The sequence below is a fragment of the Mustela putorius genome, unplaced genomic scaffold (assembly GCF_011764305.1).
Source record: "Mustela putorius furo isolate JIRA1106 unplaced genomic scaffold, ASM1176430v1.1 tig00000139_pilon_pilon_pilon, whole genome shotgun sequence".
Lineage (NCBI taxonomy): Eukaryota > Metazoa > Chordata > Mammalia > Carnivora > Mustelidae > Mustela > Mustela putorius.
Window position 1 is genome coordinate 13479124 of NW_025421293.1, and position 142014 is coordinate 13621137.

The 142014-nt window shown below is 51.7% G+C and overlaps 2 protein-coding genes across 4 annotated transcripts in view; one reads left to right on the forward strand and one right to left on the reverse strand.

The window, feature by feature from the left end:
- Positions 1 to 2891: 2891 nt before the first annotated feature.
- On the forward strand, positions 2892 to 101951 carry GNA12 (G protein subunit alpha 12). 3 transcript variants are annotated; one of them, XM_045075165.1, is made up of 4 exons: positions 2892 to 3363; positions 46453 to 46668; positions 98167 to 98217; positions 99272 to 101951. In XM_045075165.1, the coding sequence occupies exons 1-4, from the start codon at positions 3007 to 3009 to the stop codon at positions 99839 to 99841; spliced, it is 1194 nt and encodes a 397-aa protein (XP_044931100.1). In that variant the 5' UTR covers positions 2892 to 3006; the 3' UTR covers positions 99842 to 101951. The 3 variants fall into 3 exon arrangements, with proteins under 3 accessions (XP_044931100.1, XP_004776430.2, XP_044931101.1); XM_004776373.2 differs by having other exon boundaries at positions 2894 to 3321; XM_045075166.1 differs by lacking the exon at positions 2892 to 3363 and adding an exon at positions 16351 to 16849.
- A 6277-nt stretch (positions 101952 to 108228) lies between these two features.
- The window catches only part of AMZ1 (archaelysin family metallopeptidase 1), a 33826-nt gene continuing 40 nt past the window's right edge, over positions 108229 to 142014 (reverse strand). The window contains exons 1-7 of the mRNA XM_013047770.2: positions 141660 to 142014; positions 127992 to 128518; positions 115500 to 115667; positions 113101 to 113229; positions 112624 to 112793; positions 111966 to 112142; positions 108229 to 110403 (exon numbers count right to left, since the gene is read on the reverse strand). The exon at positions 141660 to 142014 is cut by the window's right edge and continues 40 nt beyond it. Of these exons, the coding sequence (XP_012903224.1) occupies positions 109846 to 110403; positions 111966 to 112142; positions 112624 to 112793; positions 113101 to 113229; positions 115500 to 115667; positions 127992 to 128295 (1506 nt within the window). The 5' untranslated portion in view covers positions 128296 to 128518; positions 141660 to 142014 and the 3' untranslated portion in view covers positions 108229 to 109845. The remainder of the gene's footprint in view (positions 110404 to 111965; positions 112143 to 112623; positions 112794 to 113100; positions 113230 to 115499; positions 115668 to 127991; positions 128519 to 141659) is intronic.

The window sequence follows — 142014 nt, forward strand, 5'->3', positions numbered from 1 at the left end:
GCTGCCCCTTAGCTCAGGAGGTGGAATTGAACACGAGGTGGGAGGAGCATTCAGGCCACGCCTCCCACCCCTGGACCAATCTTTAAACACATGGTGGCCGTCTGTTTACCAATTTCAGTCTTGCTTATTTGTAGGAACTGTATGTTATTTCATCTATACGGCTGTACCTGAATTTATTTAACCTGACCTTTCCCCAGGTTTTAGATTTTAATATCATATAGTGTCTGGTCCTTCTGGATTCTTCCTCATCATGCCTGTATCATTGTTCTAAATTTCTAGCACTGGATCCCCACAGCTCCAAGAGGATAACAATGTTAGAAATTACTGAACGCCCATTATGTGTTAGGGCCTTCGTTCTATGCGTGAGAGGTTAAGTGAGTTGTTCAAGATCACATAGCTAGTAGGTGGTAGAACCAAGCTTCCAAGTTCTCATGTTTTCATCCATTTCATACTGCTTACTAACTATACTTCCCGTGACATGTGACGTGAACTTCCTGGGACCCAGATTGTCCTGTTATGATAATCTCTGCCTTGCCTCCCTCCCAGCAGAGGACAAATGAGATGGTGTATGTGGAAGCACTTAAAAAACTACAACTCATCACACGAATGTAAGGGATCATTAAGAGATCATTATTAAGTACACAGATAAGCTTGTTTACTTCAAGCACCTGAGCCCTTTGACAAATGTAAGGGCTATGCCCAGAGACCTTATCAACTCCCCAGACTGGATACTACATAATAACTGCATAAACACAGACACAAAGTTATTTATAAAGATGTAAAGTTATTTGTAACTTGCTCAACAGTGTTTTGTGCCTTACCTTTTCAAGATTTCTTTTAATTGAATGAAGAGCTAACTCTGGTCCAGCATTGAAGTCTACATTTCCCTCTTTATTTACTCAAAAGTCCTGTTTTCTCTTTAAGAAACACTGCTTTCTGAGGCTTCTGCAAGTCCTTTCCATTTCTATCATAACACTGGTGTTGTGTCTTTCTGCAGAAGGCCATTTTAACAGAGAAACAAGACTTTCTTTTTCATCATGTTTGAAGGATGACAGAGTACTAGATCATATGTTGACTCATAAGTGATACAAATTCATGCCCCTGTAAATGACATGCCACCCATCATTGGGACTTAGGCTCCTTGGGGAGTTGAGCTCCTACAATATCCTGGATCTGAGGCGGAGACTAGGGACTCCTGTAGTCTCCAGTGTGCTCAGTGACTTGAGCATCCTGGTTCCTTAACGTGGAAGTTTCTTAACACGAAGAATTAATCTTTTCCACCTTCAGCTTCCTCTCCTAAAGTCTCCAGTGCCTGGTGTTTTCATGAGTACGTAAAGGTTATTTGTAGAATGGGATGACATAACATTCAAAATCACTTTTTCTAACACTCACTCCTCTCTACACAGAGACAAGGATACAGTGAAATTGAGAGCAGGGCTCCAGTCCGTCCTGTGTGGAACCTGGGTACTTGGGTCAGCCGTTTACAAGCTGGTTTTTATTTTATCCACCTGGTGAGAAGGGTTTGGGGACAGGATCATCTTTAAGACTTGCTAAAACAATTCAACAAGGAGGCCATTGGACTAAAGTGGCTTTAATGCAGTGATGGCTTAGGAAAGCAAGCCAAAATCCAAGCCTGTAAATGCTTCACAGTTACAAAATCGAAACGCTGAAGACAACCAATCACAAACAGCCAGCTAACCTTTAAGCTATAGAGAATAAATTTCCTTTCTTTGCTCCTGGCACTTTCTCTATAGAATTCTTTGCCCTGGCCCATTCTGAGGAGTATTCTTAACCACTTCTGGTGTGACTGAATTTTTGCTCCAATACTTCAAACTCTTAAACATTTTAATACGCTTCAGTTTGGCTTTTAACCGACCACGGTTCCCAGATCTGGCCAGTCACCTGGAGGTTAAGAGATACCTGAACTACTACCAAGAGGTTGTGACTCGCTTCACCTGGGACAGGTTCAAATCTGTAATAAGGTCCTAGCAAGATCTTACTTGGGTCTCAGCAGCCTGAGACGTGTTTTACAAATTCACGTTCTCAGTCTGTGTCTTCATAACCGTAGGAGTTGGTTGCTCTAGTCGCCCCCATTTTGCATAGAAGATTGACACTAAATATGGGGTTGGGGGTTGGGGGGAGCTGCCTGTAAGCTTCCGTACCCAGTAAGGGATTGAGGGGAGATTCCAACTCAGACCCAGCAACTGCAGACTCCAATCACTGTGCTACCTAAGACTTTTTCGGGTGGGAGGGGGTGCTTCTGGTGATTTGATTGCTTAGCCAGCTTTCAGAGAAGACAGACGCCCAGAGGCCATGCCACTCTCAAAGGGTGCATTTGTTTGAAAATGTGTGTCCCCTTCCCCCGTGTTTCTCGAAGGAAATGGTTTAGGAACAGTTGTCTCTGTGAGCCTAAAAAGAGCAGCTGCACCTCCTATTGGCATTTTCCGGCAAGGCATAGTCCACTCAGCGAACCTTCTGGTCTCACAGGTTGACCCAATCTGGGAACCCAGGGAGAATGTTTCTGTACACCTGGCACTTCTGGTCCCGCCCGGTTTCTCCAGTCTCCCAATCCCAAGCCCGTTCGCCGTGATGGACGTGACGCCAGAGCAATTATAATTGGTCATGGCGGACGGCCGCTCCGCCTCCCCGGCCACCCCGCCTCCCTTTCATTCTGAAAGAAAGAACCTCATCCCGGGCGCCCAATGAGAAACGCCCCCACCCCGAAGATCCCGCCCCTTTCGGCGCCGGCCCCGCCCCTAGAGTGGAGGGACGCCCGCCTCCCGGCGCGGCACGGTCCAATCGGAGGGCGCGTTCGCCCGGATGGACGACAGCCGGCCCAATCGCCGGGCTCTAGAGGCGCGCGCACCGCCCCTCTGCCGGGGCCGAGCGGCGGGCGAGAGCGGGCCTCGGGGCGGCGGCGGCGGCGGACCGACGCGGCCTGAGGGAGCGGCCGGCTGCCGCGCGGGGCTCGCCTCGCCCGCGGCGGGGTCCATGGCCTGAGCGGCCATGTCCGGCGTGGTGCGGACCCTCAGCCGCTGCCTGCTGCCGGCCGAGGCCGGCGGGGCCCGCGAGCGCAGGGCGGGCAGCGGCGGCGGGGCCCGCGACGCGGAGCGCGAGGCGCGGCGGCGCAGCCGGGACATCGACGCGGGGCTGGCCCGCGAGCGGCGCGCCGTGCGGCGCCTCGTCAAGATCCTGCTGCTGGGCGCGGGCGAGAGCGGCAAGTCCACCTTCCTCAAGCAGATGCGCATCATCCACGGCCGCGAGTTCGACCAGAAGGCGCTGCTCGAGTTCCGCGACACCATCTTCGACAACATCCTCAAGGTGCGCGCGCCTCCGCGTCCCCGCCCGCGCACCTGCGCCCAGGTGCGCCCAGGTGCGCGCAGGTGCGGCCGCAGCTCCCGGATGCCGGGGCTGGGGAGCGGGAATGCGGGGTGGCACGGGAGGGCGCTGGCCGGGGAGGGGTGCCTCCGCCTCTCCCTTCTCGGGGGCTGCCGGCTTCGGGGGGTTGGGAGGGCCGGGTCTTGGACGCCGGGTCGGGGACGCGCCCTTGCGGGATGGCTTCTGGGCGCTTCCCACAGCCAGCCTCCGGGGGTCAGGGAACCCTCCTTCTCCTGCCCTCCCAGTAAGTGCGGACGAGCCGCGTAGACCGGAGGGGGAACCGGCCGCAAGGCCCTCGGTGGAATTGCTTCCTAGGAAAATTTCAGACCTACCCACAATCCGGAGAATAGAAGGAGCCGTCCGCACCCACGCCCCCTCCCCCACTTCGGCCCTGATCTCCTTACAGCTGGGTTCGCCCAGACCCCTGCCCTGTGTGGCTCGAGGCGGATCCCAGACACCGTACTACGCCGTTAGAAACTCTCATAGCGTCTGTCGCCGAAAGATAAGACCTCGTTTTAAAAACAGCCCTGGTACCCTTATCCGACCTTAGAGTTCGTAACTCCTTACTTAATATTCTCAGATACCCAGCCCGTGTTCACATTTCCTCCGTGGCCTGTAATTGTTTTGTTTGTCTGCATCAGGATACATAGTCCTTCCTTGCTTTGCAACTTTCAGAGTATCTCTTAAGTGGTGTGTAATCTTCTGGCTTTCCTATTCCTTGCCCCTCCTCTTCTTCTTGGCAGTGTTTTGGGGGGAAACCTGTGGAGCTGGCAAAGTCTGGGTTCTAGTCTCTCTCTACTGTGAGTCTGTGCCAGAGGGCCCCAAAGAAAGGAAATCTGGATAAAATTGACCATGAGCGGCAGGAAGCAGATTCCCTCCTGCACCTATGATCATTGCAGAGTTTTTGTTTTGTTTTTTTAGTTTTTAGTTTTCCCTACTCCTTTCCTTGTCCTCTCACATACTCTTTCCCGCGCCCATTTTGGGGAAAGCAAATTACAGGTATGTCTCAAAGCAGAGGTAGAGGAGAGTTTGTCATACCAGACAGCTGTCTGGAGACTAGATTTTATGGTGCCCCAAGGGACTTTAAATTTAGCAGAGGGCTGTAGAAACCTCTCTGGTACATTTCTTTCACTTCACCCATGAGAAAACTCTCCAGGTCTTGGGGGAAAGTGGCTCCTCATGGGGACCTGAATGATGGAACCCTGGGTAAGGCCTCTCAGGCCTTCCTCCTTCCAGGCTTGGGTACTGGTATTCCCACTCTCTGTATTTGTTATTAAAATAATTTATTTTAGTAGAAATAGCTCTTTTAGAATCTTGCTGGGGAATGAAAGGAAGGGAATAATTTGAATGATAAAACACTCCTTTCCTTTTCACCTCTTTCAAAAGCCTCTCTGTGAGTCAGCTCCGGCCAGTACTTCATCAACTTTAAGGCTAGGAGCCCAGTGTGATTCAAGGGGATCCACTGTGTGCTTAAAATTCCCCTCATCTTCTGGGGTAAAGTGCATGTCATTGTCTTTCTCTACCACAGAGCCAGATTGTATTTTTGCTGCTTTTCTGAACCTCCAAAGCAAGCAGGTATAAAAGTATAAGGATTTAGCTGGCTCCCTCTCACTTTCTTTTAATGCTGGAGGTGGAGAAAATGTTTAGAAACACAGAATCTTAAATCTAAGTCATCGTGTTAAGTACGTTTTAGAAAGCCCCGTCTTAACTTTTACATTAACTTTTACTGATTTCCTAGTCAACTGAAATAAGATGTGTTAGCCAATATCCTATTTTTCTTCCCAACTTTTTACTAACTGTAGTTCCATTTTAAACTCACTTTATCTGTTGTGACTATTCAGTAACTAGTTAGAAATTTATCTTCCGATTTTTAAAACCAAAAATTCTTCCCCTCGCCACACCATTTTTAGGCGATCAGTTTGGGAAGAGACCTTTTAAATTAATAGCTTTGTCATGCCTTTAGCAGTGGACATATGATTGATACTATTTAGAATAATGTTTGGGTCTACATAGAGATGTGGTGTTAGCAAGCTGTTTTCGAAGTACTCACTATGTGCCGTGCACATTACCCTGTCCTTCACAAATGACATTTGCCACTTTTTACCATTTTTCAGTTGGTATTGTCCCTTGTAGACAATGCGAAAATTGAGAATAGAGAGTTTAAAATCTGCTCAAGGTCAGCCTTCCAGTAACACGTGGCAGAGCTGGTGACCAGACCTAGTCCTTTTTTTTTTTTTTTTTTAAACTTTAATTTTGGGATAATTATGGAGTCCCATCCAGGTGTAGGAGAGCCCGTGTATCCTTTACCCACTTACCTTCCATGGTAATAGCTTGAAAAGCTGTGATACAATATCACAACCAAGATATTGACAAGGGAACATCATCAAGATACAGAACATTCCCATCACCATTAAGGATCCCTTATGTTGCCTTTCATAGCCCCTCCTTTCTGCCCTTCCCTGACCCTGGCAGTAACTAATCAGTTCTCCAATTCTAAAACTTTATAATTCATTCCAGATTATTACATAAATGAAGCCATGCAGAACATGACCTCTTTTATCATTCTGCACAGTTCCCTGGAGAATCGCCCAAGTAGTTGTGGGTATCGCAAATCAATAGTTTCATCTTCTGTTTGCTGAGTGGTATCCGTGGTACAGATTTAGCACAGCACGCCGTGTAACCATTCAGGGCCTCTGGGTTGTTCCAGTTTTCTGACTATTATGAATAAATCTATGAACATTTATGTGCATGTATTTGCACGTATGCACATCTTCACACGTGTGGAATTAAGTGCCCAGGAGTACAGTCGCTCCGTTGAATGGCAGTTGCGTGGTTAATGTTACAGCTGCTTTTAGGGTGCCTGCATCATCCTGCATCCCCACCAGCCACGTGTGAGGGACACTTTCCCCGAATCCTTGCCAGCATCGGAGAGCCCTTTTTTATTTCAGCCATTCTGATAGGCGTGTAAGAGCTAGATTTCGTTTCCCTAACAGCAGCTGATGTAGAACATCTTTTCATGTGTTTATTTACCATCCGTAGACCCTTTTTGGTGCAGTGTCTCTTCATGTTTTTACCTGTTTTCTAGTTAGGTTGCTTGTTTTTTGTTGTTTGTTGTTTATTGTGCTTTATTGTTAAATGTTTTGAGAGGTGTTTTTATACATCCTAGATACCAATCATTTGTCACGTATTATGTTATGCAGATATTTTCTCCCTGTCTGTAGCTTTCCCTTTCACGCTCTTAACAAGGTCTTTCACAGAACAAAACTTTGTTTGATGAAGCCAGTTTATCCAGTTTTTCCCCTTTATAGGTAATGCTTTTGGTATCAAAGCTAGGACCTCTTTGCCTAGCCCTAGATCCCTTTTTTTTTTTCCTAGAAGTATGGTAGTTTTACATTTTACATTTAAGTCCTTGATCCATTTTGAGTAATTATCCCATGAAAATGTATGAGGTTTAGGTGGAAGTTTAGGGGTTTGGGGGGGGGTTGTTTTGTTTTGTTTTGTTTTGCCTGGAATGCTCAGTTTTTCCAGTACCACATGTTGGGAAAAACTGTGCTTCTCCCATTGAATTGCTTTGCTCCTTTGTCAGAATTCAGTTGGCATATTTGTATGGACCTGTTTCTGGGTTCTCCATCCTGTCCCACTGATCTGTATATCTCTCCTGCCATTATCACATTCTGTTGATTACTACAGCTATACAGTAGGCCTTAATATCAGATAGAGTGCTTTCTCCCACTTCATTTTCCATTTTCAATATTGGCTTAGCTATTCTAGGACCTCTGCCTTTCCATTGGTATCTTAGAATAAGCTTGTCTGTGTCTATTAGAAAAAGAAAATCTTGCTGGGATTTTGATAGCAATTGCATTAAACTTATAGATCATTTTATGGAGAATTAACATTTGTATATAGCAAGTCCTCCAATCCATGAACATGGTATGTCTTTATTTCCATCTTCTTTGATTTCTTTATCAGCATTTTGCATTTCTCAGCAGACAGATCTGTTTTGTGTTTTGAATTTAAACTAAGTATCTTTTTTCCTTAGAGCAATTCCAAATGATACTGTGTGTTCTTTTTTTTTTTTTCTTCAGTTTCCACATATTCCTTGTTCATACACAGCAATAGAATTGGTATTTCCATCTTGATTTTATGTCCTGTACCTTGCCAAATACACTTAATGGTTCTAAGGGCTTTCTTACAGATTCCTTGGGATTTTGTACACAGATCATCGTTCCTTGCGGATAGGGAGTTTTATTTCTTCTTAAAGCATGCTCTTTGTTTCTTTTTCTTGCATTACTGCAGTGGCTAGAACTTCCGATATTATGTTGAATGAGAATGGTGAGAGGTGTATCTTCTCTTTCCTTCCTGGTGTCAGTGATTTGTATCTTTTATATTTGTCCGTCTCTTTAGAGGTTTATTGCTTTTATTTTTTTCCCCCATTAAGAACCAGCTTTTTAGGGGCACCTAAAAAGGTGCTCAGTGGGTTAAAGCCTCTGCTTTCGGCTCAGGTCATGATCCCAGGGTCCTGGGATCAAGCCCTACATCGGGCTCCCCCCGCCCCACCTGCCTCTCTGTCTACTTGTGAGCTCTCTCTGTCAAATAAATAAATAAAATCTTAAAAAAAAAAAAGAACCAGCTTTTTATTTTATTATCCTTATGGCTTTCTTCTTTTCAATATCATGTATTTCAGTTCTTATTTCCTTTTTCCTTTGGGTTTATTTTGCTCTTTTTTTCTCTAGTTTCTTGAGGTAGAGATTTTGATTATTTATTTGAGACCTTTCCTCTTTTCTAATGTAAACATTTTAAGTGCTATAAATTTCCCACTGGGCACTGTTTTAGCTGTGTCCACATATTTTGTTATGTTTTATTTTAACTTTTATTCAGTGTCATATGTATTTTTATTTCTCTTCAGATATTTTCTTTGTCCCATGTATTATTTAGAAGTGTATTGAGGTTTCCAAGAATTGAGATATTCCTGTTATCTTTCTGTTATTGATTTCTATGACTTTATTAAGGTCAGAGAACATATTTTATATTATTTCAATTCTTTTAAATACTTAAGGTTTGGGGGCACCTCGGTAGCTCAGTGAGTTAAAGCCTCTGCCTTCGGCTCAGGTTATGATCCCAGGGTCCTGGGATCAAGCCCCACATCGGGCTTTCTGCTCAGCAGGGAGTCTCCCCCCCCCCCACCCGCTTGCCTCTCTGCCTACTTGTAATCTGTAATCTGTCAAATAAACAAATAAAATCTTAAAATAAATAAATAAATATTTAAAGTTTGTTTTATGGCCCAGAATATGGTCCATCTTGGTATATATTCTGTGGGCCTTTGTTGGTGAATGTTCATGGACACTTGCATAAAATGTGTATCTGTTGTTTGGTAGAGTTTTCTACACAGGTCAGGTACTGTTGTTGATGGTGGTGCTCTATATTCTCACAGATTTTCTGTTTAGTATTTCTGCCAGTTGCTGAAACTGAAGTGTGGCAGTCCCCCAACTATAATTGTGGATTTGTCAATTTCTCCTGTCCCTTTTTGCTTCATACATTTTGAGACTCCGTTGTGTGGTGTATAAACATTTAGGATTATTATGACTTCCTGGTGGATTGATCCTTTTGTCATTATGTAATGTCCTTCTTTGTCTTCAGTTATTTCCTTTGCTCTGAAGTCTGTTTTATCAGATATTTTAATATAGCCACTCTTTTTCTTTCAAGTGAATGTTTTCATGTTGTGTATTTTCCCACCCCTTAAACCTACCCACATTGTTACTTTGAAGCAAATTTTTTGTAAACAACATATGGTTACACCATATTTTTTTTTCTGGTCATTTTTATTAATGTGAGTATTTAGGTCATTTACATTTAAGATAAGGTAATTAATATGTAAGGGCATAAGCCTCCCATTTTGTTGTTTTTCTTTTTCTTTTGTTTTACTTTCCTGTGGGCTATTTAAACACGTTTTAGGATTCCATCTTGATCAATTGGTGATTGCTTTTTGAGTGTATTGATTAAAGCTTTGTTTACTTTTCTTGGTTCCTCTAGGTTTATAATATACGCACATAGCTTATCCCAGTGCACTGGCATCAGTGTTTTACAGCTGTGAGTGAAGTGTGGGAACTTTATTTCCGTTCAGATCCCTTTACCCTCCCCATATCTTAAATATGCATTTTTTAAAAGATTTTATTTATTTATTTGACAGAGATCACAAGTAAGCAGAGAGGCAGAAAGGGGGGGGGGGAACAGGCTCTCTGCTGAGCAGAGAGCCCGATGCGGGGCTTGATCCCAGCACCCTGAGATCACGACCTGAGCCGAAGGTAGAGGCCTTAACCCACTGAGCCACCCAGGCACCCCTTAAATATACATGTTTTAAGTATTTATTGTTATATCCTGAGTCCCACATCAGATGGTTTTATGTCAGTCATCAAATAGGATTTAAGAAAGTTAGGAGAAGTAGGATGGTTTTGTTATATTTACCCCTATTTTTGCCTGCTCTGATGATCTTTTCTTCCTGAGGTTACCTTTTCCTTTCTCCGAATATTCCTTAGGAGAACTTCCTTTAGCCATTCTTAAGGGTGGCCTTGCTTACAACAAACTCTGCTTCCCTACATCCAAGAATGTCTTTGTATCCCCTTCATCAGTGAGATCTCTTTGCCAGTTACAGAATTCACAGCTGACGCTTTCTTTTAGTACTTGAAAAATGTGCCTTATTCGTGCCTCCCTGGTTTCAGATGAGAAATCCATTGTTATTTGAATTGCTCATTCTCTCTAAGTAAATGTGTCCTATCTCTCTGGTTGCTTTGAAGATTGCTCATTTGTCCTTTAGTTTCCAGAGTTTAACTCTGATTTGTTTGGACATAGGTTTCTTTCAGTTTATTATGCTTAGGGTGTGCTCAGCTTCTCGAATCTGTACAGATGTGTCTTTTGCCAAGCTTGGGAAGTTTCCCACCATTATTTCTTCAAACACTTTCTCGGCCGCACTTTTTGTCCCCTCCCTCTGAGACTCTGGTGGTAGGAGGGTCAGTGGCTCTTATTCCTGACCTTTAGTTCCCTGAGCCTCTGTTGCCTTGTTGAGTGGGATGTGACATCAGCTCACCCTGGCCTGGCTGATCCCGGGGAGTACTGGGGGCAGCACGGTGGCACCATGCCCAGCCTCCCACCTCCTTTTCCTGCCCTCTGGGACTGGGTCAGGATGGAGGCTTGTCTCCCCACTGAGGCCACCCGGGTCGGGGAACTGGGGCACCTTCTGCATTTCCCGGCAGGGGCTAGGAGAGGAGATACTTGTTTGGCCCTGCCAACATTACCTAGGCCACTTGGAAGATGCTTCCTGGTTCTGCGGGGCAGGAAGGGGAAATGGGAGATTAGCTTCCCCTTCAATCCTGCTGAAACCTCAGTGGGTGATGTGTTGTAGTTCTTCTGTTGGCATTTGGCTAGAATAGGATAGGTGTTGCCAAAAAGAGTTTTCTGTTGTAAGACCACCCTTTCCCCAGTCCTTCTGCTAGGAGGGACAAGCTTTTCTCGGAGCTCTTTTCCATCCGCACCTTTTGGCTTTCCAGCTTGGAGGCTGTGCAGCGTGTGTCTGGGACAGGCAGTAAGGACCTGGGGACTCCCCGCCACGTGGTTCCTCAGATCCTGAAATCCCAGGCAGCCTGCCTTCCTGTCTCCACTGTCTTTCCTATTCTTGCTTGTTGTGGTCTGTCCAGAGCATCTTTAGTGGTAAGGGAGAGGACTCAGGAGGAATGGGGCTACTCCCATCTTGGCAGAACCAGAAGTTTCCATCATCCTGGTCTTTTGATGACTAGTCCAGGACTCCTCCTTCAGGATCACAGTTGTGCCTGAATCTGAAACTATCACTTCTTTGACTTCATCCCTTCACACTACCCTCTGCAGGGATGATTTGAATCTATTCGTTGCTTTGACCTCCTGTCATTATTCCCAGTAGGACTTCTTATTCGTTCTTTTTGTTTTCATATCTCAAAGATGCTAGTCTCTCTCTGGGCTGTTCCTAAAGCTTGTGTATGTGGTGTTTCGGAACTTGTGTGGTAATGCCTCTGGTGACGGCAGGTGCCACTGTCTACCCTCCAGGTACTCTGACTAGCTGGGGAGACGGTTACATTCTTTAATATAAAATCTGAATGGATGTCATGTTAGATGCCATTGTAAAAGGAGGCAGGTGGCTCGGTGAGAACAGGGAAGATTAATTCTGGCTGAGCTACCAGGAAACGCCCATGTAGGAAGTGTGATTTGAGCCGGTCCCTGAAGGCTCCATGGAGTTTTAGCAGGTCAGGGGGGAAACACACACATGAGACCATCTCAGTGCCACGCATTTCTGCCAGTTAGGACAAAGAATTCTGATAGTATGGAGTATTAAGGAGCATAGGAGCTAGACAGAACTTTCTAGTGCAGAGGACTGGTCATAATGCAGTGGCTGGCTAGAGACCTTGGTCAGGATGCCCCTTATCTGAAAGCTGTGGACCTTCTCCCTATAAAGTTTGTACACATGCATATAGTTTAAAGGAGTCCCTCGCCATCCTAAGCCTCAAAGTGGGCCTACTTGTGCTCTGTGGATTGCAGGTTAAGAAATTTAGTGGTAGAATATCTAAGATTATGTTAAATTTCTGTAAATTAACATCTTTTTTAGGATTGTTCTGTGTCATTACTTTTTGCAAAAGCGAATAGGACCTTGAAGAAGCCCCCGCTCTGTTCTGTATTTTTAAGCACTTTGAAGCTCCTGGCCCGCCGAGTCTTTGTTTCTTGGGTTCAGCACCCTTTGTGCTTGAAGCCACAGCGGGCTTGCGTGAGAACAGACGTGGCAGTGCAACTTCCAGGGTCTGGGAGAACAGTTGCCTTGTTGGCTAATTGCATTTAAGTAAGCAAACTTACTTTTACATGTGGACACACTTGGTTGGTCCTTTGGTAATGCCGAGAAACAAAAATCTCTCTTTCCAGGGGTTCACAAAATCCAGAGACCCCTCCGGCCTTTGATGGGGATTCGTGGCACGTGGATGGTTGGTCTTCTCCTCCAGCTTTCGGGCTGACATGATGGTTGTTTAATCGAACCGACTTTAGGGGAGCAGATTTGACCCTCAGTCATCGGTCATGTGAGACTTGAAATATAGCTGTGCTTGATGTTAGATGGCCTTGTGTGGCTAGCTCATGATTATTTTCTGTTATTATGAAGTTGAGAGTGAGGACAGGATCCTGTCGATTGTGAATGGCAGATTCATACTTCAGGCTTATCTGGAGATGTAATTACAGGGCAATCTTCAAACCAAGGAAGCCAATGTGTGCCCCACCTGCTGGGCGTGGCCACGAGGACAGACCCTCCCTTCAGGACTCTGAGGCTTTGTTTCCGGTGCTAACTCTTGTGTCTGTATTTCAGCAAAAGCAGTGGTCCTCCTCGCCTCTTCTGCCCAGTGGGATGGACAGAGCAGCTGCTTAATTCCTCCCAAAGGCCTTTCAATGGGCAGAACATGAGTAATGGTTGCTGACCACAGGGTTAGCTTTTTGGAGTGATTCTTTGGTACGTGAAGATGTGTGGCCATTGGGGTGCCCGTTCAGATGGGCCTGGGCACACGGGGGTGTGGAAAGAAGAACCCAGGCCGTGTTCCACAGTGTGTGTTGGGCAGCCGCTATTTCTGCGTTGGTTCAGCGGGCTGGGTCCATTGGGAACTCGTGCTCCAGAAGTGCTGCGTCCGTAGGACAGAAGAGAATCAGTTGCTAACTCTCGGGAGTATTTGCAGGTGGATAGAAAGGACCTGGAGAGCCGCCATGCACTTGTCAGGAATGCCAAGAAAATGTTCCCACCCCTGCTATCTTCAGCAGAGCCTGAGTAGACAGTGCCTCTCTCTGAACTTGGGCATCTGATTTACTGTCTAGCCTAAAACCATGGCCCCTGCTTTGCCAAACGGCTCTGTGACATCAACACTCAGCAGTGAAGACTGATCTTAATGAACCCTGACTGGTGCTGGCCAGTGAACCCAGGCCTTAGGGAGTCAGGTCCTGAAACTGAGTAGAGCAGAAACGAAGCCACCAGAACAGTGATTCAGAATCCGTGTCCTGTGCCGTGTTAATATTGTCATTGTCTTGGTGGAAGGTTCTGGTGATTGTGTGTGGTGTGGGTTCCATCCGGTCTGGGGCAGGGAGGTTCCCTGCTGTACCCAGGGAAGGCCAGGATAGAGGTCAGGGGCACAGCAAGACCCATTCCTGACATTCAGAGCCAGGCGCCTTGCTGTGCTGTGTGCCCAGGGGTGAGTCTTTTTGCACCACGTACCTGCCTGTTTGACTTGTGTGGGGACAGGAAACACAGGGGAGAGTGGGCAGGAGAGGGGACATCACTGGGTAAGTCACTGGGAGGGTGGGAGCCCGAGTCAGCTAAAGGAGGCCATCATCATCCCCTGTAGGATGTGTGTTGAGATTCCTTTGGACCCGTGTCTTTGACTAATCAGTGACTAGACTGCAGAGAAACCTGTAACAGGGCAGCTCAGTGCGGGGCGCTGGGCCAGGGGTGCGGGCTTCACAGCCGCCAACCAAGCCCCAGCTTTGCTCTCCAGGTCCTTTCTATCCACCTTCTATCCACATGAAGCCCAGTGCTGGCCTTTATGGGATAAGACGGTGCTCATCTCTGTGGACAAGTTACATAGTGCTCCCGGCAAAACACCTGCCATTTGCCGAGGGAGGAGGGGGAGTGATTATTTAAACTCTCACCTTTCTGCTGGTTTCTGTTACAGGTGAAAGGGAGTAGCTAGCTGCTTTAGAAGTTTGTTCCTGGGATTTTATTTTATTTTGAAGATTTTTTTTTATTTGAGAGCAAGGGAGTGCATGCATGAAGAGGGGCAGAGGGAGACAGAGAAGCAGGCGCCCTGCTCAGCGGACCCTGGGATCATGACTCGAGCCAAAGGCAGACACTTCACTGGCTGAGCCGCCCAGGCACCTCTGGTTTTGGAATTTTTCTAGCACGGGGTGTTTGTGTTTTCCATCGATTACCAGTTCTGTTTCTGCAGTTAGCGCAGATGGGATGACCCCCAACTATATATTTGTGGCCGCTTACATGTTTTCTCCAGGAAATGAAGCTCCATAACTCTTGTTCTAGGTTGGGGAAGGGAAGGGCCTTCACTCAGAACTCCGAGGACTTGATTAGAGACCTGTAGGCTGAAACATGTGAGTTGGACCATGTGGGGGAGGAGACCCTCCCTGAGAGGCTCGGGGCTGAGAGCTGGAAGCCTGGCGCTCTGCTCCGTAGCAGTGCGCAGCCGGACGAGGATCAAGGAGCGCGGCGGGGCGTTAAACAGACACGCCAGCGCTGCCGGAGCGCCCTCCTCCAGCAGATGTCTCATCATAGCAATCCTCCTGGAGGCCGGTAGAGAGAGAGAGAGAGGTCACAGAACCCAAGAGGACTGGCTCTTGGAGGACCCTTCTACTCCTCAGTAACCCTGTGAAGTCAGGGTGGGGGTTTTACCCTGACTGAGGGGGGGCTTCAGGTCCAGGATGCTCTTGCCTGCCCTCCCGAGCCCTCTGTGCTGACTGCAGGAGGAGGGAGCCCCGGACCAGTGAGTATGGAGAAGGAGGGACGTGCCAGTCTCTGGCCCTCGAGGCTCCCTCCTTCAGAACCAGTCCGTTCACAGGGAGTTAGCTTTCCTGTTTGGGGGCCTTCGCCATCGGGTGCCCCTCCCCCGCCCCATGTCTGCCTGGCTGTGATGGGGATGCTGACTGCTCACTGGGCAGTGGAAGCCTGGGGCTTGACAGTACCTCAGAGTCCCCGAGCTTCTGCTGTCCCCACAGTGTCCCTCACGGGGGCACTTCAGCCCTCCCTCCCTTCAGCAGCTTTTAGGCCAGGAGCTCCCCCAGGCCACCTCTATACCCGGACACGCTTCTTGATGGCGCGTTGTTACAGGTGGCCCTCAGACGCCTGGCCCCACCAGACACAGTGTTCCGGGGAGCAGCACAAGCTACACACCCTCCTGCGTGATCGCTTTCGACTTCTCTGATTTACTCAAGGGGTTCCCTTCCTACTGCAGAAGTAACTAAGAACAAAACTGGGTTTTCCTGCCCACCCCCGTGGGTAGAGCTACTGTTAGCCCCGTGCTGTGCCCTTGGAATCCGTGTCCTTTGGGGGATTCTGTGACGAGGCGGAAGCACGTGAGTCCCGAGGGCAGGAAGGCAGCGGCTCTGCGGTGAGCTGGAAGGGAAGCCTTCAGCAGAGGGACTGAGGGGCAGGCCCCCAGGTGCGCTGAAGCAGTAAGGCAGGGAAGCAGCTGGTGGTTAGGGAACCGATGCGGGGCACACGGTGGAAGAGAGAACCAGCTCGGATCTGGCTGGGCCGCCTTGGCCAAGGTCATGCCCCTGGCAGTGGGCCATGAGGGCAGAGTTGTGAGCAGGGGATTGCCGTGATTCCCTGTTCGGTGACCCGTCTGGGGCGGGCTGTGAGGATGGAGCCGGTTCACGGGACCTTCTTCCATCACCTGGTGGGATGCATATATATGTTTACAGATGGGTGTGCGTCTGTTTAAAAATAATCTTACATGTGAATATGAAAAAATTCACTAGAAGGGAAAGAGGCCTTATTACATATGTAAGTGTCTGAAATTCTGATTCTTGAGACTCTTGACCTACAAAAACAACAGTTTCATATGGTCCAATCAAAAACAATGCAGCCAAAGGCAGGAACATGATTCTCAGGCCAGGTAGTTCACCTCTTGGCCTCAGCCCCAACCCCCGGCAGTGGTGTTGAGGAGGATGGTGGGTCAGTGCAACCCCGAACATCTCACTGATCACAGTCTGGAGAGAAGAGGAGCATTGGCCTGGAATGGAGCCCTGGGAAACATTAGGGAAAGCACTGAGAAGCAGAGGGACCTTGGCAGAGGCAGAATGTGTCCTGAGCCAAAGCTCATGAGACAGGAAGTGAACTTGAAATACAGGACATTTCGTAGGATTTCAAGAGAAAGCTCCCTGTGCCCCAGACAGGGTTCCAGCTTCCCTCCTCTCCCTTCCCACAGACACAGATGGAAAGCAGCATCCGTCTGTAACACTCAGCTCTGGTCTGGGAAGTCAGACGAGGTAGAAATGCTATCTGGGAAACTGCCCCAGAGTCCTTGTGTGAAGAACAGGTTGGTGGAGAGACTCGGCCTGGCCACGGAGAGTTCTGTACCCAAAGGAGGTCGGAGTGGCAGGCAGAAGGCAGGTGAAGACCCAAGTCTGGAAAGGAAGGTGTGCTGTGAAAGCATTTATTTTGGGGTCTGATAAATAGTAACATGAGAAAGAAGGGACAAGTGCAGGGCCAGCAAGACACTGAAAAGTTACACAGGCCATTAGGGGTCTCCCAGATAAGCAGACACAGGAAGGGCCCGCATGGAAACTGCGTCAGGACACGGGGTCGGGTCCAGTCCCGCCATCACTGATGTCCCTCCGTTGGGGAAGGGACCTTGGAGTGCCAGCCGGAGTGCTGCTGGCTTCTGCAGGGAGACATGCACCTAAACCCCATGTCCAGGTAAGCCTTGCTCTTCTCATCCCTGTGCCCGCAGAGGCGGACAAGGGTGCACCGTTATCTCGTCGTTCCAACTGTGAACTGTTCCGGCAAGGACTGCAGGTGCGCTCTGGGTGTCAGCCCATCTGTGTCCCGCTATGAGCCCTTCAGACTCCACAGCAGAGAACGAGCCGTTCAGCTGTAGGCCTGTGCACTAAACAAAGATCTGTCTGAGCAGAGGGGAACTTCCTGCCCTGGACACCTGCTACGCTGCAGTCCTTGAGAGCAGGAATAGCTGCACTGGTTCTGCTTCTGTGGTGTTTAACCTAGTGTGCACAGGTGACAGGAATGGGAGGACTCAGGGGAGGCACCTACAAAGCTGGGTAACAGCCTGGCCTTTCTCCTGCCTGCCTCTTTGGCGCCATATAACAGCACTGACTCGTTCTGCAAGTGTGTGGCCTTATGGTTTTTAGACCTCCTTTCCCGTGGGTGCCTCCTTAACTATGGCAGCTTCCTAATCACAGGCGAAGGGCAGGGTCGGGGCCACGCTTCAGGTGAGAACACCAGTGGCTGGCCGTTTGTACCACACGACTTTGCTGAATGGGAGTTGGGGAGAGAGGACTGTGTTGACTTCGGCTCTGCTTTTTAAAAAAAATGGGCGTGTTGCTTAAGCACTGATACCCTTAGCAGCAGTAGTGTATGGTTTCGCTGTGCTATGACAGTAGTGATAGGTTTGGAAACCGCAGTTTGACAGCTGTCACCACGGAGTCTCACGTGGGATTGCTGCGCAGAACTCAGACACATGCCCTCTGCAGCAGTTCATGGGCTGTGATCTGTTATACAAGTAGGTGTGACCATACCAGGAGAAAATACCAGAAGAGTAGCAAAATGCCACCTGTTTATTTCTGTGAGGCAATTATGAATCCATTTTTTTAAAATGTGTTTTCTACAGTAAACATTAGAGTGGCTTGTCATAGTAATTTTATAGTATGCGTCCCTAGGAATCTATCCTATGTGATTAATGTAATTGATATGTAATGTATGATAAATACAGTTTATATTAAAAAAATCCAATAGTGATGACTTAATGTCCTTTCCCCCATGTCAACTCTCTACAGCTACAGGGATGTTTTCATTTTTAATTGTAGGTGTTTTAACTTAATTTGTGGTTTGAATCTTCCTTTAGAATTTTTGTAATCTTGAATATTTTCAGAATGTGTAAATATTTACCAAGGAGACCGCAGCATCTTTAGCATTTCTTTTCAACATTTTTTTTTAATTGGAAACTTGTCTTGTTTCTGAATGCTCAGAAGCTTCAAGAAAAGAGCCACAACGTTGCCTGGGCTCTCTTTCCTGTATCTTGTACAAAGTAAAACTCTCCGACAACATGAATGCCTTTTTCTAGTCTTCCCTTAACTTTTAAAATCAATAATATTCTTAAAAATAAAGTATTGGGTATAAGTCTTAAATGTAAGTATTTTTGAAGTAGAGTAAAAGATAAGTCTTGAGCCTTCTCCACTGTTTTTATAAGTAATTTGTGATACCCATGAATAGTTATTTTCTTTTGTACTGTTTTTATAGTTAATTACTCAGGTAATTGTTTCCTTGATGATGACTTTTTCCCCAAATAGTTTTGACATTGATCCTGTCATCTAAACTATTCTATGTAAACAATGTGATCCAAGGGGAGACCTTTGAGTACTCAGTAGATGGAATCACAGATAAGTCAGGTATTGTCTGGAGGAAAGGTTCTTCCCTGCACAGAAACATTGTTATTTCAGACTGGAACAGGTCAAGGATGCCAGGTGCTAATCTAATTCAGTGATGTTGTGGAGTTTCTAGTCGATTAAATAAAAGAAAAAAAGAAATTACACATATCTACCAGAAAGGAAGGGACAAAATTAGCTTTGTAAGTGGTAAATATCACCCAGAATCTTGTTGGAATTAAACACAGTTCCAAAAGTGACTAGATACAAAATGTTGGTGTTTGAACGTGTGTGCCCATGTACTTTCCTATCATAGAAAGATATCCTGGGGAAGGGAGGGAAAAGTAAAATAAGAGAGGAGAGACAAACTATATGAGACTATAGGAAACAAACTGAGGATTGCTGGAGGGGAAGGTGGGTGGGGGTCCCGTAACTGAGTGACGGACATTAAGGAGGGCTTGTGATGTAATGAGTGAGCTCTGGGTGTTATATAAAAAAACCATTAATACATTATATGTTAATTAATTTAATTTAAATAAAAATTTTAAAATATGTATCCTATTCATAACAGCAACCTAGGATAAAATACTAGGAATAAACAAGAAAGTAAAACCTATATGATGAAAGCCATGAAAGTGTGCTGAAGAACATAATGACTGGGAAAAATTTTTTGTGAGTAGGAATTCTTGATATTGTAATAATGCCAGATTATGAATTGAACACAATGCCCATCAAATCCCAATTTATTTTTCTTAGAACTTGACAGAATGATTCTAAGATTTGCCTAATGAATAAATTCTGGGGAAAAATGCTTTGTGTTTAAGCAGTTACCACGAGAAGCTGCTGTAATTAAAGCAGGGTTGTACTGGCCCAGGAGTAGGATTGGTGAGGTAGAGAAACTCAAATCCCAGACCAACCCACCTGTACCTGGGCCTTTAGAATATCATGAGGGGAGGCTTTCAGAACAGCAGGGAACAAGGGATGGTTGAAGGAATGGTGCTGTGGAAATGGCTAATCACGGAGGAAAACAAGAAAGTTAAATCCCTTTCTAATACTCTAATTCTGTATAATTAAGGGCAAAACATTAAAATCAAAATACTATAATAAAATGTAGATGGGTACTTCTGTGATGTCGGGCTAAGAAAGGCCTTATGACACCAAAGACAGGATAAAAGGGATGGGGTATGGATCTCTTTGACTCTGTAACAATTTCTTAAATTCTGCTTGGCAGGAAGGAGCATGAAGTTGAACAAACCGGGAAGTAGTATTCACGGGATATGATAAAAACGGATGTCCTTAGTCCTCTGATATTCTACATCTACTGGTAATTTCCAGCTTCACACATTTGGCCCTGATTTCTGGACCCCTTCACACCACTGCCTCAACGTCTCCACCTGGGTGTGTGATGGGCATCTCAAATGTGACCTGTTTGAATCTGGACCCGTCATTCCACTGGCCTCTGCCCGGTCCTGCAGTCTCTCCCTGGGTGGCCTCTGTTGGGAGTCTATCTGCTGGCTCTGCTCTCCGTTCGGGTGCTTTAAATCAGGACAGCAGTGTTCAGCATTTCAGTTGGTCATCGAAAACTTAACTGGCAAAGTGCTTTGACATGATCTTTTTATTTTTTTTCTCTGCTTTTTCCATGATTGAGGTCAGAATCACATAGCATAAAATTAACCATTTTAAAGTGAACAGTTCAGTGGCATTTAGTACATTCACGGTGTTGCACAGCAATCCTCTCTGTCTGGTTCCAGGGTATTATCACCACCCCAAAGAGAAACATGGACTCAGTAAGCCGTTGCCCCCTGTTACCCCTCCCAGAACCACTAATCTGTACTCTCTCTCCCTCTTCTCATTTACCTGTTCTGAGTACTTCATATGAATGTGTAGCCTTTTATGTCTGGTGTTTTTCACTTAACACTTTTTTTAAAATTAATAAGCCTTGTTTTTGTTTTAAAGTACTTTATTAGAGAGAGAGATCACAAGGGTGGGGAGGGTAGGTAGGGAAGGGGGTAGAGGGAGCTCCCCTGATGCGGGGCTCAATCCCAGGATCCTGAGATCATGGTCTGAGCCAAAAGCAGATGCTCAGTCTACTGAGCCACCCATGCTCCCCATGTGACCACTGATCTTTCACCATAGTTTTGCCTTTTCCAGAACATCGTATAGTATGCAGGCTTTTCAGGTTGGCTTCTACCATTTAACAATATGCATTTAACGTTCCTTCGTGTCTTTTCTTGGCTTGATCACTCCTTTCTTTTTAGTGCTGAATAATATTCCACTGTCTGGGTGGACCACAGTTTGTTTATCCATTTACCTGTTGAAGGATCTCTTAGCTGCTTCAAAGTTTTGACAATTACAAAGAAAGGGTTTATGCTATAAACACTCACTTCTGGACAGGTTTTGATGTAAATAAAAATTTTCAATTCATTTGCGTAAGTACCAAGGAATGTGGTTGCTGGTCAGAGTTCAGTTTTGTGAGAGAGAAAGTGAGAAAGAGAGAGAGAGAGAAGGAATTTTAGGAGTTCTTGGTTGTTTTGAATACCGTGTGCACTGAGATGGTTTTCTCCCAGTCTGTGACTCGTCTGCTTATTCCCTTCACCTGCTGTTGGAGGGCCCATCCACGCCCCAGCACACACGGGCACTGCCTGGCTTCTTAGGGCCGGATCGCGTTCTGCTGTACGAGGAGAGCGAATTCTGCTCCTCCAGCCCTCAGCACCTGGACATGGGGGTCACTCCCACTTTGGGGTCCTCTGCCTAATGCTGCTGTGAACATTCGAGTGTGGACGTGTGTTTTGCGTGAACAAGTTTTCTCTCAGGTATGTACCTGGGAGTGAGATCGCCAGAACACAGACGATCAGCACTTGGCAGAACCTTGTCCACACTGTGGTACGTTCCCTCGGTTCCCTCCAGCAGCGCACGGGTGCTCCAGCTTCTCCTCCTCGCCAGCACGTGCTCTTGTCTGCTGTGCAGATGGCCGCACTCGAGGTTTGGACTTGCATTTTTCCATGGCCCCAAGGAGCTTTTCATGGGCTTGTTGGTGTTGCTTTCAGGACTCTTCGTTTAAACTTCTTCACTTCCACTTCCTACTTAAACCTATGTGAGGAGTCACTGTATTTTTATAATCCTATATGTGTGTGTGTGTGTGTGTATGAAAGCTACTGTTTTCACCATTCTGATGCCAAGAATTGGAAATATGAAGAGATATTAAAGAGGCTTTTAACTATTTTAAAGAGAATGCTGAGAAGCTAAAATTGGGGCAAAAATGCTTCCGAGGCGTGTTCTTCTGCACTGTCGCGATTGCTGTGTGCTTACATTTCCCCGCAGCCGTTCTGCTGGTTTGTCTGCTCTGTGTACCTATTCCTTTCATGCCCTTCCTATGACTGTCAGTGTGAGCCTTCTCAGAGGGTTTTCAGAAGGCTGTGTTTCTGCTTCAAAAATTAGAGTGTCCTTGATCTTCGTTTAGACCCAGCAACTTCTACGTCAGAGTTGACCACAGTCGCTCACTGTTGGCACGGATATGCTCCCTGCCCTTGCTAGGACGGCTCCCTGCCTTCCAGGTCCTTATTTTTTACCTGACACTTTCCTCACTGCTTGGCTTCTCTCTATTTCACTATAAAAGGAGGACACACCGAATCTGGGAAAAGCGAAAGGCTTCTGTGAGAGTTCACATCTGGCAGCTTCTCTGGGCCCCTCCACCCTTTCGGCTCAGCTCTCTGCCCCGCAGGGCTGACCTGCACAGGTCTGGTGCTCTCTGGCTTCTGCTTGGCCAACAGCCATCCTCCCACAGCCTTAGGCTTGTATTTCAAGTTCACGTAGACCACCTGGGGGTGCGTAGAATCTCGTGCCAAGATTCCGGTCTGTAGTGGTCTGGCCACCGATGAAGGGTGGAGAGGGAAGAGCATGAGATCAGGGCATTTGCTTCCCCCGCTGCCATGTTTTCCCAGTGCCCCTCACCCCTTTATAATTGATCCCTAGTCTGAGTGTGCTGCTGGTCACGGGGTTTGTGTACCACCTGGGGCCAGGGCGTCACTCTGCGTGACCCGAGACAGGAGCCTCCCTCAGGGTCGCAGTCCGGGCACCTGCTCGCCTCCCCTGGTCTGGGCCCTTCCCTGTGCGTGCAACTTCCCACAGTCTTGTGAAGATGCAGTGTCCCTTTCAGTAGGCCTGGGAGAGAGAGGGCCTGCGGAGCGGCATTTCCAGTAAGATCTCAGGTGGGGTCCAGGCTGCTGCTGGTCCTCACCACACTTTGAATGCTGAGGGTCCATGCCGCAGTGGCATTCGATAACGCTGACCCCCGAACACCTGACTGCCAGCAGTGGGGGGTACTTGGTTCCACGATAGCGCGCACTGGGTTCCACACACCCGGAGAGAAGTCATTTCACTCATTTATTGGATGTCCCTATGTGTTACGTACTTAGGATACATCAGTGGAAAGGAAATCCCTTTCCTCTAGAGCTTGTACTCTAGTGTGGGAAATAGACAGCCAACACAATCAACCTTAACTTCTCCGGAACATTGGAAGGTGTGAGGTGCCGTGGGAAAAGGAAGAAGAGCAGAGGGAGGAGGAGGGGTGTGGAGGAGAGTGGCCTGGACAGAGCCTGCTGTCCGAGGGGACACTTGAGCAGTGCGAGGAAGCCAGGAGCTAGCAGGGGGACATGGAGACCGTGCTTCCCACAGAGAAAATGCCAAGAAGCTGGAGCCTGGAAACTGGGTGGCAGCTTAGAACCAGTTTAACCCCCAACTCTGCCCCAGAAAGAGGAAGGGCCTGAGAAGGGGTGCAGATCCAGTGGGGCCTTGCAGGTCCTTGGAGGGACTCTGGCTTTATGTCTGAGGGACACGGGCTCCATGTGACAGATTTCCCCAGAGGAGTGACCCGTTCGATTGGAGTTGGACGTTCAAGGGTCAGTGCTTACTGTCACTTGGGAGGGGGTGGCCGGGGTGTGAGGGGTAGAGATGGTGAGAAATGACCAGGTTCTGGGAATGTTTCAAAGGTGCTGATAGTGAAAATCATGTGTTTGAGGCATGGAAACATGCTTGTGATGTTTAACTGAAAAAGGAGTGAGCTATTCTTTAGGGTCCAAAGTTTGAGTGAAATGAATTAGTGAGTACATACATACATGCGTGCATGCTGGGGGGTTCATGATTATAGTCACCAAAACGTGGTATGTACGGATCTCTCATTAAAGGGGATTTGTTCTAGGGGCGGCTGGGGGGCTCGGTCAGTAAAGCCTCCCTTCTACTCAGGTCATGATCCCAGGGTCCTGGGATCGAGCCCCGCATAAGGCTCTCTACTCAGCGGGGAGTCTGCTTCCCCCTTCTCTCTGCCTGCCCCTCTGCCTCCTTGTGATCTCTCTCTGTCAAATAATCTTTTTAAAAAGGGGGGGGGGGTTATTCTTATTTCTGCTTACTTAGTAAGCACATGGGTTACTTTCATCAAAAACAAAGACTCTAAACAACTTTTTGTGTGCAGTTTCACCGCGAGCCCTTTACTCCGTCACAGCCGCTCATGGCCGTGCACTTTACAGATACTAACCTATATTTCATACTTTATTGTGTCTGCAACGTGCTTTTTAAATATTTTTATCTTTTTAGTTGATTTTGTGTGTCTGTCCCATTAGAATTCAAGACCCTTTGAGGTCCAGGATGTCCTTTTGATTTTCTGCTCCGCCTTGGACAGATTGTTCTAAGTGCTTATTGGATGAACTGTTCCAGCTCCTTTGAGGAAGGACTGGGCCCCTTCCAAATGGTTTTCTTTTTCTAAATCTGCGGAGGTTCGTTATCCGTGTGATTGAAAGACCGAGAATGTCTCATTCTTCCCGGCGCTCAGCTCCTCACATGCTCCGTTCCCGTCACCTTCCTGGGATGACCTTCCCGGGTGCTCATCCTGTCCCACTGGAAAGTTCTCAGCTCGCAGAAATTGTAGACCGGGGACCCAGTTTGCCCTTCCTGCTATCAATACTTCAGTTAGATCTGTAGCCCGTTCTATAAATAGTCTTGTCCCTGCAGTCGCAGAAAAAACAGGGCCCTCGGGTCTAGAGGTGGGCGGGGTGTCGGTTCGAGGAGGAGGACCCAGCCATGCTGGGCGCTGGCTCTGGGCTGTTCGGACCAGCACGTGCGGAAGAGCCCTTCCAGCAAAGCCTGCCACAGAGGCCTCAGACCAGACTTTTTATCATTACACATAACATAGGAAGAGTCACTAAGAATAAAAATTACTTGTTTCAAGGCATGGTGGTGGTGGTTGGTGGCTGTAGTGTTCCTGAAAGGCTTATTGTAGCTAATCTCTTAAACCATACTGAATTCTGGTAAGCATGAGGTCAGGGAACGGGTATGAGGAATTCTGATGATAAATCCAGTGCTTTTCAGGCAGGGGGCAGAGAGGGCTGAGGATGTTAATTTTGTCCAGCTCCTCTGCTAGTCACTGTCTTTATCTTTAGTGGGACTTGAGAAACCTCCCTCAAGGTAGGTCTTGGGTTTGGGAGGTAAGAGTGTGCAGATCTAAGGTCCCGTTAGGCTGAATTACCATTCCTGGTTATCAGACACCTGCAGATGCTGTTTCAGACGAGAGGATGGTCTTTGAGTTCGGGGACATGTGGGGGGGGGGACAAAAACCCTGCGAAGTGGAACATCTCAAAGGAAAAGGGGTGTCCAGCAGCAGCTTCATAATTTGCAATTATAGCTGAAAAGTTTTAAACCCAGAACATAGGAAAGCCAAGGAGGTAACATTCTAACATTTTTAAAGCTAGAGTTATTAAGAAATTGTCACATCATTCTGAATCTTTTCAGTCTGTGTGCCTTTATTACATTTTTACCTGGTTCTAGTTGGTGTGTCCTGGAATGCCAGTCCTGGGGGGATGTGCAGGGTCCTGACCTCCTGTGCCTCGTATCCCAGAGGCCCGGCGTGGTGCGGGCATATGGGAGAGTCATTCATATATTTGTTGGACATACAAGTAAGTGCTTTTAGAGGAAAGAAGTCAGAAAGAAACTCGAAAATCCGATTTTAATTTGGATGATCTCATAAAATATTTTTCATGTTTTAATAACATGAAGGTCAGGACTGTCGTGTATTTCCTGGCCATTTGCCCTGTGCTAGTAGGAAAGGAAAGGAAGAAGAATTGCCTGCCTGGTCTTGTGTAGAGCTCTCTTGCTAAGGTGGAGTGGAAGTGGAACAGAGGGCGGGGAGGCTAGGACGCCTGCCGGAGCCACCATTACCCCCCTCCCCCACTCGCGGAGTGTTAGGGCAAGTTGCTTTGCCTTGGGCCACCCACTGAGTTAGCGGGGAGCTGCAGCCTTGTTGCCTTCTGTATAGCCCTACATACAGATTGGGAGGTGCTGAGTAGCTGATAAAGGGGGTTCTGTCTTCATTATTCCATGTAACTGAAAACACGTGGTTTTAATTCCTCTCTGTGGTCAGTTGGGGGCCGACATCCATGTTCTCACAGTTGTGTTTACGACCCACTGAAAAGAATGCTAGTGGATTAGTTCGTCCATGAGAGCTTTCTGCAGCGGGGGGCGGGAGGGGGGATTACCTTTGGGCACCTGAGCATGGGAAGTAGCAAGTTTCCCACTGTTGAAAGAAGGGGTCTCCGGAAATAAAGCCCAAGTGATCCTAACGCTTTTCTTTCTCAGCCTGTCTCAGTGGGATGTCAATAATCTAAGAATCTTCATAAAAAATTTTAAGCCTATGTACAATAAGCAGAACATTAATCAGAAAATCATTGGTTCATATCTTTCACTTAAATCACATTTTGTAGAACGTGCAGGATTCCCGTGGAGTTTTGTCTGCGTTCATTAGACTGTGGTTGCAGTTGCATCTTTTTTAAGGTATAAGGTCAAAACCACGGGGTCAGTTAACCGGGCGTGCATAACTGATTTGTGGGAGCAGGTCTGGACGTCACACAGCTGGCAAAGACGCCCAGAGGAAGCCAGCCCTGCTGATAACTACAGGGAGAGTGCTGCAGGCAGGGGGAACAGTGACTGCCAAAGCCTAGAGGCTGGGGTGTGCCCTGGCATTGGAGCAGGCAAGGTCAGTGTGGGTGGAGTGTAGTCGGCAAGGGCAGGGATGGGGAAGATCATACACAGTCTTGAAGGCCACACTAAGGATTTCACGCTTAAATCCAAGTTTGATGGGGAGCTCCTGGGAAGTTTTCAGTAGAGAACCAAAATGATCTGACTTGTGTTTGTTAAGGGATTGCTCTGGGTACCGAGTGGGGAAACGGGTCTATGGGCTAGAGGATGGGGGAGATCTCTTGGAGGACCTCAGGAGTCCCTGCATATTAATACTGATAGTTCAGTCAGCTTGGGAGCAGGGGATGTGGGTTTTTCGTCATCTTGCTAGCCTCAGTCTTCCCATCTGTGAAATGGGAATAACTATAGCTGTCTTCTGGTTGCTCTAAGAATCAAGTGAGTTAATGCCTGTCACACTGGTCCCTGGACATAGTTAGGGTTCAGTGAACACTGGCTTCATTCTTAGCATTATTACTACCGGCTGCTACCTTTCTCCCCAGAGCAGCCCCAAGCATGAATTTGATTGTATTCAAGTCTGTGTTTTGATACTTTTAGTACCTGTGTATGTATCAGTAATCAATATTTATTTCATGTGTTTGTAAGAGTTTATATAAGGGGCACTTGGGTGGCTCACTTGATTAAGCGATTCTTGATTTTGGCTCAGGTCACCGTCTCAGGGTCATGGGATTGAGCCCCACACAGGGCTCCACGCTTATCTCCAAATCTGCTTGGGATTCTCTCCCTCTGCCCCTACCTCCCAGTGTACATGTGCATGTGTATGCGCACACACGTGTGAGCATTCTAAAATAAATAGTGAAGAATTTATATAAACGGCCTTTTGAGTATATTTTTTTAGAAATGGGTTTGTTCAGCAGTATGTTTGCATCCCGTCCATGTTGGTACCTACAGATCTAGTCTGTTCCTTGAACCATCGTGCTAATTACGTGATTTGTAATCTCTTCCTATTAACGCGGAGCAGCGTGGCTTCCCGGTTTCCCTGTGACGAGCAGAGCCATCCTATGTGTCTTCATCCATGTCTGTGGAAACTGGCCACAGTTTCTCCAGAGCATTGCTTAGACATGGACTTGCCGGGTCAGGTCAGTGCATCCGCAGCTTTGTGGAGTGTTGTCAAATACTGCTCCTCGTGGAAGGTCTTAGCAAAGCTATTAAATGAACTGGAAAACTATTCCTTATTTCAGCTAAGTGAAAAATTCCCTGTGTATGTGTTTGAGTGGACAAAGTATTGGGACTTGTCAAGTACATGAGCTAGAGGAGCCATAGGAAATTCACCCAGATTTGTTCTAAGTGCGAGTGGTAAGACACATCGACACGGAGATGGCAGTCATGACGGAGGAAGTTCATACTGACTGATCTTCAGCACAGGGGCACGGCCCACCAGTCCAGGCCCCCGGGAAGCACCAGGGTCCGTCAGGATACAGAGGGGGAAGGAAAAGCATGGCCCAGAGCCTTGGTGGTACTTTTGTGGGAAAGAGTGAGCAGAGCAGGGTGAGCAACTGATGGAGAAAGTTGACAGTGATGGTCCCTGCTTGTCCAGGACCCGGCCCTGCGTGGTTGGAACAGGGGGATCCTGCCTCCTGGGCTCCGCATTGGCTGGTTTGTCTATGAGAGGGAGTTAGCTAGTCCTGGGGAAGGCTGTCCCTCCAGGATTGCAAGCCCCACAGATGTCTGGGCATCATTTTATTCAAGTCTGATGGGGAGCTCCTGGAATACAGAAAATACAGAATACAGAAAATAGAGAACACAATTAACACAAGAAGAAACAACTGAAAGATAGCTGTGACCTAGACTAGGAATGCCCAGAAACGTGAAATCGCTTTTTTTCTCCTCCTGCAAGCCTATTTGCCCTCCTAGTTCAGGTCCACAGTGATCACAGTGGTAGGAGGTCCTTCTGGAAGGGCCCAGCTCAGGCTCCACCCCTAGAGACTCCCAATTCTGTGAGTCTGGGGTTTAGCCTGGGCATCAGGATGTTTAAAATTCTCTAGGTGACTCTCCCAGCAGCCAAGGCTGAGAAGTAGTGGTCTGCAGAGAGGGGACCGTGAAAACTCATTCACGGGGCTTTGTAACATCACATACACTCTCCTTGCAGGGAAGAAGCAGAAGTCACAGGAGTCAGCAGATGTTCTCTGTGAAGACAGTATTTTAGGCTTTGCAGGCGGGGAGTCCATATCAAATCTATTACGTAGATTATCCATGTAATAAGAAAGAAAATTAATTTCAATGAATTTTTTGCTGATAAAATCCAAAGTGTAACAGTGAGAATTGTGCTGTAGTTTTATGTAATACAGGTGGACTCTCAAGAAGATGATTCTCGGGGAGCCTGGGTGGCTCAGTGGTTAAGCCGCTGCCTTCGGCTCAGGTCGTGATCTCAGGGTCCTGGGATCGAGTCCCACATCGGGCTCTCTGCTCAGCAGGGAGCCTGCTTCCTCCTCTCTCTCTGCCTGCCTCTCTGCCTACTTGTGATTTCTCTCTGTCAAATAAATTAAAAAAAAAAAAAAAAAAGAAGATGATTCTCTGTGGGGGGTGGGGGTGGATAACATTGCCTTTAATTGGGGTTCAAAGTTAGTGTTCCTACCATTGAATCAAATGCAGATATTCATGTCAAAGAATCATGCTTAGCTCACAGGCCAAAGTCAGAAGACAGGATGGATTTGGCCCGCAAGCCTCCATCTGCAGACCTGCCCCACCCCAGGCCAGCCAGCTGAGAGCATGGAGTTCTGAACTGGGACCAGGAGTGCCTGCCACTCCCTGTTTCTGCTCGCAGGTGGGACAGCGTTTCCTCTGCTCTGAGCCTGGGGTGGCCCAGGGAAGAACATTCTGTATATTTTTTGGTATCACGAGAGTGCCATGTAGACCCATTTGTGGTGCCTCGAGGTTTGTGTTTTCCCCCGAGGTTCAGATGACTGCAGGCTGCTTGCCGAGGGTCAGCTCTCGAGATCAGGGAGCCTCTGGTGCCTCAGAATAAAGATGGTGCTAGAACTTTCACTTTGCCCACAAGTACAAGAAGCCCGTTCCCTAAAGTGTCCATTCTGCCCTGAACCACCACTGTGTGATGATGGCACGTACAAGTAGAACCCTCTGTTCTCTTGTCTTCTTGACGGATGGTGGAAAAATCTGGAAGCACCTCTGTGCGTGCGGGTAAACTGATAACCCAAAGAGCCCCACTCCCGAGTGGGCTATTTCTGAATCCACTTTGGCACATTTTTAAGATTGTTTGGTGAAATAACACTAACATTACATTTCTACTAGTCCTAAGTTATGGTTTGTAATATCTTCAAATCATAGTCCAGGAAAACTGCCAACACCCTGCACCTCAGCGGCCTGTGGGGTCCTGCACCCACCAGGCTCGACTGCGTTCTCCCACCCCCTCCTCACCCCCTCCCTGCTGCCCAGGCTCCAGCCCCTCCGGTGTTTGGTTTCAGTGTTTAGAAACTGCTAAGCTCAGGGCCTTGCTTCCCTTCTGCTAGGAAAGCCCAGCCTGCCACTTACCGCACGGCTGGCTCCTTCCTGCCCTCCAGGTTAGCTGGTCACCCCACTGGCCTTCTCCGACAGCCCTGCTGACAGTGACCTTCTTCCCCATTCTCCTTGCAGACCCGTTAGTGCCTGGAGAGCACTCGTCCCCTCCCAAGGCTGGGCTGCGGTGGTTGCTTCTATCTCTCTTGCCTGGTGATTCGTCTCTCCCCTTGCCCTTCTTGTGAGCTGCAGAGGGCAGCGGCCTGTCTTGTCTCTGCCGTAACTTGGGTACCGCCATGGTGCTGGCACCTGGTGTCTTTGACAATGACCTGAACTTGACCGAAGGGGCTCCCCGCCACAGGAGAGAAATGTATTCCTCGTCGCCGCCTGTGGTATAGCATCCCTGCAGTGTATCTGGCGTAGAAATAAAATGGCACATGTGTCCCAGGCGCTGTGCAGAGAACACGGGGCCTGGTAGGTGCCGTGGTGAGGGAAAGGTGAGCCGAGGGCTGTGTGGAAGAGGGGAAGGTGGGGGGTGGGGGCACAAGGCTCAGGAAGGTGCTTAGGAGTTGTGGGATAGCACAGGGAACCCCTCTTCCTGTCAAACATAGGCTGGTAACCTTTTACGGGTAGAAAGCGGATATTTATAAGGAATTCCTGTCTGGAGGGTGATTTGTGGCTGCACCTTTTAGAGGTCCTTCTTTGAAATTCTGTGAAATTCTGTGCCATGAGAAAGCGGGAAAAGGAAGTAAGGAGTTTTGTGGTGGGAGTTGTGGTTTTCAGTAGGACAGTTGGCTGAGGCCTCACTGAGAAGGTAGCTCTGGAATAAAGACTTGATGTTTGGGGAAGACCTCCCTGGAAAGTGTTGGATTTGCCCCAGACTGGACTTGTGAATCAGCATTGAGAGGGTCTTTTCTTCTGGTGTCTTTTGTTGTCCTCAGTTGAGGTTATGGGGTTTGTGGGGACAGAAGTTGACTTGCATGCAGCAGGACAGAGGACAGAAACTGGACGTCTGCCGCTGGGCTGAGCACACACACGCTGAGTGCCACCACGGCGGCCACCATGGCCTGGGCTGCCACTGCCTCTGTGTGCCCAGCCAGAGCCGGCTGGAGCCAGGCACCACTTCCGGAATGGCTCCCAGCTCGTCCACGAGTCTTTGCAGACGGGCGGACCCAGCTGTGGCCTCAAATCCCAGTCTTGTGACTAATCCCAGTGCCTCCTGATTTTCCAGTTCTGCTCTTAGACCTCACACCGGTCAGTTGCCTGCGTTTTCATCTTGTTTTTCCCTCCTGCACTGCTTGGCCCCTCCTTTCGGGCCTGGCCACTTTTTCCCATCTCAGTGCTCTCCCTGAATGACTGTCATTTCGTCCCCAGCGTCTTCCTCTGGAGGCGCCGCAGGTACAGCCCATGAGCTCGGCTTTACTTGCAGGGATAGCAAGTGTCCTTGGTGTGTGTAGCTCCTGTAACATGGGGCAGCCAGTGGGTACTCTGCGTCCTCTGCCCCAGGGAGGGGGGCCAAGGCAGCAGGATGGGGGAGGGGGCTACTTAAGAAATTGGTGCTGTGAGCATATGTTCTCATCTGCTCGTTAAATAATTGAAACCGTCAAAAACATCATCCTGCTGAGAAAGAGCATTCTGTTTCATCAAAGCTGATTCATATTTACAATTTCGAGGCTGTAACCTCTTCTTATTGGAGATGAAGTAATTACGTTTTAAAAGTCACTCACTTCTTCTGACTTTGTGTATGTGCCATTGACCCTTGAATGTCACAGGTTTAGACTACAATGGATCCACTTATACACGGTTTTGTGGATTTTCTTTTTAAGAACTACAACACTATGTGTGCATTTTTCCTTCTTGATGATTTTCTTAAATCTTGATGATTTTCTCTACAGCTCACTGTGCTGTAAGCGTACAGTGTAGAATACATAGAACGTGCAGAATGTGTTAACTGAGTATCTGTGTTCTCCCTAAGGCTTCCGGTCAAAAAGCAGTAGTCAAGTTTCGGGAGAGTCACATGGATTTTCAACACTGTAGGGGGATGGAGACGGGGTCAGCACCCCTAACCTGCACTTTGTGTACAAGTCAGGTGTGTTAATCCTCAGATCCATCTACCGATGCTGGGTAACTGTGACTGTTTACCAGCTTTATCCCTAGTGAAAGGTGCGGGTTTTGCGGTGCGTTCCCTGTCTTTTTCTGTGCTCCCCGCCCCGCATGTTATCTAGATGGCCTTGGAAGTTCACCGTGAATGTTTGTGTGTTCACCTGGCTTTGGCAGTGCAGTCAGGGAAGTCTGGTGTGTCTGAATGGTTTTAGGAAATTGCAGAGGTCTAAAGACGGTGTTGGTGTCTTAGCAGCTTGAAAAGAAAAAGAAGCAAGCTAAGGAAAACACTGCCTCAATGATTTATCATAATTTTGAGGAAAAGCAGATGTGTGTCTTTAAGGAGATATTTCTACTTACTTGAAAACTAAAAATAGTTTTGTTTTTTTTTTTTTTTCATGGAATTAGTAACACAAGGATTAACTTAGTCTGCAGGTTTCTGGTGAAGAACAGTCTGGAACTCTGGTTGTATTTAGCACTTGAAAACCTCTTGGACTACCTCTCCCATAGTTGTAGTGTGACATTACTAAGGAAACTTTCTGGGAGGTTCCTTCCAACCTCTAAATAACTAACGCTTTTTGTGCTAAATGTCAGGTTTCTTTTGGTTTTATATGGAAGCAATATGTGACTTTTTACCTGGTTCTTTATGGAGGGTGCTTTTTTTTTTTTTTTTTTTTTTTAAGATTTATTTATTAGAGAGAGAGAATGAGTGTGAGCAGGGAGGAGGGAGCAGAGAGGGAGGGAAGCAGACGTGCCTCTGAGTGCAGAACCGGACACTGGGCGGCGGCTCAATCCCAGGATCATAAGATCTAACCTGAGCCGAAACCAGGAGTCAGACACTTAACCAACTGAGCGTCCCAGGTGCCCTCTGGATGGTGCTTGCTATGGCCTGTGGGGCTGTGTTTAAATGGTCAGCAGAACCCATTTGGGGGGAGCGAGCCCCTGTTCCCATGCGTGCTGCGGGAGCACTTGGCTGAGTGCCTGGAACTACCAGCACTACCCCAGTGCTGGCCCAGCAGAGCCTCCCTTAGGTCTGCCCAGTGGAAGGGGTCGAGTGTTGCTCAGGGGGGCTCACGGTTCAGTTTACAGCCTTTCTTTAGAGCTTTCCAGCCTGTGAGTACTGGTAGTGGTCTTGCAGGTACACTGGTTTCACTCTGCTTCTCCGAGTTCCTTGAGTAAATAGCAGCCAAGTGTATCTCTGACTCCCCTTAAACGTGCTCCTACTTTCATCTGTGTTGGGGATCCCAGGGCAGGTGTGGACACACTGGGGTTCTGGTAGCTCTGGTTGCTCTTAGTCTTCCACGCCTGCTGGCCTGACACCTACAGCGCTGCCTCCAGGCTCCGTTGCAGTGCTGCGGGGCTGGTGTTAGGGAGACCCAGGTCGGAAGCTGCAGCGTTGAGTACCAGCTGGGACCTCCTTTCTGGGGCTGACATCAACTCCCGGCCTGGGGACCTCAGGCTGCGGCTTCCACCAGCTCTGTGCTCCCAGCCACATCCTCAGCTCCTTTTGCTGTTAGAAGAGGAAGTCTCCTCACTTGACTGTGCGAATGTCCTCATTGTTTCTGGTCCTGTGCATACGGTCTCAAAGGGCCGAGCTGCGGGCCTCCGTATCCCCTGTTGAAGGGCATCTTCCCTGGACCGACCTTCCCTGTTTGTTCTTACCACCTTTCCAGGGACAGCCGGGCTGGTCTGCTGGCCGGGAGTAGGTCTAACACCGGAAGACTGCTCCAAGTGCATTATGATTTTAGATCATTATTTGTATCTTAACTAATCATAGAAGCATTTGTATATTTTGGAAAGAAGCAATACACAGATGTGGGGCATTTCTTTGATTTAAACCTTCATACTGAAGTTTAATTTACTTGCTACAGTAAATTAAGCTGTCTCTTTCGTTGAACTTTTCCTGTAAACTGGCTTTTTATCTTGGATGTATAGAAAGATCGTTTTTAAAGGAATTTCCAGACCCATTATACAACTAAATTACTCTCAGGTAAAACATGAGCCAGTGCTGAGTTATTAATCTCAGTTTAAGGAGGTAAGGTTTCCATTGAGAAGTAACGTGAAGGGACTGGGGACATTTGGTGTGCGCTATTTGATCAGTTTGGGTACAAGACTGTCTAGTTGTTAGTATGCACATACTTTCTCATGTATTCCTCACTGCACCCTCAGAGGTAAACAGAAGGGTAATCTTTGTTTAGCAGATGAGGAACCTGAAATTCCAGCATTTGTCCTCCCAACAAGTAGACTGCCTACTGCCTACTGTGTGCCAGGCCCCGGGAATGGGAATATGGGAGTGAACAGAACAGACCAAGGATCCCACCCTCGAGGGCATTCCAGTCCCCTGGGAGGAGAAAGCTAATACACAAGATGAATGAGTGGATCATAGGGTCCATTAGTCAGCTAGTGGTCAGTGCTAAAGAGATATAAAGTGGGGAAGGGACAGGAGAGGTGGGCTTGGGGTGGCAGAAAGTCGCAGTCATACATAAGATGGCCAATGGAAGGCCTTGCTAGGAGGCTGATCTTTGAATAAAGAATCAAAGGAGCTGAGGGAGTGTATTATGTAGGGCAATCAAGGGATATGTGGGGCCAAAGGGTTTTAAGCATTGGGAACGGAAGGTGTAAAGGCCCTGAGGCAGAAGCAGGAAAGCCTTGTGATTGTAATGGAGCCAAAGGGAGAGATGAGGAGAAAATAAAGTCTGAGAAATAACAGGGTCTGGTCATGTGGGACCTTCTGCACCTTTCTAAGGACCTGGTCAGAGAAACAACAGGGTCAGGTCATGTGGGACCCTCTGGGCCTTTTTAAGGACCTGGACTCTAACTCTGATGAGACAGGGACTCCTGTAGCATTTGAGCAAAGAGAGCCATGAACTGACTTATTTTGAAGATAGACTGGAGAGGATGCCTACAGATGTGACCTGCAGAGTGCCCCGAGGGAACTTTCCTATGGGCGGAAGGGTCACTGGAAGCGTGCAGGGCCAGATGTGCAGCGGGGCCTTGCTGGTCTGTGTGCGTTGATGGACACCACTGCACGTTAGCTCTGCATTGGTATCTGAACAAGGAGGTGGTGGAGTGTGAGTCAGTAGGAAACACACGCACGGAGTCACGAAATACGGAGTGAAAATCCTGGCAGCCCCACAGGCCGGGCCTCCATGTAGAAGCTGGAGCGTGGGGATGCAGGAAAAGGCGCGACTAGTAACAGGGAAGGTGCTTTGACCTTGTTTAACCATAGTTCCTCCTCCGTGGGGCCAGGAAGCCAGGTTTGTGATGTTCCAGCAGCTCCTGATGGCGCCAGCAGCTGCCTCCCCTGTTGCCCCCTGCCCAGGTGTGTGCACACCGGAGACTTGACCCGGAAGGTCTCAGCAGCTGGGCGGAGTCTGCCTCATGCTGCTCTCAGATGTATGACACGTCCACATGCAATTTTGTGCTGCTTGTGTTCCGCGGTGGTAATTTTATCATCTTTTCCCCTTTCTAGTTAGTCTAGTTAGTCTTGTAGCCAGCCTCAGACTTCCCATCGGGTGTCTTTGGAGAGGGGGATGGGAATGGTCCGCAGGCTGGTGTGCTGTCCAGGCGATCTTTCTGCCTCTTGCCCTTTATCTTAGTGTCTCAGCGTTTCCAGGGGTCTCTATACAGATAAGACTGGGTGTTAGCCCTCCCTTCAGATTCACAGCTCTCCTGATGAGGAAGCTTCTAATCTCAGGCTACAGGCTAAAAGGTTTTACCTCTTTTCTCTGCCTTCATCCAAGATGCTTTACTGGAAGTACTGGCTGATCTTCATTTTCTGATTGTAAGCAGACACTTTAGAAATTCAAGCATTTTTATTAATGGTTACTTCATGACTTTGATCGCTTTTTAAATAACTCACTTTTACTCATCATTTGATGTATTTGGCTTATTATTCATGTTTTATTATTAATAGAACTTAGAGGAGAAATGCTTCTATAAAAGCTTGTTTGAAGTATAGAAGCCAAATGCCTATTAATTTACTATTTTTTCCACACTTTGGGTTGTCAGTATATATGTGTGTGTGTTGTGACACACACACATACACACTAAATTTGCTTCATTTTTTTTCTTTTTCTTTTTTTTTTTTTTCAAGATTTATTTATTTTATAGAGAGAGCTTGAGTTGGTGGAGGGGCAGAGGGAGAGAGAGAATCTCAAGCAGACTGCGCTCAGCACACAGCCCGACATGTGGCTTGGATCTGACGACCCTGAGATCATGACCTGCGCTAAAATCAAGAGCCAGATGCCCAACCGACCAAGCCCCTCAGGCATCCCATAAATTGGTTTCATCTTCGGTTGGTAGTATTTGGAATTTTCCTTGGAGCTATGGATTGAGGATGTGACTGGTTAAATATTATTGTAGAGCAATTTTAGCAAAGCCAGACAGACCAATTAAAAAAATCAGTTTCAGGAAAATGAAATTTACCAGCTATAAATATGTGTACATTGGTACAGCCTTTCTGGAGAGCAATTTAGTAATACTTATCAGGAGCCTCAAAAATGTATGCATACTTTTGACCCAGCAATTTCATCACGCGACTTTGAGGACTCTGTCACAGGACAGGAGTCTGATACGTGCAGATGTCCCCGTCCATCTGCGGAGCCCTCGGCCTTGTTGTTCATACTTTCCATGCTTTGGGAACAACTCAGAGGTTCAGCAACAGAGGATCCGCCTAATTATAGCCTTTCCCATAGGTGGGATTACTACACAGCATTTACAGATCCTGAGGTTTTGAAATAGTTAATGACCTGGGAAATGTTTATGATCTACTGCTAGAAATGTTTTTGAAGACTTAGAAGATGTTTATACAAACATACACAAAGACAGTTCTATGAAGAGCAAGACCGATAACATTCTGCGTTAACAACAGTCATTTCTAAATAGTAATATTCTTGAGGACTTAATTTCCTCTTAATATATTTCTGTATTTCCTCTGTACTCTGTGCTCAAAATATTTTTGTAATCGGAAAGAAACAAACTCTGTCTGAGGAAATGTTCACGTGAGTGATTCAGTCCAACAGAAATGTAATGTGAGCCACAAATGTACTTTAAATTAGTCATGCTAAGAAAGGCAAAGCAAAGAAAATTAATATATTATGATAACCCGAAATATCAAAACATTATAATTTCAACATGTGATCATTATTAAAAACTAAAAGATATTTGTGTTTATTATCATATCAACACATATCATGTGTTATCGTAAGTCTTTGAGAGGCAGTATGTGTGGATAACACTTCTCCACTCAGACTGGCTACTCTTCCACCGCTCAGTCGTCATGGACGGTTAAGGACCTCTATGTTGGACAGAGCAGCCGTCAAATGCTCTAATTTTGTGCTCCCAGGTCATTTATGTGAGTGAAAGGTTCTTACTGTTCAGAGATTAAAGTATGATCTGAACTCACTAAATTTTCTCTAACTGAGCCCGGTGTAGGCATATCCCATGCTTCTAGATTTTAACTACTCTTTGTTTGTTTGTTTATTTGTTTTAAATACCAGAAATGTCAGGTCCTCAGAGGTCAACTCAGATCTGGTTGTAGTCTTGGGCCTGATGTCAGCTGTGCAAAAGACAGGAAGCAGACAGCTTCTGCCTTCTGCCTTTGTGCCTTCACTTCCCTGATAAACCCATAGAGGAATAGACTATAGGTAAGAAACACCACCTGTAGGGGCGCCTGGGTGGCTCAGTGGGTTAAGCCTCTGCCTTCGGCTCAGGTCATGATCTCAGGGTCCTGGGATCAAGCCCCACATCAGGCTTTCTGCTCAGCGGTGAGCCTGCTTCCCCCTATCTCTGCCTGCCTCTCTGCCTACTTGTGATCTCTCTCTCTGTCAAATAAATAAATAAAATCTTTAAAAAAAAAAAAGAAACACCACCTGTAGAACCCCAGAATCACATTTAACTGGCTGTGTGACTGAGCTTCAGTGTTTCACATCTGTAAAATGGGCACACTCCTGCTCATCTTGCAGTGTTACAGATGAGCTCATGGACGTTAAGCACTTGACACAGTATTGCTCACATGGCAAGTACTTTGGTATGAGCGATGTTACTGTAGCGTCCCTGACCCAGCCTCTGGCTTGCTGAGAGAGCATGACTTTTGTGCATGTCTGCATCTGCTCTTTGGACGCCCTGATCAGAATTTAAAGGATTTGTGGAAAGATAGCATTTTCGTGACCTCCATGCTGTTGTTTCCCACCATATGCTAAGGCCCCGAGCTTGAGCAGGCTGGACGCAGCGGCTGTTATTCCGGGACTGGCTTGTGATGTGTGTGTCACACCCCCGACCTCTGGACGAGGCAGTCTTTCTGCAGCCCGTGTTCACTGCTTGTCCTGACCAGAATCTACAGGGTAGAAAATATCATGAGTGTGTGCCCGGACCTCTCCTTGTTGTCCAAGATGACCCTGACAGATGGGCCAAGGTCGTGTTTCCTCAAATGCAATCTAGTGGCCCGATTTTCTCACACTCCCTCCCTTAACCTCTTTCTACACTGTTATCTGTTCTTCCCCAAACCCAGCTCCTTACTGTTTGGAGTTCTGAGCCTCAGCTCAGTCCTGTTAGCTTTGAAGTGGTAGAGGCACATGAGAGGGCCCACCCTAGAGCAGAGACCACGCAAGTTTGGCCCCATGGCTCTCTGAGCACAGTGCACAGCAGAAAATACATCTTACCCAGCATGGGTGCATGTGCAGGTGCCTGGACATATACAGACACATCCATCTGTGTATATACCTCTCCCTGTGTATGCAAGTCTTTCTTTAAAACAATTTGGTTTTTGTTGTTGTTGTTGTTTTTAAGATTTGATTTATTTATTTGAGAGAGAGACAGTGAGAGAGAGCACGAGAGGGTAGAAAGTCAGAGGGAGAAGCAGACCCCCCATGGATTTGGGAGCCCGATGCAGAACTCGATCCCAGGACTCCGGGATCATGACCCGAGCTGAAGGCAGTTACTTAACTGAGCCACATAGATGCCCCTAAAACAATTTGTTTTAAGTAGGCTCCACACCCAGCATGGAGCCCCCCTCAGGGCCTGAACTCACAGCCATGAGATCAAGAGTCAGATGCTCAACCAACTGAGCCCCCCCCGGGCACCCTAACACATAATTTCTGTGAAACTCTTGCTGCTACTATTATTCGGATATTTACTGTAATGTTCTCTTCCATTTTTAAAAAAGCTCACTGTGTTATTTCACTGTGTGGATCCTGACTTGAATTTTGAAAACACTGAATTAGCACACTGAGCTGTGTTCCCTGTGTGTAGTGTTTATGGGCTCTACCCCCCCCCCCCATTGGAGGGATATTTTGTATTTATTTGTTCTCAGATGTCTTTATTATTTACTTCGACAAGAAGGCTTCATTCCCTCTCGCGCCAGGGCTTGTCTTTACAACACTTAGGGGCTGTTTAGTCCAAGTCGATTCCCGGGTTCTGAGCCTACCACTTGAAAGAGAAGAGGAAAGGTTGCTCCCTGCGAGGCTCCAGGAGGCGACTTCAGAAGCCTGCAGCCTGCGGGCTCTCGAGTTCTGACATTCAGCTTGGGTTTTCACATTCCATTTGAGGAGATCTGAGGAATTCTGAACTGATGTTGAATTCCTTGTTTGCTTATTTATTTTTTAGCTTTTAGGAGCGCCAGCCTTTCCTGGGTACCCGGAAAAAGCTCGTGATTGACAGTTTGCTTCTCCCCTATGCTTCCTAAATCCAGAGTTTTTCTTACAGTTCCATTTCCTTAACGTGTTGCCTTGGATTTCCTGCTGTCCCGTTAAATTTAATTTGTCTTAAACTTACCCAGATGTCCCCCATCCCGAGCCAAACCGTTGTCTGGATTCAGCTCAGGAGAGCTGGTTGGTGGTCTAGTTGTGCATTCTCTCCGCTTGCCCCACTCTCCACTCTGGCTGTTCATTCTCCTCTTCCTTCCTTCCTTCCTTCGTCATTCTCGTTCATTCTCTGTGGGGTGGGGGGCTTCTGAGTGCCCCTCCACACCTGCACTGGCTCCGTCCCACCACTGAGTCAGCAGGCAGCTGCTCCTTCCAGACCCGATGTTTCCCCCCACCCCAGTTCACCCCCACCACCCCACAGCTCTCTGCTCTTCTCCCCTGAGGGGCTTAGTGCCCGGCCACCTCCTCCTGCCTCTGAATATGGCCTCTGCACACGGTGCTTTGCACTGCTTCTTGCCCCCCACCCCTGCCCCACGCATTTACCACCTTCGTGGTCCCGCCTCCTTCCCTGGCACTTGTCTTTGTCTGAGGGACATCTCAGTGTAGAACTCCCGAGGTGGATTTCCCGGAGCAGCGACAGGTGAGGACCAGCCTGTTCTGTTACTGGGTTTGTTCCCAGCAGCTCCTTGGGGAGGAATGGTGGGGGAGGGGACCGGCCCGGGCGACCGCAGTCCCCGTCCCGACAGTAGTGGCACTCTGCGGACCTGGCTGTCCGCTTGCCGCTTCCCCTTCTCACTTATTCTCTGACCTCTCAATTAGAAGCTCTCCTCCGCTTCAGTTTCAGAGAGAAACTAAGAGGAGCCATCTGCCTTTGCTTGCTGGACTCATTAACTTAAAGAAACGTATCCTGTTTACATTTCTGGCAGCATTTCTTTTATTTGGATGGCGGCCAAAGGCAAACAACTTGGCCCTCGTGGGCTTAAAAAAAATAATGTAAGAAAAAGAGCTTTCCAAGTAGATACGCTGTTATCTGATTGGGGAACATTCTAAACCTTAACATATCCTTAATGTCACTGTTTCATTCTGTAGAAAAAGCTAATTTGATCTAGCATTTTCGATCTATCTCAGCTTTAGTATTTACTGTGGGAAGATTTTAGTAAGGAATGACTGAAAAGATTTGGTTTGATTAGGGGCTAAACAAACAACATTTATTTTGAAATGAGATAACAGGATTTGCAAGTTTTGGTCTCCATCCAGTAAAACTGAAAAGCCCCCAAATCTACATCCCCAGCAGACAGGGAACCTATTCTTTGACTAGAAGTTTAAATTGCTGGATTTATAAGTTGTCTTAAAAATGTGCTCTTTGAACAGTCTAAAGTGTTACATAGTATCGAGATGAAGTCACCAAACTGCTAAAGCCTTTAACTGTTCATATTTGTGTAACTGAATAAGGCAGATAGCTCTCAAAAAATTAATACTTCCGTAACATTGTTACTGAAAGAAGAGCTCTCCTTAAAGCCATTATTGAGACAAGCAAATTGTCTTCTGCCTTCATTTTTTTCCCTTTTCTTCTGAGTGTATATGGATTTTCAGGATCTTCTGGACTATGTGTTTCAGGAAATTGGTCTTTCATTACAAAAGAATGAGGCGAGGTGTTTTATTTTTGTCGTATGCCTGCTGTATAGCAGTATCTTTCTTTTAAGACATCATCAGCAGCTCTATAATGATGGTGAACCCGGGTAGCTATCAGTTCTGCTGAAGTATAGTAAATAGAGCATTTCCAACGATTTTATGCTCTCTAAAAAGCAAGAAAAAGACTCCAATTTTAGGCAGATGTCCCAAAGTAGAAACCTCTCTTTTATCTTGATTTTGGATGTTCAGAATAAAGTTGGCAGAGAGTATTTTTTTACTAGGATAAATTTAAAAGGGCAAGAGGGACCTTTTTTTTTTTTTCTTGATGCTTTTTTTCCCCTCCAAATGAAGAAACTAAAATATAGAAAACATAGTTAACTGGTATAATCCAAAGTTCATCAGTTTTGTCAATTTCCCTGGATTTTTAAAAAGAGAAATAAGGAGCCTTTTCTTCGTGTTTGGGAGCAGTTAATTTGGACCAGTTCCAAGCTTGCCTGGGTGGCAGTGTGTGCAGTGGGAACACAGGCTGCTTTTGGATAGACCAGGGTTTTCTAAGCCAAACCTGTATTCACCCCAATAATTAGGGAAGGCCTGGTCTGTGCAGGGTTGAAAACAGGCTTGGAAATGATCACTCAGTCTTCTAACTCCGTTTTGATTCCCTGCCTTCAGCTCTGACATAGAAAAATGAAACTCCCGAGGGAGCAGAGGTTCAATTTCCCTTGTGAGCTCCTTGTGAGGCTCAATTTTTTTCATGTGTGAAAAGAGCACTGAAGAGATACCTGGTGTGTCAGACTGAACTTGCTGGCTGTGACTTGTGTGGGCTGGGCGGTCAAGAATGGTAGGTGGGCTGGTTACCTGACCAGAGGCTGGGGCCGGGGGTGGGGGGTGTCGAGATTCTGACCCAGCTCCTTCGCTGAACAAGGTGCCTCATGTGCCAGGACAGTGGGGAGCTTTGTCTGATTTGCGCAAAGCTGCAGTGACCCTGGATGTAACCCTGTACTAGACCCTGTACTAGAAATCTCACTGGAGAGATCTCAACTACCTTCTCTGTACACAGATACCTTTCTGTCGTGCAGCACATGGAGAATATGAAACACCTTTGTTTTTTTAGGTTCCCGAAGCTTTCCGATATTGTCCTTTTGGGCAGATGGGAGTTTGGTGTGAAGTTGTCAGAGGAAGTGGGGAGATGGGAAGAGACCAGAGGCAGGAGAGCTGAGGATTTAGAGCTGTTCCCCACACTGGGTGGGCTCTAATTCACTCTTGCCACTTGCTGACACTAACCTGCACTTTGAAAACTCCCTTCGAGACCCATCCGTCTCCCTTTTCCTGCTGGCCCCTAGTAAACCTTCCCTTTCCATACCATGAAACTAGAGCATTTATTGTCAAGGCTGCTGGTTAACTTCTTAAAAAGCTTTTATTTTTAAATAATTAGAAGTTCTCAGGAACTCACAAAGATAACAGGGAGAGGTATCACACAGTTTCCCCCAGTGGTTACATTTTCTGGAACGGCAGTGCAAACTCACCACCAGGAAATGGATGCTGGTTCTGTGTGTGTGTGTGTGTGTGTGTGTGTAAGATTCTGTGACGTGCTCTCCCACATGAGGGTCTGTGTAGCCAATACAGCTCAGCTCCATCACCTCCAAGATCCTCCAGCTACCCAGTCACCTGCCCTCCTGCTTCCCTGATCGTCCCCAGTCCCTGGCAGCTGCTAATTTGTGTCCTCTCTTTATAACTTTGTCACTTCAAGAATGTTATAGAAACAGCGACACAGTACATGACCTCTCGGGACTGCCTTTTTCTACTCTGCATCATGTTGAGATCCACCTGGGTTGTCGCATAATGCAAGTGTTTGTTCCCTTCTACTGCCGAGTCCTGTACCATAGCGTGGAGGCCCCCACGGTGTGCAACCGTTTCTCCGTTGAGGGACTTCGGGGTTGTTACAAATAAAGCTGCTCTGGACATTCTTGCACATGTTTTTGTGAGGACCTAAATTCCCGCTTCTCTGGGTTCAATGCCCAGGAGTGAGATTGCTGGATTGTATGAGAGATATGTGTTTAATTGTTGAAGAAACTGGAAAACTGCTTCCAGAGTGGCTGTGCCATCTTGGGCGCCACCCCCCCCCAATCAGCACTTGAGACAGCAAGTACCTCTGTGTCCTCACCCCCATTTGCTGTCCTTGCTGGGTTTGTTTTAGCTGTTTTAATGGTGGATGGCAGTACCTTGCCAAGGTCCCACCTGCTTCGCCCTCACCTGCTTACTTGCTGTGTGTGTGTGTGTGCTCTCTGGTGAAACATCTCTTCATACTTTCTGCCCATTTTCCAACTGGATTATTTTTCTAGCTGTTGAGTTTTTGTTTTTGTTTTTTTTAGCTATTGAGTTTTGAGTGCTCTTTATATATTCTAGATAGGAGTCCTTTGTTAGAGAAGTGGCGGGTAAATATCACCTCCCAGCCCAGAGAGCCTCTGTTCAGCCTCTTTTTTCTTGTTGTTGTTGTTGTTGTTGTTCTTCAGCCTCTTACAAGAGTCTTTTGCAGAACAGAGTTTTGATTTTGATGAGATCCAATTTCGAGTATCTTTCTTTTATGAATCATGCATTTAGGACAATGCTGTAGATACTGAACATTTTCTTCTCCACTCTAGTTTTGTGTTTTAATTCTATATAAGATTTAACTTTTGGGGTAAGGCTCCTTTTTCTGTTGCCTGTGGTTGTCCAGTGGCTACAGCATCATTTGTTGAAACGATTGTTCTTCCTCGATGTAATTGCTTTTGGATTCTTACAAAAATCAGCAGGCCATACTTGTGTGGGAGCATCTTTGGGTTCTCACCGGTGTTCAGTTGACCTGTGTCACTGAATCCACACAGTGTTGATTATTGTAGCTGTATAGGAAGTGTTGAGTGATTCCTTTCACTTAGTTTTTCTAAATTGCTTTGGCTAATCTAGCATCTTTCCATAAATTTCAGAACTAAAATACACACAACACACACCATATCCAAATCCGTACCTATTAAAGGTTTTGCTGTGATTTTATAGACCTCATGTTAGACTTGTGTACCCGTTTAGAGAGCATTGATGTCATTACTATTTTAAAGCTTCCAATCCATGAACATGGTATGTTCCTCCATTTAGTAGGTTTAGTTGGATTTCTTTCATCAACATTTTGTTTTCAGCATACAAGTCCTATACATGTTTTATAAGATTTGTATTTTTCTAGTAATTGCTAATAATACTGCCTTTTAGATTTCCGTTTCCACATGCTCACTTCTAGTAAACAGTTGACTTCTGGGGATTTATTTTTACATCCAGGGACCTTGCTGAATGAGTTCACTTGAATTCTAGGCGGCTTTTTTGGTAGGTTCCTTGGAATTTTCTACAAAGACTACCATTTCATTTCATCTGAAAGGAGGCTTGGTTTTATTTTCTCTCTCTCTCTCAGGTCTTTACACCTTTTATTTCTTGTCTTTATCTTGCCATACTGACAAGAACTACCATTACCATGTCAATTGGTGCTGCTTAGAGTGGCCAGCCTTGTCTTGCTCCCAGTTTCGGAGGAAAGGATTCAGATATAGGTTTTTGTCAGTGTTCATGAAGTTTTAGGAAGTTCTCCTCTATTTCTAGTTTTCTGGGCATTTTTATCATGAATGGTTGTTAATATTGTTTAATTCCTAGGTCTTTCTGTCTAGCTAGATTCTGAGTTTCTGGAGATCAGACTCTGCTTCCGTAAGCATTTTGCTTGCTCGCAGTGCTAGCTTGTGCTTTTCCCAGAGTAAGTGTTGAATGCATGTTTGTGGATCAGTACAGATGGACCTGGTTACCAGCGGCCGATGCGTGTGGGCCCTAAGGAAGAAACTCACAGGAACGCCTCTCACCAGCAGTCCCGATCTGCCAGGCCTGGAGGAGAGACCCTACCTACACTTTTTGGTCCCCGTTACATTCAGCATGGTGGTTCCAGGCAGAAACAGAGGTTTTAGGCACCAAACTGATGCAGCAGGAGAGATAGTAAGAAGGCAGAACTGAGGAGTCCGCTCTGACCCAAGTGTTGGAAGTGAAACTTTTTAGTGTAGCTGCCAACTAAAAACCACTGAGTTGTACACTTTAAATGGGGTAATTGTATGTTGTATGACTTATATCCAATAAAGGTGTTTTTGTTTTTTTGTTTTTTGTTTTTTGTTTTTGTTTTTGTTTTTGTTTTTAAAGCAAATGCCAAGTGGGCAGTGAGCATCCTGGGGTTCTCTGTGCCAGGGGGTGAGTTACTGTTCCCAGTTGTTCAGGGCCCCTCCAGACCACTCTGAGCCTGTGAAGGCTTTTCCAGACAGGCTCCCTGCTGCTCTTGGCCCAACACAGTATCCACTGGGTCCCCTCGAACTCAGAAATTGGCTTACTACAGTACTGCTCATTCAGAAGCCCTAGCCTAAGAATGATGAACTGGACCTGATTCCCAGGGGGGGCTGTCTCCTGCAGCCTGGACGCCTCTGCTCCTGTACTTAAGGCAGTTCTCCATCCCCTCGGCCCCGACTGCGAGGTCAGAAAGGGGCTGGAAATACTTATCTTTTAACAGTGAGGAACTAAGGAAATGATGAAAACAGTGGGCGCCTGGGTGGCTCAGTTGGTGGAGCATCTGCCTTCTGCTTGGGTCATGATCCCAAGGTCCTGGGGTTGAGTCTGCTCAGCAGGGAGTCGTCTTCTCTCTCTTGCTCTGTAGCTCCCCTCAACTCCTGCTCTCTCATGTTCTCTCTCAAAACAAATAAAAGTCTTAATAATGAAAACAGTTTCTCCTCATCCCTAGCAGTGGTGGCATTAAATCGAGGATCTGCCCCCCCACCCCAGCTCCTATATTAGTGCCAGGGGCAGGCCACTCGGCTCGTGGTCCATTTCGGTTCTGTCCTGTCTCCTAACTGCTGGCCACTCTTGAAGCTGAAAGAGGCACTGTGTCCCCCTGGTATCAAGGAGCAAACCAAGGGACAGGTCCTGGTGGGGGCCTGGGAGTTTCCTACTTGAGGACAGTTGATGCCCGGGCGGAGGCTCTCTGTGGTGCTCTCGTCATAGTTAAACCCTTTCTGTGTCTTTCCTCTCGCAGGGCTCACGGGTTCTTGTCGATGCACGAGACAAGCTTGGCATTCCATGGCAGTATTCGGAGAATGAGAAGCACGGCATGTTCCTCCTGGCCTTCGAGAACAAGGCAGGGCTGCCCGTGGAGCCCGCCACCTTCCAGCTGTACGTCCCGGCGCTCAGCGCTCTCTGGAGGGACTCCGGCATCAGGGAGGCTTTCAGCCGGAGGAGCGAGTTCCAGCTGGTGAGTGCGCAGGCCTCCGGGCGGCATGGTCGCGTTGTACACGGCTGCTTGGACCTTCAGCAGAAGTTCCTTGAAGACCACCGAGGTCCCAGCATACCTTTTCCCGGCCTTAGTCACCACACTCCTTAGTCTCCAGCCCATGACCATCCTCCATCTTTTCTTGGTTTCTGTGACCTCAGCACCTAGAGAGCACTGGTCACTTACTTTGTGGAGTGTCCCTGTTTGGGTTTGTCTGGTATTTCCTCATCGTTAGGATGAGATGATGCATTTTTGGGCAGGAAAACCGCAGAAGGGATGATGTGTGCCCTCAGAGCGTCCTTTCAGGGCTTCGGCTCCCGGTGACATGAGCCTGCAGCGCTCAGGGAAGGCCATGCTTGCCAGGGTGTCTGCCAGAAAGTTCCTGTCGTTCTCATTACCATTAAATATTGGGAGACAATGCAGATACCCGGTTTCTCTCAAGCTTACGCCCACTCATTTTACTCTGCACTGGCGGATCTTACAGGTGATATTCTTAGAACCCTTTCTCCTCTTCGCAGTCTTTTTCAAGTTTACTTTAAAAATTAAGGTGGAAGAGTCAAAAAAACAAGAGGGTGGTTGTCATGGAAAGGAAACCTTAATCTTCTAAAGGGCAGGAATATCAGAAACAACCAGGGAATACGATATCTCGGTGTGAACTTGGGGTCGAAGTCTTTCTCCCTGTAAACTGGTATGTTCTGGGAGAGAAGGCGGAAATCGCTACCACCAATCGAGAATTTACCAAAGAAGCAAGTGTAAACATCCAGAGCCAATTATTTACAATTCGTGTTGAAGAAGCATTCGGTCTGGGAGGGTGGTATGCTGGGGCAGTTTTGCCAGACTTCTGTCTGCTTGTTCCATTGCATGCAGTATCCTCGAGCTGGAAGGGACCTCCCGGCTGAGTAGGTCAAGGTCTCGTGTGGGTACAGACAGGGAAATAAGCCAGAGAGGCTATGGTTTGCTGCAGGCCGTGTCTTCTTAGTTATGACCATAAGGAACTCAGGCCTCAGAAGCCAGTCTGCTTGTTTCTCTGTTCATTCATTCATCCAACATTTATGGAGCACCTTCTGTGTGCTGGACACTGCAGTGTGCTGGGGTACAGGAGTGATAAGACCAACCATGGGCCTGTCCCTGAGATCTTTTAATCTAGACTTAATCTTGGCCTGGGGTTCAAGTAAAGATGCCAGAAGGTGGGTATCGGTCTTTCTCTTTCCATCTTGTGGGCACCCCCCACCAGCCGGGCTTTCAGAAGACTCGGTACCTGGGAAGCACATGGCTCCAGGGAGCTGTGTGTCCTTCAGGACTGTCCTAAAGCAGGGGCCACAGTGACCGTGAGGGGTGTGAGCGTTGTCATACAGCACGATCAGCCCTCCGTCCCCCGTCAGCAGTGCACCCCTCGCCTCTCCGCTCTGTGGATCTTCCACTTTGTGTCAGAACCTTTCTAGTGTGATGCTTCATCAGCTTGTTTTTGCTTTTTGTCTCCTCCCTGGGTGACAAGGCTTTGACGGTCTCTCGGTGGAGAAATCCAGTAGCTTTTGAGAATTGCTGTCAGCCAGGTGTTAGATTTTTTTTCCTGTTCCCTCTGCCCTCTGGACTTTACTTGCCGTTCCAGGCAGAGGCAGAAACAAAAAGGGGAAGAAGAAAGGCCAAGTCTGATGACAGCCTTGTGAGGGCCCTTTCTCCTTGGTGGTGGGTAGGGTGGGTGTGCAGGGCGGGGACTTCTCCCGCTCCGGAGAGGACACAGCTGTGCCCTTCTGTGTGTTCATGGATGTCGACTGCCATTCAGACACAGAATTCAGTACAGCCCCACAGCTCAGGAAAAAGAAAGGAAGATAACCTGTACCATGTTGGACCTTAGCTTTCAAATAAATAAGACATTGCGAGACGCCAAACCAAGAAGTTTTTCTCATAGGCGCAATGAATATAAATATTGTCTACTTCTATGACCTTTTTCTAATAAAAGAGAATTTGGGATTTTTTTTTTTTAAGATCTTATTTTTTTATTTGACAGAGAGAGATCACAAGTAGGCAGAGAGGCAGGCAGAGAGGAGAGAAGCAGGCTCGCTGCTGAGCAGAGAGCCAGATGTGGAGCTTGATCCCAGGACCTTGGGATCATGGTCTGAGCCAAAGGCAGAGGCTTTAATCCACTGAGCCACCTAGGCGCCCTGAATTTTGGATTTTTAAACGTGTCTTGCAAATTACGAACTAATTAATCTGCTTGTGATACCAAATAGGGATATTATTTCCACAGTTTGTCTGCTTTCTATTATACCTTTGAATTTAGGGTCTCGTTCATTAGAACGGTACGGCATTTGTGTGCCTGCTGTCTTCGGGGCATAACTCCTGCAGTGACAGGGCCCATGGGCTCGCACGTCGCCGTCCTCGTCGCTGGGCATCGGCCGGTGTGCTTTCCCCCTTTCTGCGTGCCAGGTCCTGTGCTGAAGGCGAGTCCCATTCATTCTGAAAGCAGGTGTGCAAACGAGTAATAGCAGTAAAATGCTACAAGCAATATACTTGAGGAATATAGAGTCTTCATTAGGGAGTCTACAAAGGGAGAAAATGGGCAATTCTAATGTGGCAGGCAGTGGTCAGGGGAGAGGTTTTTTCAAGGAGATTTATAAAGATGAGATAGAATGAACCACTGGGGACGTTGGCAGTGAGATGGGACGGGGGCGGGACCACGGGGGCAGCAGGAAGCTGCTCTGGGCCTTCCATAGCTCTGCCCCCTTCTCTGGGCTCGGCCCATCCGGGTCTAGCTTCCCTGCTAGTTTTACCGCTACCAGGCGGGGTGGGGGCTGGTCTTTTGCACACCTCTTTGTTCTATAGTTCATTCTCCTCTTCACCTTCACCGTCGGACTCCCCCAGTCCCCCGGACATAGCGGGTGAACAGTAAGGGAAATCACGGGGTGCTGATCTCCCTGAATGGATGGAGCCAATTGTGGCTTCTCACAGCATGCTCTCCAGAGCGTGGCCAGCCCGCTGCGTTTAGGGCTGGGTGGGGCTCCTGGTCTGGTGTGTCCTCTGCTGGTGCCTCCTGTTGGAGTCCTCACGTGCCTTCCCGTGGCATTTGTGCAGAGCTGGGGCCACCCTCAGGAGGTGTGCTGCACACACCGGACAGGCCACGTGGATTGTAACTCACTTCTCACATCCGTTCAGCGCGTATTTCCAAGTGGCAGGGCCTTGTCCCTTGCTGAGACTGCCTTCCTTTTCTGGCTTTGGAAGATGGGACTCAAGGCTCAGTTCAGAGGAGCAAGTTTATGTGGACTATGCAGGATTTCTTGATTTCTGGGAATCAGGCGATTGTGCTTATGACACAGAATGATTTTTGTTTCCTGTCACATTGCAAGGAATCCCCTTAGCCTTCCTGGAGGTTGCTCAGAAAGGCTGGGTGTTCAGGTTCCTTTAGATGTGGCAGACGGTGTTCATCACGATTCTGTGTGTGATGCTGCCTCCTTAGAAGCCACTGAGTGTGATGTTTTCAGAGTGAAAGTGACCCTGTGGCTTAGGGAATAGCACACTGGCTCTGAAAGAAGCCCTGGGATTGCCGGCCCTGCGCCTGGCGTGAGGTCCCCACGTGTCAGACTTAGTTTGGTGGTGCCTGGGGCTTTGGAATTCCTCCTAGTTGTTCGCACAGCTCTGCCAGGCACGGTCTGCAGGGGCTTCGCCTGGCCGCCTGCTCCTCCTGTCCCTCACCCCTGGGACGTGGGCTTCTTGAGGGCTTAGGAACAGGGTTTATAAGTTCTTAGGCTTAGAATGCCTCTTCCCTAAAGCTCCGGGGTAAAGTAGTGCCCCAAATTCTCCTTCACATTCCTGAAACAAACATCAGTTACATCATTTGAGGAAAGAATAAACCGGTCCCTTTTCAAAAGGCTGGATGCCGCAGGGTCACGTCCCTCAGCTCTCTTAGTGAGCTTCTGGGACTCGAGAGGGTGAGGCTAAGCAAAGATAAAGCGATTTGTAGCTACAGTCACTTTCCGTGGCTTTCCCTGAGTGCACAGGAGTCAGAGGGCCTGCTCCCCAGCAGCACAGTTACCTGCAGCCAGCCCTGTCCTTCTAGGGACAGATGTCCTCTGTGGTGGCCTGGCTGGTGCTCTTGGCCACGCAGGCAGCACTCCCTGGAAGCTGGTGGGTTAGGAGTAAGACTTGAGGTCACCGAGTGCCTGGCAGGTGACAGGTTATGTCTGCGGGCTGTCTGGGGAGAACGCAGGTGTTTTCCAGTGTGTCTGGCTGGGTCTCTGCCCGCCCAAGTGCCGCCCGGGCACCTGCCGCGCCCTGGACTCCTTCATCCCATCTTCTCTCTGCTCCCTGGATACCCTGTGGTCGTGATTTTTTTTAAATGCTGTCATCGGAGGTTTTAGACGAGAGGGAGACAAGAAAACCCTCAGCAGTGCAGTGAGCATCTGCCTGTAGCTTGCGATGTTTCCTGTAGTGCAGTTTGGGGCGTACTAGACTATCTTTCTGCTTTCAGACGATGCTGGTGCTCCTGGGCGTCTGCTGCTCCTGCGACATTTGGTGGCATGTGGCAGAAAACCCCACATGGGAGGGACTGGTTTTTTTCCCCTTCTCTGGTGAAGAAGTTCTGGGACAGCCAGTCCAGGGATGGGAGGGCAGGCCTCTGTCCAGGCCCTTCCCCGTGTCCTGTCATGGGGCTCCTTTCCCTGGCTTGCACCCCAGCCAGAGAGCAGGAGTGGGTGTGGAGGAGCGGCTGGCCTCTTCCTTCTAGGGCAACTTCCTAGGAGTCTCGCCAGGCGCATCATCGTCAATCTCATCTGGGAGCTGAGTCCTCTGGCCACACCTGCAGGGGGGCTGCTGCCTGTGGGCCCTTCCAGCCTGGTATTCCTGAGCCAGAAGCACAGAACGGCCCCAGGCCGGGCTGGCAGCCAGCAGCCTCTGCCCAGTCCCTTTGGGACCTTTCTGCCTCTGAGTTGATTGGGGGCTTCATATGGAGCCCCAGGGAGGGGGAATTGGGTCTCTAAGTTACTGGAACTCTCCTTTGTTGAGTCAGGAGCTGCAAATATTTGTGGAGCAGCTGCCCTGTGTCCTGGGGAAAACGCAGCAAACAAACAACGCAAGGAGCTGACTTTCTGATAAGAGGAGCCGGTCGCTAAACCAGCAGGAATGTGTCGTGTGTGTTGGAGGAAAGCATCAGGGAGCTGGGAGAGTGTGGGGAGGGGGAGCATGCTTGGATAAACAGGGTGATCACAGGGTGGGGGTTCTATGCTCCCTGCCATCACGGTAATTGTGTTGAGCGTATGGCCCCAGAGCCAGCCTGCATATTCTACTCTTCATGGTCTGGTGCAGCCTTGGGACTCTGTTCTGAGTCTTGCTCTTAAAATGATTGGACACATCTGCCCCAACCCCTCCACCTCCCCAGAGGCTATTGACCAGTGCTGAGAACCTGGGTGCTCAGCACAAGCCCACAGTGGAAGTGATGTGCAGAACACCGCAGAGACACCCGAGCCACTTTGTTGACGACTCTGTGTCTGTACTGGGAGCCCAGACTCCTGTAGCTTCCCCCAAGTGGCACTTGAGAACCCTGAAGGAGGTGGGAGAGCAGGACTTGTAGGTGTCAGGGGAAGGGGGAAGTGTCCTAGCTGGAAGAGTGACCAGTGCAAAGGCCCTGAGGTGGGGTCAAGCCTGTGTTCCAGAGCCCAGTGAGCAGGTAGAGTAAGAGGGGACAGGTTCCCAGGAGCAGAGCAGTATCTTTGGTTTGATTTACATTTTAACACGATTGTTTTGGCCCCTGTTTCAAGAATAGAAACAGGGAGGCCTATTTGAAGGCTTTTATAGTAATCTAGGTGACAGAGTGGGGGTTCGGACCAGCATGATCATGATGGAGGCAATGAGACGTGGTCAGGTCTGTGTCATAGAACTAGAGGGGAATTTGGAGGTCCTCTGGTTTCACTGCCCATCCAGCTTAAGGATTCCCTCAGCATCAGCCCTGTGGCTCATACTGAGCCCAGTATTTTATTTTAGATTTTAAATTGAGGACACTGTTGGAAAGTCCGTTTCTCTTTGCACGTTCCTTCCGGGCCACCTGTGTGTCTGGAACAGCCTCTGGAGCCCACGGAAGTAAACCCTGCGTTCATGGTATCTGTGTCCAAACGCATCCTGCCGTCCGTGCTCGCTGCCAGGGACATGCATCATGCTGCACGTTCCCATCTTTCTGTGGAGGTCAGTCACCCTTCATTTCCTCCAGGTGCCAAAAGTGAGGATCTAGGGCAGCAGAGGGCAGCTTAGAGACCTTCAAGCCCCCAGGGAAAGCGTCAGCCCCTCCAGTGCTGCTGGGGGAGCAGCGGAGGTCACAGGTGTCCCATTAGCATGGAATTGGTCTTTAATTAGTGAACACTGACGTCAGCAAAGAGCCCCTCTCTTGCCGTGCAGCACAGGACTTCCCTGTCTCTCTGCCGTCCTGCATTTATTTATCACCAGCCAGGCTAGTTTCATTCCTCTTAAATTTTTACCAACTGAAAAGTAGGACAACTTCATGATTATTAGGTTTTTTTCTTATGTGTATTAGCCATTTATAATTATTCTTTTGTGAGTTGCCAGTGGTACCCTGTACTTCCTTTCTTCTTTGGGGAACACATTTCCATTGATTTATACTTGTCTGTTTCTAGGTGCCTGTTTTTGTCACCTTTTTCTTTAACTTCTTAATTTTGATTTAATTAGTGATAAATTAACTTCTTGATTTTGAAGTAATCATAAATTCGTGGATGGTTGCAAAGATAGTACAGAGAGGTCCCTGCGTCCTTGGCCTGTTTTCCCCCGTGAGTAGATCTCATAGGACTCCAATATAATAAGGAAACCATGAAGTCGACATAGGTGCAGTGTGTGTGCATGTGCGCATGTGTGCGGTTCTGTGTCACAGGTAACCGCCCCTGGAGTCAGGACACAGAACGAAGTGCTCCCTCACCACAGAGATCTCCCTCGTGCTGCTCCTTTTATAGTCACACAGCTCCTTTCCTCCCCCACTGCGGCCCTGGCAACCGCTGATTTGTTCTCATCCCTACAGTTGGTCAGGTTGTATGAATGCCATCATACAGTGTGGGGCCTTTTGAGGCTGACCTCTGTCTCTGTAATGCCCTTGAGATGCAGCATGTCTGTCGTGTGCCTCTTTATTTCTGAGGAGCCCTTCCTGTGTGGGGGCATCACCGTGACTACGGATGCAGCCAAGGGTGCAGGTGCAGACTCCTATGGATGGACGGACAGAGAAGGCATCATCTTTATCTCAGAAGAGCAGCTCAGAAGTGTTAGAAATTCATGGATAACTTTAGGAGAAAGTGGAGTTCTGTTTCAGGTACAAGGAGACTAGAGGTTAGTTTCACTTTGGTACCGTGTGTGTGCGCGCATTTAACCTTTCAAACTGAGGTAACTTTCATAGTGTGATTCATAGTGGGAAATGCAGCCTTCTTAAAACTAACTGTTCATGTCAAAGGGGCTTGAAATTCTCTAACCAAATCCTCCTGTTTGCTCCTGAGATGGGTTGAGGCCTGGGAGTTGAAGCATTTGACTGCAGTGACAGAGCTAGTGAAGGGCCTGGCAGAACTACAGTGCAGAGAACCCCGAGTAGCTCCAGCCTTTGACGGCTGGTCCGGGTCCTGATCCCGGTGCCGGGGGCTGGGGGCGGCGAGGGGGCCACGCTGAGCTTTCCTCCTGGTGGCTCTTGCCTGAGGACACAGAAGCAGGAAACAGACTTGTGCTATTCTTGGAGTGGGGGTTGGTGAGAAACTTACATGTTCTTGCTCCTGATGTAGGCTTTTCCCTTTCATTTCATTAATCATGAATAGTATTATATACTTACAGACCTCTAAAATCTGCTCCTTTAGGGGGAAAAAACATGAAGTGTTAAGCATTTTAACACAGATCCCTGTGGATAATGTTGCTGTCAAGCCCTGCCTCTGGAGGGTTTGTAAGCTGGTGCCGTCGTGGTCTGGGTGGAAATGTGATACGTGCAGGCCGGCCTCATTCCCTTGCGCTTTGCAGGTCGAGTGTTCTTTACAAATTAAAGGGTTATGGAAATAGCGGGAGCCCCAGAAGTGGAGCCTGCAGGCAGGGCTGAATTGCGGCCCTTGAGAGAATGAGGACCTGCTCCTTACAGAGGAGCCGAGAACGTGGTTTCTCGAGATGGTGTTGGCTCCCAATGAAGATGCTCTGAGGGTTGCTGAAATGATACCAGAGGATTTAGAATATTGCATAAACAGAGTTAATAAGGCAGCGGAAGGGTTGAAGCAGGTCGACTCCAGTTTTGAAAGTCCCTTGGGTAAAATGCTATCCAGCAGCATCACGCGCACCAGGAAAACCCCTCGTGAAAGGAAGAGTCCATCAGGGCAGGAAACGTCATTGCTGTCTTATTTTGAGAACTTGGCACAGCCATCCCAAACTTCAGCAGCCGCCACCCTGATCAGTCTGCAGCCATTGACGACAAGACAAGACTAGGACTCCCTAAAGATTAGTAGGACTCTCTGAAAGCTCAGGGGATGGTTAACGTCTCGTAGCCATCAAGCATTTCTTTCTTAAGGCAGTTATAGACATAATGCTCCCACACACTTAACAGACTACGGCGTAGCTTAAACTTAGTTTCTGTGTGTAGTGGGAAACCAAAAAATTCATTTGACCAGCTTTATTTTGCTGTGCACTTTACTGCAGTGGTCTGGAACCAAACCTGCATCATCTCTGAGGTGTGACAGTGGTTGGAGTTAATAATGGAGTATTTTGTGTGATAACAAGGTCAGAAACCCCAAGAGAAAGAATAATGGATTTGACTGAGTTAACATTTTTCGCTTCTGTATGGCAAACATCATCACAAAGAAAGTGAAAGGGGAAATGACAAATTAGGGGGAAAAAATCACAACATGTAACAAAGGTGTTTTTTAATATATTGAGAGCATAAGAAACAATTGCAACAGGAGTGCTTACAAGCCAGTACGTTAAGACTGAAGAAGAAGTCAAACCTGCCATCCTCACTGCTCACCTTGCAAGTGCAGATACAAAGTAACTTTTCTTTTTAAGATTATTTTAGAGAGTGAGCACGCATGCAGGGGAAGGGCAGAGGGAGCGAGAAAATCTCCAGCAGACTCCTCGCTGAGAGAGGAGCCTTGGTGTGGGGCTCGATCTCACAACCCTAAGGTCATGACCTGAGTCGAAACTAAGAGTCAGCCGCTTCACCGACCTCCCAGGCACCCCATGAAGTAACTTTCTGTCAGTTAGACTGGTCGTGGTGGTGAAGAATTCGCTGATTGAGGTCCTGGGAAATAGGTGCTGCCATCCGTCGGTGGCAGGAGAGGGGGAAGTGGTTCGGTTTGTCAGTGCGCGTCAAAGCAAAGAGCGTTGCTTCCTCTGGCAGTAATTCATCGTCCCAGGAATTTACTCTGAAGCAGTTACTGTGAGATTTCTGGCTCCTAATTACCGCAGGCTTGTTATCCAGAGACTTCTGCCGAAGATAACTGAAAATGCTCAATGGAATGTTGAAAACAACTTTATGAAAGCCTCTAAGTGCCGAGAAGATGGTAAAGACTCCCCAGGCCAACCCGACAGTGTGAGACCTGCAGAGGTGAGCTGAGCCCTGGCAGCTGCTTCCCTGAGATGTCCGGTGATCTGAGCCATGAACCTGAAACTGCACTGTTTCATAGACTTTTCAGGGTTCAAAGGGAAGGTAGAGACTTAAGATTGCCAGAGTTGAGGAATCTGATAGGAAATCCCCCTGCAGTGAGCTGGGACATCGGGGCGTGGGGGATGGAGGGGTGAACCAAAGTAAACCCGCAGAATGGGGAGAGTGGAGAGCACTGCCTGACTGCTGAACCAGGGCCGGGAGGGGGAAGAGACGAAACCGTCTAGGCAGGCTCCCTTGAGGACGTGGTCCTCGGCTCTGTAAGGCAGTCCAAGAAGACCACCAGTGCTCTGAGTTTAGTTTATAGTGCTATCGTATGGGGTGGTGTACCTGAGTACCTGGTAGAAGCAGATAGAAACCTCTCTGGGAAAGACACTTTCATCCTAAACCTTGGATATTCCCCAGAAATGTTTTTAAGGATAGGGGTTGAGGGGAGCATCCTTAGAGATAGCCGTAATCACAAGGAAACAAGGCACAGTGCCTAGAACCAGAAGAAAGGCCAGCAGAAGTGTTTAGACGTTGGGCTTACCAGACAGACTTTAAAACAACTATACTTGGGCCACCTGGGGCTCCGTCGGTGAAGCATCCGGCTCTTGGTCTCAGCTCAGGTCTTGATCTCAGGATTTGAGTGCAAGTCCTGTGTTGTACTCCGCACTGGGCATGGGCCTACTTAAAAAAATAAATAAAGTAAAACAATCATACTTAATGTGTTCAGGAAAATAAAAGTTAGAAAATTTCTCCAGGAGAAAACCTGGAAACTATCAAAAGTGACTTCACATATTTTAAAAGATCTTTTAGAATTAGCAAATACAAACACCAAAATTTAAACTCAGTGGATGTGTTATGCAGTAGTTTGAGCCCAATAAAAGAGAATATTAATACAGTAGAAGAAATACAGGAAGCAAATTTCAAGAACGTAGAACAGACAAGGAAAATAGAAAGCTCAGTTGAGAGGCACAGAGCCTGGTGCAAAAAGGTCTAACCTACTTTTCAGCAAGAGTTACAGAAAGAAGGCTGGAGCAAAGGTGCTACCTGAAGAGCTAATGGCTGGTAAAACATCAGATCACAGTGAAGGATCCTAATGAGTCTCAAGCAAGATTAATTAAAAAAACAAAAAACAAAAAAAAACCACACCTAGAACTAGACCTATCACAACGGAACTGTAGAAGCCAAAGACAGAAAAATCTTAAAAGCAGCTACAGAAAATGGTAGAGATGAACTTTCAAGGAGGGACAGTTTGGCAGTTTGCTTCCCAAGAGCTACAACAGAAACCATAAAGAGTGAATGATGTTTGAGTCAGTGCTGTGTTTGAGAGAGTATAACCACTAACCTAGAATTCTGCAAAATGCAAGTAGAACAGAAACATTTTCAGACAGAGAAGGAGATTATTATCTGCTATACCTAAGACTCCACTTCAGGCAAAAGGCAAGGGATTCCAGATGGAGGGTTTGAAACATAAGAAAGAATGAAGATTAATTTATCTGTTGTTTCTTCCTTTGTTGGTCATACTTTTGGTGTCAAATAAGAAATCGTGACCAGGGGTACCTGGGTGGCTCAGTGGGTTAAGCTGCTGCCTTCGGCTCAGGTCATGATCTCAGAGTCCTGGGATCGAGCCCCGCATCGGGCTCTCTGCTCAGCAGGGAGCCTGCTTCCTCCCCTCTCTCAGCCTGCTTGTAATCTCTGTCTGTCACATAAATAAAATCTTTAAAAAAAAAAAAAAAAAGAAAAGAAAAGAAAAAGAAATCGTGACCAAACGCAGAATTAGGAAGATTTATCCCTATGTACTCTCACATTTTGATTGTTGATCCATTTTTTAGTTAATTTTTGTATATGGAGTGAGGTGGGGATCCATATTCGTTCTCTTGCACATTGATGTCCAGTGGTCCCTGTCGAACATCTGCCCTTTCCCCGTTGAGTGGTCTTAGCCCCCTGGACAAAAATCGGTTGGTCATACATGTTGGGTTTATTTTCTCTTCTTTTGGTCTGTATGTTTATCCTAGGCCAATAACATACTATTTTGATTACTGTTGCTTTGTAGTAAGTTTGAAATCAGGAAGTGTAAGTCTTCCAGCTTTCTTTTCTTTTTCTCATTGTGGTCTTGACTTGCTCTCCCCTGAGGACTGATATGTCAAGCTACTTTTAAAGAAAAATAAAGTAGGAGGCGGGGTACCTGGGTGGCTCAGTGGGTTAAAGCCTCTGCCTTCGGCTCAGGTCATGATCCCAGAGTCCTGGGATCAAGCCCCGAATCGGGCTCTCTGCTCGGCAGGGAGCCTGCTTCCCACCCCCCTTCTCTACCTGCTTGTGATCTCTGTCAAATAAATAAATAAAATTTTTTTTAAAATAATAAAAATAAAAATAAAGTAGGAGGGACTTGCTCTTCATAAAGGTCAGCAAACTACGGCCCACAGGCTGACTTTCATGGCATGCTTTTGTTCAGACCCTCCCCAGCTAAGAATGTTTTTTACATTTTTTGAAGCTTAGAGAAAAAGAAGAATATGCAGTAAGATGACTATATGTGGTTCACAGAGCCTAAAATATTTACCATCTGGACCTTTACAGGAAAAACAAAAAGTTTGCTAATCCCTTCTCTAATAAATCTGACACTGCGATTTGTATTAAAAAAAAAAAAAGTTAATAACCAGTACAGTGGGGAATTGGTGCAGCAGAATTAGAGAAGTAAATTGGCGGAACTTTGTGGAGAACAGTGAAATTGGACCCTGTGTATACACACCCAGTTTCAAATGGATTAAAGTCCGAAATCTGAAAAACAAACGATGTATTTTTTTAGGAGGTAGTATAGAACAGTCTGTATGATCTTGGTACAGGGAAGAATTTAAGTGATTAAAAGTGCAAATGCAGAGGGTACCTTGGGTCTCCCAGTTTTTCAAGTGTCCGACTCTTGATTTCTGCTCAGGTCATGATCCTCAGTGTCTTGAGATCCAGCCAGGGTCGAGCCAGGGAACCTTCTCAAGATTATCTATCTCCTCCTCTTTCTGCCCCGCCCGCCCCCACTCACAGGCGTGCTCTCTCTCCTTTTAAAAAAAAAAAAAAAAAAGTGCAAATAAATGCAAAAGAAAAGGTTAATTGACTACGATCAAATTAAGAACTACCGTTCATCCAGAGACCCCACCAGCTGCAGGAGCAGAGAATGAGTTCATCACCTATAACTGACAAAGGAAACGTGTCCAGAATGTTTAAAGAACTTCCACAAATCCACAAAAAAATAGACAGTTCTGTAGAAAAATGGATTAAAGCCTTAGTGGACATTTTCAAAACAATGAAATGATATTAATAATAATATCATTATCTTGTGGTTTGCTCACCCGATTTGCAGAATTAAAACATTTGACAATCCCGAGAATTGGCAAGCATGTAGAGTGATAAGAACTCTGGTAAACCCTGGTGCTAGTGAGTATATAAATTCTATACCTCGTTTAGAAAACAGATTGGTGTTATTTGCTCGAGTTGCAGATCTGCATTCCCTGTGGCTCAGTAGTACCCCTCCTGGCTGTGCAGACAGGTGTGTGTGCACATGTACATATGGCAGCATCATTCATAACTGAAAACATCCAGATGCTCCTCAGCAGTCAAATGGGTAAAGAAGTTGGTTTTTATCCGTGAGTACTGCAGCAAAAACAAAGGACCGCTCCTGTCAGCAGCTGCCGTGCTATCGATCCGAAGAAGTCCGACCCGCCGGCGTATTACCGCAGGGTTCCAGTGCGATGCAGACCATTGCTGAGTGCCCATGCTGTGACAAAGCTCCAGGGAGCAGTTAGGAAACGTCCTCACCAGCACTGGGATGGTGGCTCGCTTTACAGGCCAGGGCGGGCGCTGTTTGAGGGCCCTTCTGGAGTGCTGCTCCTGGCTCACACTGCCTGTGGTGGCCGCTGTGTTTACAATCCGGTTGGACATTTCTCTCTCACGCACTTGTCTTGTGTCATGGGTTGTTCATAGTAATAATGATGAAGATTTGAGAGGGAAAATGTACTTAGATGCATATGCAAACATTGTGTGTAAAGAATGTTCAATGTATTGCTCGTAAATGCTGAAGCAAAGAAGAACTAGCCCAGACACTGTGCAGAGAGACTGGCTGACCGCCTGTGAGGCTGCCGACCGTGGAGCTGATGCTGCACAGTTAGAGAAGCTGGAAGAGAGGCTTGTGCATTGACACGGGAACAATTCCCTGACACATCGAGTGAAAACAGACTGAGAAGCGGTACATACATAAGAAAGAAAAAGGTATACACACACACGCACACACATACACACTCATTAGCGTATATGTATATATGCATAGAAAATTAAAACCTTGGGGCGCTTGGGTGGCTCAGTGTGTTAAGCCGCTGCCTTCGGCCCAGGTCATGATCTCAGGGTCCTGGGATCGAGTTTCGCATTGGGCTCTCTGCTTGGCAGGGAGCCTGCTTCCCTCTCACTGTCTCTGCCTGCCTCTCTGCCTACTTGTGATCTCTGTCAAATAAATAAATAAAATCTTAAAAAAAAAAAAAAAAAAAGAAAGAAAAGAAAATTAAAACCTCAAGTAAATATATCCACTGGACTACTCCAGTTGTTACTTTTCATTTTATGCATGTCTATAATTGCAAAAAGAGTCTATTTTAAGTTATTTTTAATCGTGGCAGAAATATATTGTTTTTATAATCAGAAAAAGCCATGAAAACATTTTAAAATGAATTGTAAAAATGAACGTCTGCAGACAATGATTTCATAAAACTTTTGCATTGTTCCTGAAAGAAGGCTTAAGGTCTGAGTAATTCTGGTTAACTGAAATGTGCTGTTATTCTGCAAGTTTCAAAGGATGGCAGTTTCACCTCCCCTCTTCACCCCCACCTCCTTTGAGCAGATTTCAAGAAATCTGGTCCGCTTGAGCACGTGTTGAGTGAGCCCAAGACCTGGGGAGAGGCCTGGACTCTCGGTATCCTTTTGCTGCCTGTTGTGGGAGCTCCAGTTCCGCACGTCTCCTTTTAGATTGGCTCTGAGCTGTGAAAACACCTAGTAGCATCATACTGGCGTTACAGGTCTGTCTAGGAAACTAGTATGCTGGTTTAGAATTTCTTCTGCACTCAGTCCTGGGCTGTGGACTGCAGGTGGAGGCTTCTTTTCCTTCCCCCCAACAAGCGACCCCCCACCAGGCACCAGGGCACCCCAGCACCTGCATCTCCCCATGTGCGAAGAAGTCCTCATAAACCTGACAGTCACTCCATGTCACAGAGACAACTGGACTTTGAACAAGGTGGGTTTCTAACGAAAGCCCTCATATGGACATAGGAAGGAGGCCACTGCCAGGTTGATAAGATTGATAGGTAAGTAATCAGGAGACTGAAAAGCTCTGTTAGGTCTAGGGAAAGAGGCATCTAGAAAAGCAAGCGTTGCCCCTGTTCCTGCTGTCCTTAGGGGAACTTTCCTGAGAATTTTGCATTAAGGCCAGATGAAATGGTGGATTTATCGTTAGGCCTTTTTTTTCTTTCTTCCTTATTTCTTAATTGTGGTGAAACACCTTTTCTTTGTTATAAGTCACCTAGGGTTTCTAGCAGGTCAGTATTAACTGAGCAAATGTATCCCAGTGAGTCTCGGGAAAGTCTAGCTTGTGTGTGAGCATTTCCTTGGGGATTCCTTGAGGGTGTGGACAGCTGGCCATTTAACAAATAGGTCAAGAGATTGGATGAGGCCCTCATCTTCTGATATTGGAAAGCATCTTTGCTGGGATCACCAGGAGCGCCCCACAAGCTTGTATAGCACACTTGCTGCTTGTAAGTTCAAGGTTTAGAAACAGATCAAAGGTGTCATCTGTGAACCTTTCAGATCGGGGCCAGCAGATTCAAAGGCTGCCCTCTCAGGCTGGCTAGAGCTGCTGTAACAGAACACCACAGCGGCCGGAGAGGGGGTGGAGTGACACAAATAGCCGGCATCTCTCTCTCGTGGTTTTGCAGGCAGGGGGTCCCAAACTGGGATGCCTACAGATGTGGTTCTTGGCTAGGGCCCTCATCTTGGTGCCTGCTCAGACCAAGCTCTGGACTCTTTCTTCTTAGGGAGAGTACTAATCCCATCGTGGAGCTCGTCCCTCAAGACCTCCGGTTAGCCCATTTACCTCCCAAAGGCTTTACTTCCCAGTCCCATCACATTGGTGGGCCAGGGGAAGACACAAACATTCAGCCCACAACAGTGACCCTGCCCTTGCTCACTCTTCCCTGCTTCCTTTCCCAAAGGCAGTTAACCAACCTCTCTACTTCAGCTTACTGTAGTCCTTTGTGTTTCTGCATTTCTAGAAGAAGACATGTCTTATGTGTTTGGCTGCATGGCTAGATCTGCATTAATGTTACCCATTGGATAAAGGATGCTTTTCTAGCTAAAATAGGATTGTCCTCCTCCCTTCCCAAGAGTTTGGAACCCAGAGTATTAGATGGCATTGAAATTTTTATTTTAAACGAGATCCCAGCCCCCTGAATTGTGAGGAAAGCAGAATTCAGGGAGAGAAAGGAGGGACCAAGGTTCACGTTTGCTCAGGGCACTAAATGTAGGACATTTAGAATGCTGCTGTGTTTATAGTAAGGGTAGCTCTGAGATGCACTCAGCTCTATGAGCCCAGGACAGTCTCTGCTTTTTGCCTTCTTCCTCTGCCCTTTATCTGTTGTGGCAGTAACAAAACTGGTCACCGAAACCTCTGCTCAGTAAATGGGGTTTCAGTCCCAGAAGCCAGGTGACTTTTTATTGACACTTTGGTGTATGCACTTTCCCTGGGCCGGCGTGATTGTGAAGTTCCCAGAGGCCAAGCGGATGGTGGGCACGGGTGCTCTGGTGCTGTGACATGGTACCCCGGGAAGGACAGTTCTGGTCGGAACCTGTCTCACAAGGCACCTTCCTTGATTTCATTCCTTATGGGATATTTGATATAAAAGGAACTCTGTATGGCCAAGGCCCGCTGCATGGGTGTTTTGCATCACTCCAGACATTTTAGCAAATTCTCCAGAGCCTCTTTCTGTGTTTGTACTTCCCAGGAGGTATGATGGGACGCCCAGTGGAACCGTCCGTGGAGTTCTGCCATCAGTCCTGGTTTCTGCCTGAGCACAGGAAATCTGTGACTCCACAGTAGCCCATGTTCCCAAAGTGCCGACAACCCACAGCTCCCGTCTTCTCCCACCTGGTTGTGCTCCCAGTGTGAGTGTTGGGTACGGGGGTCCGAGCCCCGCTATGTTGGCAGCTTGCTCAAAATTGGCTGCCTTTCTCTCCTCCTTTTCATGCTGATTCTCGGATCTCAGGTGTCTCCTCCGGTCGCTCCCCTCGCAGGATATCCTCATGCACCCCATTTTAGTCCTGTCCCTTGGGGGTCATTTCCCTTCCCTTTGCTCCTGTCACGGGCACTTCAGAACTGCAGAAGGATGCTGGAGCCAGAGAAAGACTGGTGGGTGGCCGGCACCACGAGTTTCTGCTGCATTTATTAATGACACTGGCAGAGACTCGGGGCATGGAGGTCCTCCTGAGCTCTGCTAAGACAGGGGAGGGGGACTTGGGCTCCATTTCCAGGTTATTTTTCCTCTTCTCTCTTATTCTTGACCTGGTGCTCATTTCCATCCAGAACTTCTTCCTGAAATCCTAGTCTGAGACCATTCTGGCTGGCTGATAGCTCATTCCAGCCAACTTATATCATGGTGTTTAACCCGAAACAAGATTGTAAAATCAGGAAAAAGCAGTGTACCAACTCCAGGAAAGGGATGATCAAGCCGAAGACCTTATTAGCTGGGAGACCTATTTCTCCAGCGCTCCCCCAACCCTCTTTTTTAAACTTTGTGAATTTTGTACTATGTACATGTATTATCTATCCAAAAACTTTAAAAATGTTTAGTAATTCATAATATAGTGAGAAGTTCAAATTCTGTAAGGAAAGTATGTTACCAGCAAACTTGAAAGAGGAATGTCCATAAATTTAATTATATAATTCACAGTTTTTAGATTATTATTGATTGTGATAGTAATAGTGATTCCTGTATAGTAGGTGCTTAACCGTGCTGTCCACTACACATGAGCCATAAGCCAAACCCCGAGTAAGAAGTTGGCTCTTCAAATACATGTTTTGTTGGATAAGTATGTGCAATGTTGTCTTTTTTTTTTTTTAAAGGAAACAACTAATAGACAAGGCTTTATGCATATTTTTGTTCTTATAATTGTTTGGTTTTATTCATCTTTGAAAGTGGTTTGTCTAAAAAGGAAGACAAATCTTAAGTCTGAAAGAGTATTCAGTAATAGGTGTTAACTTATGTTCTTAAACTTTGTGCTTTAGCTATACTTTAAGTAATTAAGATGTTTGATGAATTAATGATGTGAAATCCTGTTTCCCCACACTCCTACCTCCTTCTCCTTCTCTCCTTCATTCTGCTCCAAGCATACAGGCCTTCTTGCTATTCCTTTAACATTCTGAGCACAGTCTGGCCTCAGGGCCTTTGCACTTGCTGTTCTCATCCCATGGCATCCTCCTGCATCTTAAGTTGATTCAAATTTTACCTTCTGTTACCCTGATTTTCTTGATTAACATCACGACCCCACCCACCACTACTTTACTTTTCCCTGTTTCATTTTAAAAATACTGTCGTTAGAGAATTTCTTACACATGTATATATATATGACACGTGTGTGTATATATACACATCTATGCATTATAATTCTATATAAAAAGAAGTAGGTATATATTAGCTCCGTTTTCACACTGAACACATCCATGTTACCTTACCCAAATCAGGATACAAAATGACGAGCACCCCAAGATCGTTTCATTGAGCCCCTCCCTCCCACTCTGCAGAAGTAACCAGTCCTGACCATCAGCAGCATGGAAGGTTTTGCCTGGTTTTTGTACTTGGTATATGTGGCTCCGTCCATTATTTATTCTTCTGTAACTAGCTTCTTTCCTTCCGCATCATGTTGCATGAGACTCATCGCATCAGGGCACGGCATGTAACTCCTCCATTCTCACTGGTGTGCAGGATTCTCTTGAGTGGATATAATGCAGTTCAGGATGCACCCCCCTGTTGATGGGCACTCGGGATTTTGACAGAACATGTTACTGTGAATATTGTAGTCTTTTGATGAAGAGAGGTGGGCATTGCTGTCGTCTGTCTGGAAGTCAGTTTTAGTAGCCTTTTTGCAGCATTTATATCTATTTCTACTCCAGCAGCAGAGTTCAAGTCTAGCCCCTTCCTCTCCTTACCGGCCCTTGCTATTCTTTGTCCTTTTCATGTAGTTATTCTAGGGACCCTGTAGCGGTGTCTCACTGGCTTACTGAGAAATCACTGACGTACATGAATGAACAAACCCTAGTGTGTACAGTTCACTGAATTCTACCTGTGCGTGTACTCATGTAACCACCACCTCGTCTAAAATTTAAAAAGAAATTTTTTAAGAGTTTATTTATTCATTTGACAAAGAGCAATCACAAGTAGGCAGAGAGGCAGGCAGAGAGGGGGGTGGGAAGCAGGCTCCCTGCTGAGCAGAGATCCCGATGCAGGCCTCGATCCCAGGACCCTGAGATCATGACCTGAGCCAAAGGCAGAGGCTTAACCCACTGAGCCACCCAAGCACCCCTAAAAAAGAGATTTTTTTTTCAGCGTCCCACAAAGATCCTCCTGCTTCTTCCCAGTTGATACCACTCCTCCCAGTGATACCACTGGGGTTTTTATCAATATAGATTAGTGTTTTACCTGGTTTTGAAGCCCATTTAACTGGAATAATTTATGCCCCTAAATCTGGCTTAATTGTTTAGTGTAATGACCAAGATTTACCCGTGTTGTTACATTATTGGTAGTTCATTCTTTTGTACACACAAAGGGAAATGAAAAAGGAATTTAAATCTTTCGCTACTTTCACAGCACATGGGTGGCTCAGTTGGTTAAGCATCCAACTCTTGGTTTAGCTCAGGGCTGTGAGATCAGGCCCCATGTTGGGCTCCATACTCAGCAGGAAGTCTGCTTGAGATTCTCTCTCGGTCCCCTGCTCAGACATGTGTGCGTGCTGTCTCTCAAATAAATTTTTTAGAAACTCACTACTTTCACCTAAACACAAAAGAAAACAGTAATGCAGGAAATGAATACAAAAGCTAAAAAACAAATAGCAAAATGACAAAGGTAGGGCCCTCCCTATCAGTAATTATTTTAAGTGCACATTGATTAAACTGTGCAATTAAATGACAGAGACTGGAAGAATGGATGAAAACACATGTCCCAACTATTTCCTGCCTGCAGAAGATTCACTTTAAATCCAAAGACACAGACAGATTGGAAGTGAAAAGGTGGAAAAAAATATTCTGTATAACTAGTTAGCGGAAGAGAGTAGGGGGGCTATCCTAACATCCTGAAGAAAGGACTTTAAATTTTTAAAAAGTTGCAAGAAGCAAAGGTTTATATATTAATGAAAGGTTCACTGCAACAAGAATATACAAGTTATTAACATGGATACCTAATGACAGACCATCAAAATCCATGAAGCAAAAAGAGACAAAGGGAGAAGTAGACAGTTGTACAGTAACAGCCATAGACTTCAACACCCCACTTTCAATAATGAACAGAACAACTGGACAGAAGATAAAGGTGGAAATAAAGGAAGTAAACAGCACAATGAATAATCAGACCTAACAGGCTTATACCAGCCACCCAACGACAACAGCCTATATACTCTTCTCAAGTGCACGTGGGACATTTTCCAGGATAGACCACTAACTTAGACTACAGATAGATCCCAGTAGTGTTAAAAAGGTATCATAAAAATCATCTTCTTTAATCACAACAGGATGAAGTTAGTAATCAATAGAAGTAAAACTGAAAAGTGCACTGATCTGTGAAAATTGAACAGCATGCTTTTAACCATTGGGTCCAGGAGAACTTAGAAAATACTTAGAAAAGAATGAAAACAAAACATAACACACCAACATTTACATGGTGTAGTAAAAGCCATGTTAAAGGGGAAATTTATAGTCGTAAATCCTTACATTGTAAAAACAAGAAAGATCTCAAAGCAGCCTAACTTTGCAACTGAGGGAATTAGAAAAAGAAGAACAAACTAAACCCAAAGCTAGCAGAAGGGGAGAAATGAAAGATTAGAGCAGAAATAGACGAAATAGAGAACAGAAAAACAATAAAGAAAATCAATGAAAGCAAAAGGTGGTTTTTCAAAAAGATCAACACAATCAACAAACTTTTAGTGAGTTGGACTAAGACAAAAAGATTCAAGTTCTAAAATCAGAAATGAAAATAAGGACTTAACCACTGATTCTACAAAAATAGGTCTATAAGAGAGAACTGTGAACAATTGTATGCTAACAAATTTGATAACCTAGATGAAGTGAGACAAATTCCTAGAAACACAAAACCTATCCAGACTAAATTATGAAGAAATAGAAAATCTGAATGGACCTATGACCAATAAGGATATTGAGTCAGCAATCAGAAATCTCCTGGCAGAGAACAGCTCTGGACATGATGCCTTCACTGGTGAATTCTACCAAACTTTTTTTTTTTTTTAAGATTTTTATTTATTTATTTGACAGGTAGAGAGAGAGAGAGGTGGAAGAAGGCTCTCTGCTGAGCAGGGAGCCTGATGCGGGTCTTGATCGCAGGACCCTGGGATCATGACCTGATTCGAAGGCAGAGGCTTTAACCTACTGAGCCACCCAGGTGCCCCTCTACCAAACATTTTAAAAAGAACTAATACCAATCCTTCTCAAACTTTTCCCCCAAAAATGAGGGGGAGGGGAACACTTTCTAACTCATTCTGTGAAGCCATCATTACCCTGATACTAAAGCGAAAGACTATAAGAAAACCAGTGTCCCTTACAAACATAAATTCAGAAATCTTCAACAAAACACTAGCAAGCCGAATTTGGTGGCATATTAAAAGGACTGTATACCATGACCAAGCGCAATTTATTCTGGGAATGCAAGGATGGTTCAACATGAGAATTGATCATTGTAATACTCCATGTTAACAGAATGAAGGATGGAAGAACACATGGTATTGTCATTGCAGAAAAAACATTTGACAACATTCAATACCCTTTAATAAACACAGTTAATAAGTATAAGTGAATGGAATTTATTTTCATATGATAAAAGCCTTATGAAAAACCCACCACTAACATCATACTATGTGATGAGAGGTTGAAAACATCTCCTCTAAGATCAGGAACAAGACTACGCTGCCTACTTTCACTACTTCTGTTTCATGAAGGGAACTTTCTCAACTTGATAAGGACTATCTTCAAAAAAGCTATAGCTATAGCTAACATCACATTTAATTTAATCTTAGTGAGAAACTAAGTTTTTCCATAAAGTTCAAGTATAAAGTGTGCCTGCTCCTTCACCACTCCTTACCAACATCATACTGGAAGTCCATGCTATTGCAGTAGGCAAGGAAGGGGAAATAAGAATACATATTAGGAAAGAAGACCTAAAACTGTTCTTTGTTTGCAGATGACATGATCATCTATGTAGAAAAGCCAAAAGAATTGACAAAAAAAAAAATCCCAGAAGTACAAAGCAATTATAATGTGGTCGTAAGATGCAAGGTCATACAAAAGTCAAGTTGCTTTCCCAGACGCCAACAATGAACACGTGGAATTTTAAATTTAAGACACAACATCATTTACAGTAGCACCCTAAAAATGAAATACTTAGGAATAATTCTAATAACAGAATATGTATAAGATCTGTGTGAGGAAAACTACAAAATGTAGATGAACAAGATCAAAGAGCTAAGTAGATATTCCATGTCTATCGATAGGAAGACTTACTATTTTCAAGATGTGAGTTCTTCCCAGTTTGATGTACACAACCATTGCAATCCCAGTTAAAAATTCCAGCACATCATTTTATGGATATTGAGAAACTGATCCTGATGATTATATGGAGAGGCAAGAGAAGATCCAGAATAGCGAACCCAAATTGAAGAACAAATTTGGAAGAGTGATCCTCCCCACTCTGAGACTTACTGTAAAGCTATGGTAATCAACAGAGAAGTAGATCAGTGGAACAGAATAGAGAGCCCAGAAATAGACCCACATAAATACAGTCAACTGCTCTTTGACAGAAGAGTGAAGGCAATAGAGTGGACCAAAGATAGTCTTTTCAACAAATGGTGCTTGAACAACTGGACAGTCACATGCCGAAGAGTAAGAAGAAGAAGAAGAAAGACTCTAGACCTTACTCCCATCACAAACCTGAATGTAAATGCAAAACTAGAAAACTTCCCAGAAGATCGTAGGAGAAAACCTAGATGACCTTGAGGGTCTAGGTCTTGGATGCCTTCTAGTGACAGCACCAAAGACCTGACCATGAAAGAAAGAATGGCTTTGCTTTAAATTAAAATTAAAATTTTAAATTTACTCTCCGCGGAAGACCATGTCAAGTGAATGAGAAGATGAGCCACAAAGACTGTTAGAAAATATTTGCAGAAAACATACCCGATGAGGGCATGTTATCCTAAACACAAAGAACTCTGAAAACTCAACAGTAAGAAAACAACCTGATTTAAAAATGGGCCAGAAACTGTAACAGACAAGATACACAGATGGCAAATATGCACATGGAAATATGGTCCACACTGTATGCCAGTAGGGAAGTGCAAGGTAAAACAATGAGCTACTGCCACGCACCTGTGAGAACAGCCTCAATCCAGAATGCAGACAGCCCCGAGTGTTGTTAAGGACGTGGAGGACCCAAGGATTCTTAGACATTGTTGGTGAGGCTGTGGAATGGTACGTCACTCGGGACACCTGGGTGCCATCTTACAAAATTGGACATGGTCTTAGCATATGATCCAGCAGTCATGCTCTGAGGTATTTACCAACAGGAACTGAAAATGTCCGTCCACACAAAAGCCTACACATGAATATTTACAGCAGCTTCCTTCCTAAGTGCCCGAGCTTAGGAACAACGAAGATGTCCTTCTGTAGGCGAATGCGTTAATCCGCGCTAGTCCATCCAGACCATGGAATATTATTCTGCTCTGAAAAGTAACGAACTTTCTCCAAGCCTTCCAGGAGAGGGGGAGGGAGGAAAAAGGGGGAGAAGAGCACCCGGTGTCCACGGCAAGCTTGGCACTCTCTGTGCCCACAGCTGGCACAAAAGTTTTAAAAATAATAATAAAAGAAATATAAAGAAATGAGCTACAAAGCCATGAAAAGATATGGAAGAACCTTAAATTAAGTAAAAGAAGCCAATCTGAAAAGGTTCCCTACTATAGGATTCCATCTCTATGACATTCTAGAAGAGGCAAAAACAAGAAAGATCAGTGGTTGTAGCTGGCACAAGGCAGGGGGTAATGAAGACATTGGCCAGAGGATTTTTTAAAACAATAGAAACATCTTATTACACTTTTGTCCAAAACCATACGACGTGCACCACCAAGAGTGAACCCCAAGGTAAACTATGGCCTTTAGGTGATTATGATATGTCAATGCAGGCTCAGTCTTGTGGGTTGTTTTTTTTTTTTAAATGCTTCATTCTGGAGAGTGATGTGCATATGTGGGGGCCAGAGGTTTTTGGGAAGTCTCTGTACCTTCTCAATTTCAGTCTTTTTGAAAAATAATTGTATTTTTAAGCATTAGCAATAAATAATCATAAGTTGGGATTAAAGTAGCCTTTACAGTAGCACCAAAAAATGACATACTTTGCATCAAATTTAATAAAAGATGTGCAGAATCTTGCAATATACTGAAAAATCACAAAAACATAGCTGAGATCTAAATGTATAGACAGCTATACCATGTACAGGAGTCAGAAGACTTGATATGTCAATGTGTCTTTTCTTCCCTAATTGATCTATAGGTTCAACAAAATCCCAATGGGCTTTTTGTAGAAATTGACAATTTGATTCTGAAATTTATATGGAAATGCAAAGAACCTAGAGTAGCCAGGACAACTTTGAAAAAGAATAACAAAACCAAACTAACGGATTCCAAGACTTACTGTAAATCTGCATAATTAAGACAGCATAGGATTGGCATAATGATAGACAAATGAGTCCATGGAATGGAATAGAGAATCCAAAATTTATATTTTATTTATTTTTTTACCGTAACATGTTTAACTGAAATCAAATCAAGGCCCAAAAATTAAAATCTGCATGTGAAAGACACTTTTAAGGGAATGAAATGAATTATTTGCCGTTATAGATCTAATAAAGGATTTGTATCTAGAATATTTAAAGAACTCTTTAAAACTCAATAATAAGAGAATAAACGACCCAGAATTTTATTAAAGGACGAAAGATCTGAACGGTGGTTAAGACGGCAGATTTAGGGGCGCCTGGGTGGCTCAGTGGGTTAAGCCGATGCCTTCGGCTCAGGTCGTGATCTCAGGGTCCTGGGATCGAGGCCCGCATCCGGCTCTCTGCTCGGTGGGGAGCCTGCTTCCCTCTCTCTCTCTCTGCCTGCCTGTCTACTTGTGATCTCTCTCTGTCAAATAAATAAATAAAGTCTTTAAAAAAAAAAAAGATGGCAGATTTAAACACATGAAAAGGTTGAGTCAGTCTCCTGCCGGTGCACAAACGCAGGCGGAAAGTACCATGAGGTCCCGTGGCACCTGTGAAAAGGGCTGACCCTGCAGAGGGGTGACCCTCAGAGCTCTCCAGGGGTGCCGGCAGGGATGGAAGGTGAAACTGCTGCCTTGGAAAAGCATGTGGCACTTCATTAAAGTCAGACCTAGACTTCTGTGAGCAATCCTTTCTACTTCTAGGTATTTTTTGAAGAGAAATGCAAATGTATGTCCCCACAAAGACTCATCCACAGATGTGGAGAGCTGCTTTATTTGTAGCAGCTGAAAACTGCGAACTTGCCTGTGGACAAATGGATGAAGGCCGTAGTCACCTCCGCGGCTGCCACACAGTAGAAGGAATGGACGGTGCACACCCACTACCGCGTGGGCAAACCTCCAAATATCTATCTTGAGCAAAGGAGCCAGACTCACACGGGTCCACGCTATCTGATTTTATTGGTGTAGAATTCTAGAAGATACAGGCTCATATGTAGTGACGAAAGCAGGTCAGTGTTGCCTGGATCCAGGAAGGGAGTACGGGAAAGAAGAGACACTCAGGAATCTTGGGGCTTTGGGAGCGGGGGCGGTGGTGGGGGGCAGTAGGCGGGAGGCGCGTTTGTCACTGGGATTTGCGGGAGGCACATTTGTCACTGGGATTTGCCACATTGTACCAGAAGCTTGCACATCGCACCCTCTGCATGTGTGCAGTTCTGAGCTTGTCGGTTATACCTCGGGCCTTTAAATCATCATCATCATCATCATCATCTCTTCATTGATCGGGTCAGATTTTAAGTGGATTCTTTTCCTGGTGCCTTATGAAGGTCCCTCACTGAACAGAGCCTTCTGGGAATGTCACTGTCTTTGTTTACATATTCAGTTCAGCAAGGCCTGGGATCTCTCTGCCTTGTGGTTGGGAGGGGAAGGAAGGGACCGCCTTTCTTCAAGAGCTCCCCGGACAAAGCAGTCTCCTGAGTTTCTGCTATCGTTCCAGAAGTTTCTTCCTTTCACCGCAGGGTCAGGGTCATCTGAGGCTCTGAGTGCCTCCTCCGTAGACTGGATTGATCCTGGTAACTGGCCCCCGAAGGCGGCTGCGTTGAACTTGGTGATTTAAATAGAACACTGAATGTAATTGTTTGAAGACTGAGATTTATCTCGTGCTTCCCGAGTTTATGTCTGTTGTAGAAAACATGCCAGTGAGTGTAGTTGACCGGATGTGTTTACCAGGCAGGCTGCTTTAACACTGCCTTTCCTGGACCGACGTGACATTGTGACAGTTCGCAGAACGTGTGTCCTCCAAGTGAGAAGTGTGGTGCAGGAACTGAAACTCCTGGCACCCAGTCGAAAAATTTAATTATCTGGGTTTTTTTTTTTTCTTTTCCTTTTATGGAAAAGAAAGGCAAACCACATCTCCCAAACATGGAAAGCAGAGATATTTTATTAGGAGAGATGACAAGGTAAGTTGGGGGTAGAGAAACAGTAGATTACAAAGCACTATGCGTACCTTGTGCAGTTCAGTCTATCCACAGTCAGCAACAGACTTGGTTGTAGTTTTGCAACTTTAGGCACATGGGATGTTGTTTTTTGTTTGTCTGGAAAGTCGGACGAAATGCAGTTTGCATGTTCGAGATTCCTGAGCTCTGTACGTCAGACCCTTTTCTTCGATTTTAATAATTTCATTCCCTAATTTTCTTCCTCCTGACACCGCTGTGTCAGGAAGTCATCAGAGCCTAATGCTTACAAGCTCCATGTTCGTACGACCTTAGAACACTGCCGAAAGGCCGCGTAACAGCCTGGCATTTAAGCAGGGACCAGTTAGGGAGCAAATGGGGCCGTAATTCTGATTTGTAATAATCCTGCATGAAGAAACCGAGTTAGAGGCGCACTCCCTGTTCGCTTTCAGGCACTTGGCAAGGTCTCAAACTAATAAAGGAGGCCGCTTTCAGGGAACCCGCACTGCCCTGTAACCGGCCTTGCTGAACGAGGTCACACCTGACAGGGTTCTACTGACTACTGAGCCACAGTGTGTCCACATGTAAAATCTGATGACACAAAGCAGGGCGTGTTGGGGGGGGGGGGGGGACAAACCCTGCTAATCATTTTACCGGGACAATGAGCTTGAAATGGGGTGCCCCAGGGCAGAGTGAGGCTTATGGTTATCCTATTTACAATATGGCTGTGAACGTGTGTAAAGCCATGTGTTTTTAGAATTATGTGTGGCTCTCTGTGCTCAATCAGATAGTCCATTTTCCTCCTGATGCTCAGTTAGTGTGTAGTCGGAGCTGGACCCTACCTCTGTATGTCACCACGGTGTTTCTATCAGGAGCTGTTACTATGAAGTGTTTGCTTTTATAAGTATGAAACCCTCCTTCCCCCGGTGATCAGGAGAAAACCCAGACTTAAAAAAGTAATGAAAGACCACCTTTCAGCCATCAAACTGTGTGGGTAGGGGGAAAAAAGAAGAAATTAGATTGCTAATATCCGGTGTGGTGAGGCCATGGGAAAACAGATCCCTTCAGCCTTTATTCACTGGGACATGAATTGGTGGAACCTTTCCGTGAGGCAGCTGCCAGAGCTGTTACAGATGTAGACGCGTGTAGCCTTTGGGCCGGCAGTTCTGTGTGTGGGAACAGAGCTTACAGACACATGTGTCCCAGGAGGGCACTGTGAGGACCGTTGGTGTGGCAGAGACTAACTGAGGACATGTCCCCAGTAGTCCTAGTCAGTAGCTCCTGGGGGCTGGTTAGAAGGGGTGAAGATCCGCACCACTGAGACATGGTAGAATCTGAGTTGAAAAAATGATACGTAGCATTTGATCCCATCTATGGAAAGCCAAACAAAGACTAAAACTGTAAATTTCTACACCTACATCTGCGCCTTGAATTTGAAGACAAAGGTCTGGAAGAGTACATACTAGTTGGCAGTGGTGGTTAACTTGCAGGATGAGTACGAATCCTCTTTTATCCCTGTTTTAAAATTTTTTACCTGTATGTATTCATTGGTTACCTAGTCTTACAAATGAATGAATTTTTTTCAAGAATTTATTTATTTATTTGACAGAAAGAGGGAGAGAGAGAGCACAAGCAGGGGGACCAGCAAACAGAGGGAGAGGGAGAAGCAGGCTCCCCGCTGAGCAGGGAGCCCGATGCAGGGCTTGATCCCAGGACCCCGGGATCATGACCTGAGCTGAAGGCAGATGCTTAAACGACTGAGCCACTCAGGTGCCCCATAAATGAATGAATTTTTTTTTAATATCTATAACTGCATTACAACAATTATGGAAGAGATAAGAAATGATCACTATTAGCATTTGATTTCATCCTAATCTTTTTTTCCCCTGTGTCTTCTGTCCATGATTTTGAAGGGCGGATCTCAGAGGACTCTTGGATATTTCCATTCTGAGCTGTCCTCCATGTGGCTAGTGTTTCACTGAGCTCCCTGCATCAGAGAAATAGTAGGAAAACCTTAACCTCCTAAGGCAGGACCTAAAATGGAAGGTTCCTCACCTTCCTTAGATTGAACTCAATGAAAGTGAAGCCGAGAGATACAGATTTAAATTAGCAATTCCTTAGCCACTCCACTTAGTGAGTATAAACTTTGTTGATGGAAACATTGCTCATTTGGCAGCAAAATGCAGTCTGACCTGACCTGACCTGCACTTGCTTGTTGGCAAAGCCTGACCTCACTTACCTTCAGGCATTTATCATCTGCCTCCCCACCAGTTTTAAAAACTCGTGTGTGTGTGTGTGTGTGTGTGTGTGTGTGTGTGTGTGTGTTACATATATATGCATGTTATAGCATAGGTATTAGCATATCTGGTTATAAGGTGCTACCCGAGGTCCCAACTGGGGACATTTTGTAATGTAGAGCGTATGAACCATATTACTTCCCCGTATCTGAAAATTTCTGAATTCCAGAATATGTCTGTCTAGTCCAGATGGTTTCAAGGTAAGGGATTGCAGTACCCATGAAGTAGTGAAGAGGTAAAACATGAAATTTGAAACAAGCTGGCCAAAAGTTAATTTTAACTCCTAAAAAGCTAGGAGATTCTTGCTATCATCTGTGAGGAGCTTCAGTAAAGGATGTACTTGTGTCGTCATTGTTCACAATAGCAAAATACTGGAAATACACCAGATGGCTACTGATAGGGTCAGACAGATTTTTATACATTTATTATTATTATTAAATTATTATTGCTATTATTATTATTTTACACACTCAGTGAAATGCTATGTAAAAAATACTATTTTAAAAAACATGGGCCCTTATACCACATACAAAAATTAGCTCCAAATGGATTACGTACCTAACCCTAAGACTAGGACTATAAAACTCCTAGAAGAAAATTAGGGGAAAAGCTACATGAGACTGGACTTGGCAGTAACTTCTTGAAGAAGACACAGGCAGCCAAAGCAAGAATAGACCAAGAGAACTACATCAAACTTAATTTTAAGGTTTTTGTGCATCAGAAGACACAATCAACAGAATGAAAAGGCAACTGATGGAACGGGAGAAAATGTTTACAAGTCACAAATCTGATGAGGAGTTCATATCCAGAATATATTTTTAAAAAACTAAATCTCCCTATTAAAAAAAAAAATAGACAAGGGATTCAAATGGATCTTTCATACAAAAATGGCCAGCACTGTATCAAAAGATGCTCAACATCAGTAATCCTCAAAGAAATAATAAATCAAAGCCATAGTGAGATACCAACTCACACCCATTAGGATGGCTGCTATTGGAGCACCAGAAATTAACAGGTGTGGGTGAGGACCTGGAGAGTCTGGAACACTTCCGCCCTTGCTGTGGGTGAGATTGTAAAATAGTCCAGCTACGATGGGAAAAGGGCATCGAGGTTCACCAAGGGTATGTCAGGTAGATTCATAAAACCAGAACATAGTTAGGGGTCCCTCGGGGGCAGGGGGTTGGGGAGCAGTATAGCAGGGAGTAGGTCAGAATTTCAGATTTTCAAGAAAAAACCTTGGAGATCCATTTCACGACTGTGTGAATACATGTAACGCTCCTAACTGCACACTTAGAGCAGTTAAGATGGCGTATTTTGTGTATGTGATACTATGCAACACAAACAAGGTATGTTGCCAGGGATAAACACCGGATGCAGACCTCACTGCTTGTTAGAGGTGATTTTCTTCACCTTTTATTGAATATCTGAGTCACAAAGTCTGAAAGTGAGTTCTGGAGTTTAGCGAGTACCCACTTACCCCTGCCCATTCATTCATTCAGCAAAATCTTCTTGTTTGGACTTTTGCCATCAGCCTGGCAAAATGAATGCTCCTTTCCCCAAAAGCGATTATAAATGTCAGGGGCGAAAATTTGGGGGAAACTTAATTGGGGTTCCAGGGGTTGTGCCTCCTTTTCCTTCAGGAAGGATCCCCATTTTCTTCGGCTTGCAGATTGTCACTTCGTCACCATACAAAATGCAGTGGACCTGCCTCGGCACTTCCTGCACTCAGCCTGAACAGAAGCATCTGAGATAATTAATGCTTCCTTCCATCTCCAGGGCCTCTATTCACTAAGAGGATTGGGCAGAGCAAGGGCAGCAGTAATTACAGTTTGCATTCCCATCAGGATTCGCTGGCACGTGCTGTGAGAAATGAGAGGTACTTCAGATGTTGCCCAGTACCCAGCTGGGGCCAAAAATACAGCTCCCCTCAGCCTTGCAAAGAGGAGCCAAGAGAGACGGACGTGTTCATTCGCAGCCCCAGCTCAGAGGGTGGGCCTTGGTTTTGATTAAACGAGCTGGTGGGGTGTGTGGTAGAAATGCTTCGGGTTTCTTATCCTCAACTAAAAATATTAGAATTGAAATCTTGTTAATTTTGTGAACTTTTTTAAAGGCTATGGTTTTAGCAAAATATTTGAATGAGAGGAGGTTCTTTAGCGTGATTGTGGTTCCCTGAACCATGGTAGAGAAAGTAACTCATGGAGTTGTTGGCAACAGTACAACCTGATACCCAGATGCAACAGAAAGAGGCCTCAAGTCCGAATAAAGGCCGCGCCCCACTGTGGTCTGGAGGACTCAGATAACTGACCAAATAATGCCACCCAGAGTCTCCACTATAGCCTGGTCAGCAGATCCCAAGGAATATCAGGGGCATATCACCGTGAGCCCTAAACTCGTGAGGAGACCAGTGCGGCAGCCTTCGGAGACTTCTAGAAAAGGCACCGCAACCTTTGCGGGGAGAGCTCTGGACTCTTCCTGCAACATCTTTATGCGACAGTTAAATACACAACCAGCAGACACAATTTGTTGTATCTGGGAGTCCCCAAGGCAGCCGTTCTGCAGACACGGCATTGTCCCGTCCTTCCTGTGGATGAGTTTCTAGAAACAGACTCCCAGTAGGCATTGACTAGGCTTTCCGAAGTATTGTTAGCCACCTTCCTCCAGCAGCACAAGTATAAAAGATCTCCAGTTGTAATTTCTTTTAACTCTTTGAGATTATTTTGAATGTAAAGACTAGTCGCAGGGGTGTCCTGAGAACTGCCTTCCTCCTCACCCACTGCCGAACGCTCGCCCCCTCTCTTCCTCCTCCCTCCCTCCTTTCTCTCCCTTTCTCACCCCTCCTCCCTCCCCCCTCCCCCCACCTTCTTTCTCATAGTTTTGTGTCTGAATGCTTTCTTCTTTAATCTTTGCCATCTCTCTGCCTCAAAGTGGTGACACACATAGGTCCTGACATAGTTCCCATCAGATGCCAAAATGGTTTTAGTAAATTATAAAGGTAACAATTTTGCCCCCTTTTTTTGTAAAGACACATTATGAAGAGGACTTTCTTTCCCCTCCTATTTAAAGGAAGTTCAAGATGCCTGCGTGGCTCAGTCGTTAAGCGGCTGCCTTTGGCTCAGGTCATGATCCCAGTCCCTGCTCTGTGGAAAGCCTGCTGCTTCTCCCATTCCCCCTACTTGCGTTCCCTCTCTTGCTGTGTGTGTGTGTGTGTCTCTCTCTCTCTGTGTCAAATAAATAAAAGCTTTAAATAAAGTAAAATAAAGGAGGGGCGCCTGGCTGGCTTAGTGGGTTAAAGCCTTTGCCTTCGGCTCAGGTTATGATCTCAGGGTCCCGGGATCGAGCCCCGCATCGGGCTCTCTGCTCAGCGGGGAGCCTGCTTCCTCCTCTCTCTCTCTCTGCCTGCCTCTCTGCCTACTTGTGATCTCTGTCAAATAAATAAATAAAAATCTTTATAAATAAAATAAAATAAAGGAAGGTAGAGTTTTAGTCTTACAGGAAGAATGAGTCTGACAGTAAATAAATGTGAGAAGAACACATAAAACACAGCCGGCCTTGCTTCTGGGCTGGGGGTGTCCGCACCTGTCTTGCAGGAGGGGAGCCCAGCAGTGGCCTCCTACGCAGACATTTCCTCAGGGAAGCAAGTGCTGTCAGAGAGGATGCCCTTGAAAAAAGGAATCCCCAGACTAACAGCTATACCAAACCACACACCTGGCTTCTGCCTTCCTTTTTTAGGGGGCTCCACAAAGCCAGAACTATATCAGCACAGGGAGATGCTACAGACTGTAGCTCTGCTCCCGGGACCTGCTGTGTCCACGCCCCGCTTCCTGGGCCGGGCACAGCCCTTTGAGGGGAACAAGCAGACGCCTGTCGCTCCATGTGGGGCTACTAACTCGAGATCCTTTTAATTGACATTCAGGGTCTGTTTAACTTCCTGCGGCTGTTTTGTTAAATACCGGTGGTTTAATAAAGATGGAAACAGCCCCATAACCCACTTTATAACTGGAGCTTTCCCTGCCATGAAAATTTTGAGCCTCCAACTTAGTTCTTAGGCCTGAACGGAGAGGACTAATTCTCAGTGTGAGCAAAACAGGAGCATTCTTGAGTAAATAACTTGGTTTCATGGAAACTTTTTTCTTTTTAGGCAGCTTTTTCCAAGGGTACTATTCAGTGACTTTTAGCAGATTTAACTACCATGAGTTGTAGGATCTTTCCGTCATCCATTTTCTGCCTCCGACGATTTTCCGGATATTTCGTTGGAATGGGGTCATGCAGTATTTGGCCTGTAGTGTCCGGCTTCCTTCCTTCCGCACGACATGTTTGGGGTACCCTCCTGCGTTAGCCCGGGGCGGCACGTGGTTCATTTTCCTCACTGACTAGTAAGTAGTCCATGATGTGGATGAACCATGTTCTCTCTCTTCCCCTGTGTGTGATGGACATAGGGGTGGTTTCCATTCTCCAGCTTTTAAGAAAGATGCCACCATAAACATTCTTAGGCAGCCTTTTAAAAGAAAATCTGTATTAAAGGTGCCACCAAGAAAGGTGACGTTTGGCTCTTTGGAGGTGATTTTTGTGGTAAGATTTCAGGATCTCTTAAGGAGAGTGAGTTTGATCCCTCTAGGGAAAGCAAGCAGTGAGTTAGCCTTCCCAGGTCAACTCAGCGGAGCACAGGGATCAGAACCAGACCCATCATTAGTGCTCATTTCAGCCTCAGCGGACGCTGATCACCAGAACTGCTTTTCTAGTTTGGGGCAGATTTTTTTTTTTTTTTTTTTTTTAAGTAAATCTATACTTTGTCTTCTCCATGAAAGTTCTGTTCTTAAAAGGAACTTTGTTCACTACTTTCAGGCAGAATGTGATAAAATAAGTGTGTCTTCCCTGAGCTTTAAGAAGCAAGATTTTGTGAAATAACCCTACAGTTCACTCCTTTATTTACTGGGTTTAAAAACATTTTTTGGAAATATCAAGCAAAATTCTCCATTTGAGGTGGAAAACATGTTGCTTTGAGAAGCAATTTATTGACACCTTTCAAATGTCCCCTTTGTCCAGGAGGTTCCTGCTGCTCAGGCTGTGGGTGGCTTGCGTCTCCCTTGGCTCTGTTCCTGGACAAATCTGTGATGTTGTTCTAAGGAGGTACCCCAAAGGTAGCCTGAATTGGGGTTTATGCACATTTGTGGGCATCCCAAGAAGAGCACGCTCCAGTAGGTGGCACTTGGCTCGTGAGGTCTAAATTCTAACCCTCTGGCTGGTGCTGATTTTTGTTTTTTTTAATTTATTTGGGAGTGTGTGTGAGAGGGAGAGAGGGAGACACAGAGGAAGCAGCAGACTCACCATTGATCAGGGAGCCGGACACAGGGCTCCATCCCAGGACCCTGGAATCGTGACCTGAGCCGAAGGCAGACGCTTCACCGACTGAGCCCCCCCAAGCGCCCCCAGCTGGTGCTGATTCTTAAAGGCAGAAAGTGAACTGGATGTTTATTTCACATCCAGTTTTCCCCTACAGAGGAAAAAAACAAAACAAAAAAATAAACCAGGGGGTTGATCAAGACCCTTAGTTACTGACTGAGGTCTAACCTCCAAATTGCTTAACAGATCGGTTTCACAGAAGTAATTACATAAACTTTCCTCTTGCCTTGACCTGAACGTTGCTTTTGTAGGTGGCTTTGACCAGCTCACGTGGTACTGAACAGTCTCCCTCAGTGACAAACCAGAACCTAAATAAAGATCATTTTGCTCAATTGGTTTTTGTAAGGTAATCTTTTTTAGGGTAGAGGTTTACTACTGTGATTTTTTTTCTTTTTCTTTTTCTTTTCTTTTTTTTGTTAAGAGCAGTTAGTGAGGGTTCCAGATGTTTAACTTCCCTGGCACAATTGGAGAGTTAACACAGTAACCAGTCGTTGCCTGCTTCCAGAATCTTCTTTATGATGCATATCTGGAAAATGTAAACCTTTGCATGGCTCTCTCCAGGCATTTTAGGCTTTGGAAAAATTCTCTTTTGTTTTGAGCTAGCTTTAGATCATAGGACCATGCAAAATTGAAAAACAAGTTTGTGCACACGTATAGGGGGTACATCCCCCTTGGCAGAACTGCCCTGTAGCCAAGGTGAAGGAGTTCGGGGAGCTTTTTCAGACCAAGTGTTTACTCAGCGGGCGCGGCCAGAGGAGGAAGCCCTTTGTGGGCTACCTGTACCGGAGCTCTGAGTGTCGCCTGCCAGAGGAGACACGTAAACTGTGCCGAGTGCACGCCAACGGTCCTTCTGCCTGGGGCTCCCGCGGCTCCCCCCACATGCTACAGGGCGCGAGTCCCCTTGGGCACGCTGCCCTCTCTGTGTGCTTCCATGGGCTTTGTGGTGGGGGTGGGGTCTCAGGAGTCCTGCAGACTTGGTCAGCAGGGAGTGTTTCTGTGATTCGGGAAGGAGAGCAGACTTCAGAGTGTTTGCGGAGGGGGTGGCTGCTGAGTCCCTGGTCCTGCTGTCCGAGGGCACCGAACCCTCTGCCTTCGGCCCTGGCAGTGAGGGCCTAGAACACAAGGGCTCTTTACGAGGAGCTGGCGCGTCTGGGGCACCCCTGCCTCCGGCCTCCTGCCCCTGCCCCCCTCTCCTCCGGGCCAGCCACAGCTCTGGTTGGTTCCATGAGCAGACCTGGCCTTTGGCTCCAGAGAGCCAGGCTGGAGCATTGCAGATGAGTCAGTTTTTGGCAGAGGGGAAGCTGCATTGGGCACTTCTCTTTCCCTTTTGTTCAGCCCAAGGTGGGAGAGGATGAGGCTGGGTAAACATCCCACCACCAAAGGCACCCTGAGCCCCTGGCTTTGGCTCCATCCCCGTCGAGGGGGAGGCTGTTGGCTTCAAAGCTCTGCCCAGTGAGATGCTTTATCCTCTCATTGTCTTGCCGCCCTGAGCCCTGTCTCCCTGACGGGTCATGTGTCGCATGAGATTACTGTCCTCACTCTAATTGAATTTTTTAGAAGCACATTCGGACTTCAGTCATGAGCATGGAGCGTGGCGTGTGGTCCTTGGTCACTTCCGCTGTTTGCCCGGCACCCCGGCGCTGCATGCGGGCTGCTTACCAGCTTGGCCTTTGGGGCTGAGCAGCTGTTTCGACCTTGGGCAACTGAGCTTCTAAGCTTTGGTTTCTTCAGGTAGGAAAATGGGAACAACTAGATTGTTCGGCTTCCATGAGACAGTGCACGCCCAGTGGCTGGGCGAGCCGTGTAGTGACCCGGCCACGTACCCCATCGGCGATCTCGCATACCTTGAGGGTCTATGTGGCGTCCCTTAGCCAGGCACCTGCCAGGCCCTTACAACTCCTCCTCGAGAGGAGTCCTGTGTCCACTAGCCCCCAGCCTCGGAGTCAGAGAGTTTGGGGCATAGAGTCAGGATTCGGGGCATGTCTTGCTTCACAGATTTCTCTGCTGGCAGATTTTTGTTAGGGGACTGACGAGAGAGGCGGTGGTTGTGCAGGAATGAGGATGAAGGTGTGATGTTTGTGGGGTTTGTGAAGGGTCACGGGCAGGCTCTGGTCACGGACAGACGGCTGAGCAGCCGGACGGGCCATGTGGCTCTTAGGCTCTGGCACTGTTTGGTACGACTGCTGGGACCCCAGGAACCAGAGCCGGAGCCCGAGTTGTGATCTAAGGAACCATTTGGCACTGAGCACAACCAAAAAGTACGATGGCAACCTATTCATTGCTGTTGGTTCACCTTTTTATCACAACAGTGCCGGTCACCTTTCTGTTTCCCAGTACCCCGTGCTGGCAGCTTGTTGATGGGATTGTTTTGCTTTGTTAGCAAACTCACATATACACAAAGAAGGACCGGGAGTTGCCAAATCGTGCATGGAGAGAAAATGTTTCTGAGTTCAGGGCCTGGAGGCGGCTTTGGAAGCACGTATTCCATGAAGAAGGGGTTACCTCTGTCGTAGAGCTGAAACATCAGCGAGCAGCGGTTCTGGAGGATGGGAAAGTCACGTCCACCGGCTGCAGAAGAAACCCTCAGGTTCCTCTTTCCGTGGAGCCCACATCACATCTGGTTAATAATTTTTTCCTGGGTTTTCTTTACTTCTCCTTCCATCTACAGTTTCTCGGGTTCTGTCTCCACATCAGCCATCCTTGGAGCTGTGTGAGTTCCGAAGCTTGCTGTCTGAGCACTGGTCGCTACGCTCCCTTGGGAACCGAGGCCCTGGATGCCTCTGTCCCAGCCTGGAGACAGCTCGGGTTGAGGGGTGACAGGGGCACCACAGGCTGGGACGGGAACCTCCCATGACCTCCCGTGCAGCCGGGTTTTCCTCCGCGAGCCCGAGTTGGAAAGGACTCCTACAGCCGAGGTCCAGGGGGCAGAGGAAATGGGTTGGGGTCTGTGAGGTGCCATGTTGTGTTGTGGCTCTGTTTTGATTTTCTTGTTTCAGGCCCAAAACAAGCTGGGCCCAAATGAGTCACAGACTGGGAGGACTGACAAGGCCACCCTTGTCCTGACTGCGGAGGACAGAATAGGCTGGGGTGAGGAAGAGTCCCTGCAGAAGAGCCACTCCCCAGAACGGTTGTGCGTGGGGGCCCGTGGGGGCGGTCCCCGCCTTCCTGGGGTCCGGACTGCTCTTCTTCATCAGGCCCCTCAGTGCTTCCAGCGAAGCCAGCATCTGGGGCCTTCGGAAAGCCAGCCCCACCAGCAGAGGATGTCCCTGGAGGGAAGACTGGAAGTGGTGGGAGCTAAACTTGGCTGCCTGCATGAGCTGCCTGCAGAAGTGGGGGGAGGGACGTGGGGGCGGGGTGTGGAGGCTTAAAGGGACAGCCACAGGCTTTCTGGGGGGCTCTGTGGGGGCTCTGTGGGGACTCTCGGACTGTGTGGTGGGTGCCCGGGTGGACCTGCACCGGCTCTGGGAGGCATCCTGAGAGCTCGGCCGGTGCTGTGTCCTGGGGGCCCTGAGTCTCTGGGGTCCAGGGTAAAGAATGCCCTGTCCCCAGAGGGGAGAACCTTGGTGTCGTCTGGACGGCTGGAAGAGCACTGCAGGATTGGCGACTCTGGCCACCAGAGACGGGCTAACTCGCTCCAGGGCTGGTCAGACCTTTGGGAGCAAATCAGGCATGGACTCACGCGGCAGCACTGCTTGGAATTGGTTCGCTAGAAGTGATCTCTCCCGAACGTGGAAATCCTGAATAATTCCTAATGACTGCCGGGTTAGTCCTCTGTCAGGGTTTCCCACTGCTGCCCGAGGCAGAGGACAGGGCGGCCGCGGGTCAAGAGCACACCCTCTGCCTCGTCTGGCACCTGTTCCTTGCTCCACTCTTCGTTCCTCAACCGTGTGGGGCCAGGTGCTCGTCTGGTCTGTGTCAGACTTCTTAAATGAAGTATTTGTGTTGTGCTTGCGTGTTTATAGTCCCATGACAGCCTGGTGGCAGGAGGAGGGGCAGGCGGGAAGCACGCAGACCCCCACTGGGGGGTCTGGGAGAAATGCTCGAGACGGTCCCTGGACAGACAGATGTACTTGGCTCAGAGCCGGCCGCTGGGGGGACACCCTTCCCTGCGTTTCGGTCTCTCTCCCTCTGTTCCTTTCTAAAATTGTAAGATGTGTGAGTTTTGCTCCTATCCTGTATGAGTACAGAAGAGGGTCTGAAAGCACATATACAGTTTAAATAGAATGAGCCACGTGTCTACCTGCTGCTCAGATCGAGAACACTGGTGACGGTTCGCCAGCCACCGTGCACGCACTCTGTTGAGAACGCCACTGCCCGGACTTGGACTCATCCTTCCTCTCGTCCGTATTTACCACTGAGGGAACCCTAAGCAGTGCCGAGGACCCGTAGAACTCGCCCGCTCTTACCCACTGAGCAGGGAGAACAGGAGTGCCTTCCGCAGACATTGTTCTGAGGTTGAGTTACTGTGTGTAAAGCCCTCAGATCAGCACCGGGCACATAGTAAGTACAGTATGTGTATTAAGCTACTGGAATCACTGTTATTTTCAGTTTTGCCAGTTTTTAAGCATCACGTAAATCAAGAAGAATGTAAATATTTTACTGGGACTTGGGTTTTTTCATTCACTGTAGTATTTTGAGTTTCATCCTGTTGATGCCGATGGTGATAGTCCCCTCCTCTTCATTCTCCTGTGCTGTTCTAGAAGGTGCTGTCAGTGAGTTATCCCTTGAACTCAGGGCTTTGCTAGCTTTGGCTTTGACAATCTTGCCGCTGGGGGAATTCTGGTACACATACAGAGGTCTGTGGGGCAGTGGTTCTCAGAGTGTGGTCTGGGGTCCTGAGACCAACATGATTTTCAGGATAATACTGAGATAGCCTGTGTGTTTTTCACTCTCGTTCACTCAGGAGCGGACAATGGACTTTTCCAGAAAACATCTGGCATGTGACAATGTCATCACTCCGAAAGCTAACCAGACTTATGCTTGTCTGTTCCTCTGTTTTTTTTTTTAATTTTGTCAGGTCGTCATTTCTAATACAGTCAATAGTGATAGTTCAGGAGATACTGCATTTGGGGGAGGAGTTTCCTTTGTTTGATTTGAATAAGTCAGTCAGAGTACAGGGGCTTTCCATAAAGAACCTGAAGAAACAGCGTTCTGACTCATCCCCTTTGTTTCAAGTTAACAAATGACTAATGCCTTACTTATTAGCGAGAGATTTTTCAGACACTATGTTTTAGAACGTCTGTCTTAGGGGAATCAGGCAGCTCTAGTATAAGGAGAAGGAGAAATCATTCCTATTGCCATTCCAGTGTAGGGGCAAGTCTCTCTAGATCGATCCTAGACACCAAATGCAAGGCAGGAATCCACCGAGTTACCCAAGGAAGTAATGTCTAAGCTAGCACTAGGAGATGCTGCTTTGAAAAAAGCCGTGTCTTCATTTACCCGCAAGCATTTGGTACCTACATGCCAAGACACTGTTGGTAAGCTGAGAGCATACCAGAGAAGGTGACCCTTTCTTTCCTGGTTCCTGGATTTTGCCTAGCCCTGTTCCATGTCCCTAATTGTTACAATAAAGCCAGGTCAAACCACAACACTGATGGATTGTCTCACAGTGGATGCAGGTCAGAAGTCCCTGTGCCTGGAGTTCACTGGGTCCGCTCTTGCAATCTCACCAGGCTGAGATCAGGTGGTCCATGGGGCTGTGGTTTCATCTGTTGGCCTTTCCCAGGTCCCCTGTCATGGGCAGAGCTCATTTCCTTGGAGTTGTGTGACAGAGAGCATCATTCTGCTGGTTGTTGGCCAGCAGCTGCTCTGGTCTGCCAGGCGCTGCCCTGGGTTCCATGCCGTGGGCCCCTTCGTCTCACAACTTGGTGCCTCTTGGTAAAGGCTCACCTGATTAGATCAGGCCCACCCTGGATCAGCTCCAAGTAGCCCAGTCTGGGAGTGCTGCCCCCTGCTGGAGGGAAAGAGATCGTACTAAGGCACAAGTCGTTGAAAGCCCATCTTATCACTCTCCCAGCACAGACATCTTTTCCTAACCCAACAGCACGAAGATTTTCACCTATAGGTTGTTTTTTGTTTTTGGGGGTTTTTTCAATCTGTAGTTTTAGTTGTTACATTGAGGTCTGTGGCACATTTTGAGATAGTTTTTGTGTATTGTATGGATGAGGGTCTCTGTTCCTTTTTCTACCCCCCATACAGGTCACCAGTCTTTCCAAGCACCATTTTTTGAAACAATGTTCCTTTCTCCCACTTGAGTTGCCTTGACAACTGTCAAAACCTACTTGGCGTCTACAGGAGGTCCTGTTCCCAGACTCTCATTTCTCCTCTGTTGTCTGTATGGCTTTCCTTTCACCAGTCCCACTCTTGCTCCCACTTCATAGAAGGTCTTGAAATCAGGCATTGTAAAGATGTTTTCCTTTTATAAAATTAAGTTACTCTAGGTCACTTGCTTAAAAATATGTTTTTAAAATGAGCTTGTCATTTTCTGCGTGTGCGCACGCGCGTGCGCACACACACACACACACACACACACACACAGCCTGCTGGGCTTTTGATTGGCATTATACTGAGTCTTTCTATCAATTTGGAGAGAACTGGAATCATAACAATATTGAGGCTTCTGCAATTCATGAACATGGCACATCTCTCCAGTTATTGGGTCTTGAATTTTTTGTGCCGGTGTTCTACAGTTTCCAATGAAGAGGATTTTAACCTTTAAAAAAAAAAATCTGTTTTAGCTACTGCAGTAAGACAGCAAATATAAGAAAGGAAGCCTGGGGCACACAGATCCAAAAAATTCTTATTGGCAGATGACATAGAAAATGCCAAGGAATCAACCAAAAAGTCACAGAACTAGTGAAATCGATTCAGACAGGCTAGGGGACATGGGTAAAAAAATGAACGTTATTTCTGTGTATTAACAGTGAACACATGGAAACAGAAATTTAAACCGCCGATACCATTAACAAGGGCAAGGAAAAGGGGAAATACTTTGATGTAAATTTAGCGAAACACGTAGAAGACTTACAGGATTAAAAATGACAGGCAGGGGCACCCAGGTGGCTCAGTGGGTTAAAGCCTCTGCCTTCGGCTCAGGTCATGATCCCAGGGTCCTGGGATCAAGCCCCACATCGGGCTCTCTGCTCATCAGGGAGCCTGCTTCCCTTCCTTTCTCTGCCTGCCTCTCTGCCTACTTGTGATCTGTCAAATAAATAAATATATTTTTTTTTAATGACAGGTCATGGGTGCCTGGGGGGCTCAGTCGTTACGCGTCTGCCTTCAGCTCAGGTCATGATTTTGGGGTCCTGGGATCGATCCCCACATTGGGCTCTCTGCTCTGTGGGAAGCCTGTTTCTCCCCCTCCTACTCCCCCTGCTTATGTTCCCACTCTCATTGTGTCTCTCTCTATCAAATAAAATCTTAAAAAATAAAAAAAAGACAGGACACTCATTAAAGAAATCAGAAGATCTGAACAGATGAGACAGATCACGCTTCTGGATTAGGAGACTCACCAAAGGAACGATGTTCTCCCCACCTTTATATATGGATTTCTGTTCCTACTAAAATCTCAGAACTTCTGCAAATATAAATATGATGATTCCAAAATTTGTATGGAGAGGCACAAGCATAGCCAAAACAATTTTGAAAGTGAACAGTAGAGTGCTAGCCATTGGTGTCTCAGGTCTTGCGAGACCTGGCAGGCCTGTGCAGTAATCCCCACAGTGGTACTGGTGGAGAGATGGGCACGTGGGCCAGCAGAACAGACCCAAAGCTAGCACCACGCAATTATGCCCAACCGATGTGAGCAGAGGTGCAGAAGCAGTCCAACAAAAGACAGCTAGCCTCTCACGTGTGGTGCTGCAGCAGTTGGAGATCCATTGACCGAAAAAGGAAAGGAACTGGGACTAAATCTCAGGACCTTGGGTACTGCGTAGAGTGGAGCATAGACTTCAACATAAAATAGAGAGTTTGAAGAACGTAGTAGCAACTGGGACCTGGGGCTGGGTGAGGTATTCTTAGACGTGATGCCAAATGCGAAACACATAAGAGAAAAAAAATCATTTTGGAGAGAAAAAGTCAGTTTTCATTTTCTCAAAATGACAACTTTGGCTCTGCAGAAAGACCCTCTTGTAAGGCTACAGATGGGAAATATTTGTGAACCACACATCTAACCAAAGATCCTTCCCTAGAATACATAAAGAATTCTTGAAACTCAACAATGATAAAACAATCCAACTGGAAAGTGCACAAAAGATACCAGCAGATCTCCCCCAGGAGGATGTGCACATGGCAGAGAAGCACGTGGAAAGATGCTCAGCATCACCAGCTACTGGGGTCGTTGCATATTAGGGGAAATGCAATACCATGCTGAGATACATGCTAGAAACCAGAAAAGCAAAGCAGCAGCCCTACCAAACAAAAGTGGTGAGGACATGGAGAAACCAGGCCTCTCCCACGTTGCTGGTGGGAATGGAAAGTGGCGTGGCCATCCTGGCTTATAGCCTGGGAGTTTCTTCTGAAGCCTAAATATGCACTTAACCATGTTACCCAGCCATCTCCTGAGCACTTCCCCAGAGAAAGAGAAACTGTCCACAGAGCAGCAACCAGTCATGCAATCTGCACTGTTTTATTTCTTCCTTTATGATTCTTATGCCTTTTATTTTATTTGCCTGCTTTTTTGCTTTTTTTGTACTAGCTAGGCCTCCCAACATGGACTATAGATCAGAGGTTTCCACAACCCCCTGCTTAGGTTTAATTTCCTAGAGTGGCTCAAAGAACTCAAAACAGTTTACTTACTAGATTAACCTGTTTATTACAAAGGGTATTAAAGGATACAAACTGAACAGCCAGACAAAGAGATACACAGGGCAGTGCCATTCCAGAAGGGTTCTGAGCGCAGGAGCTTTTGTTCCTGTGGAGTCTGGGGTGCACCACCCTCCCAAAAATGGAGATATTTTGTTGAGCCGCCTGGAAGCTCTCCAAATCCTATAGATCAGGGATTTTTATGGAGGTTTCATTGCCTAGACATGATTGATTAATCATTGGCCATTGGCAAGTGATTCAACTTCAAAGCCTCTCTCCCTTCCCCAGTGGTTGGGGTGGGGCTGAAAGTTAGTCTTCTAAACCAAGGTTGGTTCTTCTGGGGACCAGCCCCTGTCCTTGGGAGCTTTCCAAAAGTCCCCTTAATGTAAACACAGGTGAGGTTGAAAGGGGTTTGTTATGAATTACAAAAGATACCTTTATCTCTTTATCACCAAGGAAAATCCCAAGGCTTTTAGGAGCTCTGCCTGCCAGGGAATGAAGACCAAATATACATTTCTTACCATAAATCACAATGCCCCAACTTGCTGAGGTTTTGTGAAGAATACTGTGTCTGTGCAAGGTGGCTTTGGTCTGTAGTTTTGCTTTTTTGGTAATGCTTGTCAGTTCTGTGTCAGGGTTGTGGTGGCCTCATGAAAGGCATTAGCAAGTAGTCTTCCTCTTTGGTTTCGTTGAAAGTTTGTGCAAGATTAGCATCACCTCTTTTGAGTGTTTGCTAGAATTCACCAATGAAGCCACTGGGCCTCAGGTTTTCTTGTGGGAAACATTTTTTATAACAAATTCATGTTTTGTTTTTTAACTAAATATAGATCTATTCAGCTTTCACTGTTGGTAAATTAAAATCTTTAAAGAGTTTGGTCCATTTCATCTAAGAAATCCAATTTGTTAGCATGAAGTTGTACATAATGTTCTCTTACTATCTCTGTAATGTCTGTAGGGTCTGTAGTGTAACTCCCCTTTCACTGTCAATGCTAGTGATTGCCCTTGTTCTTACTGTATTACTCTGGCTAGAATGTTACACATTTTGTTGGCCTTTTTGAAGAGTCAACTTTTGGCCTCATTAGTTTTTTTCATTGTGCATCCATTTCCTATTTCAGTGATATGTGGGGTTTTTGTAATTTCCTTCCTTCTACTCACCTTGGGTTTTCTTTGCTCTTCCTTTTTAGGCCCTTTGAGAAAGAAACTTCAGTCAGTGATTTTGGATCATTTTTCTTTTCTAATATTTTTTATTTTAATGGCATTATAGTTAACATACAGTGTTATATTAGTTTCAGGTGTACTATGTAGTGATTCAGCACTTCCTACATCCCTAATACAAACATTTAGAGGTAGAGGTTTCTCCCCTAAATTATACATTAACTACATCTGAAAGTTTTGGGGGTTTTTTGTTGTTGTTGTTTTGTTTTTGTTTTTTTAGATTTTATCTATTTGAGAGAGCACATGGGTGTGGGCAGAGGGAGGAGAGATAGCATCCTCTGGTAGATGTCCTGCTGAGCACAATCCAGCGCAGGGCTCCATCCCAGGACCCTGAGATCATGATCTGAGCTGAAATCAGACACTTAACCTGCTGAGCTACCAGGGCCCCTTCAAATATTTTCTAATGTACTTTGTGATTTCTTCTTGGTTTCTAGTAGTATTTCCACATGAGTCAAGGAGTTTCCCTCTCCCTGCTTGCATTTCCCTTCTGTTCTTGCATGTTATGCACTTTTTCCACTAGAACCCTTAACATATATCTAGTTTCCACTAGAACCCTTAACATATTATTTTAAATCCCCAGTCTGTTCATTCCAAACCCTCTGCCATATCAAAGTCTGGCTCCGATTCTTGCTCTGTCTCTTTGGACTGTGATTTTTGCCTTTTAGTGGGCGCTGTCATTTTCTGGTGAAAGGCTGGCATAATGTGTCAATGGCTGGCTCCAGCCACGTTGTCTGTCCCCAAGAAGCTGAAAGTCTCTGTATTCACTGCCTCTCCAAGGTGGAGGGCAGTGGTTTGCCCTATCACATCAGATCTGGGCTGGATCTAAGAAGGGGTGTCGATTATCAGCTTCTTCAGCTTTTGTCTTGTCATGAGGACTGGAGTGACGACTTGGAGGTTCTTTACATGTGGGATCACAAAGATGGGATTGTGCAATGGAACCCTTTAGGAACTCTCTGAGCCCTCTTTCTCCCCACCCCCACTCCCAGCCTCCCTCACTCCCTGAGGTAGGCGCTTTCTTATCTGGAGGAAAGAATGTCTGAAATCATGCTCTGGAATTTCTTTCTAGTTCATTTGTATCACAGGGACCACCACAAAAAAAGGAAGACTCGAAATCTGTGGTCGTCCAGGCTGAGTCTGTACTTCTTACTACTAACCTGGAGGAGTTGTTTCGGGAATGAGCCTAGCAGCTCCTCGTACACCAGCAAAGTTCTTAACGCACAGACAGCACCACCATAAAAGCCAGACAAGATCACAGTGAGACACACTTCACACCCAGTAGCTCAGCTCCAGTTAAAAACCCAGAGGCTTGGGGCGCCTGGGTGGCTCAGTGGGTTAAGCCTCTGCCTTCAGCTCAGATCATGATCTCGGGGTCCTGGAATCAAGCCCCACATCAGGCTCTCTGCTCAGCAGGGAATCTGCTTCCCCCTCTCTCTGCCTGCCTCTCTGCCTACTTAAATATAGAATTGCTGTATGGCCCAGAAATTCCACTGCTAGGTGGAACATATGCCCAAGAGGATTGAAAATGGGTGTTCAAAGGAAAACTTGCGCATGACCGTTCATCGCCGCAGCCAGGTGCTGGAGACAGTCCAGATGTCCATCTGCTGACAGGTGCACGGACACCGTGTGGTGCATGCTTGCTGTGGGGTATTCAGAGAAGGGGGGGGGGAGAAGGGAGGGAGGCACTTACAGCTGCTGCGATGTGGGTCAACCACGAGCGCACGTTGCTGAGGGGAGCAGGGGGAGCAGCCGCTGCTGGGCGCGGGATTACCTTCGGTGGGGACAACAGTGTCTTCCAACAAGGTTGAGCGGGTAGTTGCCCCTCGCTGTGAATACTTTATATGCCACTGTATTTATACACTTGCTTTTCAGAATTTTATGGGTTTTTTATGTTTTATCGTTTAAGTAATCTGAACACCCAGTGTGGGGCTCAAACCCACAGCCCCAAGATCAAGAGTTGCATGCTCCACTGAGCCAGCCAGGTGCCTTCTACACACCTTTCAGTGCTTAGTTTTATGTTATGTGAATTTGACCTAAAAGTTGAAGAGAAAGAAAAATCCCAGATGAGTGGGGCCTGGCACTCTGGACCTTTTCCGGGGGTCTTAATCATGGATGGCAGGGAGCAGCTGTCCCTGGGAACTGGGGTGGGGGACTTCACAAGCACAGGGACATCCTGAATGGCAAGGCAGGGCCACCAGCGTGAGCCAGCCTTGGGCCGGCTTTATCCACACCCGCACGTTCTGGGGCAGAAGTGCAAGGCCACCAGCGTCCTGGGCTCTGCCCCCACTTGACACACTGTTAGGTTCGCTTGTTGTAGTTTGGTTTCCGTTCTGAGTGGTTGTAATTTTTAAAAATTTTGTTTTTTTAATTATGCATTTTTAATTATGTGAATTTGACCTAAAAGTTGAAGAGAAAGAAAAATCCCAGATGAGTGGGGCCTGGCACTCTGGACCTTTTCCTGGGGTCTTAATCATGGTTGGCAGGGAGCAGCTGTCCCTGGGAACTGGGGTGGGGACTTCACAAGCACAGGGACATCCTGAATGGCTATGTTAAGGGTTCCAAAGTCTATGTTAATCTGTTCCAAAGTCAAAATGCATTCCGCGATGTCTCTGTCCTACCCTGTGCCTCCTCCCCTGCTCTCCCTGCCCTGTTCCTCTCCACCTGTATCCCTTGCTGGTTTACCTTTCGGTGTCTCCTTGCTGAAATATAAGCAAATAGCGACTGTTTCAATTTTGCCACCATTTCTTATACACAAGAGACTTCCTCGTTTGCCTCTTCTCTCACATAGCACGTGTCAGGCATCCGCTCTCCGCAGCCGGTCTGACTCCCCGCGTGAAGAAAATGTGCTTTGTCCAGCCGGCCTTCCTTCTGTCTGTGGACACTTGGGTTCTCCCTGGGCTTTGGATATTGTGGAGCTGCTATAGTGAATCTTGTACCTAATATTTTAGGATTACAAATTAGCAGCAGACAATTTATAGGCATCCAGATTAAAATTTGAGAATCTCCGTTTGTATGATGTGTATTAATATGATGCTCTATGTTCTTCCGTACTGTCACAGCTATGATACCATTTACTCTCACAAGACCCCGTGAGATGTCATAGGTATTGGCAAATCCCAAATTTAAGTGAAGGGTTTTCTTTTGGGAGTTAGATCATCTTTTTTAAGTATTTGTAGAAGTTCTATATTCAAACGTTGTTTAGTTAGCCAAACAACATTTGGTTTTTGGATAAAACCAAAGTTCTGTCTTAAATTTGATATTTATTAAGTAACAAGAAGGAAAATCTGACCTTTCGAATACATCGTTGTTGTTCCTAATATACAGCAGTTTTAAAATTTGTGTTTGTAATTTTTTATGCTAAACGAGGGAAGTAAACTTGCGAGTCCTCTGGCTCACCGTGGACTAGCCCGTGTCTCCATCCCATGTGACTGACCCCATTTTGGAACACAGAATCAACTTACCGGGTCCAGGAACTTTAGGGACAGCTCGTGCGTGCCGAGATAGACTTGCAAACTGAAAGGGCACCAGCCCCAAGTGCAGATTCGTGTTTCTCTTTGTCACCGCTGTCCCTTGAGGTCCCCGTCTCTGCCTTCAACTTCGCGTGGTTCTCACCCAGCGGGTACTCCTCACGCCCTCACCTCCGCTGTGCATCTGTCAGCCCACGGCACTGGGAGCAAGTACCAGGACCTGAACCAAGGGTGTGGGAGAACGTGTCTCACTTCTAGCTGGAAAACAGGTGTGACCAGTCGACCTGAAATATCGATCTCGATGGCCTGGTCTTGTGTGGCACTGCAAGAGTCGAGTCTGTTCTCTCGTGATCTTGAATTAGCTGGGTGAGGTGCACAAGGTCCGCTGATACCGGACCATTCATAACGCAGGGACCACCAGCACACGACAGATGGGTGTATAGGGGGCTGGGTCTGGTTGTGGGGACAGAAGCTTCAAAGCAGCAGCAAGCCCGCCACATGTGATGTGTCCGCGGCAGATGTGGGTCATGGGTGCTTCCGGGGAAGAACATTGTGAAGAAGAGAGTCCACTGGCCAAAAAGCTTACTCTCTTTACAGGTGTGGTGTGTCCACACCCTGCCTGCTATCTTTGGCTGCGTTTGCCTCTCTGTGTCACAATTGCAAGCACCCCAGGAAGTCTCACTGCTGCTTGATCTGCCCTCTTCTCCACCACGAGCACCCCAGACCCATCCAGCTGGTGGTGATGAAAATGCACGTGTTGCTGGGAGTTGGGTCGGGAAAGTAGTGTGACATCGAGCATGTGACCGGTGGCCTCTGTGCGTGGGCTAGCAGATTCTGTCTTGTCTGATCCATGCACCCATGGTGTTAAAGAAGTGGCTTAGATTTTCAGACCAGGTAGGATTAGAAAAAGCCCATTTATCATACTCTTTCTCATCGGACCACATGACTGCAGTGACTACCAAGGGGACCCCGAGACTGTTTTCACCACATGTGATACTCTTTTTGTCAAGGTGCTGTCTTCATTGGTTTGGTCTGCTGGCAAATATAACCTAGCCTGTGATTGTGAGAAATATTCTGGAAGCTGGAAACCCCAAGGTCAAGGTGCCCACAGACTCAGGGTCTGGTGAGAGCTCCCTCCTAGTTCACGGACAGTGTCGTCTCGCTGTGTCCTCATGAGACAGTGCTCTGGGGGTTCTTTTATAAGAGCACTGACCCTGTTCATGGGGACTCTATCCCTCAGAGCCCCGCTGCTCCATGACAGGACCTGGGGGCTAGGTTTTAGCACCTGATGGGGCTGGGGGGCACAGTCCGTCCGCAGCGGGCACTGAGTGGTTCATCCCACGGGGGCAGTTTCGTTCCTGCCACTCGCCATGACTCCATCCCCCAGGGTTGGAGATCCATCAGAATTTAAACCTGGACCTTTTAAGGGGCTGATGCTCTGGGAACCTTGAAGCCCGTGTGAATGATCATTCCGTAGGCTGCGTATCGAATGTGATGGCGTACACCCCAGTCCCTGACGGCAAGCCACAGTGTCCCAACCACAGTTCCCACTCAGCCTGGCGGGGCTGGTTTGAACGAGCTTCCCCTCCTCTTCCCCACTGGCCGCCCCCCCCCCCCCCCGTGACAGAGAGCTCCGTGGACAGACAGCTCTGGAACAGCTCTCACGTGGACCCACAAGGTAGCGCCAAGAAGAGCCCAGCCAGGCTCGAGACTGGGTCCCCTCCTCATGCGCCTGTAGGCAGTGGAGAGAATCCCAGATAACTCCTGTACCTATGAAGGAGGGAAAGGATGCTAACATTGAAGCACAGGTGGAGCGACCCTGACTTCAAGCTCACTAGGGATCTTTCCATTCATACTGGGACATAAAAACTTTTCCGCTTTTCTCGTACTTCATCCTTAGCTCGTTCTCAGGAGCACTTCTCCTTTCACACCTGTGCCATGGGGTGAGCACACACGTCTCCGTGTTTCCCCAGGACAGTTGTCACGCCATGGTGACAGAACGTTGGCCAGGCCATCGGCACTGCCGTGACTTCATCCTCCACCGAGCCCTGGTCAGGGAGCACATTCCTCCTGTTTTTGCCTGGCACCATGGCACACCTCAGAGCGGCCCCGGGTGGCCTGAGCTGGGAGGGGCTGCCACCAGCTGGCCTCCAGGCGCACAGACACCGCTGGCAACTTCATCGGCTCTCCTGCACCTGCAGAGTCTGGCCAGGAGGCAGGGGGCTGAGAGAGACGGGGTTCTGGGGGAAGTCACGGATCGGATGGGTTTGTCTCAACCTCTTTGTGGACCAGCTGCCTCACGCTGTCCTGCCCTGCAGGGGAGGCAGTGGGACGAGCAGACCAGCTGTCTCATGCTGCGGAAATGGCTGTCTGCACGCCCAAGCTGGCATTGGACGGGACAGGCGCTGAAGGGGGCGGCTGGGAGAGTGGCAGCGGCTGGGTGCCGGGAACTGAGGGTTCCATCCTGGAGCTCCAGGTGCCACCTCCCCTGCCAGTGTGTCCCTAGAGCAGAAAGCAGACTGCACCTACCACACCCCGATCTTTGGGAGGAGAACTGCATTTGGGAATCTTCCTCTGTGCCCGAGTGTGTGTGTGATGCGTGTTTCTGTCCCTCTTAAAAATGCTCTTTTGCGAATGCTCCAAAGGCTGTCGTCATAAAACAGGACAGCTGACTACCATCGAAGGAAGCTGCCTCTTTACTGTCTTCCTTTAGGCCTGTCGGAGGCTGACTGCTCCTGTCATTGTATCTGTTTTCTCTGTTATTTTATATAACGTCATAGACTTGAGCCGTAATGCCATGTCTCCCGATGGTGTCTCCTCCATGACAGTCTAGAGCGTCAGCCTGTCCCGTGCCCGCTTCTGTGCAAGCGCCTGTGGGCATCCACAGTGTGCCTGTGCCTGGGGCCACGTAAGGGAGCCTGTGGGAGGCCGTGTCCTCCATGCGCGGACTCCGTGTGGGGTGTGAGGACTCACCTGCGTCCCACTTCTGCGGGGAGAATCGCCGCACCTGTGCACTCACCCCTTCCCCTGTTCCACTCCCTTCAGTCCGTGTTTGAACGCCCTCTAAACGCTTTTCCTGAGACAGGCCCTGGGTGATCGTAAGGTGCACGTTGGGTGGAGACCAGTGTCTGTATCTGCATTCAGGGCAGAAGGCATCCAGGGGGGCGGTGGGTTCGCTGTTCCACCACAGGAATCCAGCCGGAAGGTTCTCCTTGCTCAAGGCTATGAATCAGGTCATACGGACGTGGGGAGTAGCCATGGAATGTTAGGCCCGTTTCCAGAACCTGGAAAGTGTGTGGTCCCAGTTCTGTTGTGGAAGATTCGCCCTCTCTAGAGACCACGTCTGCAGTGGCCTGGGCCATCTCTGTCCACACAGGACTGCTCACGGAGTGCTCACGGGAGCTTCTGGCTCGGAAGCTGGCCAGTGCACACATCTGGAAAGGGAGAGTTAGCCCAGTCATAGGGGCCGGCACCCTGCCTGTCACCAGACTCACCCAGGTGCTTTAAAAACACAGCCTGAACTGAATCCTAGGGAAACCACATTTAAAAATGTTTTCGACTGTGTTTTTACTTTTTAAAAATGCCTGTACGCGCTTAGTCTCTCTGCCTTCCCATTATATAGAGATGAAATAACACTCAGGTGATCCGTTGTGATCTCCTGGTCGCCAAATCAGGGCTCTCCACCAAGACTGAGTTGTGCGTGTTTTTCCTCCATGGCAGGGTGAATCGGTGAAGTACTTTCTGGATAACTTGGACCGGATCGGCCAGCTGGTGAGTACAGACCCCAGACCCCGCACCCCGAGAGCCGCGTGTGGGAAGGCTGGAGTGGCCCCCGGCACACAGGTGCGCACAGCATCTCTGGGTGCCCCGCGTCCGATGACTGCGGACGGGGCCATGGCGTCTTGCCCTCACTCATCTCCCGACTGTGTCAGAGCGGAGGGCATGTCTGTGCTCGCTGCGAGCGTTTCCACCTCCCATTCTCGCTCTACCAGAGAGGACACAGGGATGTGTGAGTGAACAGAGGATTTCCTTTAACATTTTGTGATGGGACACACACACACACACACACACACCATCGGACACGCCCCTGGGCCAGTACCCCCTCCCCGGAGCGCATGCATCCTCGCGTTGTCTCTCAGTAACGGCTCTGTCCAGGCCCCTGCTCCTGTCGCCGGTGTTGCTCCTGAGACACCGCAATGTGCCCCAGGTTCGCCTGCCATCCAGTCCACTCGGGCATCTACCTGGGGCGCTCGTTAGCATGTTTCTGTGCACGGTTGGAGCCGTGCCCTCGTAAGGCCCGTCCTTTGCAGTTGGGTCATATCTCTCAAATGTCTTCTACTCTGTAGGTTTCCCCCTCATCTGTCTTTTTCTCCCAGTGTTGAAGTAGCTGGATCATTCCTGCAGGCTTCCCAGAATGACGCATTACATATACGGCCAACTAACTCTAGCCAGCTTTGCAAACCTAGATTAGGTTGGTTCCCAGTAAGGTTTGGGAACGCTCACGCTCTTGAAGTCAGGAAGTAAAGAGGTGGGTGTGGGCAGAAACAGACCCGGTGGTCGGCTCCTGTGGACATGAACACAGTGAGGGTCTGGCCGCAGCGGACAGCGGGGACACCAGCAGCCTGCCTCGGGCTGGGGAGCCTCTGCACGCTTGAAGCAAGCCGCTCCCTCCTTCACTTCTGTTCTGTAGCCAGCGTCTGGTGGTTCAGATGGGAGTAGCTTTGGGCATTTGGTTCAGCTTCTTGCCCAAGTCTGCCGGACTCTTGATCCTTATTTTCCCAGGTTCTTCTCCTGCTCAACTTCTCCCTTCTCCCATATTTTACAGAATTACTTTCCTAGCAAGCAGGACATTCTGCTGGCACGGAAAGCCACCAAGGGCATTGTGGAACATGACTTCGTTATTAAAAAAATCCCTTTTAAGATGGTGGACGTGGGCGGCCAGCGGTCCCAGCGCCAGAAGTGGTTCCAGTGCTTCGACGGGATCACATCGATCCTGTTCATGGTGTCCTCCAGCGAGTTCGACCAGGTGCTCATGGAGGACAGGCGCACCAACCGGCTGGTGGAGTCCATGAACATCTTCGAGACCATAGTCAACAACAAGCTGTTCTTCAACGTCTCCATCATCCTCTTCCTCAACAAGATGGACCTCCTGGTGGAGAAGGTCAAGACCGTGAGCATCAAGAAGCACTTCCCAGACTTCAAGGGCGACCCGCACAGGCTGGAGGACGTGCAGCGCTTCCTGGTGCAGGGCTTCGACCGCAAGAGACGGAACCGCAGCAAGCCGCTCTTCCACCACTTCACCACTGCCATCGACACGGAGAACATCCGCTTCGTGTTCCACGCTGTGAAGGACACCATCCTGCAGGAGAACCTGAAGGACATCATGCTGCAGTGAGAGGACACCCCTCTCCGCCGCCCGCAGCAGCCTCGGCGGCCGCTGTCCCACCTCCCTGGGCCCGCAGGGCGCTTCTCGGACCCGTGCCGCCGGCACCGGGCTCAGGAGTGCCGCCGCACTGGCCACGCCAGCCACACGGGCCACGCCGCCGCACTCAGGCCTAGGGACGCGGACACTCGGACGTTAGCTACTGAACCCGGGGCGTAGTCAAACTACTGAGAATCCAAGGGGTCACTTTGGTATTAACACGTAATACCTAGTAACACAGCTTTCTCTCTCTGTATTCCTTCTTTGACACCGTTTAATCGAGGACTGTGTGTGCGCGGCAGGTGTGCACACGTGCCCGCACACACACACTCGGTAATGACAACACAAACAGCTGGCCTTGCAGGTGGCTTTTCCCTCTAATGTGCAAGTCTTCCGTGAGACAGATGAGCCCGAGTGCTTGGCCTGATGGTGGTTTGCGGGAGAGCAGGTGTCTCCGTGCCCCTCCCAGAGCACATGCATTGCCTTGTAGAACCTGGTGCCGGTTCTGAGAGACCCTAGTCCAGGCACCCGAGATGCGGCCAGGGGCCCCCAGCTTTAGAGGGTGGGCGTGGGCTTGCCTTAATGCCCCACGGCCTGTGTGCTGGCGGGGGCCGTGCCTGTTACACGCACCCGCCCATCCTCCCCCGGCCTCGCAGGGGTCTGTCCTTATGCCGCCCCTCCAGCACCAGCACTGGGCTGTATCTGCCTTCCCTCCTTGTGGAAGGTGCTAGAGCACTTCCTCTTCCTCTGAGGCTCCTGAACACTGGCAGGATTCCTAGCACACCTCTGTAAGTGCCACAGCTGACCTTTCCAAAAGCCCAGACTCTCCGAGTTTCTGCAGACTGCCGCCACCCCGATGCCTTCGGACAGCTGGTCCCCACTCTCAGCTGTGCTTGAGGTCTTGATTCTTACCAAGGTCTCTGTTCTATCCGTGTACACACGTCACCAGCAAACACCACCGGACATAGCTCTCGTCCAGGAGAAGCTGCCCGAGCCCATGAGTGTGGGCATGGGCGGACACATGTCCCCCTGTGTGCACTTGGCCCCTTAGCTCTGTGCAGGTCTCTCCCTGGCTTCAGGACACTGCATCCCATGCTGGTCCCGCCATGCGTCCCTCTCCTAGGATGGTCTGTCCTCTGTGCTGGGACTGCTTCCACTAACCGGCACTGGCCCATTACTGTGGCCAAGTAACAGCTGTGAGGCCCCCATCCCCGGGCGCCCTCTTCCCCGTCCTGTGTCCCGGTCGGTCGCATCTCCCTCCTGGCTCCTTTCCAGCAAGCGAGGGAAAAGCGAGTCTTGGGGCAGATGCTGACCCATCTGGGGTCAGGGAGAGGGAGCACAACCTTCTCCTGAGTCATCCTTGTTATCAGTGTTCTTAATGAGGGAACAACGTGAGAGCCTTTCTCTTTCGGTGCTCAAGGCTTTGTGTCCATGGATGTTGGCGTTTTGGTTCCCTTGGCTGGGAAAGAACAGTGCTGTTCCTGTTCTGCTTCATAGACTGACGGATGTGACCCAGGCTCCGTGCCGATGACTGTGGCTTAAAGGAAAAGGAGCACTCTTGGCAGGCTCCCTCAGGGAGGTCTGGGGTCCCTCCAGCCCGGTCCCCAGCGTGGTGCACCCTCCTTGCAAGTCTCTGTCGGGTCCTCACCAGCTGCCGCTGGCCACGCTGCCCCACCAGCCGTGTGCACCATGCTCCGGCCCCTTGAGCCCACAGTGGACACTCACAAGCAGCAGGGGCTGGGGGCGTGTGCTGAGCTGCATGGAGAGTGGGGCGGGCGCTGCGCCCTGGGTCCCTGGCGCTTGGGGGGGGCAGTCTCTGAAGACCCCAGCTCGAAGTTCTGGGGTTCGTTGGAATTGGGGAAGGAAACTATTTGCAAGGCTCGGCTAAAACCATTCACAGCTTTCCCACACATAGACTGTAGTTGTTTTTGTCTCCAAAATCTTCGGCTTTTGTATTTTTTTTTATTTTAACTTCACTGTTATCCTTGATTATTGTCTTTTTTATTGAGTTGTTGGAGAAGCAGGAGATAGTCGTGCCTCATCTATTATTGCAAAAATGTAACAATAAACTTCCTCAAAATAAGATCTTTCTTCTTAGTTCTACTGTTTACATAGAAGGACACATGTAGGCTTTTCCTGGAAATATTTTTCTATTTATAGAGAAACGGTCTGAGACTTTTCGTTCAGCCTGGTGATGTACAGTGATCTCCAGCATCCGTATTCTTCTTTTTTACTTCTTAGATAAAAGAAAAATAAGCCAGATTCTTTTATTTCTGAGATCCAAAAATACTCTCCAAGATTCTTAGGATCACCTCACTTGAGCATCCTGGGGACAGGCAGACATGGATTCAGTGAGACTTGGGGCGGGACGAGGCGCCCCCGGGATGCATGCGGCCCACACGGCCAACGCGTGGCTCCCACCTCACTCCCGCGAGCCTTGGCTGGAGGGTCCGGTGTGGTGACAACCGTCTTTGCTCTGGGTGTCCGTTAAGCTCTGTCCTCCACATTCAGACCGAATCATCATGTCAGATTTCCAGTCCCCTAAATTCAGAGCCCAGCAATGCCAATCCAAACCATACTTGAAGTTCGCTATCTGATAATTGGCTTTTATTTCCAAGAGCATGCTGTGTGGACACCGCCTGAAACACAGCTTCAGAGCTAATAAAAGTGTTTTGTACACAGAGACGATTGTGTGCATGTGTGTGTGTGTGTGTGTGTGTGCACGCGCGCACGCGCACATGCGCGGCCCTCGCATGCGGTGAGGGAGGGAGGCCCTACGTGCAGTTCTGAGGTCAGAGCTTGAGGACTGACACTTGGCTCTGCCCAAGTCCTGCGACTAGAGGGCGCCAGAGGGAGAGGCAGGTAGGGAGTCTGCTGTCCTGACCCCCGAGGTTCTCCGTCACACTGCGGTCTTTTCCAGAAAGGGGCCTGCGGGTGCTGTCCAGCGGCCGTGGCTTGGGAGAGCCCCACGATGCACATGTACATGTGGGAAGGGTAGAGACACCCCCACCCCCACCCCCAGAAAAGTGCCGGCAATGAGCATGCTACGTGCTCTGTGTTACCCCAGGGCTGTGGGTTATGGGCTGAGCTCTCGGGTCCCAATTTCAACACATGTCAATGCCGGGACAGGACAGTGGTTCACGCGGGCGCCTCAGTCAGATCCCCCGACGAGCTTTACAGAGGCCCCAGGCTGAGCCACCCAGGCGGGGCCATCTGGTAGGAACATGGTCCAAGCAGATTGAAGACCTGGAGGGTATCTCCCAGGCAGCATTCTGTGCTTAGCTCAGTGAGAATTCTGCTTCATGATGTAACTCAAGGCCACCAGCTCTGCCCCTCACTGGGACCAGCAGCCTTGCCTCAAGAAAGCAGTGGTGGGTTTTCTCTGGAGAGCGAGTTCTGGCCGACCCTTTCCCAGCGTTGGGCCGTCTCTCATCTTTTGGTCCTGTCTTCTCTGTAAGGTATGTCTGATGTGCCTTAGGGGCCTTGTTCTGGAACAGTCCCTGGAAATTGAGGGAGCTGGTGCATGGGTTCTGTGTGTCGCTGACTTGGCGTCAGGGCCGCCAGTCCTGGTTGGGAGGTGGGGGGTGCTGCAGCTCAGGGGGCTGAGAGCCCCGTGTGGGGACGTTGGGCTCTAGTGTCGCTCATGAGGCCCTGCTGGGCGCTGACAAGAAAGTTGTCAGGTCCCCTGAGGAAAGGAGCTCGCTTGGTTCATGAAGACGGTTCACCAGCTGGCACGTGTCGCGTCTCAGCGCTTACAGGCATGTGATGGGCCACTTTGCGCCGGAGCATGAGGCAGAGTGTGGAGTAGAGCGGAGCTGGGCCGGCGCGCCGCGGAGCCAGACCCGCCATGCCGCGGGGAGGATGTCCCTTCTCCAGCGGCTCCTCTTCTGTCACAGCAAGGCGCCCTTGTTCCCGGCCTATCGCTTCCGGGCCTTTCTTTATTAACCCGTGAGTTCACTTTATTTTGTGTTTTTAAAAGCTGATGCATTTCCCCCAAGTGAACAGAGTCCCAGCCAACCGCAGCTGCCGTTGCGTTTCCCTGTGGGAACAGCCCTTCCCTGAGGGCCCGCGGGGACCACACGTAGTCTGGTAAGGCTGTCCTGACGTCTGCCGCAGGGCGGAAAAGAGCTGGACGGCCCCTTCCCCCAGCTCTGGGTCAGCTGTGCCAGAGGCCGTCAGAGTGGCCACCCGGGAGGAAGACAGAGCCGGGAGGCTGGGAGGCCCCACTTCATGACCCACGGTCTCTGCCCTGAAGCCGGGGCCAGAGACCATCTGTCCTGCCACTGACGGGCCGGGAGCACTTGGGGGAGTGCCTGCACCCAGCTGTGCCCACACGCCCCTATTCCTCCAGGAATGGCCTCCGCAGCTTTGGGTGACACTGGGGGCCTCCCGCCGTTGCCCACCCTGCTACCCTCCTCAGACGCCGGTCCCTGCCAGCTGTCGCCAGCAAGCTGTCAGTCCTCTGGGGGACTGGGGACCTGCCCTGGGAGTCAGCCAGGCAGTCTGGGCGAGCCCGGACACCTTTTAGACTCCCCATGCTGACGGGTGGGCAGAACTCTGGCTGTGGTCTGCGGGTGGCGGGCGGGGGCACAACTTTGGCTGTTCCCCCACCGTTTGTCCTGTTTGGAGTTGAGCTCTTGCTAGAACTTGCCTGCTTACGAAGCAATTTAAAACAGATCTTTCTATTCTCGAATCTTAAAGAATTACCTTTGGACCTCTTGCAAATATTCTTTTTCTTCACTCCATTCAAACCAACTAAATTTGGCAGGTTATCCTCTGACCCGATGCAGCATTCCGTGCCCACCCTGAGCACGCCCAGGGCTGAGCGCCCAGAGGACCACACGAAGGGCAGGGCCGGTGTGGCGGCATCAGTGTTCCTGTGGAGACCCCGCTCAGAGCCCATCCGGGGGCTTCACTGAGGGAAACTCTAGGAGGAACGGCTGCCCACTCCGCCACCGGCACCGTTCTGGAAGTTCACGCAGAGCCAAGCCTGCCCACAGTGCCACCTGGAGGCCTGCGTGTGTGAACGCCGTGTGCCAGGTGAGCGTCTCCTACCTACCTGAAGGGTAGAGATGCACTGTACTGCGTTCTGTGTATGGGGTTTTGTTAAATGTACTACAATTTGCCTTAAATTGCCTGCAGCTCCCACTGCCCCGCGGCTCCAACGGGTGACAACTCTAGGATGGAAAAACACGGGTGACTATGGATCCAGGAGTGCATGGTTCGTAGGGCAGACGCTGTTGCAGAAGCCGAGGCCTCCCGCTGGGTCTCGTGGGCGTGCGGCCGCAGGAAGGCACAGGGAGTGGATGCTCGTGGCCTCGGATCTAGGCCCTCCCCGTTTCTGCCACTCATCCTCTGCGTGCCAGCCCCCGCAGGACAAGCCCCCCAGGCGACAGTGTGGAGCCCCGACCTCCGGGAGGAAAGTGCCGTGGGTAGTGTTAGCATAAAGAGAAACACCAGCCCCACCTTGGTTGCCTCCCATCCCTTCAGGCACAGCCTTGACCTTGGAAACCTGGGAAAGGGAGTGAGCCAGTGTGACAAGGATTCCTAACGCCTCCGCTTCACCCCTGCGCTTCACCCCTGCGCGCTGTGCAATTGCAAGCCCAGCAGGTGGGGGGGCATCCTGCGTCCCCGCAGGAAGGAGCCCCTGCTCGGTTCAGAGGGAGAATGCTCTCGTTTGCAGCTGGGCTTCCAGCACATCCCCCACCCCACTGGGCTTTTTCTTCACGTGCATTGATGGCATTTATTAATTTTAAGAATGAAAACGTAATTCAAAAGCGCTCCCAAAAATCTGAACTGTGTAGGGTTTACTCCGCATGTCCAAGGCTCCTCGGGAATCCCGGGACTAAGACACCCACGACCCGGTGAACTTTCCCCTGGCTGTGGGACGTTCCTAAGCGTGGACGATGCCCGTCCGGTGGTTTACACTGGTTGTGCCGGGAGCTCCTGGATCTGGATGCGGTGGGGGCCACGAGTGAGGGCTGCGGGGGTGGGACGGGCTGGGGAGGGTGGCCCCAGAGCAGAGGGCATGGCGGGTGGTGCCGCAGGGGTGTTGGCCCTTCCCTGCCTCTTCGCGCTTCCTGCTTCGGGCAGGCGACCGAGCCCCTGCGGGTCCTGCCCGTGACACAAGGTGGCTTCTCTGAGAAGAGCCCCTTTCTGCACACTCGGGCCCCACACAGTGCTCTCTCCCAGGACCCCCGTGCTCCCAGCCCTGTCCCCCAGCTTGTGACTCACCCGTCTGTCCGGTGCAGCCCCCGGGAGCATCCCCCCACATGGCCCGAAGGAGGAAGGCACCAAGCCGGCCTGAGGGCTCAACGGCAGAAGGAGCCCGTCCTCACGGAAGGGTCCGGCACACTCCCTCTGAAGTCCTGCTCTCACTCTAGCTGGTGTGGCAAGAGACAGCGAATCTCCATGTGTTGCCAAAAGTCCAAATGAGGGAAAAGACAGGGACATCCACCTCAGACAGGATCCTCCAGCCCAGAAGCCCTCTGCTCGATCGGCTACTTGTTCCAGGAGCAGGTGAGTGTGTCTTCATGTGCCATGTGGGCGGGGAGCTGGTGGCAAGCGGGACTCGGTGTCCTGCCTGGTCCCCGCGGACCTCAGGCCGGTGAGAGACCCACGACACAGGCTTACAAATGGGAGGTCGAGCACTGTGAGGAACGTGACACGGTGCTCAGCATGTCAGTGGGACCTGGAAGGTCCCATGTTCACCACAGCTGGGAGGTGACACTGAGGCTGCAGTCTAGCCAGAGAGCTGCGGGAGGGAGGGGACAGTGCCAGAGAAGCAGCGCAGTGTGGCCCATGTGCAGGAGCGGCCCAAGGACAGGGGACACTGGGCCTGGCCTCGTGGCCAGAACCTCACAAGCGTGTCAAGAGGCTCGGGGTAGCCGCAACTTGGCCTGGCCTCACAGGGAGCCTCGCTGATGGTGTTTCTGGTTCATTCGTTGGGCGCCTAGGGTCATTTCCGACCCAGGAGGTGGAGGTCGGCTGCAGGCCAGCTGGGGCACAGGCTGCGCCCTTGAGCCACCTCTGGTGAGCGACTCCGCGGGTCACATGGGTCAACACAGGGTGCAGGTAGACTGACCGCCTCGTGGCCCCTGGGAGTTTTTTGGAAAATTGCTTTTTTAAACCTGTGACTAGCTTGTTTTCATTTGCGTCTGTGCCCAAGAATAGAGTTCAAAAATAGCGTGGGTGTTCCGGGTGCTCGTGAGTCCAGGTGCTGCTGGGTGGTGCTGGGAAGGGCAGTGGGAGCCGCCTTGGCCGGTTCTGCCCGTGACCCCCAGTCACCCTGTGGCGTCTGCTCGCTCTCTGAGGGCCTCAAGTGTGCAATCCCCTGGCATCCTTGAAACCCGGTTCCTGTCCATGCATAGCTGCCCCACCGCAAGGGGGAGTCCTCCCAGGCTGTAGCGGCCTCCGCAGCCCTGGGTCCAGTTCCAGAGCCCCCCCGAAGAAGCCCTGATGTCCTCCCCCCACCACCGGCTTTCCCCGGGGTACTCGGACTCAGCTGGGGCCTTGGCCCCTCTGGACAGACAGTCGCAGAGCCCAAGTCCTGGTGCCCTTGCCCCAGAGTGCTGCCCCCAAGCCACGTGCTGCGGCAGCCAGAGCCTCCCGGGAAACTCGGAGCTGGGGACCCCGACTTCCCTTCCTGCTCAGCCTTCCCCTGCATGCTTCCCCAGAGCTGGAAGCAGATAGGCCAGTGTGCCCTCCAGCCTCGCAGTCTGGGACAAGTGACGGGCACACATCCCTGCTGCCTAGACGGACCTGCTCGAAGGGGCCGGTTCTTTGCAGGAAGATGGGCCTGTCCCTTCCCGGGTAGATTGGGGTCCTCAGCCCCCCCTGCCTGTCAAGTCCAAAAGCAGCTTCTCAAGGCCCCGGGCTCAGACCTTGAATGTGGGTGCGTGTGCGCACCCCTGGAATGGTGTAGCTGCTCTTTTGAACTTGATGGGATCTAAATTTGGACTCTTAGGTTCAACATTAGCTGCTTGGCCAAGGCATGGCATGTTTGGGGTTATTTTTAAGCCTTTTTGAGAGTTCATTCCTCTTGGAAAGGTCTGAATCTGCTGTCCCATGAGACTGTTACCAGGCCCACAGCCACCTTCTGACCCATACTCTGGCACCCTGTGGGGGTGAAGCAGCGAGGCCCTTCTGTGCCCACAAGGTGCACCCGGGGGCAGGGAGGAGTGGCCACCGGGAGAGGAGGCTGCCGCCATACCCACCTTCATCAGAACTGTTTAGATGGGTGCTGAAGCTGCTTCGGAAGGCTCGGGAGTCACCATACACGTGATGTCTTGACCGCGGAGTATCTTTAGCCCCATGTGGGACTCACGGGGACCGGGGACGGATACAGAGCTCGAAGGCAATACAGTCCACTTTGTATGTTTATTAACAAAAACCAGGCCCCTAGGGAGCCATGGTGTGTCGATACCCAGTTCCACTCACATAACGTGTGCCACCGCCCCGGGGACTGTCCCAAAGTGCTCCCCACCCCTCCAGCCTCCTTAATGCCAGAAGGAACCTCTGTTCCTCCAAGTTTTATTCTCACAATGTTCCCCTCCAGCAGCTGGCTTTCAAACCACTGTCCCTTTGCAGCCTGGAGGCAGAGCAGACAGGCCGCCACCCCCATGGCCCAGGCTCCGCCCCGAGTGCTCCCTCCCCACATCCTAGCTTCTCCACTACCATCTGGAGACCCACCTTTTGCAGAAGACAGAAGGAAACTGGGAAACAGGTAACGTGACCGAGGCAGCAGGAGGGCCCGTCCAAGCCATGCTCATGGATAGGGCAGGTTCCCATTCACCCCAGCTCTGCCTGACGGTTCACCCCCTCCCTGTGAACCTGGGGGGTGGCTGTGCTGAGGTACAGGAGCAGCGGCATTTTGGGGTGCTCCCGGAGGTCCTGGGCCCGTGGGCCTGAGCCCCAGGAGCCAGCCCTCCATGCAGCCGACCTTCCTTCCTACAGACTCTGCCCCCAATGCAAATGCCTTAGCTCTAAGTGCAGGGTTGGGGCTTTAAGGCACGAACGAAGGTTGGGGGCTGTGTTCACGGCAACAGCTCCCCAGGCACAAGCCTTCCTCTGCTGGCTTCTCCCCATTTCCCTCCCTGACCTCCTGGTCATGGAGATGCCTGTGGCCCCCAGGACCCTGACCTGGAGCCCACACCTGCGCTCAGTGCTTTGCGGGCCTGGGACCCTGTGCTCCTACCTGGAGTCTGCAGACAGGAAGCTTCAGGCCTGCTTGCTGGGGAAGGAGATCCTCGAAATGGGTTGTATTTTGCAGCTTTTCTTAGGAAAGCCCCCAGACTGTAAAGCTAGCCCCAGAGTGTAAGAGCACCCCTGTCTGGTCTCTTTCCAGGAGGGAGACGTAGCTGTAGGCGCACTGCTGGGGGCCGGGAACCTTCCCTCTGCTGCTACACAGACACACAGAACTAGGACGGAGCTGGCAGACACCCATGCACGCCCAAGCTTCAGCTCAGGAAACGTGTGACAGAAGCAAAGGGACACAGACACCCCAGATAAGCTGGCCACCTCGGCCCAGCCCTCATGAAAAGGAGTCCAAAGAGTCCACGACGACCCCGTAAATGCCAGGATCTGAGACCCCAGCGGCGCCCCTTGTCCGCAGCCCACACTGCTCTCACCACTGCAGGGGACAGCAGGTGACCAGGTCAGGGGCACGGAGGGCCTCGGTCACTGCGACCCTGCCCGGCAGCCTCTGCAGGCACCGCGTGCAGCCTGAGGCTCAGAAGGCTGGGCCAGCCCTGCCTGCATGGGGTTGGCCAAACCGTAAGCCCCTCACTTCCCCCGGGGCATGCAGCCTGGCTTCTGCCCCAGGCAGCCTCTGCTCCAGTGGGGCGGGCGAGGGAGGCCCAGAGTCCCCAGTGCCGTCCATGCTGGGCCTGAAGACTCTCTGCTGGTACCCTGGGGACCGGACCCAGGACTGCCGCTGATCCTGGGGGTGCACGGCGACAGACGGATGGGCTTCCGGGTTAATTCTCCTCGGCTCTCCAGCGACAGGGGGACGACCCCGCCCTGGCCAGTCTGCGCGTGCTCAGCTTCCTCCGCAGGGAGGAGAGCGTGCCCCCCAGGACCCTGCGCAGCCCCAGGCCGTCGCGGCTGCAGGGCAGGCCGGGCCGGGGTGCGGGGAGCTGCCCCGTGAACATCCCCCACCCGGCCAAGGCATCCACAGCCCCGTCCACCTGGGCCAGATCCTCCTCTGTCACCTCCCGCTCCAGGGCCCGGATGCACAGCGCCAGCCACTGCCCGTGCTCCTCGATGGCTTCGCACGGGGGCCCGAGCTGCGGCGGGCTCTCAGGGATGGCCAGCGAGCCCAGCCCCTCCTCGTGCTCCAGCTCCGGCCCCACAGAGAAGCTGTGGCTCCCCGCGTCAGGGGTTAGGGGCTCCGACAGGCTGCTGCCCGGCTCTGACGCGCTCCCGCAGCTCAGACCCGAGTCTGTGCTGCCGGGCAGGGTGTCCGCCGCAGACGCCGCCCCCGCATCCTGGCTGGTTCGAGGCCGCATCCCCGCTTGAGTCCAGGCGTAAAGTCTCTGGGAGGGAGAGACAGAGGCTGGGCTGTGTGGCTGCCGCCACTTGAGCCAGAGTGCTGCCCTAAGACCCAGCCCCTTTGTGGGGGACCACCCTGCCCCCACCAGCCCGGGCCCCCCAGGGCTCCCGATGCAAACACTCAGAAGCCGCGCATGCCTGAAGTTCAATTTAACTCACACTGTATTAAGAGCAATAAATACTCAGAACTTCTCCTGCACATGGTCTTACTTTTCTGATCTTTGCTCTCACTTCCGTCTGGTGTCTGCATGGTGAACACACCTGTGACCACGTGCTAGATAGCCCTTCCCAGCACTGCTCCCAGTATCCCCCACACCCCTCTGAGGCTTGGTCGGTGTTTCCAGCACCCCACTGACCGGAACAAGGGCACAGCAAGGACTGTTCCCCGCCCAGCCCTCCATCAGCACTCGGTCACTGCCAGAGCGTCCAGGGACCGACCCGGGTTCCAGGGCCCCCGTCCTCCTCCTCCTCTGAGACCCTCCAGTCACATGGGTGAGGCTCCAGAACAGGCTCCCTTCCTGGGCAGGGGTGTGTGCAGAAGGGGGGAGCGCCGGGTCAGGGGAACGCAGGCCCGAGGAGGGACACAAGTGAAGACACCCCTGCTTTTCATCAGCCAGAGCCAGCCACCTTCTCTACACGTGCCCTGCAGCGTGAGCCCCCGCCCCCTAAGTCCTCAGTAGGGCTGTGTTGGGGGGGGGCCTTCCACCTGGACTGGAGAGCCCATTTCCCAGTCACCCAGAAAAGATCTGCATCGGGAGGCATCTCTGGGACTTGGAAACACCCAGCCTGCTAGGTCAGCAGTCGTCAAAGTGGGGTCCCTGCGCGGCAGCACTCCTAGGAGCCTGAGAGAGGCAGGCCCTCCCGTCCAGAGGGGCGAGGTCAGAAACTCCCTCCTGCCTGAGAACCTGTCCAAAATGGAGTCTGGCATTCCCCACCTTCACCAGAAAACCACCACTTATCGCCTCCCCCAGGACAGTGGTGAAGCCCTCTCCCTGGGTCCCTGGGCCCCTGGACGGGTCTGGGACCCTGCTGCGGGCAGCGCCTTGAGGCGACAGCAGAGGGCAGCATTGACCCGCAAGCTTGGCCTGGCCACCTCCCCAGCGCCTGCAAGGGCTTCCTCCTCCCAGGGGCTGGCCTGGCAGACTGGGGGGAAGCTGGAGGGGGCGGCTTGGGCCCTGTGCGATGCCGGAGGGGCCCTGAGCAGATGCAGGAAGTGTTAGGATAGGCCCAGCACCTGACCAGCGCTCAGAGAGCGTGGCCTGAGAGAGAAAAACCATCTGCCCCTCTTCCCTCCCACAGAGCAGCAACCTGATAGCCACAGCCCCCATCACTGGGTGCAGACCGTGGGCCTGGCGCCCGGCGAGGGCCATGAACACTGCCCAGCACCAGCAGGAGGCCAGGAGGTTGGCACAGGGGTCTGTTTCACTTGGCCTGAAGGTCTCGCCCACAGGGCCCAACTCTCGGCCTGCTGCCCCCTGATACCATGCACGAGGCCTCCTAGGGCACTTAGATGCCCTCTCTCCCTGCCAGCGCGCCGGCGGCTCACCTTGTACCTGTCGACAAGCTTGAAGCCGAGGACGTGCTGCAGCTTCCGCAGACAGATAGGACAGAGGTCCAGGGGCCGCCGCAGGGCCTCATCCAGGCTGAGCGCCCCCTGCATGAGGCAGTGCAGCCAGCGGCAGTTCCCCAGCCCCAGGAGATGGCAGAGCTCATGACATGTGACCTGAGGGAGACCACATAGCAGCATTGCCCTTGCCGCCGTGACCCTGGCCACCAGCCAAGCCCCCAATGCTGGGGTCGGCGCCCACAGGAGCCCCCATGGCCAGGAAGCAGGCCCTGTGCCCTCGCCCCTGCTCCCGACGGCACAGGGCACAGGTGGGCAGCTCCGGAGCACCCAGGGCCCACCCAGCACGGGAGCTGGGGCAGCAAACAGGTTCACACCCCAACCCTGCCTACTCCCAGCTGCGTGAGCTCAGGCAAAGGTGTGGGCGGCTCCAAGCCCTGTTGTCTGTGCTCTGGACAGCCTGGCCTTCGGCATGGGGCTGTTTGGAGCGCTCAGGCCCTTCTGGCTGATTGCCCATCCTCAGCTGTGGCCTGAACTCACCAGAGCCCCCGGGCCTTCCATCCTCTTGCTGCCCCATCTCCTCCCCCCCCCCCCCCCCCCGCCCCGTGCACTGACCCCACGCCCTGGCCTCCCTGCCCACCTTGCAGCACTGGACCATCCCCAGGGCACTGAAGCACACAGTTGGGCCTCCGTCCTGCCCGGGAGTCACAGGGTCATCTGTGGCCACCTCCACCAAGGCTGGATCAGAGGCGCGGGGTCCCGATGGCAAGAGATCCCCCGAGAACCGGGCAAAGCTGCAGACGCCTACCTCTGGGAGAAACAAGACACAAGGCGGCATCTCATGGGGAGCCTGGGAGCAAAGCCACCCTGTCCTTGGGATACATGGGTTCTGGAGCCCGGCCCTGCCAGCGCGCCTCCACAAAGGCCACCGCGAGGTCCCTGCCCGAGAGGAGGCAGGACTTGGGGGTGTGCATTCTGGAACAGTTTCCAGGTAGGGTGTTGTCCTCCCAGGAGAGTTAGGGCTCCCATACACTTGCTGCCCCACCCCTGCACCCCAGGGTGCGCCCACCCACCCCTAAGCACGGCTGGGGCAGGGGCTGCCGGGGCGCCGGCTCACCGTGGCCTGGAAGGAACTTGCCGAAGGTGAAGCTCCAGGCCTCGCAAGGGTACAGGTCAGACAGCGTGAGGCCCAGCACGCACAGCGCATCCCCCGGCTTGCTGTTCTTCAGGAAAGACAGGATGCCGTCTGCAAGGGGAGAGGGCCCGAGGGGCGGTGAGGGGGCGGCCGGGCCCCTGTCTCCCCAGCCCAGGTTCCGGACTGTTCTCTTCCTCTGCCTGTGGCCAGGCCCTCCCTAAGTCAGGTACAAGCTGGCCACATTCCACAAGAAGCTCATGGTCCGAGGTGGGAAGTCCCAGCAGCCACACTGCACAACACAGAGCAGGAGCCACAGGCCTGGGCCTCAGGGTCAGGCAGCCGGGGTCACGTGAGCAGGCCCTCAGGGTCTCCATTTCCAAAACTCAGAAGAGCTGGCTCGGACGGGGTAGTTGAGAGGCCCAGATACATCCCAGTGGGGACGCCAGGAAGGCCACTTGACCAATGGGACCAGTGTTCAGGGGACAGTGCCCCGGCAGCCACCAGATACAGCAAGAGCCCCAGAGACCCATGTATCCGAGTCCCCAGGGCCTGTGAATGTGCTGCCTCATAAAGCAGCAGGGATGCTGTGGACATGATTAAATTAAAAGCCTTAAAAACCAGAAGTTACTCTGGATTTTCTGGGTGGGCTCAGGGCAGTCATTAGGGTCTTCAGAGGACGAGGCAGAGAGGATCAGAGAGACCTGAAGGTGATGGTGGTGGGCAGAGACACAGCAGTCCAGGACCGAGCCTCGAGCAGGGCTGTGTCCCGTAGGCAGGGGCAAAGAGCCAGCAAGGTCTAGGACCAGAAGAGGGTCTCAGTGGCCAAACCTGAAACCTGGCACACAGGAAGGACCCACCAGCATCAGGACAGCACATGCCCCAGCCAAGAACTCCCTGCCCCCCTGAAAAGTCCATGCCCGTAATGGGCTCCTTGTTAATGCACACTGAGGACTGTGAGCTCGCCTCCTGCCGAGGAGGACCAGATAAGCCGAGTGAAACGCAAAAAGGCTTCTTAAAGTGTCCTAGGTAGGGTGGCAATGGCCACAGGGGACACCAAGCCCATCCTGGGGATGGGGGGGGTACAAAGCAAACTTTTCTCCTGGTCACGGTGGCGACTAGGTTACAGGTGTGGTCGTCAAGGCTCACAGAGCTGTTACAAAGGGACAATTTCCCTACACGTGAATTATGCCTCCGTAAACAGGATTTAAGAAAAACCAGAGACCTGATGAGAAATCAGAACAGGGATGAGGGGAGGGGGGAGGATTGGAGCAGGAAGCTTAAGGCTGAGCTGCTTCTGGGATTGGTCCGGGTGCGGGGAGTGCAGGCTGGACTCCCAGGGCCGTGGGTGGCCCGGAAAAACTGCCCGCCTCTGTCTCGGGCACCACCTGCCCGTACCTGGCAGAGGACATCCAGAAGCCTCCCTAGAGCCGATCACATCGTCCCAGGCCACGAGTTCTTCTCAAAGTTAAACTAACTTTCCAATTAAGATGGCTAACGATGAAAAATAACAAGAGATGCCGACAGGAAGGCAGAGCGAGCAGAGAACCGCGGGCGCGCTCCAGGTGGTGGAAGCAGCCCCCAGCAGCCCCGTTCATGGTTTGAATACAGAGCTTAAATTCCAGCAGGAAGTCGGTATTTTTAGAAGTGACACTGCTCGTTTGAGAAAGAATCCATGAGAAACTATAGAAATGCACAAGAGGAGACGTGAAATGCAGAATTCGGGGCACGGGGTCACGGCGTGCATGGTGCGGTGGAGGGGATCGGTCAGGGGCACCAAGAAGGTACCAGACCAAGGGGAGGTAACGCACAGGGGAGGTATTGCACATCCAGGTAGAGCCCCGAGTGGGAAGGAAGAGCACCGCTGGGGGTTCCCGTCGCTGACGAAAGACCCCGGTGCACCCCAGACGTGGCATTTGCCCCTGCTGGGGGCCCCTAGACTTGTGTCGGGCTGTCCCATGCATCTGAGATCTGAGAGCCTCCGGTCCATCTGTGCCACACACACCCCCCCCCGCCCGCCGCTCTTGAGCTGCCTGGGGATTTGCGGGGGCACAGGGAGGGGTCTTCTGGACGCACACAAGACTAAAGGCTGGAGCGAGGCCGTGCAATGCAGCGGGCAGCCGGAGGAGGGCTTGCTTCACCGGCCTGGTGCGCCCTGGGGCTTCCCCGTGGACTCGGGGCTGGGAGTCCCGCCCCACACCCGCGGGAGAGGGAAGGCAACTCTGCCCCACCCTCCCCCTCCCAAGGCTGGGAAATAGAGGCTCCCCCAGCAAAGAGGGGGAAGGGATTCCTGCCTCCCCCCGGGGGTCTTCCTCCCGCCCTCTGCCTCCTGGAAAGGGCCCCATGCGAAGTGGCAGAGGCTGCGCCCCGCCGCGCTCGCCCACCTGTGTGCAGCTGGAGCCTGTCCGAGTCCTGGCTGGGACGCGAGCAGCAGTGAATGGACGCGGCCGCCACCGAGGGCAGGCAGCGGACCTGCAAGCCCAAGAAGAAGGCCTCCGTGCAGTTCCTCAGGTGCTCCAGCAAACCGCTGCCCGCCGGACCCTCGCTCAGATCTGGGGGCGGGGCAGTGCATCAGCCGCCTGGGCCCCCACCGGTCACACCCAGCAACCCCCCCAGTACCCAGCACCCCAGCACCCCAGCACCAGTGTGCCAGCACACAGCACCCCAGCACCCAGCACACCCCCAGTGCCAGGCACCCCAGCCCCCAGCAACCCAACACCCCGGCCAGCACCCCCCACCACACCCCAGCACCCACCAGCATCTCTGCTAGCACCCCAGCACCAGCACCCCAGCACCTCAGCCAGTGCCCCAGAACCCCAACACCCCCACTAGCATCCAGCACCCTGCCAGCACCCCTACAAGCACCAGTACCCCAGCCAGCACCCCTGCAAGTACCCCAGCACTGCAGCCAGCACCTAGTAACCTCCTGTCAGCACCACGGCACCTCTACCAGCATACAGCATCTGCCACTAGCACCCCTGCTAGCACCCAACACCCCCGCTAGCACCCAGGACCAGCTATTAGCATCCCAGCACCACCTGCCAGCCAGCACCTGAGCACCCCTGCCAACAATTCTGCTAGCACCCAGCACACCGACCAGCACCCCAGCAACCCTGCCAGGATCGAGTGCCCCCTCCAGCGCCCAGCACTCCCACCAACATCCAGCACCACTGCCAGTACCCCAATACCCTCACTAGCACCATAGCAACACAACCAGCACCCCAGCACCTCAGCAAGTGCCCCAGGACCCTCACTAGCACCCAGGAACCCGCCAGCATCCCTGCTACTATGTAGCACCCTAGCACCCACATTATCACCCAGCACCAAGTACCCACACCAGCAAGGACATACACCCAGCCAGCACCCCTGCTGACACCAAGCACTCCAGTACCCCACCAGCAATCCGGCACCCCCGCCAGCATCCCCGCTAGTACCCAGCACCCTAGCACTCCCACTAGCACCCAGCGCTCCCACTAGCACTCCCCCACCCCAACCCCTGCCAGCATCCTGTGAGCACCCAGCACCCCAGCACCACACCAGTAACCAATACCTCCAACACCCCAGCACCCCCACTAGCACCCCAGCAATCCCACCAGAACCACTGCTAGTACCCAGCACCCCAGCAACCCTGCCAGCATCTCAGCACTCCCACCAGTACCCCAACAACCCCATCAGCACCCCAGCATCCCCCACTAGCACCCCAGCACATCCTGCCAGCACCCCTGCCAGCAATGTTGCTAGTACCCAGCACCCCAGCACCCCCACCAACACTTCAGCAACCCCACTGACACCTCAGCACCCCTGCCAGCCCCCCTGCCAGCCCCCTGCTAGCACCCAGCAACCCCACCAGTACCCTAACACCACTACCCACACCCCAGCACACCGCTAGCACCACCATTAGCACCACCATTAGCACTCCAGCACTCCCACCAGACACCTGACACACCCACCAGCATTCCAGCAACTCCCGCCAGCACCCTGCTAGCACCAAGCACCCCAGCACCTTCCACCAGAACCCTAACATCCCCACCAGCATCCCAGCACACGTGCCAGCACCCCTGCTAACACCAGCACACCAGCAACCCCACTAGCACTCCAGCAACCCCACTAACACCCAGCAACCCCGCTAGGAACCCAGCTTATTGCCAGCACCCCAGCACCCCTGCCAGCACCTCAGCACCCCTGCTAGTACCCCTCTAACACCCAGCACCCTAGGACCCCTGTCAGCACCTCAGCACCCCCACCAGCACCCAGCACCACCATCGCCCCAGCATTGCCCACAGGCACCCCCTGCCCCCACCAGCACCCAGCACACCCACTAGCACTGCAGCACCCCAACAGAACCCCAGCACCATTTGTAACCCAGCACCCCCTACCAGCACCCCAGCACCCTCACTAGCACCTCAGCACCCCCACCAGCACTCCTGCTAGCACCCAGCACCCCCACCAATGCCCCAGCAGCCTTGCCAGCACCTCAGCACCCCTGCCAGCACCCTGCCTGCACCCAGCACCCTAGCACCCCGCCAGCACCACTGCTAGTACCCAGCACCCCAGCACCACTGCCAGCATCTCAGAACACCCGCCAACACCCCAGTACACACCACTAGCACCCAAGCACCCCCCACCCAGCACCCCATCAGGCACCAAGCACTCCAGCATTGCTGATGGCTCCAAGCACCCCAGAATCTCTGCCAGCACCCCAGCAATCCCACTAGCACCTAGAACCCCCACAAGCAACGCTGCTAGTACCCAGCACCCCAGCACCCCGCCAGCACCTCAAACCCCTGCTAGCATCTTAGAACCCATAGCAGCATCTCAGCACTCACACCAGCACTCAGTACCCCCACTATCACCCAGCACCCCCAGCACCGTATCACCCCTGCCAACACCCCTGCTAGCACCCAACACCCTAGCACCCCCACCAGCACCTCAACACCCCACCAGGACCCAGACCCCCACCAGAATCCAGCAACCCTTTTGTATACCAGCAACCCCCGCCAGCACCCTAGCACCCCCACCAATACCCCAGCAGCCCCACCAGCACCCCTGCTAGTACCCACCACTCCACCAGCAACTCAGCACCCCCACCAGTGCCCCAGTACCCTCACCAGCACCCCAGCACCCCTTCCAACACCTCAGCACCCCTGTCAGCGACCAGCACTCCCACTACTATAACCCTAGCACACTAGAAACCCCACCAGCACCCTCATTAGCACCCCACCACACCCACCTAGCACCCTAAAACCATTGCCAGCATTCTAGTACCTCCCACTAACACCCCTGCTAGCACCCAGCACTCCAGCACCCCTGCCACCACACCAGCACCCCCCAGAACCCCAGCACAAACACAAGCTCCCCACCACACCCCACCAGCACCCATGCTATCACCCAGTACACAGCCAGCACCCCCACAAGCAACCCAGCAACCCCACCAGCACCCTGCTAGCACCCAGCACCCCAGCACTCCCACCAGCACCCCCACCAGTACCCTAACACCCTCGCCAGTATCCCAGAACTATCTGCCAGCACCCCTGCTAGTACCCAGGCCCCAGCAATCCCATCACCATCTGAACATCCCACCAGCTCCACAGCACACCCGCCAGCAACCCAGCACTCCCACAAGCACCCTAACATCCCCGCCAGCACCAGAGCACCCCTCTTAGCATCCAGCACCCCTGCGAGCACTCTGCTAGTACCCAGCATCCCAGCACCACCACCAGCAACTCAGTACCCCCACCAGCACCCTGCTAGCACCCAGCACACCCCGCTAGTACCCAGCGCCCCCACCAGCATCCCAGAACTCCTGCTAGTACCCAGCACCTCCTCCAGCACCCCAGGACCCCCAGCCAGCACCTCAGCACCCCTGCCAGCACCCCTGCCGGCACCTAGCACCTTAGTACCCCCATCAGCACCCCAGCAGCCCCCAAGACACCCCTGTTAGCACCCAATACTCCAGCACCCCCGCCAGCACCTCAGCACCTCCACTAGCAACCCTGCAACCCCACCAAACACCAGCACCCCCACTCGTACTGCAGCACCACCACCAACACCCCAGCACCCCCACTAGCACACCTGCTAGCACCCCAGCACCCCTGCCAACATCCCTGCTATCACTCAGCACCCCAGCATCCCTGCCCACCCCTACTATCACCCAGCACCAAGTACTCCTGCCAGCACCCCAGCACTCCCTGTCAGCACCCTGCAAGCAACCAGGACTCCAGCACCCCCACCTGCATCCCAGCACCTCCTGCCAGGACCATGGCTAGCACCCAATGCCCCAGCACCTCCACCAGCACCTCAGCACCCCACTACCACACAAGCATCCCACCAACACCCAAGCACCCCAGCACCCCCACCAGCACCCTAACAGCCCACCGGCCACCCAGTGCCCCCCTCCAGCACCCTGTTAGCACCTAGCACCCCAGCACCCACACCAGCACCACCTGCCAGCACCCATGCCAGCACCCCTGCTAACACTCAGCAAACCAGTACCCCAGTACCCCACAAGCACCCCCATACCCCCAACAGCACCCTAGCAGACCTGCTAGAACCCAGCACCCCCACTAGCACTGCGCTAGTACCCAGCACCCCAGCAGCACCACCACCACCTCAGCACCCTCACAAGCACCCTGTTAGCACCAGGCACCCCCACCAGCACCCTAACAACTCCATCTGCATCCCAGCACCACCCTCCAGCAACCTGCTAGTACCCAGCACCCCCATTAGTACCCCAAACCCTCCCACCAGAACCCTAACATTCCCACCAGTATGCCAGCATACCCCATCAGCATCCCTGCTAGCACCCAGCACCCCAGCACCCCACTAGCACCCCAGAACACCCCCCAGCACCCTAACACCCTCATCCACATCCCAGCACACCCCATCAGCACCCTTGCTAGCATCCATCATCCCAGCACCCCTGCTAGCTCCTGTACTAGCACCAGCACCCCTACAAGCACCCAGTACACTAGCAACACTGCCAGCACCCAGCAACACTGCCAGCACCCAGCAACCTCCACCAGCACCTCAGCATCCCCACCTGCACCCAGCACCCCCACCAGCACCTCAGTATCCCCTCCAACACAACACCCCTTCCAGCACCCAACACCCCCAGTATCTCCACAGTACCCCAGCACCCCCACCAGCATCCTAAGACCCCCGCCAGCATCCCAACACCTCCGCCAGCACCCCACTAGCACCCAGCGCCCTGGCAAGCACCTCCACAAGCACCCCAGCACCCCCACAAGGACCCATGCTATCACCCAGTACCCCAGTACCCCTACCAGCACCTCAGCAGCCCCGCAAGCAAGCACCCCTGCTAGCACCCAGCACCCTAGCACCTCCACTAGACCTCAGCAATCCTGCCAGCTCCCAGCACCCCCTAGTACCACAGCACCCCCATAAGCACCCCAGCACACCTGTTAGCACCCCAGCACCTCCACCAGCACCCCAGCACCCCACCAGCATCCCTGTTAATATGCAGCACCCTAGTACCCACGCCAGGACCTAATAGCACCCAGCACCCTAGCACCCCCACAAGCACTGCAGCACCCTCAGGGCACCTCAGCATCCCCACTAGCACCCCATAAAACCCACCAGCACCCCAGCACTCCCACTAGCATCCCAGAACCCCCACCAGCACTTCAATACCCCGCCAGCACCCCAGTACCCATATCACCACCCCTGCCAGCACCCAGTGTCACCTCCAGCACCCAGAACTCTGACAGCACCCAGCAGGCCCTCCAGCACCCCCAGGACACTCAGTAGCACACAGAACCTCATACCCAGAACCCATGCTATCACTCAGCACCCCGCCAGCACCCCAGCACCCCCCACCAGCACCCCAGTAACCCCACTATCACCCAACACCCCCACCATCAAACCTGCTAGTACCCACCCCCCCCAGCACCCTGCTAGCACCCAGCACACCAACACCACAACCAGCACATCCCACCAGCACCCTAACACCCCCACCATCATCCGAACACCACCCGGCAGCACACCCCTAGCACCCAACACCCAGCATCCCCACCATCACCTCAGCACCCCTGCCAGAACCCCAGCATTCCCACACCCCGCCAGAACCAGAGCACCCCTGCTAACACCCAACACCCCAGCCACGCGCCAGTACCTCAGCACACCTGCCACCATACCAGCACAACCACAAGCACTCCAGTACCTCCATGAGGACCCATGCTATCACCCAGCAGCCCAGTACCCCCGCCAGTACCTCAACACACCCAGCAGCACCCCTGCTAGCACCCAGCAACCCCACCAGCATCCCTGCTATGATCCAGCACCCCAGCACTCCCGCCAGCACCCTGCAAGCACTCAGGATGTCAGCACCACCACTAGCACCTCAGTCCCCCCCACCAGCACCCTAGCACCCCCACCAGAATCCCAGCACCTCCTGCCAGCACCGCTGCTAGCACCCAGCACCCACAACACCCACAACAGCACCCTAACACCCCACCAACATCCGAACACCAGCTGTGTGCTGGTGCCGGCATCCCTGCACCACCCTGCTAATACCCAGCACCCAGCACTCCAGTACCCCAGCCAGCATCTCAGCATCCCGCTAGCAACCAACACCCCGCAAACCCCAGCAACCCCACTAGCACTCCAGCATCCCCACCACCACCACTGTTAGTACCCCACACCTCAGGACCCCTGCCAGCCCCTCAGCACTCCTGCCAGAGCCCTAGTCACACTGCCAGCACCCCAGCAACCCCAGCCAGCACCTCAGCAACCCCACTAGCACCCAGCACCCTGCCAGCAGCCCAGCTAATGTCCAGCACCCCGCCAGCACCCAGCAACCCTATTGTACCCCAACACCCCCCACCAGCACCTCAGCACCCCCACCAGCACCCTCGCAACCCCGCCAATACCCCAGCATCCCCGCCAGCACCGCAACAGCTCTGCTAGCACCCCTGCTAGTACCCACCACTCCTGCCAGCAACTCAGCAACCACGCCAGTGCCCCTCCAGCACCACAGAACCCCTGTCAGCAACAACACCCCCACTAGCACCATAGCACACCCCCACTAGCACACTAGAACCCCACCAGGACCCTCATTAGCCCTCCAGCACACCCAGCCAGCACCCTAACACCCCCGCCAACATTCCAGCACCTCCCGCCAGCATCCCTGTTAGCACCGAGCCCTCCAGCACTCCTGCTACTAAACCAGCACCCTGCCAGCACCCCAGCACACCCACAAGCATCCCACCATGCCCCACCAGCACCCATGCTATCACCCAGTACACAGCCAGTACCCCCACTAGCACCCCAAACCCTCCTTCCAGAACCCTAACATTCCCACCAGCGTCCCAGCATGCCCCACCAGCACCCCTGCTAGCATCCAGCTCCCCAGCACCCCCACCAGCACCCCAGCATCCTAAGACCCTGTCCACATCCTAGCATACCCCACCAGCACCCCTGCTAGCATCCAGCACCCCAGCACCTCCACTAGCACCCCAGCACCACACCAGCACCCTAAAACCCCACTGGCATCCCTGAACCCCCCATGAGCACCCTGCTAGCACCCAGCACTCCAGGACCCCACTAACACCCATGCAACCCCGCTAGCCCCCTGCTAACACCAAGTACCCCAGCAACCCCACCAGTACCCCAGCACCTCCTCTAACACCACAGGCCCCCCGCCAGCACCCAGCACCCCCACTAGCACCACAGCACACCCACTAGCACCCCTGTACCCAAGCAAGCATCCCAGCACCCACTACCAGCACCCCAGCAGCCCTGCCAGCATCCCTGCACCCCCTGCCAGTGCCCTGCTAGCACCCAGCACCCCAGCAGTCCCACCAGCACCCTAAACCCAAGCCGGCATCCCAGCACCTCTCGCCAGCACCCCTGCTAAACCCAGCACCCTAGCACAACTGCTAGCACTTCAGTAACCCCTGCCACCACCCCAGTACAAACAGAAGCACCCCAGTACCCCTACAAGGCTCCATGCTATCACCCAGCAGCCCAGTACCCCCACCAGCACCTCAACAACCCCGCCAGCATCTCTGCTATCACCCAGTGCCCCAGCATCCCTGCCAACACTCCTGCTAGCATCCAGCACTCAAGCATCCCGCCAGCACCCCAGCACTCGCAACTAGCACCTTGCACCCACCCAGGACCCCAGCACCCCAACTAGCACCCCAGCAACTTCTGCCAGCACCCTAGCCCCCCACCAGCACCACTGCTAGCATCCAGCACCTCAGCACCCTTGCCACCATACCAGCACCCAAGCCAGCTCCCAAGCACACCCACAAACACCCCAGCGTACCCTGCCAGCACCCGTGCTATCACCCAGCACGCCAGTACTCTGCCAGCGCCCCCACCAGCACTCTAACATCCCTTCCAGCATCCCAACAACCCCCACAAGCACCCCTGCTAGCACCCCAGCATCCCCACTAGCACCCCAAAACCTCCCACCAGCATCAGCACACCCCACCAGTATTCCTACTAGCACCCAGTACCCCAGCACCCCATCAGCACCCTAAAACCCCACTGACATCCCTGTACCCCCCACCGGCACCCTGCTAGCACCCAACACCCCAGCACCCCACTAGCAACCATGCAAACTCTGCCAGCACCCTAACACCTTCACCGGCACCCCAGCACCCCCCACTAGCCCCCTGTTAACACCAAGCACACCAGCACCCCCACCAGCACACCAGCATCCCCAGCACCCAGCACACCCACTAGGATCCCTGCACCCACACAAGCATCCCAGTCTCCACTGCCAGCACTCTAACACCCCCACCAGCATAACCATACCCCCGCAAGCCCTCCTGCTAGCACCCAGCAACCGATCGCCCCTGCCAGAACCTCAACACCCTGCCTGCACCCCAGCAACCCCACCAGGATCCCAGCACTCCACAAGCACTCCAATACCCCCACCAGCACCTAAGCATCCCTGCTAGCACCCAGCCCCACCACCAGCACCTCAGCACCCCTGCAAGCACTGTTAGCACTCAGAACCCCACCAGCACCCTAACACCCTTGCCCATATCCCAGCACCTCCCTCCAGTACCCTGCTGCACCCAGCACCCCCAATAGCCCTCCAAAACCTCCACTAGCACCCTAACACCCCTGCCAGCATCCCAGCACCTCACCAGCACCCTGTTAGCACCCAGAACCCCAACACACCCACTAGTACCCCAGCACTCCCACTAGCACCCCAGCACACTACCAGTACCCTAAAATCCCACTGGCATCCCTGCACTCCCCACCAGCATCCTGGTAGCACCCAGGACCCCAGCACCCCACTAGCATCCATGCAAGCTCTGCCAGCACCCTAACATCCCCTTCGGCACCCCAGCAACCCCCACCAGCCCCCTGCTAACACCAAATACCCCAGTACCCCTGCCAGCACCAAAGCACCCCTCCAACACCACAGACCTCCTGCCAGCACCCAGCACCCCCACTAGCACCACAGCATACCTACAAGCACCCCTGGACCTGCACAAGCACGCCAGCACCACCCACCCAGCACCCTAACACCCCTGCCAGCATCCCCACACCCCCAACACCCTGCTAGCACCCAGCACTCCCGCCAGCACCTCTGCAGCACCTCAGCACCCCCACCACAACCCCAACTGCACAAGCACCCCAGTACCCCAAGGACACATGCTATCACCCAGCACCCCAGTACCCCACCAGTGCCTCACCCTAGCATCCGCCAGCACATCAGCAACCCCGCCAGCACCCAGCACCCCTATCAGCACCTCAGCACCCCACCAGCATCCCTACTAGTATGTAACAACCTAGCACCCACGCCAGCACCCCTGCTAGCACCCAGCACCCTAGCACCCCCACAAGCACCACAGGACCCCTGCTGACACCCCAGCACCCCCACTAGAACCCTATCCAACCCACCAGCACCCCAGCACTCCCACTAGCACCCCAACACTCCCACAAGCACTTCAACACCCCCACCAGCACCCCTGCTACTACACAGCACCCCAGCAACCACCACCCCCCTAGCACCCACCACCAGCATCCCAGCACCCACATCAGCACTCCTGCACTCCCACCAGCACCAATCTCACCCTCAGCATCCAGCACCCCACCAGCACCCCCGCCACCACCTCAGCACCCCCACCAGCACCCCAGTAACCCCAATAGCACCCAGCACCCCCACCAGCAATCATCCTAGTACCCAGCACCTCAACATCCCCACCAGCACCTCTGCCAGCACCCAAGCACACCTGGCAGCCCCCCAACACCCCCAGCCAGCACTCCAACACCCCCCACCAGCACCCCTGCTAGCACTTAGAACCCTAGCACCCCTGCCAGCACTGCAGCACCCTCGCCAGTGCCCAAGCACCCCCTGCCAGCAACACAGCACCCACTGCCAGCACCCCTGCTAGCACATAGCACCCTAGCACCCCCCACCAGCAGCCCTGCTCACACCCAGCACCCTAGGACCCCCACCAGCACCTCAGCACCCCACCCCAGCACTACACTAGCACCCCCAACAGCACCCCTGCTAGCCCCCAACACCACAGCACCCCTGTGAGCAATCCTGTTAGCTCCCAGGACCCAGCACTCCCACTAGCACACCTGTACCCCACTAGCATGCCAGCATCCACACCAGCCACCCAGCACCCCTGCCAGCACCCCAGCACCCCAGCCAACACTTTAGCAACCCACCAGCAACCATTACCCTCGGCAAACCTCAGCAGCCCCACCAGCACCCCAGCACTCCCGCCACCACACTATTAGTACCCCATAATCCAGGACCCCTGCCAGCACCTCAGCACTCCTACCAGTGCCCTAGTAACCCTGTCAGCACCCTAGCGCCCCCTGCCAGCACCGGAGCAAACCTGCTAGCACCCAGCACCTGAACCAGCAACAGAGCTAGTACCCAGCACCCCAGCACTCCCAACAGCACCCAACACCACCATCACCCTAGCATCTCTTGCCAGCACCCCGACAGCACCACCAGTACCCCTGGTAGTACCCAGCTAGTACCCACCACCCCCGCAGCAACTCAGCAAACCCGCCAGTGCCCCAATACCCCCGCCAGCACCCCAGCGGCCCCCACCAACACCCCTGCTATCACCCAGCATCCCAAAACCCCTACCAGCACCTCAGTACCTCTGCCAACACCCCAACACCCCTGCCAACACCTTAGCATCCCCACTAGTACCCCTGCTAACACCAGAGTACCCCTACCAGCACCCCTGCTATCACCCAGCACCAGCACTAGGACCCCAGCACCCACTTAGCACCCTAACACCCCCGCCAGCATCCCAGCACCCCCCGCCGGCCTCCTGCTAGCACCCAACAACCCAGTACCCCCACTAGTACCCCTGTACCTCCTGCCAGCACCCTAACACACCCACCAGCACCCCCTGCCACTCCCCTGCTAGCACCCAGCAACCCAGCACCCCTGCTTGCACCCAGCACCCCGTCAGCACTCCTGCTAGTACCCAGCACCCCAGTGCCCCCACCAGCACCCCAGCACCCCTGCCAACACCCCAGCACCCCCACTGGCACCTTTTCTAGCACCCTAGCACCCCCACCAGTACCCCTGCTATCACCCAGCACCCCAGACCCCGCCAGCACCTCAGCACTCCTGCTAGCACCCCTGCTGGCACCTAGCACCCTAGCACCCCTGCCAGGACCCCAGCAGCTCCTGCCAATACCCTAGCATTCCCTCTAGCACCCCTGCTAGCACCCAGCACCCCTGCCACCAACCCTATCACCCAGCACTCCCGCCAGCACCTCCACCAGCACCCCTGCTAGTACCCAGTACCCCAGAACCCCCACTAGCACCCCAACAACACCCCCACCAGTACCCTAGCACCCCTGCTGGCAACCCAGAATCCCCTGCCAGCACCCCAGCACCCCCGGCAGCCCCCTAGCTAGCACCACAGCACCTCTGCCAGCACCCCTGCTAGCACCTAGCACATCAGCATCTCTGCCAGCATCCCAGCACCACCCCCCAACAACAAGCAGTCCAGCATCCCCACCAGCACCTCAGTGCCCCCAGCAGCACCCAGTAGTCCAGCACCCCTTCCCCCATCGTCCCATCCCCACTGGTCCAAGAAGGCTGGAACATTTTTTAAGGGACAAAGAAAAATGGAGGAAAGGCCAATGCCCAGAGGAAAGATAAGAAGTCTGGGGGGCAAGGGAGCTCCGGGAAGGGCAGCAGGGACTCACCCAGGGTCACACAGCCCATAAGGCTGGCAGGGAGGGGGCAGCAGAGGCGGGTCAGAGAGGCCCCTCGGGATTAATGCTGCAAAAAACCTGCCTGGCAGGAGCAGAGTGGGACACAGGGAGGGTGCCGGTGAGGCCGGGCGGGCGAGGTGCCCTTTGCGAGCCCCCACCAGGCTGTGTTGCAGGAGGACAGAGGGGCACAGACCCGGGGTGGCACCCTGGAGGGCCTGGGACTGGCTGGATGGAAATGCAGAGCCCCGGGCCACCTCAGATCCAGAACTACGTTCACGAGGTGCCCGTGATCTGCTCACATGGGCACAGGAAGCCCTGGGGAGTCACTAGCAGGTGACAAGGAGCCAAGTACATGGTTTGGGAGTGATGGGTGGAGGCAGCATCTCCAGGCATAGCTGCAGGGCCACGGAGAAGGAGGGGTGCCTGTGGGCCTCTGGTCCCACAGGGCAGGCGGGACACGCAGGTTCTCCTGCCTATTCCTCCTCTGCAAAGCCAGGTCCTCACCTGCCCCGGTACCCTCTGCCGGCCCGCACCCCCACATCCAAACCCCTGGCGCTGTCCCGTTCCCGGCAGGGCCCACCTGGGGTCTGGACACAGAGTCGCTACCTAGATCCAGAGTCCAAGTTCCCCGCGGGGCCCTGCTGGCTCGGAGCTGCCTCCCCCAACCCCCACAGGCCCCCCAAGCCTGGTACCTATGGGCTGTAAGTAGATGTGCTTGCGGGCCAGGCCCGGCCTCCGGGCTGGCAGGGAGGCGTGGAAGGTCTGGAAGTCCTCGGGGGCCTCAGGGCGGCTGAGGAGCCAATCGAAGGCAGAGCGGATGAGCAGGGAGCAGAAGAGCGTCCTCTGGGGGTTGTAGGCCTCGGCCAGGAAGAGCCTCTCGGCAGGGGTGAAGGTGGCCACGTAGCGCTGCTGCAGGGTGGGATCAGTGGACACCAGCGCCTCCTTCAGGGCCCGTGGGCCGAAGCTGAACTCCTGGGCCGGCCTGCACTGCAGCATGGCGGGCCTGGCCTCTCCGGGCAGCCCCTGCTGTGGCCCATGGACACCCTTGGGGACGGTCACCAGCTCTTCCAGAACCTTCTGCAGGCCGATGGGAACCACCGAAAGCTCCCCTCCAACAGGTGCTAGGCCAGCGTCCTGGGGCTCCCAGCTCTGCCCTGTGTGGGGTCTCCTTGAGACAGCAAGGAGCTGTGGCACGGACACATCCAGGCCTGGCGGCACCCTGGGGAGAAGCGGATAGCCCCCACTGAGCACATGCGGCCCTCCCACCCGGCAGGGAACAGAAGGACGTATGTCCTCCTCCTCTAGCCCCCAGCCCCTGTCTCCATGGAGACCCAGCACCCACTCCCCCACCCCACCTGCCCTCAGACGCCGGGGGAAGGGCCTCCCCAAGAAGAAACCCAGTCGTTCCTGTCCCTCTGTGCACCCCATCACCTGGGGCCCCGCAGCACCTCCTTGTGCCAACTGGAGGCCTTCCGGGCAGGTCCCCGCATGCCCGAGGATGGAAGCCTGCTCCCCGAGTCGCCCGGCCGGCCAGGAGCCCGCACAGCACCGGGCCCGGAGGTTTCCCCGCACACGCGAGGCATGGGCACACGTGCCAACCACAGAAAGCTATAAATATGGTGATGGGGCCAAGCCACAAAGAGCGCTTTAAGGGCTGGAACCGACAGGGCGGGGAGAGCAGACACAGGGGAGGACAGATGGGCTGGGAGAAGGGGACAAAGTCCCTTCACAGATCAGCGTTCTCCTTGCGAGTCTGAGTGCGCACGCGAACATCCGAGCTCATGGGAGACGGGGCCCCTTCCCTGCACAGGCTCCCTGAAATGCTACCACGTTTCCGGTGGACGGCAGGCTCCTGTCTCCATCCAGAGGCGTGTGCCGTGGGCAGGGGAGCCTCGCACAGCAGAGGGAGCTGACGACGGAGGAAGCCAGAAGACGAACGTGTAACAGAGCAGAGCACGGCGGGGTGGGGGGCGGGGATCAGAACGCAGAGGAGAACAGCACTTGGCCCGCTCTCCGTTTAGAAAGTCAAGCCAGCGATGCAAAACCCCAAAACAGGAACGGGCCTTGTTTTGGGCGGAAGAATGGAGAAATGAGCCCACACCCCCTTTGGCTAACCCTGACTTAAAACATTCATCTGGAAAACACACACACAGGCACGTGTGTGCACAGACATCTGTGCAAACCCACACCAATATACACACGTATACACCATGGCATCCTCTGGAATTCCCAAGTTTTCTTGGAACATATATCCGTACAGATACCCTGGCCTGTTTTCCGGAGTTCCTGGAGGAGTCGGGGGCCGGCCGGGACGGAGAGCCCTCAGAGGCACATCTTTCCTTCTGCGTGTGTGTTTTAAGAACAGAGATCAGGCCTGATTCTGCACGCAAGCTTAAGTCCTTTCGATTTTGTATATGATGAGCATTTCCCCAAGTCCTTCGACATTCTGTGGAAAAAAGCCATTTTAGGGGGGCGCCTGGCTGGCTCAGTTGGTTCAGTGTCCAATTGTTGATCTCAGGGTCAGGAGTCTGAACCCCATGTTGGGCTCCACGCTCAGCGTGAAACTACTCTTTAAAGAAATGCTGTTTCTTCCTGACTGCCCCTCCAAAATGCCGTGATGGACGTCTTGGTACACAGATCTGAGTTTATGTCCTCAGGAGAGATTCCCAGAAGGCACCACATGTCCGTATGGCCCCACTGTTTTTCAGAACCGTCTTGCCAATGACCCTTGAGCTCGAAGGGGTCAGCAGCCAATACAACTCGCCGCTGAGTCCCAAGTGGGGCCGTCTCCACTTGAACCCTGGGGGAGGTGGGACTGTTGCTACCCACATTTCCAAGAGGGAGCCGACGATGTAGAGCCACCCAGCTGGGAACAGTCGGTGGGGGGGGGGCAGGAATGCACCTATAGTGGGCTTCATCACCCAGAGCAGTGGGAGCTACCACCACCCAGAGCCCCGGGAACCCCCATCACCTGAAGCCGCATCGCCCAGAGTGGTGGGCATCCCATCACCCAGAGAGGTGGGCCCCCATCAGCCGGAGCAGCAGAAGCCCCCATCACCTGGACCAGCAGGGACCCCACCTTCCCCACCGGACTCCAGCACAAAGCTGGCAATTTGCAACAAGGTATAGACATGTAGCTGCCTGGAGAAAGCATCAGCTGCACGAACACACAGACCAAATCACACGGTCTGGGGAGGGGCCCTCACAGGCAGGCTCTCCATGGAGCCAGAAGGACCCAAGAGAAGATCTGGCTTTCCGGAGGTGGTGTTTGGGGGGGGGGTGCAGCACAGGGCACACAGGGTCAGCTTCCCTCCTTCCTTTGTCCGTTCCATTGGACGGACAGTCCGTGAGCACCTGCTCACCCATGGGGCTTGGCCAACTCCCCCTGGACCAAACAGGCACAAGTCCCTGGCCTTCGGGAGCTTAAATTCCAGCGACGTAAGGCAGACAGTACAAGGTAGCAAAAGTGGATACCAGGTAGGGGGTGTTAAAAGAGGAAAAATGGCCCCGGGGAGAAAAGGCAGAGCTGTCTGGGGGCCCACTGAGAAGACGATGCCCCCAAAGCCTGGAAGTGGCCAGGGAAGTTCTGGGGCCTGTGTCCCAAGTGAAGGAGCAGGTGCTAAGGCCCCGTGGTAGCTTCAGGGGCAGCGAGACCAGTGTGGTGGGAGGAGAGATGGAGAGACAGGCGCGGATAAGGCCGTGCTGAGAGCTCTGGCCTCCCCCTGAGGGGGTGGGGGGGTGCTCCGTGTGCACATCTTGCCCACCTACCCCCCAGTGGGCCAGCACCATACTGTGCAGACGCTGGACCCTCTGGCCAGCTTTCCACGTGGGTTGTGAGCTCCTCGCCATCCAGGGCTCTGGGGGTCGGGGACAGAGGGTGCTCAGGAGACCCTGGTTGAGGGAGCCCTTTGACTTTCAACTCTATGGGCCTCAGTGTCCTCCTGGGCAGGAGGGAAAAGGCACCATCCCAGGCGGGGGACGGGGGCCTGCCTTGAGCCCCCGACACCATGCACACTCACGGTTTATTTCTGGACATGGGTGCCCTGACCCTGTTCCTCCGCCCTCGCCTCTCCCCACACCTTCCACTCACGAGCGTTCTCGGGGCACCCGGTAAGACTGTGACACATTCCCACCAGCTGTAACCACCCCCAGTCATTCCCTTGCTGCCCCAGCCGGCTTGGGATCCTTCCATCATTGACAGCAGTCTAAAAACTAGCTCTCAGCGCAGCCTGGCTTTCCTGGACGCTTGGGAGGGCCTGTGTCAAGGGCAGACGGAAGCAGCCCCAGTCGGCAACCCGGCCCCCTGCCAAGTCCACACCCTGAGCTCCCCAGGGCCTCCATCCTGTAAACCCCAAGCTCGGTTTTTGACCCAACACCTCACGAGGACCCACAACTACCCAAAACGTAGCTGCCAGTATTCACCCACTGTATAAGCCGAGGAGACGCAGGCCAGAGAGGGGAAGCCACCTGCCCGGGGATGCACAGCTCCATGGCTTTGGAAGAGGCTCTCCTGCCTCCCGCGACAGTGTGCCTCACTCTGGGCCTCATTTCCAGGTCCTCCTCCCCGCCCTGCAGGGGCTACCGTGTCAGTGTGCTCGCCCACATCCCCCGCACCACACTCCGCTCTGGGGTCCATGGCCCCCGGACGCCCCCCCAGCCCAGGCACAGCCCCAGGAAATCAAGAATGCCTCCTCTGTACCAAACATCCAACAGCCCTGCCACGTCGGTCCCCGGTGGGAATCGGACCCAAACTGTAAACCTTGGGCTCAGTTCCGCCGTCCCCACAGAACCCAGTCCCGTGGCACGGGAAAGGCCCAGAAAGCGCGTCTGGGAGCCTCAGGCACAGACCCGGGTGCCAGAGTTTGGGGAAACGTGGCCTGCAGTTCTGAAGGAGGCTGGCCAGGCCCCGTGCGCAGCCCGCGATGCCTCTTGGGGCTTCGCCACGCAGACAGACCACGGGGATCCCCAGGAGCTCTGGCACACGTGGGCTAAGCCGCCGACAGCGACCGCCTCTGAACTTAGAACCGAGACACGTGTCAAACACAAGGACAAAGTTCTGCCACCTTCAGCACACGCCCCCACATGTGGCATCACGTGGCCCCTGGAGAAGCCCGCCTACGTGTGAGGAAACAGCCCATTAGGCCTCAGCTTTGTTGCGAGAACAGTTTTGGCCTCGTGGATCCCGCGTAGGGAGTCCAGGATCTACTGAGAACCATGGTCTTCTCCCCGAACCTCCTTCCCTGAGACTCCTGCACACCTGCGGGCAACTATATGGGGGGGATGGGGCTGGCGCCAGCCGGCGAAACCCCATGCACCCTATCCTGGCACCGGCCCCAGCCCCACCAGCCACCAGGGGCCCAAAGAGCCTGGGAGGAACAGCCACACTGGTCTCAGACGCGCTCAGGCTGGCAGGTCACTGGGACCTGAGGCTCCAGCTTGGGCACAAGTCTGTTGGAGTCCTTCTGTCTTTCCGTGCCGGTCCCGGCTGTGCCACCCTCTGGCACGCTCCTCTGCGTGTGGGTGAGGGCAGCAGGACACGGGGCACGGGACACACCTGACCTCCTCCTGCATCGTCCCACGGGAGCCTCTCTGATGTGCGATGTCGCGGGCACTGTGATGGTCCCAGGGCCTCAGACGGAGCCACATGGCTGGATGGCAGCCAGCCCGTGTCTCTGAGCCATGCCTCACGATGGAGCCCGAGCTCCTATGTGCTGACTGCGTCCCCGAAGCAGGGAACGTTGAACTGTGGACATGGGGTGGGACGTGTCCTCTCCTGAGGGCAGGGATGACTCTGCACGGCCCTTCCACACTGGGGCCTTGGCCATGCTATTCAGCCGACCCCTCCGAACCTCTAGGGTGCCCATGTCCCCTGTCCCAGCCTCTGCTTTGCTGGAAGGACAGGCTGCCCAACCCCACAGCACTGCTTGTCCCCGTCGGACTGGACAGAGGCCCGAGCCTCTGGGCAAGAAACACTCTGATTCTTGTTATTCTGAATACGCTCGGCACAACAGCCCAGCAGCTGCAGGGAGCCCTTCAGGAGCCCGGGGCCCAGTCCTCGGGGGTCTAGAGCAGCTCCACGCGAAAGGCACGGTGACGGCTTCGTGCTGCTCCGAGGGCTTCCGTTTGCCGAGGGGGTAACCCAGGGCTTAGAGCAGAGGGGCGGAGGTCCAGGAGTGGGACCCGGGTCTCCTGCTGCGGCTCCCTTCACCGGTGAGCCCTGAGCCCTAGCCTAGACTCGGGACGCCCTCCCTTTCCCTTCCCCGCGCCCCTCCCTGTCCAGACGCCAGCCATGCGCCTAACTTCGGTGTCTCTCCTGCTGCCTTGTTTTCCTGGGGCTGTAACAGCGCACTGAGCCTCCCTGCCCAGGAGCACAGGGGTCCCTGAGGCCCCTCCGAAGGAGCAGGAGGGGAGGAGCCCTGCGTGGGGTGAGCTTCTCCGGGTCCCTCCCACCCCATGGTTGAGGGGGCTCCATGCCCTCTTTCCCTCGCCCTGGACTCTGCTGCTGCCTGTCTGCTTCCAGCACCTAGGCCATGCTGTCCTGGGCTGCCAATGGCCCTGTCCCTCCCCAGACCCCTGCACGGTGGGGTGTCTCCTCTGCGGGGCTGGCTGGGAAGTCTGGCTCTGGCACGGAGCTCGGAGCACCAACCCTGCACCAAACCACCCTGGCACGCTGTCCTGACACTCCCCACCTCCTGCCCCGGGGCTGTGCGGGGAGCTCCATTTCCCTGCAGCCAAGAGAAGGTATGACCGCCCCCAGGGCGTCCTCAGGGCTCATGCAACCGACCCGTGCTGCACCGCAGCCCATTCAGCCCAGACACTGCGACCTTCGCTCCGGCCCCCGGGGGGTCCCCATACCCCAGGCTTCCCATCCCCCATGTGATGCCCATGACCTTCGCACCTCATCCCTACCTTACAGCCCCGCATCCTTGGGAACTGGCAGAAGCAGCGCGACGGAGGGCAGCATGGAACACCTGTCATGGGGTCCCCGTGGGACGTCAGCACTGGGGCAGAGACTAACTAGGGTGGCACCCCAGGGAAAGTGTGATGGGGTCGCCAGGCAGAAGCGGGGCTGCTCGCTGCTGCCGTCCGAACCCCGCGCCGTCCACCAGCAGGCAGAAGGCTGATTGGAGCTCCCGGGCCCCAGGCATGGCTGCTGACGTCCACGAAGCTCGGGCAGAGCATGCCTGGGACTCCCCGCCGCTCCCAGAAACACATGGGAGAGGGCAGGGGGTGGAGCCTGAGCTCCTGGACCCAAACAGGTGAGGCAGGTAAGACCCCAGGTGAGGCAGGTAAGCCCGCACAGTCCAGGGAAGGCCCCAGGTGAGGCAGGTAAGCCTGCACTCAGGCAGCAGTTACCCCAGTCACTGCTCCAGCATATGACACACGCCCAGTTCTGTCACCGTGCCCCTCAGAACTCCCCCTGGATTTGGCGGTCCTCCTATAAGAATGAAATGACTTTCCAGGACTTTTCTGGGCCAGGCACGCTGAGCGCTCTGCACATGTACCCTCATTTCAGCATCTCAACGAGCCTGAGCCCTGTTGTCCCCATTTTATGGACAAAAAACCGAGAGCAGCCTCAGTGCAGAGCGGGGAATGTTCTAGATTCGATGGAACCACCCCTGATGGCCACCCGAGGCCCTGTGGCCTTGGGTGTGCCTTAGGGGCTTCCGCCATTCGCCCCCAAAGAACTTTGACTGAGGACCGGTCTCCTCTGGAGGATTTTGCAAAGACTTCCCAGCAAGCCCCGGGAGGCAGACGAATCATCCTGAGCCACGGGGCTGGTGGTCAACCATCTAGACTTGGTACTCGGGCAGCTGGGCCAGGGAAAGTCCTTTCCCATCTGAGCTCTTTTCCCACCTGCAGGACGGAGACACCAAAGGTCCTGGCTCCACAGGGCAGGGCGTGGGAACAGCCCCTCGGCTGGGTCGCCTGCAGAGCTCCGGCTGGAGGGAGCTTCTGTGACAGTCCCCTGAAACTCAGTATGTGTACCCCTGCACCTCCCTAGATACACTGAATGTCCCTCCAGGGGGTGGGCCAGGGGCTGGATGACGTGGTCACCTCCGGTAATCCTTATGCCAACCCAGTGGGCAGGAAGCCCTGTCATCCCATTTTACAGATGGGGACATGGAGGCTCAGGGAGTCCCGGAAACGGACACTGAGTTCCGTGCGGTTCCTGAGGTGCATCACGTCATTTCGTCCCAAGCCCCAGTCCTCATCCTCACCTCACGCAGCTCCGGACGCCACCCGGCACGGTCGCTGTGGTCTTCCTCCCGGGTCTCTGTGTTCTCTTCCGGAACATTCCGCCCCACCCCCGTGGCCTTGGCTCCTGCTCCGTGGCTCATGAAGCCCTGACTGTGCACGGTGCACGGACCCCTCCCTCTCGCCCCTGCTCACCCTGGTCCAGTGTGCAGTTCATACGACAATTGTGCGCAGCGGAGCCCGGTTTCCTGCTCACCATCCCTCCCAACCTCCCAACCTCCCTCCCTCCGTGTCATAAACCCACGCGGGGACTCGAGTGCTCTGGAAGGCGTCTGGATCAGAGCCTGGGACGTAGCAGATGGTCAGTGAGTATGTGCCGGTTGGAGAAACCCTTTATGCCGTCAGAGAGAAGGCTACCTCTTTCGTTCGTGTCCGACTGAGGTCACATATTCCCCCAAACACCTGTCAGCACCACCTCTGAGCTGGACCAGGAGGGAGTGAAGACTTGGTCCAGGCTTCCGGGCCTGTCGGGGCCCCTGATCTGGGACGCTGATGGCACGGATGCAGCCTGTGGCTTGGGGCCAAGTCACCAGGCTGACCCTCAGAGCCCTCAGGCCACCTGCCCTGGAAGCGTCAGGTTGGGGATCCCTAAGATATCCCCCGAAGGGTGGGTGAGAGCCACAGAGGCTCCCGAGGCAGCCCACCTCCACGGGAACAGGAGCACCCCACCCATCACTGCTCCTGTGAGCAGGAAGGAGCACCCCGGCCTAGTCTGGAGTCCTGAGGGCTTCCCTGTGCGTGTCCGCAGGGCCGTGCTCCACACTCAGATGAAGAAGACGGGGCTCATCCCTCTTTCGCACATGGGCCAGATGGTGCAGCAGTAACTGCCAGCGGGAGGAAATACGAGCTCTGGGGGCACGGAGTCTGAGACCCGTTTAGGACACCTTGGCCATGGTGAGGAGAGGTGGGGGGACACTGGGTTTGGAGCACGAGCCGCCATGCTGTGGACGCGTCCCTCTCCTGACACCCTCGCCAGCACCCCTTCCTGGCCGCGTGGCCAGGACGGACCAGGGACAAGATGGTTGGGGGGGGGGGGGGGGGTGTTGGCGCGGCCGGTAGCCCAGAGGGGAGGGCCGTCCAGGAGGGAGGATGGGGAGGGGGCCTCCAGGCCGGGTTCTCAGGTTTCTGGGGCCTTCCCTGGACGAAGCCGTCCTATCGAGTAGTGGTAAGGAGTGAAGGGTAACTGGCAGGGGGCAAACGGGGGGGCCCTACCGTTCTTTCAGGAGATGTGGTGTGACAGGGAATGAGACCAGAAGAGCTCGGGAGTGCAGACAGAGAATGCTCTAGAATGGGGTCTGGGAGATGCTGGGGGAGGGGCCAGGGCTGATGTCTGCGCTGTGAGGGCCGGAGGTGCCCTCACCCCCTGGCGATGGTCCCTTCAATCGTACAGAGAGCCCACACCAGATCCTGGCATGCCATTAAAGACCAGGGGGAACAACCTTCTCGCCGTTTGCAGAAGCAGCCTTGCCCCCGGCACTCAGAGCCTGTCTCAGTCCAGACACTGGAGGTGTGGGGGAGGGTGTCTGCACAGCTGGGGAGAGACCCTGGGGACAGCCCTGGCACGAGGTTCCCATAGGGTGAAGGGTGAGGTCCCCTTCTGGTGTCAGGGGACTCCTGGGCCCCCAGAGGGCCACTGCCCCAGGACCCCACACCTGTCTCGGCTACAAATGTGCCCCACCTTGAGCTCCCCAAACCAAGACACGCCAGGATGCCTGGGGCTCCCTCCCTGCTGTCCCTCCCCAGGGGTCCCTGCCCCAGCCCCACAGCCCCAGGTTATCAGGCCTCCCCCCTGACAGCACACGGACCTCCTGGTCCTGAGTCCGCTTGCGCGGCCGTCTGCTTGCCATCACCCAGGAAAGCACGGGAGTGGGCCAGGCAGGGTGTGTGTGGCCGTGCAGCCCATACCCCCATCTGTGGGGCCCAGACAGACCCACCAATTCAAGTAACCACTGTCCTGAGTCCCAACCACACTGGGCACTGGCTTGGGACCCCAAAAGCTCAGTGAACAGGTGAGGGCGGGGAGCGGGCACCCCAGGCTCCTCTCCCGCCTCCTGGCCCCTGTAGTTGGGGGAGAAGCTTCTCCACAGACTTCCGGGAGGCGAGGTGCTCCTCCCCAATGCTCTGCCCTGCCAGGCGCCGCCAACTCCCATGAGGTCCCTCTGTCCCTTCCCCAAGGGTCCTACCTGGGGTTGATGGCTGGGGGAGCCGGCCGGAGGGAGAGACAGAGGGGCTCTGTTCTCAAGGCCCCTGAGCGGGGGGCCCCCTTCTCTCCCGTGGCCAGGGCATCCGGGCTCCCGTGGGGCACCCACAGCCAGCAGCCGTGAGAGCGGCGCCCGGCTCTGCCCAGGGCCAGCGGCGAGTGTGGTCCCGGCCCCGCACGGCAGCCCCGTGGCAGGAGCGGGCTCCACGTGCAGGGGGAGGCCCCGTCTGAAGGCTGGCCTTACCGCTCCGGCTCCGGTCTGGCCCCCAAGCTGCCCTGTTTCTTTCCGGAAACCTCTATGCTAAGGGCTCCCTTTGAGCCAAGTGTCGCCCTGCTCTGGACCGCCGGCCCCCGGGCCCTCCCCAGCCGCCCACCCGTCTGCCTGGCCTCAGTCTGGACAAACAAGTGCCCCCACGGATGGCTGAGGGATTTGTCATCATGGGCGTCTGTTGCTTAAACCGTAAGAAATGATGTGACAACAAATGTCCATTGTAGCAGATTTGGAAAACTGAAAAAGCAAGAGAAACAAAGAAGACCCTGTCGTGTAACCCTCGCGAGGTCGTCTCTCGACTTGCTGCCGGACATCCTTCACAGGATCCTTTTGCTCCGTGTCCGAACCTATTTCTCAGGGGTCCGCGGCGGTGCCCTCCCCGACAACGAGTGGAAACGGGCAACCCCACCTGGGAGCGTGGTGTTTCGTGGACGAGTCACCTGGTTTGGGATGTTTAGTTTTTTTCCCAGGTTCCTCGCTATTTTACGAGTGCACCGTCTGTGCTGATCTTACTTCCCTACATCTTTGCAGCCCGTGTGTCCGACTCTCTCCCCCTCGGGATAAATGCCCACAAACAGAGTCTGGCTCACGGGGCTACACATTGGACGCACGACCGGGTTCTCCCCGTGGGGGTCAGAGACCCAGGAGCCACACGCCTCCCCATCCGCGCCCTCCGCGCTGCCCCCGGGACACACTGGCCGCGGAGCCCAGCCCACTCCAGTGATGTCTCCTCATTAGAGCCGGTTCTCAGAACAGGCAGTGATGTCAAAGTCCAGCTCCAGGCTCACTGCCATCCTCTGGCCCGGGCAGACAGGGTCTGGGGAAGCGCCCGCATCTCCCTGCACCTGCTCCCTGGGAGGGGTTGGGTAGAGGCCCGTCTGCAGCCTCAGAATGGGAATAAGGTCTTTGTAGAAGGAATTAAGGTAAGAACTTGAAGAGGAGATCATCCTGGATCAGAGTGGCCCTAGATCCGATGGCAGGTGTCCTTCTCAGTGACAGAAGACGACACAGGAAGGCCACGTCGTGGTGACCCCCACGGCCAACACGCAGGACAAGCATGGGAGGCCGGGGCCGCGGGAAGAACCCTCCCCCAGAGTGTCTAGAAAGAGCATGGCCCTGCAACCCCTTGCCTGGGGCTTCCGGCCTCCAGGACGGAGAACATGGGTCTTGGCTGTTTCCCAGCCCTGTGGTCTGTGGGACTCGTCGTAGCCTCAGGAAGCTGATCCCGGGCTGCAAATAGGAAACCCGTCCACAGGGCTGTTGCTGGGGCCAGGAAGCACTTCATCGGCCCCAAGAACGCAGCAGCCGTCATCCAGCCAAGCTCAGACAGCGGCAGCGTGCCAGGTGCTGGGCAGGGGGGCGGGGGGAGGCGGGGGGGGGCGGGCCACCCTTTTGTCCGCTGGCAGCAGACACGGCAAGGGCCGACAGAGCACTGTGGTAGGCGCTGGAGAGCCTGTGCAGCGTGAGGGGGACGAGTGGCCTGGCTCAGGGGCACAGGGGTCCTGCCGGCCAGGGGGACTGCAGGTCAGAGTGGGTGGGGCCTCTGGGGAAAGGACTATCCGAGGGACTAGGGGGATGAAGGGCTCAGGAAGGGGAGCAGGGCGACATGGGGGGCGGGGCAGGGGTGGTCAGGGGCCTTGGAACAAAGGCAAGGGGACCGACAGCCCGCACGGACGTTCGTGTCTCCCACTAGGTCCCCTGGGAGCTGTGTGGGGGAGGCGGGAACATCAGGCCCAGGCTGTGGGAAGATCTCACCCTGCTGCTCAGTGGGACCTGGGGTCAGCTCGAATGGAGCAGGGATGTGGACTCAGGGCTTCCCTGCCCGTGCCCCAGCTCCCCCAGGCCTCCGGTCCCAGCAAGGCTCCTGGAGTTAAGCTGTGGTCCCTGGAAAGTGAAGCTCAGCCCCCGCCCACCCACCAGCACCCTGGGCTCCCGGGCACTCCCAGCTCCCAGAGCTGCAACTCCTCACCTCCAGCTCTGGAGGCCACGGGTTGGTGGGGGGGTGGGCGGACAAAAGCCCTTGGCGTTGGAGGTGGGAGAGACGGGAGTGAGGGGCAGAGCAGGGCTGGAGCTGCCAGAAGGGCCCAGCCTGGGAGGGCCACCTCCGAGCTCGGATCAATATCCCTTTGAGCCAGCTCACAAAGTCCTTGAGCCCCCAGAGAGCAGCCAGGCACCAAGGGGCCACCCCAACACACCACACAAGGAGGGCCCTCCCCATGGGCTCGGCCAAGCCTGAGGGGGCAGTGGGGGTCCAGGAGGGCTGCTCTGGCTAACGTCCCCTCCACCTGTGTCTGCCTCCCTCTGGGGCATCCCCTTGCCTCTCCTGGTTTGAAGAGGTCAGGGGACCAGAGAGAGTTCCCCCACTCTTCTCAGAGACTCAGAGATACTGGGTGGTCAGGAGGCTGGGACACCCTCTCTGGGGGAGGCAGCCCCGTGTCCTGGGGACATCAGTCCCCGTCAGGGTCACCTGGACTCCAGAAGTGGCTCACTTGGGCCCTAGGGACCACAGTCCCTGCTCTGGGCCCCAGCAGCCGCTGGCGTAACAGCTCCATCCCGAGGGCCCAGCTGAGGCTGCGCAGGCCCAGCACTGGAGGAGGAGCTCAGTCAGGGAAGGTGGCAGGGGAGGGGTCCTGAGTGGGGCCAGACACTACTGGGCTGCAGGGGTTCAGTAAGCTGGTGTCATGGCGTCTCCCACCAGCCAGAGCAGGGAGGGCAGCCGGAATGAGGTGTACAGCTGCATGGCCCCCTTTCCCGGTAAGGCCGTGAGCCCCCCCGCAGCCACATCCACACCCCTGCCCCGGAGCTACAGCGGCTGGGAGTGGGTGCCAAGGACACGGGCGCGCTCCCTGAGTGTCAGGAAGTCCCACCTGGAGCCGGGGTCTCCCAGACGGGCCTGCTGGGTGCAGTGCACACCCGCCCCACTAGGAGGGCCGGAGCAGCAGGAGCTGGAGCCCCAGGCAGCGGTGGGGTCCGGCCAGTCCGAGCCCCAAGCTCTGAGCCTGTTCTGGGAGCTCCTGGTGGGGCAGCCCCGGGGCCACGATCACCCCTCCTTCAGGGGCACAGCCAAGCCTCCCCCCATGCCCTCTCCCCACAGCATCTCCCAACCCAGGAGACGCTCCCTCATCCCCACGGTCACCGGGGAGCCTCTGGTCAACTCCCAGGGGATCTCCTGACCGGCCCTAGCCCCAGCCAGACTGCCCAACCTCACCTGGGGGATGGCCCAGGCCTCCCCGCAGCCCCCTCCAGGCCACGCGCCCCACAGAGGCCTCTGAAGAAGTCCCCTTGCTCTCGAAGTCCAGGCTTCCCCCTGGAGCCCCTCGGCCCGCCATGTCCCACACGTGCTCTGTGTGTCCCAGACGCTACCCTCTTTCTGCCTCTGGGGTCCCTCTGCCTAGAAGGCATCCCGCAGCCCTCACCTGGGGTTCCCAAACTGGGACGGAGCCCGTCCCCGTGCAGGTGCCCTCCCCGCCTGCTCCAGGCCGCCTCCTTCCCTCCCAGCCCACGTCCAGGCCCTTGCGGGGCAGCACCTTCCACCGGGAGCCGCCAGGCCCCCTTGGCAGGGGCGACGCCCACTCCACCATGAGCCCGAGCGCGACTTCTTCCCAGGAGCCCTCCTCACACGCGCCTCACCTGGTTCAGCGGTGGTCCTCGGCGCGGAATGGCGCGCTGTGGGCTGGGACGCCCAGGCCACCTCTGTCGCGCTCCCGTCCGTGTCCTACGAAGCACTCAGACCAGGCGGGTGCGCGGCCAAGGCTTGTGGCCCATCAGCCCCGCCCCTGCACATGGCCGGTCCGCACGTGGCACGCCCAGCGCACGGGCTCGGACACACCAGCCTCCATCCGCACACGTGCACAGGGCACGCCCGGCCGCGCCCACCTGCGGGCAGCCCCGCCCGAGCCCTCACTGCCCTCCCCCCACACACAGGTCACACACGCGCTGCCGGGCTGCCGCTCGCTCATGCCATCCCCGCCACCCTCACTGCAAC

What these genes read in the sequence shown, in the direction of transcription:
- GNA12 (XM_045075165.1), top strand. Translation starts at nt 3,007, where the DNA reads ATGTCCGGCGTGGTGCGGACCCTCAGCCGCTGCCTGCTGCCGGCCGAG. An exon ending in GCCCGCGCACCTGCGCCCAG is followed by an intron (nt 3,364 to 46,452) that starts GTGCGCCCAGGT and finishes TTCCTCTCGCAG; the next exon opens with GGCTCACGGGTTCTTGTCGA. An exon ending in GGAGGAGCGAGTTCCAGCTG is followed by an intron (nt 46,669 to 98,166) that starts GTGAGTGCGCAG and finishes CCTCCATGGCAG; the next exon opens with GGTGAATCGGTGAAGTACTT.